Source organism: Peromyscus californicus, unplaced genomic scaffold (genome assembly GCF_007827085.1).
Source record: "Peromyscus californicus insignis strain IS unplaced genomic scaffold, ASM782708v3 Scaffold_17__1_contigs__length_78620276, whole genome shotgun sequence".
Taxonomy (NCBI): Eukaryota; Metazoa; Chordata; class Mammalia; order Rodentia; family Cricetidae; genus Peromyscus; species Peromyscus californicus.
The window spans coordinates 2,507,677-2,651,855 of record NW_026294469.1 but is presented as its reverse complement, the minus strand read 5'-3'; the positions used below and the strand labels follow the sequence as shown (position 1 = coordinate 2,651,855).

The following is a 144,179-nucleotide window of genomic DNA, read 5'->3' as shown; positions in this document are numbered from 1 at the left end:
ATTTTCTCATCACTGTGATAGTTGTTCTTGGTTGTCAGTTTGACTACATCTGAAATCAACCAAAATCCAAAATGGAGGGCATACCAGAGAGGGATGTTTGCTTAATTTGAAGCAGGTAGATCCACTTCTAATCCAGATCTTGAGGAGGGAGGGCACACCTTTGATCTGGGCCACACCTTCTACTGGAAGCCTCTAAGGACATGGAAGAGGGAAGCTTTTGCTCCTTGCCTGCTTGCCTTAGCCTTGTTAACACATCTGTCTCTTCACTGGCATCCCAGCCCACTTCTTTGGGAGTCCAGAATATATTGAAGGCCAGCTAAGACATCCAGCCTTGTGGACTGAGAAACTTCTAGATTCTTGGACTTTATATTCATAGCCAGCTATTGTTGGATTAGCTGGACCACAGCCTGTGGGTCATTCTAATAAATCCCATATATATTCATTCTATAAATTCTGTTACTCTAGAGAACCTTGACTAATAAAGTTACAATCAATGTTGGTGGCTTCAGATTCGAGAGTTTGGCAAGAGTTAGTTAAATCATTCCTTGAAAACCAGTTGGAGATGTAGACTTTAAAGAGTACTGTGCATCTTACAGTCTTTAAGTTATGTGATACACTTTTTACCAGTCATTCATCCTACACTTACATACAGATCTATGCATAGCAGCACTTACTGTTCTTGTTGGAGGGGCGGTTGTTAACCATCCTCACCAGGTAGAGTGATCCCTTACTATTTCCTCACACAGGTAACAACATCCAAAGCCTTCCTTTACAACAAGAGTTGGGGACATTAAAAATCATAAACATGCTTCTTGATCCGAAGCGGAGTAGTTATCGTTGTTTCTCCTGGTGTTGAATCCCGAACAGCGTCGGGACATGGGACTAGAGGACGAACGAAAGATGCTTACTGGATCCGGAGACCCCAAAGGGGAAGAAGAGGAGGAAGAATTAGTGGACCCCCTGACAACAGTGAGAGAGCAATGTGAGCAGATGGAGAAGTGTGTGAAGGCCCGAGAGCGACTAGAGCTCTGTGATAAGCGTGTATCTTCCCGATCACAGACAGAAGAGGATTGCACAGAGGAGCTCTTTGACTTCTTACATGCACGGGATCACTGTGTGGCCCACAAACTCTTCAGCAGCTTGAAGTGAATACGCAGATTCGTCCACCTCAGCCTTGTCACAGGGCATCAGGAAAAGTTCCTTGTGGTTTTGAACCATTTGTTTCTAATGTGTATCATAAGTTCTTGAGAACCTCATTGATTATGGCAAGTAGCTTCTCTTGCATGTAATAGCAGTGATTCTATCTTAATAAACTGATCTGTGGAAAAAAAAAATCATAAACATAAGGCAGGTGCACTCCTTTAATCCCAGCACTCGGGAGGCAGAGCCAGGCGGACCTCTGTGCGATTGAGGCCAGCCTGGCCTACAGAGTGAGTTCCAGGACAGCACCAAAGCTACACAGAGAAACCCTGTCTTGAAAAATAAGAAAAAAAAATAAAAAAATATATATATAAATAAATAATAAATGGGACGAAAGAAAGAAAAGAGAAGGAGAAGAAGAAGAGGAGGAGGAGGAGGAAGAGGAGGAGGAAGAGGAGGAGGAGGAAGAGGAGGAGGAGGAGGAGGAGGAGGAGGAGGAGGAAGAAGAAGAAGAAGAAGAAGAAGAAGAAGAAGAAGAAGAAGAAGAAGAATACTGTAATACTGTAGTACTGTAATACTGTGGTAGGGTCGCCACCTGTGGCCATGTTGGTTTCCAAGGGCCAAGCTGGCACTGGGGTCATGCTGACCTGAGTGGCCTGTGCTGCCATCAGGGCCATGATGACATCCAGGCCTGAGCTGCTGCTAAGGGCCATGTCTGGGTATGTTGTTCTGTTGCATCTGGGGTCTGTGTTGATGTCCACGGCCCGTGTTACCACAGGGAGCCATAGGAACCATGTCTGTTGAAATCCGAGGGCAATAGTGAGCCGAACTCGCCCTTCCCTGGCCCTGGGATAGCTGGCTCTGCCCCTCGCTGCAGCAAGAGAGCTGGTCCCACCCTTCGTGGGAAAGCTGCCTCCCGGACCCCATCCTTGCACTTGGGAAAGATGCTCCTACCTCTCACCATTTGTGTGGGAGAGCTGGCTTTGATGACACGGGCCTAAAAGAACTGGCTCTGCCCCTCACCTGAGGGGGGCGGTCCCAGTGGCCTGATTGGCCAGCTCAGCTACCACTCAGACCCACATCCTGGGCCTTCGGTTGGCCCTCCTTAATATCTACCCCATCTGTGACCTGCTGGAGCAGGTAAAGGGACTGGTCCTGCGGAACCATAACTTGGGGCAACAGCAGGATATCTGAGAGGGGTTTTGGTGAGGATTTGGTGATGATGGTTTGCCAGAGTCCTTGAACCGGACCAATGGCTCATTGCCATGAACATTTGTCGGCGGGGCTGAGTGGACAAAAGGGTGTACTGCATGACACACCGCAGCTCCCGGTGCCGCTAGGAGAGACAAAGGAAGAAATGTTGGAGCAATGGGAAAGGTGGAGGAGTGAGGTGGGCCTTTTCTTTGTTTTGTTCTTAATTAATTTTGGGGGGGTTCTTTTGGGGAGGACACTGCAGGGGTGAGGGGCAGATATGGTGGGACTGGGAGGTGAGTGAGATTGGGATGCATGATGTGAAATTTCCAAAGAATCAATAAAGGATTGCTTGAAAAAAACTACTGTGGTAATGGGTTAAGTTCCAGCAGCCACATGGCAGCTCTCAACCATCTGTAAGTCTAGACCTGGGGGACCTGATATCCTCTTCTGCATCATCAGACACAGCATGCATGTGCAGGCAGAACACCCAGACACATGAAAAAAATGGGAAAAAATAAAAATACCGTGGTAAAATATACTTAGCGTAAAGTTTATAATTGACGCATTTAAGATGTACTTTCAGTGGCATTAGGAGCGTTCACATTTCTGAGCAGCAGCAGCAGCACCATCCATCTCCAGAACTCTTCTTATCATCCCTTACCGAAGCTGTGTATAAACCAACAGTAAGCTCTCATCCCACTTCCCTCAATAAACCTCTGCTTTATTCTGTTTTCTATTTCTCTCAGTTTTCATATTCTGGGCATCTCATGTAAATAGAATCACATCACATTTATCTTTCTGTGATCCTTTTCCCACTTATCATAAGCCTTCAAGGCTTATTTACATTAGAACCTGTCAAAAAAACCTTCTGTTTTTTGTTGTGGGATAATCTTTTTGTATACTGTGAAGATGTATCGATTACATCTGAATCTGTCTTATTGTGAATCTATTGCTTTAAACTACAGCAGCTGTGGCTGCTGGCTCCGCCCACCTCAGCTTCCCAACATGGCGGTGGTTTACCACCAGCTCTGGGAGCTATCGTGGGTCTATGCTTTTATCCAAGCAGCGTGTAGCCCAGAAACCTCTTTTTTTGTTTTGTACTAGCAAAGTCTAAATCCACCACGCAGCTTAATGTGCCACTTGCAGAGGCCTCATTCCTGCCATATGGCAGGTCGAGTGAGCAGCTGGGAACCCACCAGTAGCTCAAACGGGCAGCTGCCGCTCATTTGAGAGAGACAATTAGGAACTGTTTTTAGCTCTGTTTTAGAATCTTTTTTCTCAGTTTTTAGGTGGAAACTCTTGCCACCATGTTGGGTGCCATTTGTAGCTAGAATTTTCCTGCCTGGCCCACAGTCAGGACAAATCTCTCTCACCTGCCAGTCCCACAGCCGCTCAGACCTGACCAAGTAAACAGAGAGACTTATATTGGTTACAAACTGTATGGCCGTGGCAGACTTCTTGCTAACTGTTCTTATATCTTAAATTAATCCACTTCTATAAATCTATACCTTGCCACGTGCCTCGTGGCTTACCGGCATCTTCACATGCTGCTTGTCATCTTGGCGGCTGGCAGTGTCTCTCTCAGCCTTCCACTTCCCAGCTTTATTCTCCTCCTTGTCCCGCCTATCCTTCCTGCCTGACTACTGGCCAATCAGTGTTTTATTTACCAGCCAATCAGAGCATCACATTTGCCATACAGAACATCCCACAGCATCTCTGTGTCATTATTTGGGAGTTGGCAGTACAAATGGTCCATCCACATTTGGTTTATTCATTCACGCATTGTGGAATTTGGGCTGCTTCTACCTTTTGGGTTTTGTGCATAATATTTCCTCACTAAGAGTTCTTTCCTTCCTCTTTGGAATATTTTAATTCTTTATCTTCTGTAGGGCAAACGAGAGCAAGATGGCTCAGAATGGGATTCTCTCATAGGGGCTCACAGAAACTGAACCAACAACCAGAGAGCCTGCATGGGACTGACCTAGGCCCTCTGCATAGATGTTACAGTTGTGTAGCTTGGTCCTCTTGTGGGACTCCTAACAGTGGGAGCAGGGACCAACCATCTCTGACTCTTTTACTGGCTTTTGGAACCCTACTCCTCATACCTTGCCCAGCCTTAATACATGAAGAAGTGCTCAATCTTACTGTAACTTGATATGCCATGTTTTCTTGATACTCACAGGAGACCTGTCCTTTCCTGAACAGAAACAGAGAAGGAAGGGATTGGGGGGTGGAAATAGAGGGAGTGGGATGGAGGGATGGACTGGGAGGGAAGGAGGGAGGGGAAACTTCAGCCGGAATGTAAAGTAAATAAATTAATTATTTAAAAATAAAATTGGGGTCCGCCCCACTCAGTGTCGCCACGCTGCCTACCTGAGTAGGAGCGCTCCGGGGTGGGGTGCAGTCGTGCAATAGGAAGCGGAGTGCTTTGCAAGCTTCCTGTGGGACACCTGCTAACCCGGCCGGACACCAAGTCTGGTGCATCCCCAGCCGGTCTCTCTGGTTTCCATTTGTGGTGCTCGAAGTGCCTCTCAACCGCAGTCTCTCTGTGTCCTCGCTTCCAGGACTGGAAGACTGGGAAGATGAGTTCGACCCGGAGAACACAGTGCTTTCCGAGGTGGCCTGGGAGGTGGCCAACAAGGGTGAGAACGCTAGCCTCGGTCCCTTGACCGAGAAGGGCAGTCGAGGATGGGAGCCCAAAACTGTGATTCACAGAGCTGCCGTGGGGGGACGCTTGCGTCCTGTGAAAAGCGCCTGTGACTTCTGTGTCCTTCTGTGAGTAGGCGTCCTAGGCCCTGGGGGGAAGGGGCAAGAGACTACTCTTAAGATGGAAGGAGGCTTCAGGTCCTGCGATCTAGGGGAGAAGGCACTCAGAGAAAGATTCCTGGGATCTGAAAGGGGAAGAGCTGATGCATGTAACCCTGGCGGGCATTGGAGCTTTTGGGTCTATGGTCCAGAGGATGTGACTGTGGACTAGAAAGAGCTGCTCCTAAAAGTTGGGATTCATGAATTCTTCAGGGAGCATGGCGGACCTGACCACTGTAGCGTAAAGATGGAGAAGGGTCGGGGGAGAGGCTAGAATTCTTAGATCCAAGGTAGGAAAGAGTTGGGAACTTGAATGCCGAGCTGTGAAGGAGTCCAGGGCCTGAGCCATGCCTTCCTAAGAGGAGAGGTGTCTGTCTCCCTATGGCCCAGGTCACTTGCATGCTGGAATGGGAGGAACCCACAGCCCCCAGTTGTGTGTGGGGGGCGTCTAGGACCACTGCCTTCTTGCTCGTGAGGAGGCTGGGTTGGAATCCCCAGGAGCTGGGCTGTGTGGGTCTGAGTTTTTGTTTTCTGAATCTTGGGGGAGAAAAAGACTGAATTTCCGAGCATGGTGGGAGTTGGCAGACTCAGGACTGTGTACTGCCAGGGTGCTGGTTCCAGATGAAGAAGCTGAAGACCCAGATTCCTAAATCTGGGGTGGGGTCACAGGAGGGGCAGGGCCCAGCCCTGAGTGAGCATAGTCAAGGGCCCTGGAGGTGAGGAATGTTAATTCCAGGTTCCTTTAGGTAACTGTGGGAAGCTAAATGGGGCCATTCTTCCCAGTGCATCTGAAAGTTGGGAGTTTAGAACCTGGGTCTTAGCGGGGCGGAGGTGCGCCTTTAATCCCAGCACTCAGGAGGCAGAGCCATGCAGATCTCTGTGAGTTCGAGGCCAGCCTGGTCTGCAGAGCAAGATCCAGGACAGGCACCAAAACGACAAGAGAAACCCCGTCTCGAAAAACCAAACTAAAACAAACAAACAAACAAAAAAACCCCAAACAAACAAAAATAAAATTGGGGTCTGAGTGGGGTATGTGGCTGACAGTGCCAACTCCTCAATTATGCCATTATATCTGGTCTTTCTCTTCCTCTTCTTTTCTTCTTCTGTTTTTGTTGTTTTGTTTTGCTTCATTTCGTATTTTCGAGACAGGGTTTCTCTGTGTAGCCCTGGCTGTCCTGAAACTCACTTTGTAGACCAGGCTGGCCTTGAGCTCACAGAGATCTGCCTGCCTCTGCCTCCCCAAGTAATGGTATTAGAGGTGCACACCATCACTTCCTGGCTTCTCCTCTCCTTAAATAAGAAGTTGTGTGCTATGGGAACAAGACCCTGGAAGGCCAAGCTGGGCTGCTGAGACATGACACTGAACGATGTTTTGCAGGTGAAACATGGTCTGGACTCCTACCATAGTATGGACTACAATTGCCTCCTGCAACGGGGTGACAGATACCCCAGAGGGTGGTTTCTGGTGAGCCAAGTGTCTTTGACTTTGTGAGAGAGTGATCTCAGGAGATGAAGGCAGCAGCCAAAGGTTTGACCTCCTCCAGGAAACGCCAGTCTAACTGAAAAGCTACAGTGATGTGGATCTGAATAAGCTTTTTTTCTTTTAATGCAGGGAATAATTTGTCCTGATATGTGCATAGTTGCTGAAAAAGCGTTAGCCTTTTCCAGATGGAAAGAACTATTTGCTATTAAAAATTCATTTTTAAATAACATGCCTATCATCATGTTTCTTTGTCAGCCTTTTTAATCCCCTAAAACAACTAAAAATAAAATAGGTGATGAGAAAAGGGTTTTTTTGTATATGTGTGTGGGGGGGGTTGTTTTTTGTTTTTTTTAAGGAGAAAAATAGACATTTTTGGCTCTTCTGAGCAAACGGTAGAGCTATGTTCAGCAGGGCAAGGTCACTGTAACAAATGTATTTAGGTGGCATCAAAGCTTGGAATGGAATCAAAGACCCCAAGATGAAGAACACTTCTATAATTACTTTTAAATCTTTTGTCAGGCTTGGAAAAGGTTCCTAAGTTGGAGAGTGCTGGCCTCTGCTGATATGGTAAGAACTTTGATAAGGTAAGGACAGGGAGCAGAGTGTTAAAATGGACACGGTTGCATAAGGCTTAGGTTGCAGCCACCTTGCCACTGCCCTTTGTAATATCTACTTACCAAGACCTCAGTTTATGGACATTCAAAATTCTGCTCCCTCATTCCTGCCTACAACTCCTGGTCGTGGGAACTCTCTGGAAGACCCCAAATCGGAGTATCCTGGACACAGTAGCAAGTCCTGAGCAATGCTCTCAGTTGTGCCCAGTTGGGTCCCAAGTCTGTCACTATGGAACACAAGCAGATGCTCCGGGCAGAAACTGTCCACCTCAGTCCGTATCTTCATCTGGGGCTGCGCCTAACTGGAGCGCACACCTGTGTTCAGTAATGGATCTACCAAAGCCTCAGAATGTTAGCCCCCAAAGAAGCGGTAAAAGAAAACCATTTCTCCACTTACAAATATTCAGGTTTTTAATAACAGATAAGTCTCCAATCTCTATAGATTCCAAGTGGTGTCCATAACTTACTTCAGTTTTAATATAACCTGGAGTTGCAGTAGTTTGCACAGTTTAAGAGCTCAGGGTATGCCCTGCTCCATATCGTATAAAACAGTGGTTTTTCTAGGCTGTGCCTTTCCCTAGGAGACTCCATTTTACAAGCCACTCTTCATTCCATTTTGAGGGAGAAGGATGGCTTCGGCCGCTGGACGGACTGAGAAACTGCACCATCTGTTGTCACCACCCATGCAGCACAGAATGATGGGCGACTTATTTCTGTAAGTAGGAAGGGAGCCACCCTGGAAGTTTATTGGGGTGAATTTAAATTGTGGGGACACATGGGCATATTAAAATCCTATCGGGGAACCAGGCCCAAGAGCTAACTAGACATATCAGACTGAGGAGAGAGTGTGGTTCTCTCTTATGAACCCCACGAAATGATGGGTGCCCAGCGATGTGATGGCATGGCTCCCACCAACCTGTCACCTTCACCAGGGACAGAGCACTCCCAACGTGGCTCCATGCCCTGCTGTCAACGTAGCCTGCTTGGCTGTATGTTCACCTGTTTGGACCGGACTAGACTGGCTGTTTCCTGCACCTGACTGGTTTCCTGCTCTGGACCTAGTTGGGCCTTTTACCTTACAACTGAACTCTGAAGCTCCCCTCTCGCCCCAGACTCCCGCGGCTCTGTCAGCACTGGTCTGGTTCCCTATCTCGTCAACACAGACTCAGCCCAGTCATGCAACCTCTTTAACTTGTATTCATTCTGTAACCACATGTATATGCACATAGCTATATTTACTGTGTGCTGTGTGATATGAGAATTAGTATCAGTAAATAAGATCAGAATAAACTTGCGTTTGACTTGGCCAGGCTACCAAGGCAGGCAGATTTTTTTAAAAATCGATGCCATTAAAGCTGTTGTTAATTGTTGTTCAATAAATTCCCAACATTGTGGAAGGACACAAAGACATGCTCATAGATGTTCCTTGCGTAGTGCACCCACGACTCACACAGCACTGCTCCCTACTCAGGCCAGCTGCAGCGAGAGTGCTCAGGGCATCCAAGTGTCGTGGACTATTGCTTTACACTGTGTGAAGATGTGTCACAGTAACTGGTTCACTAAACAGCTGTACGGCCAATAGATAGGCAGGAAGAGGTTAGGCCGAATTTTGGGGACAGAGAGGTCTCAGGGAAGAAGAAAGAGGTCTCAGGGTCACCAGGCAGATGCAGAGGAAGCAGGACATGTAGGAGGAGAGGTAAAAGCCACAAGCCAAGTGGCAGCATGTAGATTAATATAAATGGGTTAATTTAAGTTATAAGAGCTAGTTAGAAACAAGACTAAACTAAGGCAGAGCTTTCATAATTAATAATAAGTCTCTGTATCATTTTTTTTTTGGGTGCTGGAGGCCCAAAGAAAAATCTGGCTACACATGGCACCCAATGTCTGGCCATGTATATCCACATAAGACCTGAGGAAGATTTAAAAAAATGTATAGAAATGATGGGATAACAGGGTGGATTATTGAGTATGCTTTTTTTTTTTTTTTTGGTTTTTTGAGACAGGGTTTCTCTGTGTAGCTTTGTGCCTTTCCTGGGACTCACTTGGTAGCCCAGGCTGGCCTCGAACTCACGGAGATCCGCCTGGCTCTGCCTCCCAAGTGCTGGGATTAAAGGCGTGCGCCACCACCGCCCGGTGGTTGAGTATGCTTTTGAACAACCACTAGTCTCAAATATTTTACATTGGTATGGATTTTTGTATATTGATACAAATTTAAATTTGTTTTTGCTAGAACATACTGTACATATATTTCTATTCTTGCTTAAGGTAATGTACCTATGCAGCTCATTTAGCAATGTAATGTAAATTTCTAGTTCTTGAAAATTATTATTACAAACTATTTAGGATAATAAAGAAATGCAGATTAGTAGTTAGTTCAATCAAACTTGCAGTCATGTTAGATATGTTTTCAAGGTCAGCAAAATATTTTGGATAGATAGGTGATCTTCAAACACTTCAAAGACCTACAGAATATGGATTTTAAAATATTTTAATAACATAAGGCTTTTCATGACAGTGAGACATGTCTTCTCCTGGCAGCACCAATGTAGTAAAAAAAAAGACGATTAAAGAACTCCATATGGAGTTTGCTTTCTTTGTGGCAAAAACTAGCCATTTGGACAAGAAACTTCCCTTGCCTCAACTGCTGACCATATGCTATCCAAACTGGACAAGCAGGATACAAAAGAAAGGAATTGCCAAACTTTGCCATGACAGGATAGAACTTTGCTTCACAGAAAAGTCTGTCAGATATTCCAGGACTGGAGGCTGAAGATGGATGCCCCACTGTTACAGAGGAACCTTAGGTGACTGTCCTGGCAGCCAGATGTCTCTGCCATTTCTATAGTTTTGGAAGTTGTTTTCTCTGCATTTCCTGTTTACTCAGGTAATATATTCTTCTTGCATCCTTCTTACATGACTGATGGAGTTGAAAATGAGATAGTTATAGTTACAGTTTTCTTTGTTACCAAATTCAAAAAAGAAACTCACAAAAGAAGTAGAAAAAGTATAAGGTTGAGAGACATAAAAGTTTAAATTGTTTATGTAGGAAAATGTTTTGAAGTCTAAAAAGATAGTCTTAAGATGGTAATACAGGTTACGATAGAAAATGAATTTAAAACTTTAAATTCATCAAGATAAGATAGGTAATAGAGTATTTTTTCTCAATATTCCAAATACAAATGGACTGGACATTGTAAATACAGTTCTTACCTGATAATTGTTCTTATTTCTTATAGTTTTATTATATTAGAGTTAAGACCTTTCCTTTTTATTTAGAGAAAAGGGGCAAATGTTGTGGAATATTCCTTTACACTGTGTGAAGATGTGTCACTATGATTGGTTCAATAAAGAGCCAAATGGCCAATAGCTAGTCAGGAAGAGGTTAGGTGGGACTTCAAGGGACAGAGAAGTCTCAGGGAAGAAGAAAAGTGGGGTTGCCAGCCAGACACAGAGGCAACAGGACATGTAGGAGTAAAAGCCATGAGGCATGTGGCAGCACATAGATTAAAATAAATGGGCTAAAGCTGGGTGGTAGTGGTGCACGCCTTTAATCCCAGCACTCAGGAGGCAGATCTAGAAGGATCTCTGTGAGTTGGAGGCCAGCCTGGTCTATAGAGCGAGATCCAGGACAGGCACCAAAACTACACAGAAAAACCCTGTCTCAAAAAACCAAAACCAAAACCAAAGCCAAAAATGGGTTAAGTTATAAGAACTAGTTAGAAACAAACCTAACCTGAGGTTTCATAATTAATAATAAGTCTCTGTGTCACTTTTTTTGCGAGCTAGCGGCCCAAAGAAAAATCTGGCTTCACCCAAACAACTATTTGACTAAAATAATCAGGTATTTTCAAATTTCTCAGATTTGATCATTTTTCTAAAACTTCGTAGAGCACAGGGAAACATTTTACTTATTTTTGCCACTTTATTGCGAGGGACATTAAAGGTCCCAAATAAACGGCCATTGAAGTGGCACCTAAACGAGGTCCAGAAGGGTCCCTGCAGATTTGAGGTGCCTGGATGTGTTCACCAGCTCCAAAACTCTCAGAGCTCTGTTTTTAAGGTTTCTATGGAGGCATTATTAGGTAGGCATGATTGATTAAAGCATTGGTATTGATAATTAGTCCAGTTTCCAGCTCCTGTCATCAGAATTGGGGTCTGTCCACAAGAAAACCCACAGACTCAACAAATCTGGGCTCATAGGGGCTCACAGAGACTGAACCAACAACCAGAGAGCCTGCATGGGACTGACCTAGGCCCTCTGCATAGATGTTACAGTTGTGTAGCTTGGTCCTCTTGTGGGACTCTAACAGTGGGAGCAGGGACCATCTCTGACTCTTTTCCTGGCTTTTGGAACCTACTCCTCACACTGGGTCACCTTGTCCAGCCTTCATACATGGGAGGTGCTCAGTCTTACTGAAACTTGATATGCCATGTTTTCTTGATACTCACAGGAGACCTGTCCTTTCCTGAACAGAAACAGAGAAGGAAGGGATGGGGGGGGGGGTGGAAACAGAGGGAGTGGGATGGGGGGATGGACTGGGAGGAGAGGAGGGAGGGGAAACTTCAGCCGGGGTGTAAAGTAAATAAATTAATTATTTACAAATAAAATTGGGGTCTGGGTGGGGTATGCGGCTGACAGTGCCACCTCCTCAATTATGCCATTATATCTGGTTGCTAGAAGATGTTCTGTTGCCCCAAATTACACAGGCTTAAGGAGCTCTGGGCCAGAACTTTGTAATAGATACACACACACACACACACACACACACACACACACACACACACACACGCACACACGGGGAGCGAGAGAATCTGACAGACTATCTATCAGATATTCTGGAAGTGGAGTTACAAATAGGTGTGAGCTGCCATGTAGGTGCTGGGAGCTGAGCCTAGGTCCTCTTCAAGAGCAGCAAGTACTCTTAACTGGTGATCCAACTCTCCAGCCCTAAACATAGTTATTTAACTAACATCTTGCCTTGATCATCTGGGAAAACCAGGCCTTTAGCATTATAAAACACTATTAACAAAACAGCAAAACTGAAATTGTTCATATTTCACAGTTTTTTTTGCTAATATCCTTTTCCAGGCAATGGATCCAGGATCCCAGGTGGTACAGGATTGCTACATCTCAGCTTCCTCTATTTTATAGTAATTTCAGTAAGTATATTCTTAAGAAAAAAGGCCTTCCCCACCATGGCAGTGTTTAGTAACGGAGAACGCAATGGCCACTAATTGATTTAGGCACCAAAACTACCTTGTGGTGATATTGTGTTCCCCAAAATATTGTGCACCCTAATAAACTTATCTGGGGTCAGAAAACAGAACAGCCACTAGATACAGAGGCCAGAAAAATGGTGGCACACACGCCTTTAATCCTAACATTCCAGAGGCAGAAATCCATCTGGATCTCTGTGAGTTCAAGGCCACACTGGAAACAGCCAGGCATGGTAACAAGAGCGTTTAATCCCAGGAAGTGACGGCAGGAAGCAGAAAGGTATTTAAGGATGAGGAACTAGAGCCTGGTTAAGCTTTTAAGCTTTTGAGCAGCAGTTTACCTGAGATTCATTCTGGATGAGGACTCAGAAGCTTCCAGTTTGAGGAAACAGGGTCAGCTGAGGAACTGGCAAGTTGAGGTGGCTGTTGCTTGTTCTGCTTCTCTGATCTTTCAGCGGTCACCCCAATACCTGGCTCCGGGTTTGTTCTTATTAGCAAGACCATTTAAGATTCATGCTACACTACCTAGGGTTGCTTTTGTGCTGTCGGTGGAAGTGTTAGCATGGTGGTGGAAAGGCAGTACTGTTACTTCCCACAGGGTTGTCTGGAAAGCTGCAAGGGCTTCCGTGGAGCCAGAGGGATACCACGTCAATTCCCAGCGCAGGCATTTCTACTCGGAATTGATTTTACAGCATCAGGACTGTTAGGCATCCAGAGAGACCTGTTCAAAGCTCTCTGTGGATGAACACAATTCCTACTCGGAGGAAATAGCAGAGCCAGGAAGAGCCACGGCGCTCTGTCGGGAAGCTTCTCTTGGGTGCCTCCTTCCCACCAAAGCCGGGGTCCCACTGCTGCCTGAGGCCACACGGGAGAGAGGCCGGTGTGCACAGCTGCTGCAGCTGTCAGAACAACCCTGTCACCATGTGGCTGCGTCATCCGCAGTACAAGTGCAGAAACCTAGAGGAAAAACGAGGTGCCCTAGGGCTGTACTGGGTGCCTGTCCCAACAACGCTTTGACTTTCAGCAGCGTGGGGGAGTAGTTTGTGACTCAGATGTCAGACATTTCCCTCTTTTCTCCAACACTGCACCCTCAAGAAAATCCTTCCTTGAGACTTCTCCACGTTAACCTGAGAAATGGATCACCACCAAGGTAAGGGCGACTGTGAAATGTGAGATGATTCATCAGGTAAAGGGGCTTATTACCAAGCAGGGGCCTACTCCAGTTTGATCCCTAGGACCCACATGGTAAGAGAGAACCAAATCCTTTCAAATTGTCCTCTGACTTACATGCACACACGGACGCGTGCACACACACAAGCACATACATACATACATATGTAAAAAAAATTGTGTTATGTAGGAGTGCTCATGTTTCAATAAGATAATTTTACAGGTAGCATGAATTAAAAAGAAAACAATCTGTAGTGGGGCCGTTTCAGGTGAGGCTTGGAGGCAAATGGGGGTGATTCTGGAGCCCCTGAAATTGTATCAAGTGCCTACTCAGCCGAGGCCACATCTGAATGGTTAAATGATTGGAGGAAAGAGAGAAAATGTATGTGTCAGTAATTTAGCTCTTTGTGAGATGAAAGTTGTGGGCCTAAACATTTTTAAGTTTCTCATGAATGAAAATATACATTGCCAAAGCACAACTAGAATCATGACATCTGTCTCCGTTTATATAGCTGATTTCATAGATAATCACATTTTTTGACATTCCCATGTTATTCCTCCTTGTGGTGTTTGGACATTACTTACATAGGGCAAGTTTTGACGTTCAAGGGACAGGTCCCCATACCTCTCCACTGTGCTGTTTTTCTGATTCAGAAGGTTTTCCCACGTGCTGTGCAGAGATGGAGGGAGGCATGTGACAGGGAACATCTTTAGATAATTCAGCAGCTCTGTCATTTAACCCGGCTTCCCTTCACCCTATCTGGAACAAGTGGGTGCACAGAGAGGTACATTTGGGGGAACAGTTGGTACTGCCCAGTGGATACCTTGTACCTGAAATGCACACCGGTCCACCACCAGAGCTATCGACACTCCACTGCATATGCAGGTCAAACCGCTTTTCTTTCAAGGCCTGAATTATGAAACAGGGCCGCACGCACTCTGGAACATCCCCTCTGTAGGTGTTTTCTGATTGCCTTTTTTGTTTTGTTTATAGACACGTTGAATTTGGCTCATGGTTCTGGAATTGCCGGGTCTAGAGATCTCATCTGAAGGTGGCCCCCGCGTTGGCAGAAGCCTGAGTGCCACAGACTACCAGATACCAAGAGACATGGAACTGGCCTGTTCGTGTGTAGGTATTTTTCCAAAAGTATTAAATGGGTCTTTCAGTTTTCATATAGACCCAAGATTTCAATGCTCGACTCTAATCTCCTCTGTCTTCATCATGAGCAAAGAAGAAGTGATGAGTTAACGTGGAATAAAAGCTACTCTTCAAAAGTGACAGCATTTAAAATTACTATGGCTTAGGACTGCAAATGCTGTTTATCCTCCCTACAGAGTGGACATTCAGAGAGCAGGGAGGATCCAGGGCCTTAGAGGGGGTCTGATCTAACAGAGGCCTTTGTCTAATGGATGGCTTCACTTACCTCTGAGAGTGTGTCCTAAGTGACTACCCTGCTGGATTCTCCTGCCCAGGAGAGCTGTGGTCCTACAGCCTCCGCCACAACGTGTGACACCTGTCCTGGGGCCTTCGGGCCTTTGTTCCTGTGACCCGTGTATCAAATACCTCCCCAGCCTCTCCAAACGTTATCTGGCCTTCAAGGTCCAGCTGCTATCCAACTTCTCGACTTTCTGACTCACCATCCACATCCCTGTAACAGTGACAATAATTTAACAACAACTCAATTACTAGGTTGTTTCTTCCAGGCACTGTAGTGAGAGCCTATACCATTTCATTTCACTCTCATAGTGGCCTTGCTACTTGTAAGCATGAAAAGTTCAGAGACTTTAAGTGCATGGGTCATAGCCTACTCTTTAGTGGTGGAACTGGAACTCTGGTCTTGTTTTCTCTTAAGATTATGCTCTTAACTACTCTCTAGTCTTCTTCTATAGAGGTGCTATTATGTAACTGTGGGAAGCTGGTGAAGCTGGTGAAGCTGGGTGGGATCTCAGAGGTAATATCATCCCATCTCTTTTACCCACAAGACTGCCTAAAGGCACAAATGGCAGTCTTGACCAAAGCAACACGGAGAAGCATTGGTCTAGACAAACACTTCTTCTGATTCTCAGACTCATTATTCAAAATATGTTACATTCTAATGCATTCAAGCACTTTGCTTCTCTAGGAGTTCCTTTCAGTTTAAACTATATTGTAAACATATTCTGTAAAATTTGGTGATTTCGATATCATGGAGTCAAACTGTGCTGCCCAGTTGACTCAAATTTTGTGGTCATTCACGTGAAAGCTTTCCCAGATAAACTAGGATAAATTCTTATTAATGTGTGTGGTGGTTTGAATATCATTGGCCTCCATAAACTCGTAGGGAGTAGCACTATTAGGAGATGTGGCTTTGTTGGAGTAGGTGTGGTCTTGTTGGAGGAAGTGTGTCACTGTGGGGGTGGGCTTTGAGGTTTCATATATGCTCAAGCCATGACCGGTGTCTCAGTGCACTTCCTGTTGCCTTTGGATCAAGATGTAGCTCCTTCTCCAGCACCACGTCTGCCCACATGCACCATGTCCCACCATGATAATAGACTAACCCTCTGAAACTAAGTGAGGCCCAATTAAATGTTCTCCTTTACAAGAGTTGCTGTGGTTATGGTTATGGTGTCTCTTCATAGCACTAGAAACCCTAACTAAGACAATGTGGAATCAGTCAGAAAGATTGTATCTCTGCATAAATTTGTGGGCTTTTTGTCTGTTTGCTTTCTGAAGTAGCATCTCACTATGTATTCCTATCTGGTCTGGAACTTGTTAATGTGGACCAGGCTGGCATCAAACTCAGAGATCTGCAAGTCTCTGCCTTCTGAGTTCTGAGATTAAAGGTGTGTGCCATCACACCCAGCTCTTCTGTGTAGTATTTTATGTCTATTCACAGAACTGTGCAACTAATATACTATATATCCCTAGTATATTTAGCTAATTAGCAAGCAAGCTTCAGTTGTATTTGCTATGATTGAGATGCATGTAAGTCAAGATTGATGAATACGCTTTGAAGTTTGAGACACTTCCATGTATTGCACATTGCAAACTATTCAACTTTGTATTGAAATCACTCTTGCTTTTCTTTAAGATTTTGGGGTAATTTTATAGAAGAAGATTTTGTGATGCAAGATAGGTTGAAACAAACTCCCAGCCCTTCCACTGGCCAGCACTCGGCAGTGTGACTGGAGGTGCCCTTCAGCACACTGAGGGCATACTGAGCAATCACACACTGAAGCAACCGTTGAAGCTGGCATAAGGCTGTGACTGTCATTTATAACTGCAAATTTCTAATTCACCTAAGTAAACGAAAGGGAAATTACTCCTGTACCCCAAAACAGTTTATTTATTTATAACAGTTTATTACAGTTCTAGCATTAAACATTTAATCTTTGATTCTGTGAACCTGTCAGTCAAATGCGTGCTAGCAGGATATTTTTGTAGAGCCTAGTAGCTGGCTTGTGATTTGTGACTTCCTTGATCATAACTCTAACTTTCTATGAAATCCACTCAGCAACATTCCTGACAATCATATTTACTGTTTCCAATGCTTTTCTTTTCCTTTGTAACTCTACATTTTTGGAATACTTTTTCTTTTTTCTTTAATTAGCCTATATTAATTACACAAAGTAATGGGTTTCATTAAGACATTTTCATATCCTTTAAGAAATTATGATAGTATTATAGTACAAGCAAGCTGCTGATGAATTGCTTTTCCTGGAAAATGTCACTCTCCATGTCTTCTCTTTCTTTCTGTCCTCACCCTCCAGTCTCTTCTTCCCCAGGCTACCTTTTGCTTTCATACCACATATTTGGTTTATGTGTCTATAGGAAACCTTAGATCCACAGAGAAACCATGGTATTTTCCTTTTTGAGATTGCCTTGTTTTGCTGAATGATCATCTCAAGTTGCCTCCATTTCAAGCAAACAACATAATTTCATCCTTTGTTGTGGCAGGCTGATTTTGAAACTTGGCTTTGTGACTAGTGCTACAATAAAAATGCCTGCTCGGAGACCAGGCAGTAGTGGTGCACGCCTTTAATCCCAGCACTCGGGAGACAGAGCCATGCAGATCTCTGTGAGTTCAAGGCCAGCCTGGGCTACAGAGCGAGTTCCAGGACAGGCGCCAAAACTACACAGAGAAAACCTGTCTCGAAAAACTAAAAAACAAGCAAACAAAAAAAAAAAATGCCTGCTTGGGTATCTCTGTGGAATGCTGACCGTGTTTATAAACCAGAAGTGGTGTAGCTATTTTATGTGTTAGTTTTGTTTTTAGTTTTTTTAGAAACCCCCATATTGACTTGGTTAAACTAATTTACATTCTAACCAACAGATTATAAGGGTTTCTTTTTCCCTATATCCTTGGAGGATTGATTTGTTTCCTTCATGATAGTCATTCTCACTGGGAGAGATGGAATTTCAAGGTAGAGTGCATGTGGTGCACAGGGATATGGAGCCAGAGTTTGTGCTGATGTTGAGCATCTTTCTTGCTGCCTTCCACCTTGTTTTTTGAGACAGGGTCTTTCACTGAACCTGCAATGCTGGGGATCCTAATTTAAGCCTCATGCTCTCGTGGCGATCACTTTACTGACTGAGCTATCCCCCTGAGCCTTTTGATATAATATTTAAAATTTTTTGGATTTGTTTATTTTATACATATGAATGTTTTGCCTTATGTGTACCATGTGTGGTCAGGAGAAGGTGTTAGATGCTTTGGAATTGGAGTAACAGATGGTTAGGAGACACTTAATGTAGGCGCTGGGAACCTGAGTCCTCTAGAAGAGCAGCAAATACTCTTAACCACTGAGCCATCTTTTTATGTAGTTTTAATTTGCATTTCCCTCATGGATGACTAAGGATGCTGAGTATTTTTTCATGCTTAGTGACCATTTGTACTTCATTTTTTGGAAACTGTCCATTTCATTAGCCCATTTATTGACTTTATTTTTCTCAGTAGGCTCTTTTTTTTGTTAGTTCCTTATTTATTCTATATACAGTTTTCCAGCTACCGGCAGCAATCCCGTGTCTCTCTGTGGTTGTTGGGGGACAAAAGCCCCAGAAGCAGTATTTACCTTTAGCTAGCTACCAAGCCCAGAAGAGCTGGCAGATTTTTTGCAGAGTGGAAATTTGGGGAGGTCAACCTACCTGTCTTGGCAGAGAGGACAATTGATCCCTGTTGCTCTGGTTATTCATAGTCTGGACAGGATCTCATCAGCAGTCTAAGGCAGCTTTTCACTGCATGGCTGGCCTTGCCATATGCCTGCAGATGGAAATTCTGTGGCCGTCTATCTTCTTGGAGAAGATACGGGATGCTGCCAGGAGCTGACATGTCTCTCTACTGTAGAAAGCAAATGCCATATTCTCAGATCTCTAAAGGTATTTGAGGACTGGAGGAACAAAATCTGTTAGATATATCTAAATTAGACAAATGTTGTTTGGGCTTAACTTTGAGAGCATATATAAGTTAAATCTGGATATATAATTTTCCCAATTAGTTATAGCTTAATAAAGTTAGCAAAGACAAGGAGGCTAGACGTATATTCTTGTACTGTTGTTTTTAAGGCCCTATAGTTCTGATCTTTGAGTACAGCCAGATTATAATCCTTAAATGATTTATATAGAAATAACAATTTCTTAAGGCCATATAACACCTCTTTGGTTCTGCATAAAGAAGGTCAAGTGTCTTATTCCAGAACCACTTTAGTTAATAAATCTGTTAATTGACACCTCTCTGCCCAATTTCCTAGTATGTAGCCATCTTTGTCCCCTACGTCAGGGAGTTTTCCTTTGACTTAGCCTGCTTTGGGGACAGAGATGAGATACTCTCTTTTGTAGCTGCTTCAAGCTGAAATGGGGTGCAGGTGGTCAGGGCCCAGGAAGGCTGAAAGGCTAGTAAAAGGTAAGGAAGGAGTTTAGGGAATGGGGCATTTGTCAGCAGCATGTGGTTATCTGACCCAGCTGTAGAGACAGGGAACAATCACTTTGGCTGGACTGGTCCACATCAGCCTTTAGCAAGCCCAGAGCTTGTGGTCATTTGGAGCAGATTGCAGTCAGCAATCAGAGGTGTCTGCCAGCCAAATGGAAACTGGTTGAGACAAGTTCAAACTAGGAACAAGTGTTAAAATTTATGGACTTATTTGAAACTTTTAGGCCCACAATAATTAGTAATTGGACAGATGGGGAAAACTCAAGCTGCATTTTTATTTCATAAAAGGACATAAAAGTTTTAGATATATTAGTATTACCAATCAATATTGAAATCCAAATCATAGGAAAGCAGATAATAGGTATCTAGGCTCATACCTTTGGGTTAAAAGGTATGTTCAAGCATTTTAAATAATTTTTGTTTAGAGAGAACCAGGTAAAGAAAAACTGTTCTTAAAAAGAAGCCCCAGGAGGGGATGACTTGAGCAGCAGAGCCAGGAAGGCAGGTCCTCTAGGGCTGGTGGGAGCCACAGCATCCTGCTGTCTCGCCCACAGGGAACTGAAATCCGGCTCGGTGTGAGCAGGAAAACACCTTTCTGGAGTCTTTTTCAGCCTTATTGCCAGTATGTGCTGCCGCTGTTTATGGCAGCATGGGTGTATGGGTTCATGCGGCTCCATGGTGGAAAGAAGATTCAAAGGCACCTTAAGAATGAATTTAGCCTTTGGTGGCTGCAGGGGGGTCCAGCCTCAAAGGACTTAAGCACTTTCCCTTCGCCTAGGGCATTTTTATTTACTCTCTATTTACAGTTTAGCCAGTTAATTTTCCTACCTTCAAAGCAACCTGAAAGGAGCTCCCAGAGATAAAATGCCAAGTGCAAATCCCTTGATTTCTCAGGTATCACGGTTTTCTGGGTTTCCTGAACCAAGTTTTGCATAGGCCTTCAATCCTTGGGAGACTCTCAGACAAGATTCACTAGGGTGATAAGAGAAACAAAAGGTATCTGTTAAACAAAGAAAGGATTAGGGCTAGGTGCTACTCTCTGGAGCCAGGCCAAGAGTAACCCAGTAGCAATGCAGCCACAGTGTGGTGCTGCTGATGCCTGAGAGCCCAGGAGTGAGAGAGGGAGGGAGAGAATAGGTCTCCAGGGGGCCCATGTGAGCATGCTCTGTCCCCACCCATACTTGAGCCAGGAAGTGACTTCCTGCTGCCCTTAGTAAAGATGGTGCTGGAACATGTGATCACTCTCTGGAACCTGACCACATAGTCATTTTTTCCCATTCCTAGCAAAGATGGTCGGCAGACATGTGTTGTTATGCCCAGATCATGGGGACTTCCAAAAGACCACCATGGAGACCAGAACCCATATGTAAAAGCAAAAAGCCTTTATTCAAGCTCGAGCTTGATCTCTCTGTCTGTCTGATGCAGCGGTGCGAGCAGAGAGACCCCAACTCAGGAAGGGTAGGGTTTTTTTTATAGCAGAGGTTGGGGTGAGAGGATTTCCAGGTTCCGGACCCTGATTGGCTGACATTTGTCTAGGGATATCTTGGTAAAAGGGGGAAATAGGTGTGTGCTAGGTTCAGGGACATCTGGCTATCTTATTTAATCTTATCTAATGGTTGGAATTATTTGGGATGTCAGGTACTTCCCCTTAGATGCTGGCCCATCCCTGGGTGGATCCCCAGGTGGTGTCAGCATATCGCTTTTCCTGGATCTGGGTGTTGCCTCTCAGTAAGCCTGTCATGGCAGCTGTGTGGTCAAGCTGTTTTGGGCCTCCCCGAAGTGGCTGATTAAAAATAGTGGCAGTCCAAAATGGAATAATGTTATATCCACCACCCCTTCCGCTCAGCAGCAGGCAGGGCCTGGGATCCCCAAGCACCAGAGGGTTCCGGACCCCTATCATATCATCTCTCAGCCTGCCTGTTGGCCTAGGGCTGGGCTCGGGGCTTCACACCAGCAGCCGCCAGGAGAGGAGGGAGGAGAAAACTGGGAAACAGTGGTATTGAAGCCAGGCAGGAGAGAGGGACTCTCCGGGCTGTGGCGTGGTAGAGCCTAAACCATGGATCGCCCGAGCCTTGGTAGCAGCGGCAGTGGCCAAGGGAGAAGAGCGGGAAACAGGGAGCAGACAGAGACGGAAGAGAATGAGACACTGAGCAAAAGCATGAGGGAGTGGGTGGCAAGGGAGGGATCCAGCGGGCTACAGCTGGGATAGGAGCGCAAACAGGATGTGCGTGGCTGGCAGAAGTTGGAAAGATAAGGGGTATTAGAGGTTTGGTGGTAGGCTCATTTTCCATGAGTGAGGTAGAAGGTCCAACAGACTGAACTCCAGCACCCCAGAGCGTCAGCGAGGGCTGATGATGGCACAGATTAGTCCGTGGATCGTCATCCAAAGATCTAGGGGCCGTGGGGTGGGCGGAGGCAAGCTGCTCCATACATCGTCACGTGGGAGCAGATGCCCGAGGGCAGAGCCCAAGACACGTGTTCGTCCAGTACCAGGACTTTTGAATAGGCTGAGAGGTGAGAAACCACACTGGCGGTGGAAAATGGCCAGAAGGGAGGGCCTTACGATCCTCCGAGGGGAAGGTACAGGGTCCCAGCGTTCCTCAGGCTACAGGCAGGTAGGAGAAAATGCCAGGAATGCCTGCCAAGTCACGTGGCACCAGTGTTATGGAACGACATTCGGGAGTGTTGTGAGATGGAGTGTTGTGAGACGGCGTGAGAGGCCTTGGCGGGTTTGGGTCGAGGAGACACACCACATGGGCGGCAGCCAGAGGGGCACAGTGGACAGTTACTCACACCATGCAGGCTCTGCATCCATGTGGAAAGTTTTATTAAAGGCGGAGGGGAGAGGGAATAGAGAGAAAGAGGGAGGGAGAGAGAGAAAGAGAGGGAAAGAGAGAGAAAAGGGATAGGAAAGCAGAGGTGCACACAGCCTTGTGAAGACAGAGCGAGAGAGAGGAAGAAGGGGCAGGTTTTTCCCTCTTAAAGGGGGCTTTACGTAAGATGACATCAGGATGCTGGGTGGGTCCTAACAGCAGGGACATCTGGGGGAGTCCAGAATGGACGTGACCAGACTGACTGAGCTGGGCCATGTGGGGAGGGGAAGAGAGAAGGGAGAGAGAGGAATCAGGTGCAGTATTCAGGAGGCCAAAGGCACAAAAGTGGAGGGTAATCAAAATGGTTGGATTATTCAGGAAGAGCCTCTGGAGGAAGGGCAGCCCAGTCCCTGGGCTGGAGAGTTCAGTAAGGGACATGGTATGCCAACCATACCCTGTAGCAGGGAGGGACTGAGAGATGCTGGGACAACCCGGAGCCCAGGTCCACCTTGACATATTTTTTGTTTTCCTGTGACAGGGTTTCTCTGTGTAACAGCTCTGGCTGTCCTGGAACTGGTATGTATATTTACATCCCTGCCTAAATTTCCCCTCCCTCTTCTCCTCCCAGCCCTTCTCCCCACCCCCTCTGTTCCCACTCCCCAATCCACTCCTCTTCTGTTTCGGTTCAGGAAAGGGCAGACCTCCCGTGGATATCAACAAAACATGGCATATCAAGTTGCAGTAAGACAGCACCTCACCTTGTATTAAGGCTGGGCAAGGTGACCCAGTATGAGGAGTATGATCCCAAAAGCCAGTTAAAGAATCGGAGACAGCCCCTGTTCCACTGTTAGGAGTCCCACAAGAGGACCAAGCTACACAACTGTAACACATATGCAGAGGGCCTCAGGCAGTCCACACAGGCCCCCCGGTTGTCGGTTCAGTCTCGATGAGCTCCTATGAGCGAGGCTAGTTATTCTGTTAGTTTTGTTTTCTTGTGGTGCTGGAACTCAATTTGCAGACCAGCTTGGCCTTGAACTCACAGATACCTTGCTGCCTCTGCCTCCAGATAAAGGCATGTGCCACCACTGCCTGCTTGCTTTACTATGTTGAATCGACACCTCAGCTGTTTGTCTTGGGTTGGGAACTTAACAATGGTAAATGGTCTTTTTGATGTAAAATTGAGAATTCAATTTTCAATTGAATTCAATTTTCAAGTATTTTATTGAAAAACACTGGGAGATTTGTTGTGTCCTTATCTGACTTTGATATCAGGGTGACCGGCTCTGAAAAACAGTTTGGTAGCGTTCCTTCACTTTCTGTTTTATGAAATAGTATGGGGAGCATTGCTGTTAGTTCTTCTTTAATGGTCTGGTAAAATTTAGCAGTGAATCCATCCAGACATGAACTTTGGATTACTGTTTCAACTTCTATTCAGATCAACTGTTACAGATCTGTTGATATATTCACTTAGTTTAATTTCTGTAGGTTATATGTGTTAGCACTTAGACATTCACACCAGCCTTCCCTCAGGGACCGGCCTCTTCAACTGCTGAGATGCGGCACTGTCCCTGCTGCCGCTGGAGTGGGGTACCCAAAGCAAGTGCCTCTCTCCTCGCTCTCCTTCCCTCTGCTCTATCATCTCTGACCTCCTAAGAAAAAACCACTTTGCCCCACATTTTCTCCCTTGGAAACCCCTGTACTTGCAGTTAAAAAGCCCAAAATGGCCCCAAAGGGAATGGCACTAATGGGAGGTGTGGCCCTGTGGGAGTAGGCATGGTCTTTTCGGAGGAAGTGTGTCACTGTGGAGGCAGGCTTTGAGGTCTCATATGCTCAAGCCATGCCCAGTGAGACAGACCACTTCCTGTTGCCTTTGGGTCAGATCTCAGCTCCGTCCTTAGCACCATGTCTGTCTACATGACACCATGTCACACCGTGGTGATAATGGAATAAACCTCTGAAACTGTGAGCCACCCCAATTGAATGTTTTCTTTATACGAGTTGCAGTGGTCATGGTGTCTCTTCACAGCAATAGAAACCCTAACTAGAACAGGGACCTACTGCCTGGTCCAAGATCTCCAGTTCATCAGCTCTGCAATGGTCTACTCTCCCCTGTTGTGGATGGATAACCCTTGCACTCTCCTTTCCACTATCCTCTCAGGAGCCTCTCACTTCTCAGTCCTGGCCCTCAAGGATGCCTTCTTCTCTATCTCCCCCAACACCCAGCCACAAAATACCTTTGCTTTCACCTGGACTGACCCTGACACCCATCCCTCTACCCAACTCACCTAGACTGTCCTACTCCGTGGGTTCTGGGACATCCACACTTATTTGGCCAAACTCTGGCCTCTCCGATCTATTCTCTTTATCTCTCCCCAAATCTAAACTTATACAGTATGTAAATGACCTTTTCCTCTGCAGTATGTCTTCAAGTCAGCCAAATGGACACCTCTGCTCTTCTAAATTTTTTGTCTAGTCAGGGCTGTAGAGTCTCTTAAGGTCCAACTGTCCACCTCTCATGTCATCTACTTGGGACTAACCTTTACCCCAACCCACACCTAATCCAGTGTCTTTAAGTCCCCTCTACCAAAGAGGAGATTTTATCTTTCCTAGGAATAGCTGGCTTCTTACATTCCTGGATCCCCTATCTTCCCCTCCTTACCTGCCCCCTGTCGAAGGCGGCCCTTAGCCCTCACATGAACCCCTTCTCACTCCCGTTCCCTTCAGAAGCTAGGCCCTCCTCCAAGTCCCAACACTACACTTGCCTTACCTAACCCATCCTTCTCCCTCCATGTAACAGGAAAAGAGAGATATGCCCTTGGGGTCCCAGGCTGCCAACTAGGACCTTCCTTTATACCTGTGGCATATTTGTCAAAAACCAATTAGACTCACCACCCAGGGATGGGCACCCTGCCTATGCACTTCAGCAGCTGCCAAGTTCCTCACCCGAGAATCCCAAACACCAACTTTTGGGCCACCTACCACCATCTTCTCCCACAACCTGCCCCACCTCTTAGTGTATGAAGGCTTCCAAACTCTACCTTCCTCCGAGGCCCTTTCTCTCCAGGTGGCACCAGTGGAGGATGCCACACTTACTTTCCAATTGTGTCCACCTCTCAATATCTCAGATCTTCTTCCCTGACCAAACACAGACCACTCTTCCTCTCATGCTGGCATTGAAACCCTAGAGGAACTACTGCCCCATCCCTCACACATTCAAGAGGACACATTGTCTCAGGGCATCTATACCTAGTACACAGACCGCAGCTCCTCTTTACATGAGGAGGCCCAAAAATCAGGCTATGCCATAGAGTCAGATGCTGAAGTGGTTGAGGCACAGGACCTCCCTGCCCACACCAACAGGCTGAACTAATAGCTCTCACCTGTGCATTCCAATTGGCACAAGGGCAGCCCCTAACCATCTATACAGGCTCCAAATATGCGTTTCCTATCCTGTCCCACGCTGCCATCTGGAAAGAGTACAGACTACTTACAACAAAAGGAGGGCCCATAGCCAACTCAGACCAAATTATGCTAAAAGCCTCCCATCTCCCCACGGTTATAAGTGTTGCTCACTGCTGGTCCCACCAGACTGACAATTTCATCGTCTCTAAGGGATATACTGAGCTGAAGAGGTGACTAGAGCTGCAGCCCTCAGAAGTCCAGACCCATCTCACCCTCTTCAGGGCATCCTGACACTGTAACCCCCACTGTCACCCCCTGACACCCAACACATTCTGTCCCATCTACACCAGCTCTTTCATCCCAATAGCCAAGCCTTGTCTCCCTTAGTCAAGGCCCACCCGCAGCCCACCTGAGGGTTTGCATTTCTTAAGGGCTATTACTGCCTCTTGTAAAATCTGTCAAATGTCAGACTCCAACTCCAGTTATGGTAGCCCCCCATCCCTACTCACTAAGCCAGAGGCTCTCTCCTCAGAACTGACTGGCAACTTGACTTTACCCACGTGCCCATAGTCAAATGTGTTAGGTGCCTCCTGGTCTTGGTAGACACCTTCTCAGGATGGATAGAGACATTTCCTACTACCAACAAAAGGGCTCAGATAGTCGCTGACCTCCTCATCTGGGAGATCATTTCCCACTTCGGAATCCTTGCCTCCCTCCCGTCAGACAATGGCCCTGAATTCACCTCCTATATTTCCCAAACCCTACCTAAAGCCCTCAACATTCTTTGGCATTTCCATATCCCATACCATCTCCAGACCTCGGGAAAGACAGAATGAACTAATCAATCCTTAAAAAACAGCCGTGTCAAACTGTCATAGAACTCTACCTTGATTGGGTAAAGCTCCTCAGGCTAGGGGCTCTCCCCAAGCGACTTCTTCCCATCTTGCTGTTTGAGCTCATGCACGGACGCCGCTTCTGACCCATCTTTCACACAAACCCTCACCTCTCCCTCATCACCTACCCAGCCCCTTACTCTGTCACTTCTGCTCCCTCCTACGGAACTTTACTGACCACTGCCTACCCCAGCCATATGTTAACTCCTGTCTGTCTCCAGTCAACATCAGGGATCAGATCCTTCTCCTGCCTCCCAACCAATGTCCCTCATCCCTTCCCCTAAATGGCAGGGCCCCTTCAAGGAAATTCTTGTAACCCCCACAGCCACCAAGCTGGAGGGCCTCCCTCACTGGATTCACCTGTCCCACCTCAAGCCCTTTACTCCCTGCCTCAAGATAACTTCCCTTCCTACACATCAACCCAACAGCACTCTGCTCCCTCAAGTTTCAGAGGACACTGAGATCAACTGCCTTGTCCCCAGTTCCAGAAGAATGAGGCTTCACCCTGGCAGTCATGCTGGACTCTACTGGATTGGACAGACTTTTCTCCTTTCCCTCCATCTGCTTCTGTCCAGGGCAACTCTCACATACGGAGATTTGAGGTTCAGAAACCCTCACTTATAATAAACAGTCCCTCCAAATAGAGTCGGGAAATTGTTCCAATGCAGGCTGTCAGGAGCCAACTAGAAATATCATCACCCCTCTACCCACCCCTCCCTGCTTCATTTCTTGACTTTCTTGTCTGCTTCCTCTATAACAAGACAAAAGGTTATTGTAGAGACTGGCCAGACAGATATGAAGGCTGCTCATACTGGTCTTGCCAATACCATCACCCACATTTATATCCTCACCCTGATTCCCCCTTCTATCGACAAAATGGGGCCTTTTTTTTTTCCTATATCCAGGATCTATAGAATCCCAGGTGGGACACAGGCAATGTCGGTTAACTCTACCATCTCTTCAACCCCCAACACATGGTGAGCACAATTAAAATCCAGAGAAAATATGTCCCCATTACTCAACCCCTGGAGACCGCAGAAGTAGAAGAGGCTTCTCTATCAATCAACTGGGTATAGGAAAAAATAAATCCAACAACTTCAAACAGACATCCCAAAATGTAAGGAACAGCTTGATGCCTCCAGACCCTGGGCCCTTGAGAACCCCATATGGAAGTGGATACTTCCCTTCCTGACCCTTCTCGCTCTCCTGTTTCTACTAATCACACCCTGCTTTATCAATTTATTCTCTACATTCCTCTAAGGACAAATTCAAAAAGAATCGCTAATCAAACAATCAGCTATTGTTACAGGACGACCAACTGCTAGTCACAGAGCTGGAGGCTCATGACTACCAAATAATGCCCTGATGGTGACAACCAATAGCACCCTGAGGAAGTCTCAGTAGGAAGCAGTCTAAAAGAACATGATGCCCTACCCCTGCCTCACCATCCCCCTTCCTATTTTTTATCTTTTATAATAAAGCAAAGAGAGGAATGCTAGCATTCAGGCATCACACTGGCCTGCCCTCAGGGACCCAGCTACAGTCATTGTCAGCCATCAAGATGTGACACTGTTCCTACTGTGCCACAAGTCATCACACACACTCCCTATGTGCATGCACTGTATCCCATTATAAAAAGCAAGTGCCTTCTCTACCTGCTCTTTTTCCTTCCGCTCTCACTCAGAGGCTGCCTCTGCACCGCCCCCCCCCCCCCCCCCATAAAACCTTTCACATAAGATCTATTGCACGGTGCGACTTTGTGGAACCCCTTGGCTCCAACCAGCCAAAATACTTTTCTGTATTTAAATCATTACAATATGTCTAGAAATTTATCCAATTAGATTTTTAAAACTTTTTGGAATATAGTCTTTCAAAAGTATACCCTAATTGTGGCTGGAAGTTTTCCTGTGTCCTGGCCTGCTGGCAGTCAGGATAAATCTCTCCCACTCTCGTCCCCCAAGTAAACACACAGAGGCTTCTATTAATTAAAACTGCTCAGCCATTAGCTCAGGTTTTCTACTCACTAGCTCTTACACTTGAACTCAGCCCATTTCTGTTCATCTATATGTTGCCACATGTTCCATGGCTTTACCTATGTGCCATTACATGCTGCTCCCTGGACAGCAGACTGGTGTCTCCTGACTCAGCCCTCCTCTTCCTAGGATTCTCCTTGTCTGCCTATCCTGCCTATACTTCCTGCCTAGCTACTGGCCAATCAGCGTTTTATTAAACCAGTGTACAAAAGCATTATCCCACAGCACCTAATGATCGTCTGAATTTCACTGCTGTCTACTGTAATGTTTTTTCTTTTCTTTTTTTGAGACAGGGTTTCTCTGCGTAGCCCTGGCTGTCCTGGAACTCACTCTGTAGACCAGATTGACCTCAAATTCAGAGATCCACCTGCCTCTGCTTACTGAGTGCTGGGATTGAAGGTGTATGCCACTATCACTCAAGCACTACTGGTGTGTGTGTGTGTGTGTGTGTGTGTGTGTGTGTGTGTGTGTGTGTGTGTATGTGCGTGTGTGTTTTGAGATGGGGTTTCTCTATGTAGCCCTGAGTGTCCCGAAATTTGCTTTGTAGACCAAGCTGGCCTCAAACGCATAGAAATCTGCTTTCTCCTAGGCCACCATGCCCAGCTCTGACTGTGTGTTTTAATTGGGGAACTGAAACCTTTAACATTCAGACTTACTACAAAAGCGATTTTCTGTTGTTTTTGTTGATGCTTGAAACTTTGCTAATTTCATGTATTTACCATTAGGGTGGTTTATTTTTCCTGTGGTCTCATGGATATGTTTCTCTTTAGTGTGTAAGATTCCTTCAGGTATCTTCTGTAGTGCTGGTTTGAATTTCTGTGTTTAGTGTTAGGGTTTTCTTCAGTTATGAAGGACAGCCGTGCAGGTACAGCAGTCTGGGTTAGCAAACACTGTCATAAAGAGGCTGGAATACATTGTTTCACTCTCTCTTTATAATTTCTTAGTACTAAGTGTCTAGAATAGTATCCTTTAAGTGTCTAGAATAGTACCCTTTTCATTTCTGCTGCTTGGGGTTTGAAGAACTTCTTGAATTTTCAGGTTGATACCTTTTGTTTTGAAAACATTTCCAAATAGCATCTACTACTGCTTCTGTCCATTCTCTAAGACCCCAATTATATGTAGTAGACTTTTCCAGGGTGCACTGTATTTCCTATTCTCTCCTCCAAACTCTTTGCTTCCCTCTAGGTGATGTTTCAATCCACTAATGTTATCTTTCACGAATGGAATCGGTTGTTAAAGATGTCATTCAGGACCCCTTGATGGTCTTTCATCTCATTCTAGAAGATATTTATTTTTCTGCCATTCCCTGTTGTCACAGAAATATTTCTAAGCTTGAATCATACTAATCACTTGGGAACTTATCAAAAATTATAAGTGCTCAGAATTCTCATGGGAGGGGCCTGAGAATCTGCACTTACCAAGCACCTTGGTGATTAGGTGATTAGACTTGTGGCCTCCATGCTAGTACCACCAGCTGGCAGTGTAAATAATGTAACGTTAGGGTCAAACCCATACCTATTTAATCAGAAACTCTGAGTGGGGATACAGCAAAGTTTAATTCAACACATCTTTTAGGTGATCCTAGACTAACGCCTGAATACCACTGTGCTGGTGTGTAGTAACATCTTAGGACTGCTTTCATATTTGGCTGCACACTAGAACCATCTACAAACTTAAAACAATACAGTTGTCTGCTGGGGAATACTATTTTACGATATGTTACTTCTGCTTATGTTGCATTTGTTTAACTCTGTGAAGCTGTGTTACTGTGCCTGTCTAAAACACCTAGTGGTCTAATAAAGAACTGGCCAATAGCAAGGCAGGAGAAAGGATAGGTGGGGCTGGCAGGCAGAGAGAATATATAGAGGGAGAAATCTGAGAGGGAAAGATCTAGGAGCGAGAGAAGGAGGAGGACTCCAGGGGCCAGCCACCCAGCTACACAGCCAGCCACAGAGTAAGAGTAAGATTTACAGAAGTAAGAGAACAGGAAAAGCCTAGAGGCAAAAGGTAGATGGGATAATTCAAGTTAAGGAAAGCTGGAAAGAAATAAGCCAAGCTAAGGCCAAGCATTCATAATTAAGAATAAGCCTCCATGTGTGATTTATTTGGGAACTGGGTGGTGGGTCCCCCAAAAGAACCAAAACAAACAAACAATAGTTGTCTGGGTCTTTCTCTTAAAATATTCTGATTTAAATGGTTTGGAGCAGCAAACTTTTGACTGGAATGTCAAGGATGATGAAGGGAGGAGGCACTGGAGAGTTGGCTCAGCAGTTAAGAGCACTGGCTGCTCTTTACAGGACCCGGGTTTGATTTCCAGAGCCAGCATGGTGGTTCCACAGCCATTTATAAGTCTAATTCCAGAGGCTCTGACACTTTCTTCTAGCCTCTAAGGGCAATGTGTGCATATGGTACACTTACATACAGGAGACAAAACACATTAAAAAAAAAAAGGATGAAGCCAGTGTAAGACATGACCTGCCACCTTTTAATATTTATCTAGCCTTACTAATTGGGCTTATTAAGTGACAAGGTTGAGTGAATGAAATAAGTTTCTGCCATTAAAGTGCCATTGTGTAAAATGCGTGTGGTGGTGAACGCCTTTGATCCTAGCACTTTGGCGGCAGAAGAAGGAGGATGAGGAATTCCAGGCCAGTTTCAGCCATACAGTGCTCAAGGTCAAAACTGCACATTGAGGCTCCACAGAAGATTTGGTGTGAATAAAGGAACTCAGAGACTTGAAAGACTCCTGTCTAAACTCCACTTACATTCCAAATCCACGTCAAGGGCTTCTCTTACTCTCCTGCCCTAGGAGTTCTCTCCTAGTGCTCACACCCACACCTAACAGGGGACAGAACAGATGGAGGCCCTGGACATACCACATTCTAATGTTAGCTTTTTAGAACCATGGCGTCACTGTTAAATCATTATGAAGTGAGAGGCTTGAACTAAAGTCCTGATGTTCACCTCCCGTCTTTCCTCTGGCTCTCTAGGCTTCCTTAAGGTACAGCCTTAGTTCTAATTGTTGTTTTTTCAATTTCTTCGGCACTCAGTCTGAATCTCTTTGGGTGTCTTTTCTCTCACTGGGTGCTTGGAGACCTCCTGTATTTCTTTTTATCTCTAAACACCAAGCATACGTTCGGTGACTTGTTCTTCTCTGGACCATAACTTCTTGTTTCTGTCGTTTGCTTTATTATAACAGTAGGTATACTCAAATCTCTTTTGACTCAGTGAGTTTTCATGGCTGTATCAAAGACACCCCAGCATTCTATTTTCTCTAGACATTTTCTTTTGTGGTTATCCATCCAATGCTAATGTAATTCTCTAGAATCAGCTCTCTGCTGACCTCTGCTGGCATGACAGCAGACAACCACGTCATGAATTCTGTTGAACTTTGTGTTAATGTTTACTCAGGAATCATTCTAAGGAGTTAGCATGCCAATGCTGAGATGTCTTATAGATTGGTAGGTATGCTGAAAAGACACAGCCAAATGGTAGAATGATATTTAATTCACATGTTTAGTTTGGAAGTGACATTAAATTCATACTTATAAAGTGTCAGGGACAGTGAAATAGGATGTTTAGACATGTGTTTCTTAAAATTTTGCTCTTTTGGTGGTGGTGGGTGGGAAGTTTTATATTCTTTTGTTTGTTTCTTCGAGACAGAGTTTCTCTGAGTAGTCCTGATTGTCCTAGAGCTCACTCTGTAGAGCACACTGGCCTAGAACTCAGAGATCCACCTGCCCCTGTCTCCTTGGCCCCTTGGCAAATGTTTATTAAAGGAGTGAAGTGGTTGTTAGTATTCTGACCCGCCCCTTGGGCCCGCCCTGCGTCCTGATGTAAACGCCCCCTTTTTTAAGGAAAAATCCTCCCTTCTCTCTCCTCTGCCCTTCCTCCCGCCTCCCATGAGGTGTGCACTCTCGCCCTCTCTCCTCCCCCATCTCTTTCTCTTTCTCTCCTCCTGTCTATCTAAATAAACTCATTTCCACGTGGATGCAGTGCATGGGGTATGAGTGAGTGTCCACGCACCACAGCCCGACACCGCGTCTACCCAACATGTTTCTGTCACCCTCGGGACACCTTGGCCGGGCCAACCAGGGCCTCCCATGTGCTGTATCATTATATTAGTGCGGTGACGTCAGGAGGCTCTCCCACCGCTTTCTCCTGCCCGCCAGCAGTCCGAGAAACTCTGGGCCCCTTTACCGTCCACCACTCTTCCAACTGGAGGACTGCTGAGATTCTTCACCCTGTCAGGAAGATTCCTCCCTTCCCTTCTGGCCATTTCCCACAAGTGAGGATCTGATCGTGGTCTCCAGACATCATCTGGCATCATACGTCTCGGATGGCGACAGCCTGTGCCCACTCACTCCAAGGCCCCCAGCTTTGTTCGATGGTCCACTGGCTGTCTTGAGCTGTTGTTGGTCCTCGCGGATCCTCCGGGATGCTGGAGGTCAGTCCACTGGACCCTGTGCCTCACTGTGGGAGGATGCGCCTGCTCTCTCTTAGCGGTGCTCCCCCAGTCTCCGCTAATGCAGTTACAGCATCACCTGTCACCGGGTTCCTTTCCGCAGCATGTGTACCCTTTAAAACTGCCCCTCACCCCTCGCCTCTGCCGCTGCCTGGTCCCTTCACCATCCCTGCCTCACACGGTTCTGTCTCTGTTTCCTGCCCTTCTGTCTCCAGCGGCTGCAGCCAAGGCTGGGAGCCGAGCCCCTCCCCTCCGGCAGTAGCCTGCCTTCTCTCTCTCTCTCTCTCTCTCTCTCTCTCTCTCTCTCTCTCTCTCTCTCTCTCTCTCTCTCTCTCTCTCTCTCTCTCTCTCTCTCTCTCTCTCTCTCTCTCTCTCTCTCTCTCTCGTTTTTGTTTTGTTTTTGTTTTTCGAGACAGGCTTTCTCTGTGTAGCTTTGCGCCTGTCCTGGATCTCGCTCTGTAGACCAGGCTGGCCTCGAACTCACAGAGATCCCCCTGCCTCTGCCTCCCAAGTGCTGGGACTAAAGGTGTGAGCCGCTGCCGCCGCCGCCGCCGCCGCCGCCGCCGCCGCCGCCACCACTGGCTAAGTTTTTGTTTTTGGTTTTTGGTCTGACTGACTTTTAAAAGCTTCAGTTTATCTGTTCCTTATCTGTTCAGTTTGTCTTGAGGAAAACAAAAACAAAACCCATTTTGAACACCTGGTCAGGAGCCAGAGGGCCATCTTTACTAAGGTCAAAGGCAGGTCATTTGGCTTCGTCAACGTCTTTGATGTGGCCGGGGCCTGCCTCTCCCAAGTCCCTCCCCAACACAGTCTTGCACTGTCAAACCTCTGGTGCTCACTCGTGGAGTGTTTGTGTAGTCCGTTGGGGTTGCCCACTTCGGACCAGGGTCTCACTCACCTGCGGCAGGTCTGCTTTCCCATTCGCTCTCTTACAGATTTGCCTTCCTGCTCACCAACAGCTTTACAGTTTGCTACAACGTGCCAGGCAGAGATGAGGCCAGCTTCATCCTATCAGCACACACTGGTTCTCCCTTTTAAGATTTTAAAATTCCAGATTTTAACACTAAATAGAATTCTGATACTCTTGGGTCACAAGCTCAGGATTTTAAATTTTCCTTGATTGTCTTCTAAACTTAAACTTCTCATCAGGCCAAAGACATCTCTGTCCAATATGTTCCTGGCTCTCTCTAAATAAAAATTGTACATACTTTGTAACTCAAATCTGTAATTTGGCTAGGACTCAAAGGTATGAGCCTAGATTCTCATTACCTGCTTTTCTATGATTTGGATTTCAGTGCTAATTGATAATACTAATTTATCTAACACTTTTATGTCCTTTTATAAAATAAAAATTCATATAAGCTTCAGAGGATCAAAAGAAGCCATTGGATCCACTTCACAGAGGTCAAATGAACTCTAGACAAATGAGTTTCCTCACATGTCTGTTCCTGAGGATGGAATTTCTCTCCCTCCTGGTCTCCCTTTCCCAATCACTAAGACCACTGGCCAAAAGGTTCCAAATAAATTCATAAGTTTTAACTCTTGTCTCTAATCTATATTTCAGCAGGCTGGCAGACACATTGAATCGGCAGTTGTGGACCACAACCTGCAGCGCTTTCCCGGCTACGGATGCCAGCAGAGGCTTTTGACTATGTGATGTGGACCAGTCCAGCCACACACAATTGTTCCATCTCTACAGCTAGGTCAGATGACCACATATATCTCATAAATACCCCACTGCCTGGGTTCCCTCCTTACCTTTGACCAGCCTTTTGACCTTCCTGGGCCCTTTGACCATCTACACCCCATTTCAGCTTGAAGCAGTTGTGGAGAAAAATGTGTCCTCCTGCACTCCCTGTTCTCAGGACAGGCTAGAGGGTTAAGTTAAAGGTGGAACCCTGGCATAGGGGACCAAATGGCTACCTAATGCCCATTGATACACCAGGAAACAGGACCCTGGTTGCAATTGCAAATTGCAAGAAGACGCTTGACCTTCTTTATGCAGAACACAAGATATTATATAACCTTGAGAAATTATTTCTATATAAATCATTCAGGGTTATAATCTGGCTGTAATTAAAGATCAGTACTACAACTATAGGACCTTAAAAATAGTAAAAGATCCAGATATTACTGCCAATGACTTAAAAAATGTCTCTCCTTACTCAAGGTCTGTTCAGGCTTAAGAATATAAGCATCCTTGTCCTTGCTAACTTCATTAAGCTGTAACTAACTGGGAAACCTGTATATCCAGATTCAATTTATATATGCTTGCAAAGTCAGTTTAAATACATCTAACAGATTTTGTTCCCCTAGTCCTCAAACACCTTTAGAGATCTGATATTGATGAATGCAGTTTTGATATAGCATTGACTACAAATAGTTCTTAAGAGTCCTTAAGTTTCTATGAATCTATTCCAGCTGTCTTACAGATACCTGCATGTTCCTGGGAGAAGTTCTGCTACTGTATCAAGAAATCTGGTCTGATAAAAACTTAACAGTCTCCAGAGCCCATTTGACCTTACCCATTTCCAAGGATATTTTGCAGTTTCCCTTCTCCTGCCTGGGCCAAGGGGTCCTTCAGGTATGCCAGCCTCTGCACTAGCACTGAGGATGCCAACTGGGATGGATGCACCCTCACCTCCAGAGGAACGGCAGATGTGATGGCTCCTGCACTCCTGAAGAACACATCATCCCTCAATTCACTGCTGGTACCACCTCTCCAGGCTCAGGCGGGCACCCGCCCAGCAACTTGGTTTTCCAAGCTGTCCCAATGAAGGGCATATTCGCCCTCATGTCTCACTCACTCACCCTTGCCTCTTCTGTACATCCAGGGCACTTCTCCATCCCATCCTACCTAGCAGTTATCATTCTTCCCATGGCTAGCCCTGTTCATGAGCCAATGAGAACAATCTATTTTTTTCTCCTAGCAACTCAAGGAACAGACACCTGAGATCTCCCGATGATGGCCAACCATGCTTCTTCACTTGTACCTCCTGCCATGTGTGGGACCCCAGACTTCCAACTTCCCCCCCAACTTCTCCCCTTGTCAGTGTGAAGCAGTTCCGAGAATTCGGCACCCCCATTCCTCCCTCCACTTGCTATCAATAACTCACCTTTTTATATCAAAACAGGTTTGTTAGTGTTCTGACCTGCCCCTTGGGGCCACCCTGCATCCTGACGTAAAAGCCTCTTTTAAGGAAAAACTCCTCCCTTTCCCGCCATGTGTGCACCCTCATCCCCTCCCCCCTTCTTTCTTTCTATCCTATCTAGATAAACTCATTTCCACACGGATGCAGTGTCTGGGGTCTGAGTGACTGTCCTCGTGCCACAATCTGCTACCGCATCTTCCCGACATGTTTCCATCACCTGCAGGACACCTTGGCCCAGCCAGCCAGGGCCTCCCGTGCCGTATCATTACAGTGGTGTCCTTTGGTTTATGTAATATTATTTTTATAACTGAATGTTCTATATTATTAGGCATTCTTAAGAGAAATCTTTGCAGTCTTTTAGAGTTTAATATCTAAGAATGCCCTGTGTGCTGACCATGCTTTAGACTGAGTTACTAGTAGACCTCTCAAGCAGCAACCTTCCCAGAGGGACTTTGAAAAATTTTCACTGCTTAAGTGGTTTAAAGAAATATTTTTGTTTCACACACTGCCCTCATAACATTTATGTTCTATATATATTGAGGTACTCCTAATTAACTCATTTAAGTAGTTGCTATGGAAAATCTTATGTTTCAAAAGGTTTAATCAGAATATCTGTTTATCAAAGGCAGGAGTTACTCAAATGTTAAGTGATGGTCTATAGTTCTGCTTATTTCCAGCATCTGAGTTAGTTCTTCAACTTTATAAAACTTCTATGCAACTGAAATTACACAGAACTATATATAGCCAGTTGAGTGACATATTTATAAATACCACCTAACATTTATGTTAGACATAAATTATTTACAAATATATGAAGCCCAATTCTATACATTATCTTTAAAAAGAAAGTGTACTGGTGCTTGCATGCATGTATGTCTGTGTACTGTGAATGCTTGGTACCCACGGAGGCCAGGAGGATTCAGATTCCCTGGAACTAGTTACAGATGGCTGTGGACTGTCATCTGGGTGCCGGGAACTGAGCCTAGGTCCTCTGAAGAGCACTGTTAGCTGCTGAGCTCTCGCTCCAGTCCTCCATACAGTACCTTATTATATGTAAATGAGTGTTTTGACTGTGTTTATGTGCACCACGTGCCTGCCTGGTGCCCAAGCAGGCCAGCGGAGGGTGTCAAATCCCCTGGAACTGGAGTTATGGATGCTACGAGTACTGGAACCAAACCCGAGTCTTCTGCAAGAGCAGTAAGTGCTCTTAAACACTCAGCCATCTTTTAAAAGTCAGAGTGTGCTGTGTCATAAACTTGCACTTGCATTACTTCAGGACAGGGCTGGCTAACAGACTTATCAGCTCATCCAACCTTACACAGGGTGATAAGTTTACACAACTTAATTACTAATGGGTTAGACAACTGCCACACTATCATTACACAGGCAACTGCCCTTCAAAAAGCTGAATCTACTGGAGGCGGACACCACACTTCTGTGGCACCCTGTCTAAATCCAGGTCTCTCAGACTCCTAGCCCGTGGACATGAGCTCTGCTGCTGGAAGGAGGCAGCCGTGGGCTCTCACATATATGTGAGTTCTGGCCACTGAAAACCAATAGGGTTTTCTGTACAACATTTCTGATTGATTTATCTGTGGTTCTTTGAGACAGGGTCTCCCTCTGTAGTCCTGGCTGTTCTGGAACTTGCTGTGTAGACCAGGCTGGTCTGCCTCTTCTTGCCTCTAATTCCCTGCTGGGATTAAAGGTATGGATAACCATGCCCAGCTCGGTAAAACTTTTTAAAGGGGACAAAACAAATAGCATGTGCTGTTTTTCTTTTCACACAGAACATAAACATGATTCTAAATACTGCATAGCTTTTTTACAGCCACAAAGATAAGTATAACACAGAGTTTGGAAGAGCAGGTCAGAAAAGATATGGTCACGTGTGTGTGTGTGTGTGTGTGTGTGTGTGTGTGTGTGTGTGTGTGTGTGTGTGTGTGTGTGTGTGTACTGGGTTATAGAACTACAAGCAGCCTCTTATTGATGATTTCTAGATTTTTTTTTTAAGGTAGGAGGGAAAAGCCAGTCATTTGTTTATTTAATCTGCTGTCTGAGGGATCTACTTGTCATAATTTAACATTACTATTAAGTTCACAGGTTATTTAAGAATTAAAAGAGAAAATCCTATGTGACGAGCACAGGTCCTAGAATACAGCAACCAAAAAGATGGTTAGCTCTTGATACAGAAAACCACTAAAACAAAACAAAACGAAACACACACACACACCCCAAAACCACCAAACACAGGATAAAATAATTATTGAAGGAAAGGTGATGAACAGAAACTACCGTAGTGATATAAAAGTCGAGAGTCAAACAATGTATCAGTATATTCCTGTATAAGACCTGGAACCATGATTATCATGAAGGAAGACTTGGCTAAGTAAGAGGATTTTCACAACTCTGAGAAGATTTTCTGTAGGATGTTATGTAGATCTTACCAGTGTATTCTCTTCAGTCTTTTGTATGCTGGTTTACATAAAATACTGGCAAGATACAGGTTAAAGGAACATGTAGAAAAAGACACAGGTAAACCAGCTATTAAAGTAGGAGGCACAGAACGTACCCAGTTCACTCCACACCTTAGACCCAGGGGAATACACAGTTACTAAAAGACTCTAAGGCCAAACCACAAGTTACTTCGTAACGTTAGTCCAGCAAAATCAGACAATGCATTTGAACACACAGGCAAAGATGCAGCCAACAAATTCAGCTTGAAAACTACTAGAAAAAAATCTGGTGAAAAGAACTGGAATATTACGATTAGGTTAGAGGATATGACTGACTTAGTCTATTGGTGTTTGTGGTGACATTGAAAGGAATTTACTACAGAGTGGCACCTCACTTCGACTCGACAGAAGAGAAGACGTTGGACAGCTGAAGGACTACTGAAAAGTTAGCTCCCATTCCTTTCAAAAATAAATACTTGAATGTCAAAAACCGGTAGGATCTACAGAAGGTTAATGGACAAACTGAAAACGCAGAAATTACCAGGAGAACACTTCTACATGTACACATCAGAGGAAACAAACAGTAAGATCGGTAAGAACAAATTATAGGCCACCGCGACCAAACTTCAAAAGCTGTAATTACCAAATAAAGTTATGGTGGTTTGAAAGAAAATGGCCACCGGCAGCTTATTAGGGTGTGGCACCATTAGGACATGTGGCCTTGTTGGAGGGAGTGTGTCACTAGGGGGCAGTCTTTGAGGTCTCAAATGCTCAAGCCAGATCTAGTGTGGCATTCTTTTTCAGCCCCCTGCTGATCCGGATGTAGAACTCTCATCTCCTCCAGCACCATGTCTGCCTGCACACTACCATGCTTCCCACCATGGAGATAATGGACTAAACCACTGAAACTGTAAGCCAGCCCCAATGAAATGTTTTCCTTTGTAAGAGTTGCCACAGTCATGAGTCTCTTCACAGCAATAAAACCCTAACTAAGACAAAAGTAAATAGTCCTTAAGTTAGAGTGCAAAATGAAACCCTTACTGCCTAAAGGGACAAAAGACAACAACATAAACACATTACATTTTAAATAGTTATTTGTATGGTAGGTAAATGTCACTTTAAACATTTTTATTAAAAAATTCATTTATAAATCAATTTATAGAAGATCAAAAAACCAAAGATCAATGTTTATTACAACTTTAACTATAAATAACTAACATAAAAAAAAAAAAAGGTCTTCTGCTCTGCTTTTGTTCCAACATCTAGGTCCTCTGTTCCTTGCCTTTTGGAGAAAACACTGCAGTGTAAGGCTGCCGTCTTTTGGGACGAGGGCAAAGATCGAGATCTTCCTTGATATAACCTGAAAAACAAATTATGAATTTAGGACAGGATAATATCAACATGCATTTCTTTCAGCACAGATGAGCATGTGGCTGTCTCCACTTGGGAAGAGAAGGCCAGAGGATCAGGAGTTCAAAGCCAGCCTGGCCTTCATGAGACCCTATCTTAAAACAAAAACTCTACCCAAACAAAAACAACAGCATTTTTTTTTTCAGTACATATCCATTACATATTTAACTTGTTTAATGCCTAAGTACTTCTGATTTCTAGCTTTGTGATGCTGGTGAACAATTTCACGCTTAGCATCAAAGTGTCCTCATTTATACCAAGAGAAAAAGAGCAGCCAACACTGATAAATGCTCTGTATCCACCACCTTAGACAGCTCTCACGCTCATCCAAGCACTTCTACCACACTCTTCCCTGAGGAGGGTGGAAAGCTGCGGGACACAAATCACTTGCTCAAGTTCACAAAACTGAAGAGTATGAGAGCCATGCCTGAGCTCTGTCTAACTCAGTACCAGAGTTCTCACGAGTTTCTCCATAGGTTTGTACATGGGGCCACATTGTTAAACTCAAACTCTACTATTATTATACATTCCAGTGATTCCCCCCGAAGTCTTTTGTGGTAGCTATTCCACTGGGTGAGATGCCTCTATGTTCTCCATACCATTCAGATTCTCCCAAGGAATCTCTAATCACGTAATTTACAATGGAGAACTGCACTCTGGGTCAGGCTCGTAGGGCAAACACCCAGTACAGGCAGCTCATCTGATTCTAAGCAATGACCAGGAGAAATGATGTCAATGACTTTGTGTATTTCTTACAGTTAAATATATGAAGCTTCTCTGAAAGTGAGGAAGACCTCCGGTGTGAATCACAACTAGACCATTAATGAGCTTGAAAACTATGTAAGAGGAGGAAGCTGAACGAAAACTCTAGTTGGTCATCGTATCATCTGATATTTACTCACTAGTTGGTCATCGTATCATCTGATATTTACTCACTGTTATATCTTTCTCTGGGTAAAAGTTTAGATATTTTAACTTAAACTATAGGCCTAAGACGAAAAGGCTACAAATAAATTAAATGCCATAGACTATTTAGTCAAATTATAATCTGAACATTATTATACTTGCCAGTCACATCTCAGAAAATGCATCTTTTTTCATGAAAACTCAGTGTACCCATGTTTTTTAGCACTGTGCTACTGGTGACGGTGAGGAACACTACTTGAAACGTTAAAAACTAGCTGTGATGATGCATATTAAATGTAAATGCCAAATCTGAAGGAACTGCTGCACATCAACACTAACCTCTGTAAGGTTATTTACTTAAGAGTTGGCTGGACAGGCCGAAACTGCTCCCTGTAATCTGAATGACCAAAGCTAGTAATGCACGAGTCACATTAAGGAGATTATAAGCAGTGTCTAATCCCAAGTAAATTAACACAACAGCTGAAAGTCTTTCCTACGCAGGAGTTCACTTGATGCTGCACAAGATAAGGAGCGTTAGAGAGAAATGGCTAATAGTCAGACTCAGGTCTATACAGTATTCAAAAAAAATCTAAAATACTGAATGAAGTCCTACCCCTTTCCAGACATGTCTGAGTAGAAGGAAAACCGACTTCCCAGAAATTCTCTGGTGTGCTGGGTGGAATGTAGCGAAATCGGTGTCGGGAGCAGGAAGCCAACTTCTTTTCTCTTTCTTCAGCTGGCATATCTGCATAGTACTAACAACAACAGGTAAACACTTTCACTTGGGAATAATAAACAGAGCGTTATGTTTACTGATTATAAACGAGAAGCTAAAAAGCTACTTATTTAAACATTCTAAGGAAATAATACTGGTGATATTGTAGTAATTAATAACAACAATGAAAATAAAACAGTCAGTGCTGATACTCTGAAATGCTTGATTCATAAATGAGAAAAGGAGCTTGTATTACACACAACATGGAGCAACACAGCCTTTCCTAATTAACAGAGGCTTGCACTAACAATCGCTGACTCTGGCACACCAACACTGAGCTATCTTGGGTCTGCTACCTGGTAAGCTGAGAAGACATTGAAAGGTACTGGCATGATTTCATTTCTATTCTAGAAGGTCATTAGGAAAAACTACAGAAGACCATCATCGTGTTTAATAAGAGCTAAGATCAAAAACAAAGGGGGAACATGGAGGTAGGCATGCCTGAGGACTGTCTTTTTGCTCACGCTCTAAAAGGTGAACTGTATCAAGGAAGGTAGAGTACTCCAACGGTCCAGGGTAGGATGGCGTCTGGGTTGTACTGGGTTGGTGGTGGACATAGTAAGTGACTATAAAGGGGAATTTTCTGAAAGTAGAATCCGTGGGATTTGCTGAAAGATCAGTTACTGATACGTGCAAAAAGCATAGTGAGTAACCAGAGTCTTCTCTTTAACAGAGAATTAGAAAAACAAAACAGGACAAAACAAAGACCAACCCCAGACATGTAAGGACCGAGTCCCGAAGTATGGGAATCGAATGCAACAAACACACTTGTTTTTACACATGTGACAATTATGTTATGACCATACTCTTTCACCATACACTTGGGATAGACTTTGGGATAAACTTACCAACAGTAAGCTACAGATTACATTTAAGTATACGGAGTAGTACCTTTATTTATTTACTTTTACCATTTAAAAACCTCTTTTACAGTAAACAACTAGCAGAACTTCATAAAGAAAATGTCCAATGACTGGACAGCAGGGAAGGAACTGACTACTGAGAAGGAAAGCAGACCAACGAGTCTGTGCTATGGAAACTTACCTAAGTGCTTTTACTTGTACTGCTGTGCTGGTTAGTGTTTTATCAAGGACACAAGGTAAACTGGTAAGAGTTCATATGGGAAGAGGAATCTCAACTGTGGCAATGTCGCCATCAGGCTGCCTGTGGGAAGTCTGTGGGGCATTTTCTTCATTGATGACTGATGCGGGAGGGCTCCGCCCACCGCGTCAGACTTTGAGAAGACTGTGGGACTTTTAAAGTTATTTATGTTTTAATGTGAGATCTTGGGGACGAATAATAATGGAAGGGTTGTGTCTTAATAGTAATGTGGTTGTGCGGCAGTTGACAAGGGGTCATTATACTGTCTGGTTTGTGTGTCAGCTTGAAGCAAGCTAGGCCTCAGTTGAGGAAAAGCCTCCATGAGATCCAGCTGTAAGGCATTTTCTCAATTGCTGATCAGTGGGTGAGGGCCTCACACATTGTTGGTGGTGGCATCTCTGAGATGGTGGTCCTGGGTTCTATTAAGAAAGCAGGTTGAGCAAAGCCATGTGAAGTAAGCCAGTAAGCAGCACCCTTCCATCGTCTGTGCTTCAGCTCCTGCCTCTAGGCAACTGCCTTGAGTTCCTGCCCTGACTTCTTACACACTGACATAGAAGTGTGTAAGCTAAACAGACCCTTTCCCCCAAGCTGCTTTTCACCATGTTTTATCACAACCATAGTGCCAAACTGTTTTCAAAGCAGGATCCAGTTTACATTAGTGCTGATTAAGAGTGCATTTTTACCCAGTGCTACTGTAGTCAATTCACGTTACTTTAAAGTGTTCTGGCTATCAAATTTTTGAGATCATAGTTAGTAAGGAAATCTAAAGAGCAAGTCAGATGTTGAGGGGGCGTCTGACAACTACAGCCGGACAAAAAATAAAGCAGCCCGTTTTAAGATGAAGCAACAACGGGCCCAGGACAGCTTATTAATCAGATAATTAGTACTCACTTCTTCAGCAAAAGGCAGCCAGCCAAAAGGAAAAAAAATGTAAGTGTTCTAAGGAGGAAGGAAAACTTATTTTCCACATTTTGTGATGAAAAGTATCTCAGAGAAAAATGGGGCCCATAGTGGTATTGATTCTTTAAAAAGTTATGGATATACCTTATTTCCTGACAGTGAAAAGAATAAATGTTAAAGTTTCCTATTGAAGATCAAGTTTCCCTAATGGTACACGTACATCAGCATTTGCAAGTAACTACAGAAAAGAAAAATGGCCGGGCAGTGGTCTACAAATCGAGTTCTAGGAAAGGCTCCAAAGCTACACAGAAGAAACCCTGTCTCGAAAGCCCACCCTACGCCCGACCCCCGGAAAAAAAAAAAAGGATAAGAAAGAAAGAAAAATGGCACATAATGTCTTACGACAGTCATTAGCAATTAGGGTTAGGGAACCTACAAGATGGCTCAGCAGATTATTGTTGCCCACCAAGCCCAATGACCTGAGTTTAGTCCCTGGGACCCACATGGTGGAAGGAGAGAACCAACTCCCACAAGTGATCCTCTGACCCCACATCCTCACTGTGGCACTCATGTGCCCCACTGTGGGGATAGTTTGCTTGTGCTCTAGCAAATAAAGCTTGCCTGGAGATCAGAATGCGGAGCTAGCCACTAGTTAACCACAGAAGCCAGGCAGTGGTGGCACACACCTTTGATCCTAGCACTTGGGATCTAATGCCTTTGATCCCAGCACTTGGGAGGCACACACACCTTTAATCCCAACACTAGGGAGGTGGAGAGAGGAAGTGATATGGCTGGGCAGAGAAAGGAATATAAGGTGGGAGGAGACAGGAGCTCATGCCTTTCAGGCTGAGGAGTTGGGAGAGGTAAGAGGTGGCTGTGGCTTTTTCCTTTGTCTCTCTGATCTTCCAGTATTTACCCCGACATCTGGCTCTGAGTTTTTATTATTAAGACCAATTAGGATTTGCACTACATCCCACTACACATTAAATAAATGAATGCATTTAAAGAGAATTAGAGTTAGGCCTCAGACTCAATCTAAGACAAGCTGGGGGCATTCACTTTCATTTTATTCATATCTATTACTAATACATGCTGGTCTTAGCTGGTATGTTACTTATCCCTTCTATCATTACTGGATCAAACAAGATTTGGAATATAACTATGATCTGTATCTGTATTTTTAAATCATGCACTTATGATCTATAAAATCATACTTCGAAAGAAGTGTTTACATTAGTACTTACAGTTTCACATTCCTTACATGTGTGTCCAAGCAATTTTCTTCTCTCTTCTTTTTTCCGAACTACCTCAATATGAGGAAAATTCTGTATGCTACTTTCTCTGAAGGAAAAGGAACATAAAGTCAACCTATTTGCTACTAGAAAGATTTTTGGTTTAAAAATCTGAATTAAAACTGTAAGAACTCAGAAGAGAAATAATCCCCAAAACACTCATTTGAGATGTTCTTCTGTCTGTTATGAAAACAAAGGGTTCTTCTTCTGTCCTCTTTCCCTGCGCTCTGGCCCTTCTCTAACAACTGCCCTCTGCTCTCCTGTCAGAGGTGGTCCACTCTTTCTCTTTCCCTACCCTTCCCTTAAGACTCTCCTCCTAATGGTTCCCTTCTTAGTTTAATGATTTGCGTATGTACATTCAAATTTAAATCTAGCTTTTTAGAAGACAACTACATGAAGAATTACAAAATTGCAAATATATGTTGTTTCTAATAGAAACATTCTCAGTGAACTTAAAAACTCTGAAACATAGAAGATGGCTTTAAAATGATTTTTCTTGGGGACATACCTACTCTGAGTATTTGAATCTCATGTTCCTTTAATTGGAAAGCATTTTTCTTCAAAACAAATTGTAACTGCTCCATTTCCAGCTATACTGGGTAACAGGCCCCTTCTGTGTTCTAACTTTAAGAACTCTCAACTCTAGAGTAATGCATGGATTAAAAAGGGATAGCATGAAAGTGTGGATAAAACATACTGCTCTACGATATTTTTTCAAAGAATTTATGAAATCTAGGCTTATGAAGAACCCATTTTACCAGAAGACTGGCATCCACGGCAGACTCAAAGAAAGCATCACGTAAAAGGTTGGTAAGCTTGTGCCCTGACTGGATCTGATACACACTACTGTCGACTTGACAGAATCTAGTCACTTAGTTGACAGTCTCTATGCACTATGAAGGACTATCTAAATTAGGTTGCCTCTGGGCATGCCTTGAGTGTTCATTAGTTGAGGGGAAAGACCCACCTTAACTGTGGGGGATACCGTTCCATGGGCTGGAGGCCCAGGCAGTGTAAAAAAGAGAGAGAGCTGAGCTCTCTCCTTCCTGACTGGGGTACAGTCTGACAAGTGCCTCATGCGCCTGTTGCTGTGACCCCCATCACGATGGAACAGATCTTAGTTCTCTAAGTCCTTGTGGCTTTTGCCAGGTACTTGTCACAGCAGTGAGAGAGATAAGCAGCGAGCACACCAGGTACTTGTCACAGCAGTGGAACAAGCAGCGAGCACACCTGGGTTTTCTAGAACTCTCAGTAGAAGAAGCACAAGATCACAGAGACCTTCACCATCCTTCTAACTTTATCCACTTCCTGTTTCCTTAGCTACCCAGTAGCTTCAGAAATAAAACTACTCATATTTTAAAATTAGTGAATCTCTATTAAGAAACATTTAAAATACAAGCTATTATTCTATAATATCTTATTAATCTAGGACTGTCTCAAAGATACAGAACAAAGCTATTTATTTATTCATTGTATCATTAGGTGTACTAGCATCATGGTTATTAAAACAAGTGTTCAAGCCGGGCGGTGGTGGCGCACGCCTTTAATCCCAGCACTCGGGAGGCAGAGCCAGGCCGATCTCTGTGAGTTCGAGGCCAGTCTGGGCTACCAAGTGAGTTCCAGGAAAGGCGCAAAGCTACACAGAGAAACCCTGTCTTGAAAAACAAAAACAAAAACAAAAACAAACAAACAAAAAAAAAGTGTTCAATGCTGGAGGACAAGCCACAGTAAGACACATAATGGCTAAAAAAGAAGACAATCATTATTTACAATTTGACTAATTTCCAGGATATACAATTAAATGAAAACTACTAAAGCAGAAAAAGGCTATATAACATTATCACTTGCATGCATGCACACATGTGTGTCTCAAAGGCCACTAGAGGGGTTGGATCTCCCGGAGCTGTGGTTCCAGGCAATTGTGAGCCACCTGATGTGGTTGCTGGGAACCACACTCAGATCCTGTGAAGAGTGGCGAGTGCTCTCAACTGCTGAGACATCTCTCTAGCCCTAGCTAAGAACACCTTCCACCAAGGCAGCTGTCCACGTCAGGGAACTGCTTGCACTGTTCTACCAGGTGACGGCGGGACAAGTCTGCAGTGATCCTCATTTGCAGTTCACTTCCCGCTGTGCTGCCCAGGTCAAAACTATTACACGGACACTTTCAGGGATAAATAATGTGAAGGTTTTAAATGTATGACGCTCTCTGCATGTAGTAGTATGGAATCCCGCATCATCACGTTCCATCTTGCCCCAGATGTGAATGACCCTTTATCCAGTGTATCTGATCTGTATATGCCACTCGCTTGCAGTCATTTCGCTATCAGATTGGCCCCTAGCACTACTGGAATGCTTGTGTTCAAGTCACCCTATTTATTTAATAATGCTTCTCAAGCACAAAAACAGTGATGCTGACAACATGGATATGTGAGAAAACTGCTGTAAGATACTTCTTTTCTAATGGGGTGAAAGCTTTCCCAGGTAAAGGGTAAAATGTCATACGTAAGGAGTCAGCACTCTTTGTGGTTTCAGGTAGCACATTGTGGTTTTAGGGGCCTAAGTATATTACGTGGTAAGAGGGGACTGCTACTATAAAGAAGTCAAATGCAACGGACGTTAACACATCAGATGTTTAAATTCATGAGTCCATGGTAAGTAACACTTAATAAAAAACAGCCTACTTACATTTGGGATTCTAGGGTACCATTTCTTTGGGAAAGTGGCAAATAAAAGAAAAGAATTAAACATTTAATGACAAAATGTCAACTTAGTGCTTTTAGAGCATAGGAATCAATAAAAATTCATTTTGGGCTGGGTGTGGTAGTTAGGCCTTTAATCTCAACACACAGAAGACAGAGGCAGACAGATCTCTGTGAGTTTCAGACTAGCCTGATCTACCTAAGTGAGTTTGAGGCCAGTCAGAATTACACAATTACACAGTGAGATCCTGCCCTTAAAAAATAATTAAAAATTTGCCCTTTGGATTACTAAGGTTTTCTCAACAGAAATGAAAGCTGGAGAGTAACTACACTTTGGGTTGATGAGATGGCCCAGCAGGTGAAGGCACCTGCTACCAAACCTGACCTGAGTTTGATCTCTGGAACCTGAACAGCAGGAAGGGAACCTACTCCTCCTCCAAGATGTCCTCTCATTCCCATATAGCAACTGTGGCATGCTCATGCCCTCCCCATAATATAAAGTGAAATTAAAATAGAATAACTTAGGAAGTGACTCATTTTGAGAACTTCATAAAGAAAAAAAGCATAGTTTTTTAGAATAGGTATAGGTCCTTATTTAGTTAGTAATTTATTTATTTTTATTTTACTTAATTTATTTATTCTTATTTTATGTGCATTGGTGCTTTGCCTGCATGTGTGCCTGTGTGAAGGTGTTGGATCCCCTGGAGATGGAGTTACAGACAGTTGTGAGCTGCCATGTAGGTGCTGGGAATTGAACCAGGGTCCTCTTGAAGAGTAGTCAGTGCTCTTAGCTGCTGAGCCATCTCTCCAGCCCCACTAAATTTACTTAAAAAAAAAAACAACATATAGAACATAACTGAAAGTAACAGAATTTATAATCTTTGTGAAAAAGGCAGAAAGTAGTCTTGAAGTTCAAAATTAAGTGGAAATTTATTGTTTCAAAGGTTGAGAACATAGTTCAAATTTCCAAAGTTCAAAATAAAGTAGACTAAAAATATACTATTTGCTACAATAAAGCAAAGAAACCATTACTGCTGTTGAAAAATGAATGGTACTGGTAAAAATTTCCTTCTCTGTAAAACGTGTATTCTTATTTGAGTCTCTTTGTTTACAAGTATAAAGTAAATGGTACTGTGTGTGTAGGTGTGGGTGTATGCATGTGTATTTGAGTATGCCTGCCCATGAGGGCACATGTAGAGGTCAAAGGTGGACATCAGGATGCCTTCAACTGCTCCCCCTACTTTTTATTATTTCTTTGAGAATTTCATAGAATGCATTTTGATCATATCCAAGTAGCCCTCTTCCCTACTCACCCAAGAGCGTCCTCATTTTTTGAGGCAGGGTCTCTAACTGAACTGTTTCTGTTAGACTGGCTGGCCAGCAAGTCCCCAGGACCCACCTGTCTCCACTGGCCAGTGCTGGGGTAAATGATGTGCACTCTGTGACTGACTTGCATGAACCTAGGTCCTCCTGCCTGTTAGGCAAGGATTCTACCCACTGGGGCTATATTCCCAGGCTCCCTGCCCCATAGAGGATTTTTATTTTATTTTATTTTTTGACTTTACAAAGCTTCACTGTGTAGCCCAGGCTGGTCTCAAATGTGCAACTGTTTTGCCTCAGTCTCCCAGTGCTGGTATTAGAGATGTAGCCACCTATTCTAAATGATTCTTTTATCTTCTTCTTTTTAAACTAGGTAGCTTTGGATGGCTTCAGTCTCCTTGTAAATTATTTTATTTTCCATCAAAGCAATAATTAAATACTTTACAGACTGGCAAAGAGAGCTCTGCTGTCCCTCCAGTACATGGTGATACTGAGACCCGCTCACCTCTCTTTATCTTGAGAATACGGCTCCACAAATGCTCTCTGCTTGACTTTATCTTGTTGATCACCGTGCACTGTAAACAAAAGAAGAGTTCACAGGCTGTAGAACTTGGTAAGAAATAATCAGTTTGCTTAAAAAAAACTATAGGATGTACCAAACTTCCCTTCATATGGATTTTCACACTTGCATTCTGGTGAGCAATTCATTACGATTTTATTTTTCATCTACATTAAAGGTGATGATTATCTTACCTCAGAGTCACTAAACTAAAAACTACATTTCAGGAAGTATTTAATTGATTAATTTATTTATTTTGAGACAGTGGCCTTAAACTCAAGAGATGCACCTGCCTCTGCCTCCCAGTGTTGGGACTAAAGGCGTGCGCCACCACAGCTGGCACATGAAGTACTAAGATTAACAGAAGGATCTAGATGTCTGTTATTACTTGGCAGGAGATATCAATAAACATTTTTTAGTATATCTCACTTATTTGCCCTATTAATTTGTGTAATGCATCTTTAAGATAGGTTATGATTAGAAAAAGAGATTAAAGAATTTTATCAGAAAATTGATGACAAAATTGAAAAATTTCTATCACTTCAAACTTTGCGATTATTCCCTTGTTTCTCATGTACAGGGATGTACTCATGTTTTTCTTCTACCCACTCCCCTAACACCGACTTGACGTCTTTCACCAAAGAGCTTGTTTTAGCTTGGAGGTTTCTCTATGTTGTTTTGTAGAGATGTAGGCTGTTTTCAGTTTTAAGTGACCACAGATAGCACTATTAGAAATACTTTTTCAGTGCTAAATCCTAACCTTATGAACAGAAATAAGCACACCTTCTCGGCATCTTCACTTTCTCAGGACATATCTACACACCTGAGATGCCATGACAGGTGTATATTAAATTCTGTACAAAACTGGTGACGAATCAATGAAACTGCTTTTTCCCTCTTTTCTTTGTTAACTCCTGCCAACAATATGTGAGACTCCCACTGCTCCTCACCCTTTCTAATATTTTGGTTGTCAGTGTTTTTTTTTTGGTTTTTCGAGACAGGGTTTCTCTGTGTAGCTTTGCGCCTTTCCTGGAACTCATTTGGTAGTCCAGGCTGGCCTCGAACTCACAGAGATCCGCCTGGCTCTGCCTCCCGAGTGCTGGGATTAAAGGCGTGCGCCACCACCGCCCGGCTGGTTGTCAGTGTTTTTAATCACTCCAGGGAATGTGAATTTAACACCTGACGCCCAATAACATTGGATACTTTTTTCATGTGCTTATTGGTTATTCAATTATCTTTTCTCTCCCTCTCTCTCTCTTTTTTTGTTTTTGCTTTTGTTTTGTTTTGTTTTTTGTTTTTTCAAGACAGAGTTTCTCTGTATAGCAGCTCTGGCTATTCTGGAACTGCTCTGTAGACCAGGCTGGCCTCGAACTCACAGAGATCCATCTGCCTCTGCCTTTGCCTCCCGAGTGCTGGGATTAAAGGCGTGCACCACCACCACCCAGCTTCAGTATCTTTTCATTGAAGAACTTCTAGTCAAAAACATAATACAATCCAACTTGTATTTAAAATAAGGTCATCCTGGTATTCTGTAGGAAATACAGGAGGCATGCACAGCATAGGTGAAATAGCAATGCTTTAGATCAGGGACAGAGAGAAACAGAGTAATGTAAAACATGCTTTGGACAGTACCTCCAAGGCATCAGACGAGGCATGAAAGTGAGGTGAAAAATAAAGTCAAATACAGCCCTCACTTCCCATTCCAGCCTTTGGTTCTTGGGCTAAATCTCATTCTGGAAGTGGCTTTGTGTGTCCTCCTGGGTAAGGGAGACTCTTTACAGACAGCATCCACATGGTGGGCAAGCCACTACGGCCACAGCAAGTAATTCCTGTCTATTTTCATTAAGGCTTTAATCTTTATACTTCTGTGATTTATTCTGACATTGTTAGGAATTTGACTCTCGTGGAGTTTTGTTGTTATGACTTGTGTCTCTCACAAAATAATGATAATGTCTACAAATAATATATGGTATTTAATTTTGATTGATAATAAAAAAAGTGAACTATGTAAAAACTGATTCTCACATTTCTGCTTTTAGCCACTGGGTAGATGGGTACTGGACAGATAATGAAACCTGGAGTGTCAGGAGAACATAAAAAACTGGTGTAGAAAAACAAAAATTTATCAGGCAGTTGGTGGAGCATGACTTTAACCTAGCACTAGAGAGGCAGAGCAGGTGGGTCTCCGAGTTTGAAGCTAGACTGGTCTAGGACAGTCATACTAAATTCCAGGACAGCCAAGGCTACACAGAGAAACCCTGTCTGCAGAGTCAAAAAAAGAAAAGAAGAGAAAAGAAGACCATTTGTAAGTTGGTTGTGTCTGGGTCTAAACACTTACAAAGGTGCCACAGAGGGTTCCAGGGAGAGGAGTACAGTGAGTGTATGAACATTTTCCCTTGGTTTCCAGACAGCAGAAACCATTTCTTTCCTACCTCATGTCCAGAGCACCACATCAGTTTCCTGTGCTGCTTTTGCTAATCTGTGCTTTTTCTCTCTTTCCCTCTCCTCCTTCTGTATTTGTTATTATATTTCCTCATTTAATGTGCATGTGTGTGCAAAAATGTCTGTGGTGCCACAAGGACCGGGGAGGACTTGGGTCTCTCCTCCTACCACGTAGATCCCAAGGACTGAACTCAGGAGTCAGGTTTGGCAATAGATGCCTTTACCCACTGAGCCATCCAACTGGGTCACCTCTGCTCTCTTTAAGACCCTTGGGCTGGAGAGCTAACTCAGCCATTAAAGGCTAGACTCACAACCAAAACCATAAGCTGCTATATCCCAGAGGCTAGAAACCTGAAATGCTTTTCTGCTTTACTTATTTTCAACACCTTGGTGATCTTATTCAGTGTCATGGCTTTATGGAATGCCTACTTCCTGTTAACTTCCTGTCCTCAAATTATCTTCTTGCTTAAAGTCTACGTACACTAACTGCTTACTAACAGATCCACTCGAATGTCTAGCAAAGAAAATCTATCAGAATGAGCTTTTGATATTGTTCCCCAAACTTACTTTTTCCCATGAAGGAAAATCAGAACTTTGGTGAAAATTAAAAGTTAAAATTTATGCCTATAGTTGTTGGTAGGAAATACATGGAACTTGGCTTAGACATTAATAGTTTAAGCTGATGAAACACAAAGGTATCTAACAATTGTTCACAAGTGCAGGACTGGGATTCATTAGAAGTCAAACCTAGAAATATAGATTTGGACTACTTTTCAGTAATGATTATAAAAGCTGTGAGCAAAAAATGCTTTGTGAAGGGGGAAAAAGTCTTAAGAGGACTCTGGGAAATGAAGGTTCTAGAAACTAAATAGTTCAAAAAGTTAATGAGGAGAAATTTTGAGATGGCCAGTGTTTAAATGTGATGCGTAGCAAGAATTTTACCTTGAAACTGCAATTATCTTCTTAAGAGTCCCAAGTAGATGGAGTGCCCTGCACTACCACACTGCCTGTAGAACTAAGTCTATTAAGGATGTCCTCTGAGAAGACAAAGTGCTCACAGCAGAATAGGGGTCTAAATTTTCTGTGAATTATTGATGAAATTAACAACTATAAAATTAAACTTTCTCACATTTTTAATATATATAAACTTTTTACATACATACATATATATATATATAAAAAGAAGTTTATATATACATGTATGTATGTATGTAAAGAAATTTATACTACTGAACCAAAATTAATTTCTTAGTTCTAATAAATAGTTCAGTTGTGTAAGAAGTTTGCATACAGAGGTGCTCAGTGGAAGGTACAGGTGAACACTCGCAACTTCTTTTTTGGAATATTTCCTTAGTTTGAAATTATTTCAAGTGAAAAAGTAACTGGGAGAGATGGCTCGTTGTTCAAGAGCACTGGCGACTCTTCAGAGGACCCGGGTTTGATTCCCAGCACCTGCATGGTGGTTCACAACCTTCTGTAATTCCAGTTCCAGGGAATCCAATGCTATCATCTGGCATCTGTGAGCGCAAGGGACATACGTGGTACACAGATACATACACATAGGTACACAGCCATACACATAAAATTTTTTAAAATATCTGATAAGAAATTTATATAAGAAACATGAAACTTTTGTTAACATTTCTAATCAATTCTCTAATTAGCTTGATGACTTGGTGAACTCAGTATAAGGGAAAAGACACAATTACAGAGAAAACAGACTTACTGTTTGGTTTCTTTGCGGCAGCAGACAATTCTTCCTCATCTGGTACTTGGGGGAAGCTATCTGCCAAACAGGATTCATATTCTTCATGTGTTGTCTGATCAAACATTTCTTCTAAGCTATCATTCATTTTTATGTCTCCATCTATAAAAAAAGGCATTGGCTTAGCAGCAAAGCAAGCTTTGGCCTTCCGTGAAGCCCAATGTGAACGTACACATTAATAGTAACAACCATAAAGTAATGTAATAAATAAGGTCTTTGAGAGCACTTATTTTAGAAAAGATTTTTACATGTGGATTGTAGGTTTTACCTTCCGGAGTGTTCTTTAAAATAAATGGGTATTGTGAAGTGCTTATGGATACACGTGTAAAAGACTTTAGTTTCATGACACTTGACAGAGACATGTTAAGTGGGTAACAAGCCTTAATACACGTAACGGAGTGTTTAAAGATACTTTAAACACACAAGTATAATATAGACTTCAGATCCAGTTGTAAAAAAGAGTGTTTTACTGAGTATGGTGTGAGTTGGAGGCATCTATGGACATGCTAAAAAGATGATTCAAAGAATTTAGTTGTAAACGGTAACATTAAGAGAGCAGAACTCAGTGACTAAAAGTAGGTAACATACTATGATATATGTAATTAAGTATTGAGAGATCTTTAAGCCAAGTTCTTTCCATGTGGCTTAATCCTCACAGAAGGGCACATGAGGTAATAAACTCCGAAGTCCCAGTAGTTACTGTTCAGTTATAAAAGCTTTATGTGGTGACTTCAAGTGTTATCCTATGATGATAAAGCTAGTTTTTGTTGTTTTCATAAAACTGGATCTCTTACACATGTCAAAGACTTTCCCCTTCTATTAGCTCATGTATAACTCACAAAAATCAAAACAATTCTTGGGACTGGAGAGATGGCTCAGAGGTTAAGAGCACTGGCTGCCCTTCCAGAGGTCCTGAGTTTAATTCCCAGCAACCACATGGTGGCTCACAACCATTTGTAATGAGATCTGATGCCCTCTTCTGGCTTACAGGCATACATACAAGCAGAACACTGTACACATAATAAATAAATCTTTAAAAAAAATTCTTATCAAGGAAACTGTGAGGACTAGAAAATACACCATAATATATAATGAAAAATGCTAAATATAAACAGGTATATAAATAGCAGACATTAAACTCTGTACAAAATTTTACTTGCTTTCCTATTTTTCTAATGAAGCAGCAAAGAGTTATTCTGTTTTAAAAATCACTGTTAGTGCTTGGTAACAAAATGGATGAAAACAATGAATTCACACCCTATCTACTACATCAACGTGCTGAATTCATTTTCACAAATTGAACTACATTACCTATTGTATAGTCAATTCAGACACAGACTCAGACCAGAGACAGCTAAAATTGCTCAGGATAAATAACTACCATGGTCTTTTGTTGTTGTTGTTTTTCGAGACATGGTTTCTCTGTGTAGCTTTGGAGCCTGTCCTGGAACTTACTGTGTAGCCCAGGTTGGCCTCAAACTCACAGAGATCCACCTGCCTCTGCCTCCCGAGTACTGGGATTAAAGGCGTGCGCCACCACCGCCCGGCTCCTTTTTTTTTTTTTTTTTGAGACAGGGTTTCTCTGTGTAACAGCTCTAGCTGTCCTGGAACTTGCTTTGTAAACCAGGTTGGCCTTGAACTCACAGAGATCCATCTGCCTCTGTCTCCCGAGCGCTGGGATCAAAGGTGTGTGCCACCACCACCTGGCAGTCCTTAATCTTTAATCTGGAGAACTCTTACCTTGATTAATTTCTACATTTCCATCATTACATTACATTATCATAGTATATATTCACTAGTTTCTTCCTCATTAAAATGTAAATTCCATGGTGTATTTTGTTCTATTTATTCCAGTCCTAGAATATTTCCTACTATGTAATTTTGATATTTACTGAATGATTACATGTTTGTTCTTTTTTCTTTCCCCCAGGAGCAAATTTATAAATGACCTTTAAGTGATGTCACACCCCCAAACACTCTGCATGTCTTTTAGAGAGCTGAGGTGCCAGCGACTCACTGGTCTAACTTCTGGATGAGGAGCACTTGTACAAAGGCGATGCATACCATCTGATATTTCTACCATAGCACCTGGTAGGTCTGATGCACAACAGGGGACAAAGATATTAGCAGTAGTTGAGATTTTTATTGGTGTACTCCACTTCTGCATTAAAGAGGTTTACTTTCCTAAGGCAGATTCCTTTTTTTTTCCCCCACTCAAATATAGCTTCAACAGAACTACTACTACAAATACTGTTCTTGCAATGTGATGTTGACAGCCATCTGCTTGGTGATACGATTTGCTATTCACTACTACTGAATAAGGAGAAGACTACTGAAATTTTCTATCTTAATGCATTCAGGACACTAAGAAAGAATGTGATTCAAAAGAAGTTATGTAAGACTAGATGTTTCAGGGGTTGGAGAGATGGCTCAGTGGTTAAGAGCACTCTCTTGCAGAAGACCCAGGTTCATTTCCCAAAGCACCCACATGGTGGTTCACAACCAATTGTAACTCCACTTTCAGGGAATCTTCTGATCTCCATGAGCACCAAGCACACATGTGGTACACATACATACATACGCAGGCAAAACACACATAAAATAAAATAAAGCTGGGCAGCGGTGGCGCACCCCTTTAATCCCAGCACTCGGGGGACAGAGCCAGGCGGATCTCTGTGAGTTTGAGGCCAGCCTGGTCTATAGAGCAAGATCCAGAACAGGCACCAAAACTACACGGAGAAACCTTGTCTCGAAAACCAAAAAAAAAGAGACATAAAATAAAATAAACTTAATAAAATGGTTGGATGTTTCATTTTTTTAGCCTAAGTAGGTAGACTGTAGAAAATTATGCAGAATGCACACACAGATGGAGTCCTCACGGCTTCTGGCATATGACCACTGAGCAATCCCTTTGCATTTAGTACTGTATCTTCCTGTGCGGGTCTTGACTCTTCTGTACAAAGTGGTGGTGAGTGACAACTGCTTGGTTCCTAACTCTTTATGCTAGGTGCCTCTACAGGTGGGAATGCTGCTAAGATTAGTGCCCATCAGTCCTAGACGTCACCTTGTCTTTTGGAAAATCAAAGTTTTGGCAAAGAATAACAAAGTCTTCTTACTACAAAGGGGTAGAGGCTCCTATTTGACTAAGACCTCTTTTTGGTAGAGGCAGAATATGATAGATAAACTCATTATATGCACTTTCTTTTCTTAGCAATAATGTGTAAATCTATACCAAAACTTCTCTATAGATTCCCTCTTCTTATCAAATTGCTTCAGAAATAATTGTAATTCTAAAAGTATATATATACTATATACTAAAAATTGTCTACACCAGAAAGATAAGCAAACATTTTTCCAAAAAAGACTAGATAGCCAATTATTTTAGGTCTACGGGGCCACAAAGTCTCTACCGACTAACCAACTGTGCCCTTGCACAAAGCAAACAATCACAGGTAATGCATACAACAAAGGAAGCCATGTTCCAATAAAACTTTATTTACAAACTGGCTACTGGGTAGACCTTGCTGACTCCTGAAAGCAAACTGAATTCCTGAAATAAGGTTATTATGGCTAAAGCATTTCTTCTGAAATAACCAAACTGAACTTTCCTAAGGAAGAATATAACATTAACAGAGCTGGAGTTGGGATGGTGATCCAAGCCTATAATGTCAGAACTCAGGAGACTGAGACAGAAAGACTGCAAGTTCAAGACCAGTCACCAAACCACCTACCATTACCAGAGAGAAAAACAAATAAACTAATTTAAAATAAATGGATAATGAAAATTAGTACACTCAGACAATGGAATATTATTCAGTTCTTAAAAAAATGAAATTATGAAAAGTGTAGGTAAATGGATGGAGCTACAAAGCCATCATCTAGAGCAGTGCTTCTCAACTCTCGTAGTGCTGTGACCCTTTAATACAGCTCCTCATGTTGTGGTGACCCCCAACCATAAAATTATTTCACTGCTACTCCGTAACTGTAATTTTGCTACTGTTATGAACTGTATGTAAATATCTGATATGCGACTCCTATAAAATGGTTGTTTGACCCCAAAGGGGTTGGAACCACAAGTTGAGAACCGCTTCTCTAGAGTAAGGCAACCCAGACCCGCACACACAAATACTCTGTGTTCTCTTCTATGTAGATGTTAGCTTTGAAGCCTTTGGTGTGCATGCTACCATCCTATAACCACAGAGGTTAGGTACAAGGCCTAGCAGGGAGGAGAGGCTCTCCCAAGGAAAAGGAAATAGAACATACTGTCATGGAGGGGCAGGGGTCAGGACTGGAGTGAGAGGGCTCCACGGGAGGGGCTGAAGAGAGGAGGGAGGGAGGGAGGATGAGAACAACACTAGGGGCCGTGTGAGGGGTCATATGGAACCTTGTTACTGTAGAAGCTTCTTAAATATACAATAATACGAAAGGAATCTAAATGGAATCACCAAATAATGGGGGAGTCACTGCCCCAAATAGATATCTTATGCCATGAAGGGAAACCTCCAGTGCCTGCCAAGAATTAATTACATCCAGTTGAGTTGTTGGCCAAAAGGGCTCCTTGAAAACTCTCAAACATCTCAGGCTATTGCCAAAGCTCTCCACAAAACTGATGGCAAAGCCCTATTCCTGTAAACAAGACTTACGTATTTCACTGGATATGGAGAAGTCAAGCTGGTGCCTAACTAGAGGCTTCACCCCTACCAGCTAGTATTCATGGTAATGGAAGGTAGTCTGCATACTACCAGAGGAGAAAGGTAATCATCGACCCAGCTACAAACCTGCCTTCAAGATATGCTGGCATACACATTGTTAGAGGAACTATCACTATCTGATTGGATGTAAGGCCCACTCCACGAGATGGAACCCATGCCTGACACTGCTAGGGTGGACAAGAAACTGAACAGACCATGGGCCTAGGTGAAAACCAAACACTAGTTCTAATAACGGAACAGGAATAAAACGACTCTTAATTACGTTCTGCACTACCTATGTCAGTACCTTGTTCACCCATCATCACAGAGCTTCTCGAAGTAAATGGGAACTAACACAGAGACCCACAATGGACAATATGCACAGTGAGAGACTTTGGAGTACTCAGTGCTAAATGAGATGTCTTCATCAAACACCTCCCCTCAGGGATCTGTGTGGAAGAGGAGGTGGAAAAAATACAAGAGCTAGAGCTGATGGAGGACTCCAAGGAAACGGTGTCTTTTAGACATAACAGGACCAATGCACATAGGAACCCACAGAGACTGTGGCAGTATGCACAGGACCTGTCTGCACAGGTTTGAGCCAGATGGGGTCCCAGTACTGAAAGGAGGAAATGGACCGAGGCCCCCACACCTAACCAAGGAGCTACGTGCAGCTGATAACCACTTGGAGCTGAGGAAAAGTTAGTTTTCTCTATGGAATCTCACTGGGGATATTGACCACACTTCAGGGCAGGCCCCGTGCCTGGCTATACTCGGCCAACATAAAACGAACTCAATGGCATTTTTGTAAAAGTTTATGTCTTGTATAACTTTGTTTGGGGAATTTTTGTCTTTTGCTTGTATATTTTGGTTTCTGTTTTTGTGGTTTTTTTTTTTCCCCTACAGAGAAAGAAAGAAGGCATGGAGTTGGGTGGGTGGGAGGATCTGGGAGGAGTTGGGGGAAGGGAAAGTGTGACTAGAATATACCGTGTGAACGGATCATAAAGTCACGGCACTTATCACTATGATCCGACCACACAGTTCATTCCACATCTAGCTGAAGTAACCAAAATCAAAACAAATCTTACTTGGAGTTTCTTCTTCCTGCTCTTGTTTCTTCATCTTTAAAAGCACGCTTTCACTGACCAATGTACAGTCCATGTCCACTGTTTCTCCTAATCGCGAATGGCTGCTACCCTAAATAAATATTTTAAAAACCCAGGAGTTTAGCAGTTATTCCTTCATAGTCTTATATCTGCTTTGGACCACAAAAAGCGTTAAAAACGCTCATCAAATTTTACTATTTTAAAGCATTAAGTTATTTACTTTCATATCTCAGGAACAGAGCTATAGATTTTCTTGTCTCTAGAACACTTTAGCCCCAATCTATAAGCTCTTCATGCCAATCCGAGGAAAAGGACTATCCCAGGAAAGGCATGCTGATTTGTTTACCACTACAGTCCTCTGTGCCTGACTCACCTGCTCCAATCTGCCGTGCAGTAATAAACTTTAATGCATGCAAAAAGCAACTTTAACAATAACATTTGATTTCTTCATAGCCACATGGTGCTTTAATAAACTACATAATTTCTTAATGTGCCACCAAGTAGGAGAATCTAACAAGCTATATGGAACCTGAACACAAAGCAAAATTGTATTTCCAGCACAATTAAACAAAACAAAACACCATAGCTGGGTATGGTGACACACACTTAACCCCAGCACTCGGGAGGCAGAGGCAGGCAGATCTGTGAGTTCAAGGCTAGCCTGGGCTACAGAGGATTCCAGGACAGCCAGAGCTACATAGTGAGATGCTATCTCAACACACACAAACACAAATGTCTTGACAGAACGTTTTTCTTTTCTTTTTTTTTTTTTTTAAAGCTAATTCAGGTGGCTAGAGAGATGGTCTGGTGGTTAAAAGTACTTGCTGCTTTTGCAGAGGCCCCAGGTTCGAGTCCCAGCACTCAAATGGTGACTCACAACCATTTATAACTCCAATTCCAGGGGATCTGACACTATCTTCTGACTTCTGCAGGCAATTTCAGGCAGACATGGTACACAAAAATACAAGTAGGAAAAACTCATATACATAATAAATAAATACAAAAAATAAAAAAATTAAACCTCATCAAGACACATGATGGAACTTATAAGCATGGTGATACACACCTACAATCCCAGCACTTGTGAGGCTGAAGCCTGAGTATAGTTTGAGACCAGCCTGTATTGTATGTTGAGATTCTATCTAAAAAACTAAGAACATATGATAGGTGATTTTTTTTTTTTTTTTTTTTTTTTTGTTTTTCGAGACAGGGTTTCTCTGTGTAGCTTTGCGCCTTTCCTGGAACTCACTTGGTAGTCCAGGCTGGCCTCGAACTCACAGAGATCCGCCTGGCTCTGCCTCCCGAGTGCTGGGATTAAAGGCGTGCGCCACCACCGCCCGGCGATAGGTGATTTTTGATAAAAGTAAACTCACTTGGAATATGTAACTATAATTCTGTTATTTAAAAACATTACTGTCTGGGGCACACAAGATGACTCAGTGGGTAAATACACAAGCCTGACAACCTGGTTTGATCCCTAGGACTCACATGGTAGATGGAGAGGACCAAATCCTGAAGGCTGTGCTCTGGCCTCTGCATGTATGGTGTAACATGCACATGGTGTGCACTAATGTGTATATGCACACATACACAATAAATGAAATGTGTAAAAAAGTATTTCAAGGAGAGGAGACTGATAAGTCACCAGAGTAAGAAACAAATAGGCTTTAGTTCAGTTTTTTAACTTACCTTTGTATCTATTACAGTAACATCCATTTTATACTGAGAAAGGTCTGCTCCTGGATCTACACTCCACTGGATATTTTCAAAGGACACATCTTGGAAAAAGAGGAGGAGAAGCACAAATTAAAAACCCAATTTGAAAATGTGTTTCACTTTAAAATGTTAGGGACCCACAGAATAGAAACATAAAGAATTCCCATAGCAAATCCTCAAAAATAAATATCCCAGGGAGCTGAAGAAATAGTTCAGCATTTGAAAGCATTAACTGCTATAGCAGAGGACTTGGGTTTGGTTCTTGGCATCCACATGGTGGCCCATAACTGTCTGTAACTCCAGTTCAAGGGGACCCGATACCCCTTCTGACCTCTGCAGGCATGAAGCACACACATAGTGCAAATATACATACAGGCAAAACATTCATATACATAAAGATTTAAGAATCTTAAAAAAAAATTCAAAGTGGGTAAAGAATCTTACCACAGTTCAAATGGCCAATAAACATTATGAAAAAAATGACCAATACAACCAGCAATCAGAAAAATGAAAGACAAAAAATGAGATCATTCACATAGATTAAGATGGCTAGATGCAAAGAGTGTGTGTGTGTGTGTGTGTGTGTGTGTGTGTGTGTGTGTGTGTGTGACCTGAAACCCGCACAATCACAGTGTTAATGTGAAATGGCATAGCTGCTTTGGGAAACAGACTGCCTAAGAGCTGGTATGAGGTCTAGCAATGTTAGTCTCAGGGAAACTGGGAAAAAGAAAACACTCATTTCCAAAAAAGTCTGTACACAAATGTTCATAGCAGGACTATTCATAAAGGTAACAATGGCAGCAAATTTGTATTCACTGATGAAAACATGACTGTATTATAATGAAATTTATCCAGCAATAACTAGGGATGGAGTACTGACACATCATACAACATGGCTGGGAACTGAACACACTACGGCACTGCTAGGGAGACGGCTCGGCAGGGAGGTGCTTGCCATGCAAGTGTGATGACCTGAGTTTGAACACTGGAACCTATGTGAAAGTTCAAAGAAGAACTGACTGCACAAGTGTGCTGTGGCACATACATATCCACATTCAGAAACATGTCACACATACGATAGTAATAGCAAAATAAAGTTAAAAGAAAATGTTACGCTAAGGGAAAGAAGTTACAAGTTACGTAAAACATCTACAATATTTCAATCTACAGAGATAAACATTAGACCATTGATAACTAGAGTTGGGAAGGATGAAAAGGCTTGGAAGATGATAAACTCAGATTGTACAGATAGCTGTACAACTCCTTAAGTATACTACAACCAATGGACAGTTTCATGATAAGTGATTTGCATTTCACTAAAGTAATTGCTTAAAAGTTAAAACTGTAAAATTGTTTGGATTTTCAATGTATTATATGTAAACATAACACATGACAACTGCAAACTATAGTTTCAGAACATGAAAGCAACAGCTGGGTGGTAGTGGTATATGTCTTTAATCCTAGCACTCAGAGGCAGGCGGATCTCTGTGAGTTCGAGACCAGCATGGTCTACAAAGTGAGTTCCAGGACAGCCGGGGCTACACAGAGAAATCCTGTCTCAACCCCTCCATCCTCCCCTGAAAAGAGCATGAAGCAAAATGATACTAACTGCAAGTAGACTGTGGAAAGTTAGTAGTTATAGTATGATTCTTAGAAGAAAAAGGCAGGAATGACAGAGGAAAAACATACAAACAAAAAACTAAAACCAAACATTTTCACTTAGGGACTGAAACCTGTGTAAGGAAAACAACGAAATAATGTGCTTCGGGGGAAATGGAAATAAGCCAATTATGAAAGAGTAACAATTTGCTAATGATAAAAAAAATACTGCATATGAAGCATGGAAGTGGTGAGTAGCTGAAAAACAAAAGGACATTTATACACAGATTAGGGCAAATTTAAGGCCTTGGGAGGCATCTCAGAAGTTAAAGTGCTCGCTGAGCAAGCGTGAGCCCTTAAATGTATGTACAAAGACCAGGCATGGATCCCTGGGCTGGCTGGCAGGCAGCCTGCGGAGAGTTCCAGGCCAATGAGAGGCTACCTAAAAATAAGGTGAACAGTATCTAAGTAACAACATACTAGGCATACACACACCTACACGTGCACCTGTATAGATGTGCACAGGCATGTGTACACACACGTACACACACACACACACACACACACAATATCATGTACAAGATCTAAACAAGAAGTTAACATCAGCCGGGCGGTGGTGGCGCACGCCTTTAATCCCAGCACTCGGGAGGCAGAGCCAGGTGGATCTCTATGAGTTCGAGGCCAGCCTGGTCTCCAAAGCGAGTACCAGGAAAGGCGCAAAGCTACACAGAGAAACCCTGTCTCGAAAAACCAAAAAAAAAAAAAAAAAAAAGAAGTTAACATCTTATTAAATTTGTATCTGTATAAGCTCATAGACAAACGTTTCAATGCAAAGAAAGAAGACAGTATCTAGGTATCTAAGAGGTAAAGAACAAGTTTTGAATGATGAATAACTACTACTACTACTGTTCCTTCAAGACAGGGTTTCTCTGTGTAGCCCTGGCTGTCTTTGAACTCAGAGATCTGCCTGCTTCCGGCTCCTGTGTGCTAAGATTAAAGGTGTGCACCACCACAGCCCAGCGATGAATTATTTTTAAATATTCTGTACAGTTTAGGACTGTGGGTGGAGCTTAGCGATAGGTTGCTTATCTAGCATGTTTAAGGCCCTGGGTTCAATCCCTAGTATTGCCTCCCTCTAAATTACTAAAACCCAAAATCAAACCAAACCCCAGTGGGATAGTTAAAATTCTTTTTAAAAGCTTTTGCAAAGTAAGTAAGAAATAACTATATAAGTAAATCCACAAAACCATCTAAAAATACATATAAAGTATTTAAAATAAAAATTTAAAAAGCATAAGAGCAGAAAAATCCAAGGTAAAATGAAAGGAGTGAGAATAATGCTATTAAACACAGATATATGCAGGAAAAAAAGATGTACCCCCTCCCCAATTTTTGTATAAGGAATGTAAAGGTCACCCAAGTAAGAAGAGGAGCGAGCCTGTTGATAATGCACACACCTTGGTTGTTTGGCAGAGGCTTTGTTTTAGCAACTCTACAGGGATTTAACTGAAGAACTGATGCAGGCTCACATCCTCCATGGACTGATCTGCTTTTTACTTTGGTTGGCACTAGAGAACCAGTACCCTAAACAGAAATGATTATTAGCACCTAAATGAAATCACAAACAATTTTAATCAAACTCTCTGAACACTGAACACAAACCTTCATGTCACTAAGAAGACTCTCTGTCTCCAAACTCTCCTGTGAGCACAGAGGGGTTTTGAAGACAGGCCTTTCCTCTTTTATCTGCACTGATGTTTTAGGGTCTGGAGAGACTTTACCAGAGGATGGCAGGACACATTGCTGTAAACAGGACGCCTCTGAAGGATCTCTGGCTAATATGCAGGCCCCACTCAAGACTTTACGACCTGAGGAAGAGCCCTTTGGAATGGGCTTCAAAGCCTCATAAATAGGCACTTGTTTAAATTTGCTTTTACAAGTTTCATTTCCTCCGTGGCTCTTCTCTTGACGTTGGGCAGTTGCAAACCGATCTGACAGGTCCAGGGGTTTATCCATCACATGGTCTCCATTCATGCAGAACTGGTTCTCCATGGCGAAAGGCAGAGTGTTTTCCTTATCAACACAGGTTTGGGGACAGTTTACTGCATGGTCACTCTCTTCCTCAGTCTTCTTCCTTTTGGATGCTTTGCCTCCCAGTGACTTCAAAGGCACCAAATATTTATCAGTAACAATGTCTTTAACGTGACCAGTACTGCCCTGCTCATCTACGGATTCACTTACATTTTTATTCATAAGTATCTGCTTATTAGAAAATGATTGGCTAATGACCTTGTTCACTTCAGACCTAAGGCTATGATGTGTGAAAAGAGCACTGTCCTCAGACTTTGACCTAGCTTTCTCTGATTTAGAAACAGAAATGTTGCTAAAGGGAGCTGTCTTCAAAAGGTTTCTTTTCCCAATGTCTAAGAGAGAAGGGGAAAAACTTGTATTCAAACCCAAATGAGTTGTCACAGTAGAGGTAGCTCCAAATACAGGTGATGAGACCCGAATAGTAAATTCTTGGGGAGGTGTCTTTGCTGCAGAGTCTGAAAATCTAAATAAATAAAGAATGATACAAGATTTTTTTTAATGGAAAAACAAGATAAAAATTAAAAGACCAGTAAACTAAAAAAACATTTCTTGATACAGAATAGTAAGGCATTACCTACCTATTAGATGATTAAACAAATTTAAGATACAGTCTTGGTTTCTCTTCATTTGATAGAACAGGAGAGGAAAGTGGAAACGAAGTCCACTGAGGACTCAAAAGTCTCTTGTTATTATTAAATCTTAGGAGTAATTCCAAGAAAAAAAATCTTAACTACAGAACTGAATATAGGGCTCGGTAAGTACTCTTAATAGCTATATGATCTTAAACAAGACATTCAACCTTACGGAGCCACATTTTTGTTATCTGTTTAAAGAAGAGCAGGGTAATAAAACTCACTTGACAAGTTATTATCATGATAAACTAAGAGTAATCAAGGTATCTTTAAAAAAAAAATCAAGCAAGGGCCAGGTGGTGGCAGTGCATACATTTAATCCCAGCACTCAGGAGGCAGAGGTGAGTAGATCTTTGTGAGTTCGAGGCCAACCTAATCTACACAGGGAGTTCCAGAAAAGCCAGAGCTACACAGAGAAACTCTGTCTTGAAAAAACAAAACAAAACAAAAAACTCAAAAAACCAACAACCAAAAACAGAAACAACCCCAAAAAACAGCAAGCAAAATGCTTTATCAACTTAAGTATTGTTAAATATTATGAAATTAGAGAAAAACAAAACAACAACAACAAAAAACAAAAACTGGGCTAGAGAGATGGCTCAGTGGGTTAAAAGCACCAACAACTCTTGCAGAGGATCCAGGTTGCGTTTCCAGAACCTACATGGTGGTTCCCAACCATCTCTAACTCCAGGTCCAGGGGATCTCACACCTTCTGACCACTGTTACCTCCTGGAATACATGGTGCACATACATACACACAGGTTCACACACAAAACATAAAATGTACCTTTCACACCAGTTAGTGTTTGGAGATATAGTAATGACTATGTCTTTACTGGGATAAAGCAAGACTGGGAGCTTTTCATGCTGCTTGATGATGCAGGAAAAGGATCTAGATATAGTATCTGCAGCCACTTTGGGGGAGTGCAGTATGGCTGAAATTAAGCCTTATAGGGTTGATGGAGCTACACACAAAAAAACAAACCCAAACAAACACACACTATATGTTCCATATTACCTTAAACTATCCTCACTACTTCCTGCAGACTCCCCTGAAGGCTGCTTTTTGTGATCTCCTTCAAGACACTGGTAGAGCTCATCCCCAAGAGGGCTCGCAGGACCTTGGTGTTCCTTCAATAGTAAAATATGCTTAAAGTTGATACAATGCAAATAAATCTCAAAAGTACAAGAAGTAAAAGAAACCAGAATGAAGAAGTATATAACTAGGGAGTTGTATAATATTGTGAATGTATAAATATCTATCCCTGTATTGTAGACTTTAAAGTGACTAATTTTGTTACCTAAATTTTACCACAATAAAAAAATATGAAGAGAAGACACTACCAATATTTTAATACTTTATATAATTTACTACTGCATAGAAATATTTCAATAACAAAATACATTAAGACGAAGGGTAGAAAACCAGGGTGAATTGAAAAGGATCCTTTAGAGGGCATTCTCAAGATTTAATGTGCATATAAGTCAATCAGGAATCATTAAAACACAAGGTTAGTAGCTCTGAGATTCTGAGCCTATAACACATTCAAGAATGATAAAGATGTTGTTGACCTGTGAATCAGACTATAAGAAAAGTCCTCTGGTATCTTCTCCTTTAATATATTTAATATTTGAACTTGCTAGATTTATGGAGGACAGTAAGGAACTAGAAACTATAAAACATATTTAAATATTCAGAAGCTAAAATTACCCACTATCACTTTTGAGAGTGAATTTTAAAAGGTTAAATTCCAAATGGAATGAAAATTAACTCAAGTTTTAGAAATTCAATAGTGAGACAATTTTCTAAGAGCACATACATATTTACTGGCAAGAGCAAAGGAGGATTATGTTAAAGCTGTCATTTGTTTGTTTTTGTAGTGCTGGTGGTCACACTCCGGGCTTTGACACAGTACACAAGTGCTCTGCCACTGAGCTAAATTCAATCCCCAGTCCTTAAAGATGTATCAAAATGGAACTTAACCTAGCATTTGGGAAGCCCCAGGTTCTAATACCCAGTACCATAAACGAGAGTAAAACTCTGCAGTTTGGGGCTAGAGAAATGGCTTAGGGTTCAGAGCACTGGCTCCTCCTGCAGAGGACTAGAATTTGATTCCCAGCACCCATGTCTGGCAGCTCACAAGTGCCTGTACCTCGTACCAACATGTAGATGTACATATAAATAGAAATAAATGAATAGATCCTTTAAGATTCAACTCAATTCACATCCCAAGAGTCTGTTGCTGTGACTGCATGGAAAGGACAATGCAACGGGCCTTTCTACAGTTCTGTTCTAAGCCTTTATCCAATGCTGACTGGATAAAATTATTTTTCCCTCCTCCCTTTCTTCAGGAGGACTCTCAGGAGCTCAGCCCAGTGGCTGGCTGTGGATCTCTGCATCTGCTTCCATCAGTTACTGGATAGAGTATCTCTGATGACAATTACGGTAGTCACCAATCTGATTACAGTAGATGGCCAGTTCAGGCACGTTCTCCACTATTGCTAGGAGTCTTAGCTGGGGTTATCCTTGTGGATTCCTGGGGGTTTCCCTGGCACCAGGTTTCTCCCTAAACCCTGAAATGGTCCAGGGGGAGGAGTTTGGTCCTACCTCAACTTGATGTGCCATGTTTTGTTCAAGCCCATGGGAGGCCTGCCCCTTTCTGAATGGAGATAGAGGAGGAGGAGTGGATGGGGGGGGAGGGGGAGGCGGAGTTGGGAGGGAGGGAACCAGAGGAGAGGATGGAGGGGAAACTGGTCAGTATGCAAAATTGCTGGGGATGCTGTGAATGTGTTGCTCTGATTGATTGATAAATAAAACGCTGATTGGCCAGTAGCCAGGTAGGAAGTATAGTGTAGGCGGGATAAGGAGAGAGGAGAATTCTGGGAAGTGGAAGACTGAGTCAGGAGATGCTGTCAGCCGCCGCCATGAGGAGCAGGATGTAAAGTACCGGTAAGCCATGAGCCATGTGGCAACTTATAGATTAATAGAAATGGGTTAATTTAAGGTGTAAGATCCAGCTAGCAAGAAGCCTTCCATGGCCATACAGTTTATAAGTAATATAAGTCTCTGTGTGTTTACTTGGGTCTGAGTGGGACTGGAGAAAACTCCAGCTACATAAAATAAATGAAGAAAATGTTAATTAAATAAAATAAAATAAATTTTTTTCTCCTGCTCATTTTCATAGTCCCTCTGTCTCTGTCTCTTCAGCATATCCTACTAGCCTATGCCACTATAACTGGCTCCTGTTTAATGCTTTAAGAATGGATCCAAGTAGACATATCAATAATTAATAATTCATATAATTATCAAACTGATTACTTACAGATTCTTCTTGAACATTAATTCCAAGTGTTTCAGCAACAGCAGTGTCTAAATTAAAAGGTGACTTATCATTGGGATAACTGCTTGTTCCACATATTTCTAGAGTAAGAAGAAAAAAATACTCATTACACAATTTTAGAGAGTAGATATATTTTAAAAAAACACAAAAATTAGGAGAATAAAGGTATAAAAAAAATCAAAAGACTAGGGAAAAAAAAACAAACCAAGGTGGTGGTGGTGCACACCTTTAATCCTAGCACCCAGGAGGCAGAGGCAGATGGATCTCTGAGTTCAAGGCCAGCCTGGTCTACAGAGCTAGTTCAAGACAGCCAGGGCTACACAGAGAAACCCTGTCTCAAACAAACAAACAAAACTAAAACTCAAATCCAAACACCAAACCAAATCAAACCAAAAACAACAGTAACACCAAAAATACCATACCTTTAAAATACTGCCTAATTCTGACTGTTGGTCATTTTTGCCCACCAACAACCACAATCTTAAACTTACAACCTCAGCATCTACTTACTAGAAAGTGGAGAGTGACTTTGATTGCAAGTGTCAGCCACTAGAATTTCATGTTCCTCAGAGTTCTGTGGTGCAGGAGCTAAAGCCTTGGAAATTTTTCTTAATTCTAAGAAAAAGAAAGTTACATAATAAACAATGATAAAAGATACTATCAAGCTTCATTCTGCTAAGTCAAATAAATTTATCTTTAATGCATCACAACCATTATTTTATTGACACAATTCTCCTCTGAGTCTTTAGTTTCACTGAGAAACAAAGTTGCAGGTTAGGATAGTGGGAGAGGGGAACTCAGAACAGGTTACTTTCTTGTGACCTAAGTTACCGAGGAAGTGACAGTTCAGTCACTTTTCTTATATGGGATAAAGCACTAAGTTTACGAAAATGTTGCTGGACCATGTTTCTTTACAATCTGTCCTGAAAGGAAACTGAAACATGCTTTATTGGGAATATTTCTACTGCTTAAATATTTAGTTCAAAGATAACCAAAAGGCAAGGCAAAGGAATAAAGCTGTACTTTAATTATAACTTGAAAATTAAGAAGTGTTAGAAACTTTTAACATAAGTAAATACGATAAAAAGAATAGCACTAATTAAGTCATTCAATCATTTAAAATTATTTTTACTTTCTAAGTAAAAAAATGAATAGAGTAAGATTTAAAGAAATTGTTTTAAAGTATTTATATTATATGCTTGTTTTCTACAATTAGGAAATAAGTCAGAAGACTTTATGGATAAATGACTACTTATAAGATCGCCTGCAGGGGTTGGGGATTTAGCTCAGTGGTAGAGTGCTTGCCTAGCAAGCCAAGGCCCTGGGTTCGGTCCTCAGCTCTGAAAAAAAAAAAAAAAGATCGCTTGCAGTTGTTTTTCACAGATTCATATAGATAGATTTAATCATGATCTAAATTATACAGATAGCTGTCTATCATGATTCAGATCTTGCCAAAACTTAAAGACCAATAAATATTCATTTAAGACATAGGGTCTTATATTTTAACTCCAATTAGATAAAGGATTTAAAAATATTTCTTCTGTTTTCCACTAGATGGTGATAAAAACTCACAAAATGAAGAAAACTGCCAAGTTTTACATTTTTCAAACAATAAAGATGTTAACTATTTTTTATAATTTTAATTTTTATTAAAAATTTTCATATATTTCAATCATGTATTTTCTCCGCCCAAATCCTCCAAACCAATTCAACTTCATGTTTTCACTCAAAAACAAAACAACCAGGAAAATATTTGTTTATAAGACCCCAATCAAAACAGGCTAACTTAAAAAGGCACACACACATACAGAACACCACGGAGCCCGTTTGTGTCTGCTCGCTAACTACTCCTGAGCGAGGCCTGCCTGCAGTGTGGCTGGTCACCCTAGTGACACTCCCCTGAAGAAGACTGGCTTCCCTCCCCCAGCAAGTCAACAGCTGTAAACAGCTTCTCAGTTGGGGCGGGACTTTGTGTTCACTTCCCGTCCTCCGTGCTGGAGTTCCATCTGTTTAAACCTCTGTAGGTCCTGTGTGCACTGCCAGTGTCTGAGCTCCTGTGTGTCAGTCCTGCCTCTGTGTCTGCAAGAAGCTGTTTCCTGGAGTCACCTACCACCTCTGAGTCTACCCATCTTCCGTCTCCTCTTCTGCACACATCCCTGAGCTGCCATGAGTTGGATTTGATAAAGACATCCCATTTAGGGCTGAGTGCCTCAGAGTCTTTCACGCTCTATGTTTTCAGTCGTACATCTCTTTGTTAATTACTATGTACTGTAAGAAGCTTCTCTGATGGGGACTGAACAGTGCTCTATGGGTATAGCAATACGTCAGTAGGAGTAATTTTACTGCTATATTCCTTTAGCAGAGTAACAGTAGCAGACTTTCCTCCCTTAGGTTCATGACTTATCTAGTCTCAGGTTCTTGGCCACATTAGCAGCATCAGGTAGAGGTCCATCCCATGAAGTGGGCCTTGTATCCAATCAAAAAGTGGTTGGTCACTCCCATAACATTTAGCCACTACTGTGCCAGTATACTTTGTAGGCAGGTGTCTGTTGTAGGTTATAGGCTTTATAGCTGGGTGAAAGTGGTTACTTTTCTCCTCTTTTAGTGCATAAAACCTTCCAGAACCATGAATGATAGTCAAGAGGGGTGAAGCTTCTAGTTAGGCGCCATCTCAATTTCATGCTCAATGACGTAAGTGGTGTCTTCAACAATGGGGCCTTACCATCAGGTTGTGGAGAGCAACCAGTAGCCTTGGAAATACCCTGTGATATTTGTGAGGTGGTGGTCTATGAGACACCTTTGGCCAACAATTCAACTAGATGTAACCCATTCCTGGCACTGGAAGTTTTACTTGGTGGCTTAAGATGTCTAGTTGGGACGTTGTCTCTCGCATTATATGGCGACTCCATTTAAATTCCTTTCACATACGTGTGTAGTTTAGGGACCTCTGCAATAGTAGGCTTCCATGTGGCTTTTCCAAGGCTGTTAGTGTTGTCCTTTCCACACTCCTCCCTTACCTGGCCCTCTCATTACCCTCCCCACTTCATTCTAGTCTAGTTTCCTTTGTCTCTTCATAAGACTCACACACTTCTACTTTCAGTTTAAGTGTAATAAGACTTACACTTTCAGAGAATAAAGACCTAATTAATTTTTAAAATTTATTTTACAAATTTGTATGTATGCATGTCTTGCTTGCATATACCTATTTACACCACACGCCCATAGATGTCAGAATCAGATCCCTGAAACTAGAGTTATGGATGGGTATAAGTCACCATATAGGTGCTGGAAACTAACCCAGGTCTTATGCAAGAACAAGTACTATTAACTACCAAGCCATCTTTCCAGGATCCTAGATTTATTTATTTTTACTTCATGTACATGGTGTTTTGTCTGTAGGTATATCTGTGTATCACATATGTGCCTGATGTCTACAGAGACCAGGTCTCTGAGACATTGGGTCTCATGAGACACTGGGTCTCATGGAACTGGAGTTAAGAGAGTTGTGCTATGCTATGTGCTTGCTGGGAATTGAATCCGGGTCCTCTGAAAGAGCAGCCATTGTTCTTAACTGCTAAGGCACCTCTCTAGCCACACAGATCGACTTACTTGTTAAAACCTTGACTATCAACAATGTATTCACTTTATACAAATATCTTTACAACTTAGTAAACCTCCTTCTTCCAAATGTTTCCAATATTTTGGGTTAAGAATTAGACTTTGTCCTTAACTTAAAATGGGCAATAAAAAAACAATCAGTGTCATATCACATAAGCTACAAGTATAAGGCCATTTGAAAAAGTAGTTTTTGAAGCATTTAACCAAAATAGTAAACTGTGATGGAATTAGAAATAGTTTCCACAATCCAGGCATGGTGGAGCATGCCTTGAATCCCAGCACTTGGGAGGCAGAGGTAAGCAGATCTGAGTTCGAGGCCAACCTGGTCTATAGAACAAGTCCCAAGATAGCCAGCGCTACACAGAGAAACCCTGTCTCAAAAACAAAAATAAAAACAAACAAACAAACAAACAAACAAAAAAGGTATATTAAGCCAGTCACAGCGGCACAAGCCTTCAATCCCAGTACTCTGGGGTAGAGGGAAGTACATCTCTTTGAGTTTGAAGCCAGCTTGGTCTACAAAGTGAGTTCCAGGACAGTCAAGGGAACAGAGACTGTCTCAAAAAGAAAAGAAATAGGTTTAATAAAATATATACATTAAAAATTCCATGCAGAGGGCTGGAGAGATGGATCAACAGTTAAGAGCATTTGCTGCTTTTGCAGTTTCTGGGTTTGGTTCCCAGCACCCACACGGCAGGCAGCTCACAACCTCCTGTAATTCCAGTTCCAGAGGATCCAACTCTATTCTGACCTCTGTGGGCTCCAGGCACATACATATATACCTAGACACAAACACACATATAAGATTATGCACACATATTCAGATGAACTATTGCTCATGTCTGTATATAATGCCAGCAGAAAAATACCTTATTAGTCATTTTACTAATGGAGGTTAACTTCAGTGATATCCTTGATTATCTGAACAATGTCCAGCTTCCTTCCACCAAACCAGGATACATAAAACAGTAGGTGGGTACTTTACAAAACCAGCTAAGTAAAATACAACTCTGATCCTTACCATTTGTACATACAGAGTGCTCCAATTTAGTATGTGTTTGTTCTATGTATCGGACATGGAGATTCTCCTTTTTTCGTAGCCGGTTAGTGCCAGAAAATGAAAAGGATGTTATTGGTGAATCTGGAATAATGTTTTCCTCACATTCAAGCTCAGCTACTTGATCCTGTTGACCATTTCTGGAGCAAAATGACAAGTTGAAAGAGAATGAATTCTGTAAATATTTATTAAAACATCTACTAAATAATGTGTAACTATAGTAGAATATAAATACAAAGATATAAGAGACGCTATCCCTTGCATCTAATGTTCCAAACCCAGAGACTAGAGAAGTATGCAGATAAGTCAGTACAAGGTGGGGAGTATCAGCAGAATTCTTAACCTAACTGAAACATCTGAAACTGAAGGAGACAGTGCAGACTGCAACATCGGAGGCCAAAGTAAAGGTGTTTCAAATGACCTAGAAAAGCTGGGTTTGGATTGAGTTGTATGACCTAATGACCTATGCCAAACCACTGTTGATCTTATTAACTAATGAACAGTACTATTCTGTCAGCCATTTATTTTTTAAAGACCAAACTAGTTATATTATGAAAATTAACTTGTCACTTGACTTCAAAGAACTACTTAAGAATTTTATAAACTACAATCAGCAGAGACTGACAGAAGGCCAGCAAGACGATTCAGTAGGTAAAGGTGCATGTTGTGTGAACTGGCAACCTGAGTGTGATCCCCACAACACATGTAAAGATGGAAGGACTGTACAAAGTTGTCCTCTGGCCTCCACAGGTGTTATCATGTGTCATGTGCGCGCACACACACACAAATTTAAAATAAAATAAAAATAACTCTAGGACAAAGACAAATGTTTCCTAACAAATATTTATACTTTAATTTCCTGAATAAAGTCAGTATTATTTGTTATCTACAATTCTATAATATATGATAAAGGACAACCTTAGAGCTAATATCTAATTAATTTTTCTAATTGATAAAAATGACTATATATATGTATACACACACAGGCACATACATATGTATATATGTTTTGATATGTTGATACTATGGAATGATTTAATCAAGCTAACTAGTAAACTCACTTTGTAAACCCATTTTATAAAGTAAAACATTTAAAACCTATATTTGTACCAAACTTTAAATCTACAATGTGCTATTATTTTTAGCTACTTTTCTGTGCACTATATTTAACATGTAATTTTTAATAATTTAGTAGTATTCTTACTCTGTCTAAAAAGTCATATGAGAAACCCTTGCAAGTTAATGGAGTGTAAAACTTAGGTGACCTGGCTTGAACTAACCCTAGCACTGTCCGCATTCTCAAGAGTCATAAAAACTCAACCAGCAACATAATGAGTCACAAAAGAAAATCATTCTGGCAGGTCTGTTTACAAGGGGGTGGGAATCGCAAAAGAGACAGACAGACAAACACCACCACCACAACCCCCAAACACTGCAGCCCTATCTAGCAGTGCCTCTGGCTATGTAAACAAGCACGAACTCTTACCCTCTTCCACTGGACAGAGGAAGTGCAACCTTTGTTTTACCTGATTTAATTGAAGTGTTCCTGTCTCATTCATTTAGTTACGCACCTGCCACCTTCCTCTAGCTTTTCCTTCTGATGATGTCAGTGTTCCCTGTTGTTTTACTCGGAGTCTACCTCTTAAAACTCCATCAAAGCTGTTGTAGCTATTCGTTCTCAACGAGCTAGGAGCCAGGGTTTCTCTTCAAAAGGGGTCTAATCTAAAAGTTTTTAAAACTCAGCTTTCTCCTTCACTACTTTGAAGAATTTATATCTCCAGTTAAAACATAATTTGAACTCAATGTTATATAGCCATCATGCTGTTATTTAAATTTTCTCATCAAATTTGAATCAAAGAACAAATAATTTGATACTTTAATTCCTTAGAACCAACGTAAGTTTATCACAGAAATAATTCAAAGGCTGATTTTTAAAAGTAGAGTTATTAGAACAATGTTCTTAAGGAATGCTTCATTGAGTATCTGGCTACTGGAAAATCTGAAAATGACCTTCTTGACACCCTCTCACTGCAAACAATAAACAAAAAAAGAAACACAAACTTGGTGTGAACACAGACTCCAGTCACCAAGTTATTATTAGGAGTAACACGCTTCAGGGTTTCAACCTCAGGCATACTTTGACCTTGATACATGGCATTGACAGAAGTCACTTAAACCTGTGAGAGACAGAAAGCTCAAGAGAATAGAAACGAACCTGCTATATATCAGTGGGAACAGTAGCACATGGGAGCCACCCCAACCTAGAGTTATGAGGCAAACCTAGGAGAGTGCAAGAGCACAAGAATAAATGCTGGGGGGCCACTAACATGGCTCAGCCAGTAAAGGTGCTGTAGCTAAGCCTGGCAGCCAGAGTCTGACCCGGGTCCACACAGCAGAAAGAACTGACACCCCAGTTATCCTATGATTACTACACACATGGACACACACACACACACACAGAGTTTCTTTTCGATTGCTGTGATAAAACAGCATGATCAAGGGAGTTTATTTGGGGCTTACAGTTTCAGAGTTAGAGTCTATGGCCATCATGGTGGAGAGCATGGCAGCAGCAGGCAGGCAGGCATAAAACAGAAGCTGAGAGCTCACATTTTGTGAGTGAGACTCAGCCGCCCCAGTGACACACCTCCTCCAACAAGGCCGATCTTTTCCAAACAGCTCCAACTAGAGATCGGTATTCAAATAGATGAGCCTTTGGGGGCCATTCTCATTAAAACCACCACACATACAAATGTAATTTAAAATTTAAAAACAGGAATAAATGTGTCAGAAGAGAGAGAATTTGTGCTTTGCCATCTACAGGGTGACACTATGTACAGGCAGCCTACAGGGCTTTTGAAGTCAAGAGTGTCTAGTCACACTGAGGAAGTTCTCTAACCTTCCTGCGCTCAGCTTTCCTTATTGGCTGACTAGGCATGCTTCTGCACTTCCCTCTTTTCTTTTTATGGGAGGTTTGTAAAAAGGAAAGATATAGCTTAGTTCCTCAAATGTAAGCCAGTATTAACCACAGTGCTATCTCAAAAAGGGTCCTAAGCAGCGAGGGAGATGCCTCAATGAGTAAACGGCTTGCCACACAAATATGAGGACCTGAGTTTGGAGTCCTAGAACCCACACACACCTAAACACAGGACATGTGTTTGTAATCCCAGGGCTCCTAATATAATATCGGAGGCAAAGACAGATAAATCCCCAGGAATTTGCAAGCAAGCTAGCCTGGTATAAGTGGCAGTGACTAAGAAGAGAAGGACAAATGCTTGAGGTGTGTATCATTTGTTTGTGTGTCCTCTGACAGCTACACACAAATAACTGCAGACCACAGCTGTTCTGACACACAAGGGTATCATATCAAAACACACACACACACACACACACGCACGCACGCACGCACGCACGCACGCACGCACGCACGCACACGGAGGGGGGAATGAAAAAAGATTAAGAAAACATTAACAAAAATTTAAAAAGGAGCCAGACTGTGGTGGTACACGCCTTTAATCCCAGCACGGGGGAGGGGGAGGGGGGCAGAGGGAGGTGGATCTCTGTGAGTTCGAGGTCAGCCTGGGCTACAGAGTGAGATCCAGGAAAGGTGCCAAAGCTACACAGAGAAACCCTGTCTGGAGAAACAAAAGCAAACAAAAATTTAAAAAAGAACAAAAGAAAGGTGTGTGTATAATAAAAGGTTTCTCCAATGAACTATTAAACCATGTCTCTGAAATCTTGCATTTATACTTAAAATAACAAATTTGCAAACAGAAGGCAGAGAAAAGATAAACTAATATGTATGTTTGTTTTTACTTAATATTGTCCAAACATACATAAGTAAATAGAAACAAAGATAAGGAGTTGGCAGCCTTGCTCTGTGTTTAGATCCTACCTGGATCACTGAGCAAAAACTTAAATGGCACTCTGAAGAGTCCTCATGAAGGACAGCCAACAAGTTAAAGAGCAAGGTGGGCCAGGCAGTTGTTTTCTGAGGTACCAAAAGTGAAGTCAAGTAAAACAAGAAGAGTCATGTTTCAGATGGTCCCAGAAGGTGAAGCCGTGATCAGCAGTGTGACTCTAAATAAGCTTAGAAAACACTCTAAACATTTCATCTTGTCAGATATAATTATTCTTGGGAAATAATGAACTTGCACCAAAACTATCCAAACAATGGTTAAAGACATCATACAACAAATTCACTTTTAGAGTCAATAAAATGAATCCTCTGAAATTCTATATAGACTCCTTTGATCCAAGAGAGCTCAAAATCCAGCTTATTTAATTATTTGCTTTCTGTGAATGATAGAAATGGTTCTTCTTCTTTTCTACTGAATAATTTCTTACTGCAGTTTCACTTAATAATTATCTTGCCACACAGGAAATCTGTAACATCAAATTCAGCTCACATGAGTGAGGGGAATTCAGGTAGTCATAGAGTGACACCATGGTGTATCCGAAGTCAGAGGAAATGATGTTGCCTTTGTAAGATGATACTTGCTATTTTTAAAAACTGCTAACCAAAAGGAGAACACGTTGAGGAGAGCAAGTTACTGAAAAAGTTGGCTCAAGACAATCACAACTGTCTTAAATCTCAGAAAAGTACGAGAACTATAACAGATTTTTTAAGATCCATTTTATTTCATGTGTATGAGTGCTTTATCTGCATGTATGACTTTATGCCAGAAGAAGGCATGAGAGCCCACTACAGAGGGTTGGGAGCCACCAGATGGTTGCTGGGTCCTCTGGAAGAGCAGCCAGTGCCCTTAACCACCAAGTCATCGCTATCTCTACAGCCACCCTCCTACACTGTTTGGAGTTTGTCTATGTGACTATTATAGTGCTTTTTAAAAAAACAAGATCAATGACTAACAGAAAAAGTCTGTGTATTTCAGAACACTAAAAATAAATTCTATATTAATTAGAATTAACATTTAAAAAACTTATTTACTGTATATATGTGTGTGTCAGAGTGTAAGCATGTATACTACATGCATGTAGGAAGCTGTGGAGGTCAGAAAAGAGCACTGGATCTCCTGGAACTGGAGTTAGAGGCAAGTGAGCAGTTATGTGTTCTGGGATCTGAACCTGGGTCCTCTGCAAGAGCAGTAAGCAGTCTTAACCACTGAGTGCTCTCTCCAGATTGAGAACTAATGTTTCTATCAAGTAAATGACAATTTAGTTTCAATATACTTAACACACTTTAGGCTTTTAGGCCATCACCCATTTAATTCTGTGTAATCTCTAAACACTTAGTCTATTATCTATTGGTATTTAAAGATGCAAATAACAAGGCTAATACTTTCAAAGCTAATGTATCATAAGCTACATGTGCTAAATCATGTTGTAGCAAATAGGTATATGTCAACAATAACCTATCTGAAATCCTTGGAAGAAATATTCAGATGTATTTTTAATGAAAATACACAACACACGCAGATTACAACACACGCAGTAAGTAGAACGTAGAGGGGGTTGTCGGTGCTTCACCCCGGGGTGGGGGTGGGGATGAGGGTGGGGGTGGGATGGGGATGATGACACCACAAAGACACACACCACCCCTTAAGCCCTGGGATGAGAAGTGTTCACACTCTCTGGCTACCTTGTGGTCTTGGATGCTGGATGCTGATACTTCAGATCAAGGCAGAGTTCTCCAAAGAACCGCACCCCACCCCTCCTGGATCCTTCGACCAACTCCTTTATGCTTGTTGTGAGTTAACCCAGAATAAATCCCTTTGATTATCAGACAGATTCCATGGAATTCCTTATTATTAGAGTCTGAGGTGTCATCAGCAATAAATACCTTGATAAGGTCATTGCAAAACATGTGACTATTCACATGGAGTAAGAAAATAAAGACTACAAATAGCATTCTGGCAGTTGAAATAAACATAGGTTGTCAATCAGCACACGTAATAAACAAAACAACTTTGAGGCTCAGACCACTTTTCATCACAGAAGATCAGTGAACAAGAATGTATGCATTTTTATACACTCTCTATGGACTCAGTCTTTCCTAGACTTGAGTTTTTAATGGTTGCCTATTTATTATTTGTTTATTTATTTCATTATTGGTTTTTTTTAAGATAGGGTTTCTCTGTGCTGTCCTGGAACTCACTTTGTAGACCAGGCTGGCCTTGAACTCACAGAGATCCACCTGCCTCTGCCTCTTGAGAGCTGGGATCAAAGGCCTATTCCACCATTGCTGGCTTAGACTATTTAAATGTAACAGGACATTAAGAATTCTGTAACACTACAGGTACTACCCTAAATTCAACAGTCTTAAAAAAAAATCACAAGGGGCATCTTGGTGTGCCTGCTGTCCCAGCTAACCAGTAGGTAAGATAACTTCTTGAGACCACAATTTCAAAGCCACCTGGATAACAAGACTCCACTTCAAAACTTAAATACAAACCAAAACCAAAAAAGACGCTAAATAAAAACAACCTAACTTTACTTATGGGATACTTTCTCAACTAAGGCTTCTTCTTCCCAGTTAATTCTAGCTGTGTCAAGTTGACATGAAACTAGCCCAGTGGGAACTAAGAAGTAAGCCCTATCTCTAATCTGGACACTGTCAGACCACATTAGAAAAAAAAGTCTTTTTTTACATTTTGAGACAGTGCTGCACAGTGAAAAGAAGCAAGGTTTTTAAGTCAGAAGATAGAGGTTTGGTTAGTGCTCACACTACTCACTAGTCAGAAGATAGAGGTTTGGTTAGTGCTCACACTACTCACTGGTCAGAAGATAGAGGTTTGGTTAGTGCTCACACTACTCACTAGTCAGAAGACAGAGGTTTGGTTAGTGCTCACACTACTCACTAGTCAGAAGACAGAGGTTTGGTTAGTGCTCACACTACTCACTAGTCAGAAGATAGAGGTTTGGTTAGTGCTCACACTACTCACTAGTCAGAAGACAGAGGTTTGGTTAGAGATCACACTACTCACTAGTCAGAAGATAGAGGTTTGGTTAGTGCTCACACTACTCACTAGTCAGAAGATAGAGGTTTGGTTAGTGCTCACACTACTCACTAGTCAGAAGATAGAGGTTTGGTTAGTGCTCACACTACTCACTAGTCAGAAGACAGAGGTTTGGTTAGAGATCACACTACTCACTAGTCAGAAGATAGAGGTTTGGTTAGTGCTCACACTACTCACTAGTCAGAAGATAGAGGTTTGGTTAGTGCTCACACTACTCACTAGTCAGAAGACAGAGGTTTGGTTAGTGCTCACACTACTCACTAGTCAGAAGACAGAGGTTTGGTTAGAGATCACACTACTCACTAGTCAGAAGATAGAGGTTTGGTTAGTGCTCACACTACTCACTAGTCAGAAGACAGAGGTTTGGTTAGTGCTCACACTACTCACTGGTCAGAAGATAGAGGTTTGGTTAGTGCTCACACTACTCACTGGTCAGAAGATAGAGGTTTGGTTAGTGCTCACACTACTCACTGGTCAGAAGATAGAGGTTTGGTTAGTGCTCACACTACTCACTAGTCAGAAGATAGAGGTTTGGTTAGTGCTCACACTACTCACTAGTCAGAAGACAGAGGTTTGGTTAGTGCTCACACTACTCACTGGTCAGAAGATAGAGGTTTGGTTAGTGCTCACACTACTCACTGGTCAGAAGATAGAGGTTTGGTTAGTGCTCACACTACTCACTAGTCAGAAGATAGAGGTTTGGTTAGTGCTCACACTACTCACTGGTCAGAAGATAGAGGTTTGGTTAGTGCTCACACTACTCACTAGTCAGAAGATAGAGGTTTGGTTAGTGCTCACACTACTCACTGGTCAGAAGATAGAGGTTTGGTTAGTGCTCACACTACTCACTAGTCAGAAGATAGAGGTTTGGTTAGTGTTCACACTACTCACTAGTGAAGAAGCTACAGGTGAGTCATTTGACTTTGGAGCTTTGCATCTCTCATCTGTAAAATATGGATAATAAACTACTCTGCGGAATCACAGTTTGGATTAGGAATAATTCAAAGCAGAAGAGCAGGAAGAATGGAGAATAAAAAGTAATTTTCATTCCTACAGAGAAGGGAAGAGTGACAAAAACAGAAGAGGGAAGTGTTTATATCTGAGAATTCTGCAAGAGGAAGTACTTACTCTAAAGCCTCCAGAACACTGGAAAAAGAAGGAAATAACCTGAAATATTTCTTTGAAATACAAAGTAATTAAATAATTTTTCTACTACTTATGTTATTTGAAGCTTTAAATGTTTTAAGATGCTGATAGATAGTCCCCTAAAACATAAACAAAATGCAGTGATTTTCTTTGTATTTCTTATTGTAGAGCACTTTGTAATTTTAAAAAAAGGAAACTGTGACTATACTTTCAGTTTGTACAACTAAGTATAATAAAAGAAAGAAAAGCTGCTATTGAGAGAAAATACTTACTTAATTTTCTGCTGCAGCTGCTCAGAAAGCTTTTTGTTTTCTTCCTGAAGAGTATTTTTTTCATTCACTTAAAAACAACATGGAAGAGAAAGCACATTGATATTCACGTCAGGTTCTTAAAATGTCAACATTTATGAAGAAATTACGATTTTATTCCTTTTCTTTTTTTGAGACAAGGTTTCACTCTGTAGCCCAGGCTGTTTTGGAAATTATAGGCCAGGATAGCCTCAAAACAAACAAACAAACAAACAAAACCAACAGAAATCCTCCTGTCTCAACCCCTTAAAAGGGATTGCTGGGATGTGAGGCATGATACCCAGCCAGAAATGAGGATTTCTAATCATAAATCATAATGTTATGCAAGGTCAGTGCTACTGTGCAAAACTGGCTTGCTCCTGGGTAGTGATTACTGCATTTCATATTGTGCCAATTCTATGTAACTCATTAACTGGTAATTTTATATAATGCTTGCGGGCAAATATTAAGGAGTACAGTCTAATTATTCACACTTATGACAAGAAAGAATTCCATCTGGGTTATTCATTCCTATTTTCAAATATTATGTTAGACACTTACCTTGAAATAAATTTAATAACAAAAATATTTCCTAGTGTTCCCAAGGTCTGGGTTTGATAGCCAGCATTACAAATAATAATGCTGAATATTAATAAAATACTTATAAGCACAATTGTAAAATCAATCTTTCTTCTTTATCATACCTTTTCATGAATAATTTAAATATATCCCACTCTAAGTTGTACCTGTTGGAATCTATCTCTACTAAATCTTCCCGTCCTCATTTAATTTATAAAGCTGAAAGGTAACTACAGAATGTAACTCCCACTGGGGCAGGCCCAGCATTCTATCAGTGGTTTGTATGCTACTACGGGTTAAGGAGCATTACTAACCTAGGAGGACAAGATCTAAGACATGTCACAGCAAAAAAGCCTCCACCATAAAAGTTAATCATATTCTAGAAATTGATCAAGAAGTAGCCACTTATAAATCCAAATGGGTTTTTTTTGGTATTTTTCGAGACAGGGTTTCTCTGTGTAGTTTTGGTGCCTGTCCTGGATCTCGCTTTGCAGACCAGGCTGGCCTCAAACTCTCAGAGATCTGCCTGGCTCTGCCTCCGAGTGCTGGGATTAAAGGCGTGCGCCACCACCCCCCAGCCCAAATGTATTTTCTTAGAGTGAGTAAATGACCTTCTGAGTAGAATCTGGAACTTACAGGGACTATGGGGGACAGACAGATCTCCTTGGGAAATAGAATAGAATGTTATGGATGGATTTGGGGCAGGGCTGGAACAAGAGGATCAAGTGGAGAGTCAAGGGAATCCAGGGAGAGACAGCTAACCTAAGGGTCCTTTGAAGGTAGTATGGAAACAGTAGAAGCTTCATAAAATATATACATATATGAAGGTAATCTAAATGGACTCACCAAATGGGGGAGACACAACCCCAAATGGACATCTTCTGTCACCAAATGAAGCTTCCAGTACCAGAATTGGGTTACATTTAATTGAGATGTTGGCCAACAGGAACCCCAAAACAACCCAGGCTTTTGCCAAGATTGTATAGATTGTTCTCCACAAACTGAGAGCAAGGCCCAGTGCTGAAGATAACACCTACACAACTCACTGAACATGGAAAATAGGGCTGCTGCCTACATTGAGCCTTCATCTTTGGTACAGGAGGGTATTCTGCATGCTACCAAAGGAGAAACCTAAAAACCAACCCAGCCACAAATCCTTTGATCTACAATGGTGTCCTGCCTGCAAGACACACTAGTTTGTAATGGTGGCACAAAGCTCGTGGGTATAACTAACCAATAACTGATCTGACTTAAGGCCTACTCCATGAGATGAAACTCATACCCAACACTGCTTGGGTGACCGAGAACCTGAGACTAGACAGCCCAGAGACCTAGGGTACAACCAGATACTACTGTTCTAAAAAAAAACAAAAACAAACAAACCATAGAAATAAAATGACTCCTAATGACATTCAGCTATACTCACAGATCAGTGCCTTGCTCAGCCATTATCAGAGAAGTTTCCTCCTGTAACAGATGTGAACAAATACAGAGACCCACAGCCAGAGAGTGAGAGACCTTGGAATACTCAGCCCTAAATGGGATGTCTCCATCAAATCCCTCCCCTAAGGGATCAGGGGACCCTATGGAAGAGGACCCAGAAAAGAGTGTATGAACCAGAGGGAATGGAGGACACCAAGTAAACAAGGCCCTCTAAGTCAAAATGATTGATGCACATATGAACTCAGAGACTGAGACAGCATGCACAGGACCTGTATGGGTCTGTATGAGATAGAGTATTCGAGCTGAAGGTAGACACAAGCCCCCATCCCTCACCCAGAAGCAATTCCAATTGATAACCACTTGCAAACGAAAATTTAGTTTCCTCCAAGGGAGTCTCAAGCTTTAAGGGAAGGCTGCATGCCCAGCAGTAGATGGCCAACAGAAAATGAACTCAAAGGCATCTTTGGAGGTTCCTTGTCTCATAATGTCATGTTAGGGCTCTTCCTTTCTTTTTTAATTAAATTTTTTTAAAAAATTACTCTATTTTTTTTAGCCGGGCGGTGGTGGCGCACGCCTTTAATCCCAGCACTCGGGAGGCAGAGCCAGGCGGATCTCTGTGAGTTCGAGGCCAGCCTGGTATCCAAAGCGAGTTCCAGGAAAGGCGCAAAGCTACACAGAGAAACCCTGTCTCGAAAAACCAAAAAAAAAAAAAAAAAAAAAAAAACTCTATTTTTATATATTTTTTCTTCTCTCATTTTACCCTACAGATAGAGCCTCTGCATATATAGTATAGCTTCCAGTTTAGTGTTTTCATGGGATTCCAGCATGTGCGGATGAGTGGGAATGTTTCTTGTGCCTTCTCTTGGGCTCTTTTCCTTCTGTTTGTTTTGTCCTATTCTGCTATGTTAGTTTTGTTTCATGTGGTAATATTTTGAACAAATAAAATTTTCCTGAAGATCAGAGGACAGAACAAGCCACTAGATTAGACATAGAGGCCAGACAGTGGTGGCACACATCTTTAATCCTCACACTCGGGAGGCAGAGGCAGAGATCAGTCTGGATTTCTGTGAATTCAAGGCCACACTGGGCTACATGAGATTAATCCATTCTAAAAGGGCCAGGCAGTGGTGGCACACACCTTTCATTCCAGCACTTGGGATCACACACCTTTAGTCCCAGCACTAGGAAGGTTGAGACAGGAAGTGATGCGGCTGGGCAGAGAAAGGCATATAAGGCGGGACACAGGAGCGCTTGCTCTTTCAGGCTGAGGAGTTGGTGAGGTAAGAGGTGGTGGCTGTGGCTGCTCTGCTTCTCTGACCTTTCAGCTTTCACCCTGATATCTGGCTCTGGGTTTTTATTAAGACCAGTTAGGATTTGTGCAACAGTCTCATGTTATTATATTATTATCTCACAGAAGTCTGTTTTCTAATGAGAGACGGAAAGGGGGAGGGTCAGGACTAAAGTGGGGTGGGGAGGATCTGGGAGAAATGGAGGGAACTGTAATCAGGGTATATTATGTGAGGGGGAAACAATCTTTTTTTTCAATGAAAGAAAAAAAAAATCACATTTACCTAAACAAAACTTATCCCAATCCATGTGAAGTCATTCTGTAACATGACATTTTTTCATATACACTAGCAATATACAGAGGGGAGTCATGGGACAAAATGTATAAAATTCAGCCTTTTAGTTCTTACCTTTGCAGTAGGTCTTAAATACTATGCCAGATGTCAATTTTAACATCCCCCATTATCAATCCTATTTCGTTTATTTAGAAATAGACTGGATTGATTGGCTCTTTCATACAATGGGCCAATACTTAATTTCTTCAAGATATACATTTGTGGAGAATGTATCCAGTAAATTTCGCTTTTTAATTTTGAAAAATGAATACAGAAATGGGAGCTGGAGAGATGGCTCAGTGTTAAAATGCTTGCTGTACAAACACGAAAACCTGGGATCACGTCGCCAGCATCCACATAAAAAGCTGCTATGGGGGCCCATGTCTGTAATCTTAGTACTAGGGTGTTGGGGAGGGAGGCAAAGACGGGGTGACTTCCCAGGGCTTGCTAGCCAGCCAGCCTAGCTAAGATCGTGAACCCCAGGTTCAGTGAGAGACCCTATCTCAAAAAATAATATGAAAAGCAACACTGACTTCTGTCCTCCACGTGTGTATTTAGGGCACATGAACCTGCAATCACATATGCATGCATATATCACATATATTCAGAGAGAGATAAATGAACTGAACAAATCATTATGTCAGATAGAGAATTAGTACAAAAAGGAAGACTGAGTATAATTAGTGATGAAAATCTTTTGATACTAAACTAAGAAATCGGGATTTCTGATGGCTGGTGATAAATTCTAATATTACCTGTGGGATGGGCCTCTGTGCATGTCTATGAGGGACTATACTGATTATGTTGAAGCAGAGTGGAGAAAGAGCTGAGCACCAGCACGCATGCATTCAGTGCTCTCTTTTCCTGACTGTGGGCACAACTGATGAGTTACTTGAGCTCTTGCCACTGTGACTTCCCTGTTGTGATGGATGGGAACTGTGAGCCAAGATACGCCCTTTCCTCTTGTTTCTTTTGTTAGAGCACTTTATCATAGTAATAAGAACAGAAACTAAGACAGGATTATGTTTTAGGACTACCAGGAAACTGGGAACGGTGACTCTAATCTGTAACTCCAGAATTGAGAGACTGAGGCAGGAGGATTGCCATGACTTCAAGATCAGCCTGGGCAGAATGAGACCTTATCTCAGAAAACCAAACCAAATAAAACCAAGATTACCAACTAGCATTTTTCAGGAACAAATAATAGAAAGACTAAAATGTTGGTATGTAGTACAGCATAAGCAAAATGAAAACAAAGTACAGACAAAATGACTTCTGATGATAATTAAAAGAAATCAGTAACCTGAGCCAGGCATGTCAGAATATTATCTATAATTCCAATACTGAAGAAGTTGAGGTAGAAGGATTATAAACTCAAGGACAGGAGGCCAGTGTGGGCTACAATGGAAGACCTATCTTGAAAAGAAGAGGGGGGGGGAGAGCGGGGAAGCAGGGGAAAAGAGGATCTGAACTGATAGAGGCGGTATAGAGACAAATAGACTGTTTATGCACAACCAGTAGGATATGGCAACTCAGTTTTTTCAGGGTGACCAAAGGCAAAAATGACTTTAATAGAGCAAGAGATAAAAATTTAACAAAAAACTTAATGAATGGGTAGGAAGGGGAAAATGAAAATAATATACTCACTATTATACATGAAAATCAAAATAGTACACACCTTTGTGAACATATTACATTGTTGTATTTAACTTTACTATGCATCCAACTGCATGCAATTAAGATAAAAGAAACAAATATGGATATGCCCAGAAACATGCTTCTGGTCTCAAAACTTAAGAGATTTTTAAAGGACAATGTAAACAATACACAGATAACTTTTGTGCCTATTTCCTACTAAAACAATAAGATTAAATCTATAAAAGAAGACACTTCAAGTTTTAAAAGTGTAAAAAATGACTGTAATTACAGCCAATTCCCTAGTAAGTTTTAACAACAGGACAGTCTACTTTGGTACTTGGTAAAAAGAAAGGGAACTCACTAAGCTCTGTGATAAGCTTGAGATTCTGCTGCCGGATGTTCTCAAACTCCTGCTGCTTTTTGTGCATATGCTCTTCTGTTACTGCACAGCGGTCACACAGTCCTGCTCTCAACCTGTGAACAGAAACAAAGCAGTTTTCATCTACTAACTGGAACTTCCTTATACAGATGAGTATCCTTTTTCACATACTTCGGACTTGGTGTTTCAGATTTTAGTTTCTTTGCTTTTGAAGTATTTGCAGATAGTCAATCCAAAGTCTAAAAACAAAAATTTTTTCAAAGTCTAAAAATATCCCTAAATGTAAAGTTTTTGGACTGCTGGCATGACATTGGAAAGTTCTGAGATCTCATAGCATTCTGAATTCTGAAATTTTTAAAAATTGATTTGTATTTTCTAATTATGTGTACAGATGTGTCTGTGTATGTGAGCACAGGTGTTCCAGGAGGATGAGGTGTCAGCTCCCCTGGGAGCCGGAGCTGCAGGGGTTGAGAGTTGTCTGACGTGGACGTGGGAATCAAATTCAGGTCCTGTGCAAGAGCAGTGTATGCTCTGAACTGCCAACCCGTCTCTCCAGCTGCAAACGTGGAGTTAGGGATGACCAAACTAAGCAGTATCTGACAGGGTTTCAACATGTAGTCCTAGCTGGTCTGGAACACTCTATGTAGACCAGGCTGATCTCAAACTCACAGAGATCCTGCCTCAGCCTCCCCAGTGCTGGAATTAAAGGCTGTGCCACCACATCTGGCTAAAAAGGTGGTGGTACATGCCTTTAATCCCAGCACTCGAGAGGCAGAACCAGGCAGATCTCTGTGAGTTCAAGGCCAGCCTGATCTACAGAGTGAGATCCAAGAAAGGCTCAAAGCTACACAGAGAAACCCTGTCTCAACAAAACAAAACAAAAGCTTCTTACTTTGCTTACTTTGGTTTTGAGATAGGCCCACTCTGTAATGCTGTCTAGGCTGACCTAAAGCTGACTATGTAGCCCACACTGGTCTTGAACTTCTAATCTCCTTCCTGTAGTCTCTCAAACTGAGGGAACCTTTTTCTTTTTCCTGGGTAGGTGGGTGGGTATATATCTGTGTGGTACGTGTGCATGTGTATGGGGTGCACATGTGCATGCGGGCAGGTGAATATGGAAGCCCAAGACTGATCCTGGGCGCACTCCTTGACTGCTCTCCATCTTACATGTTGAGATAGTCTCTCACTGAACCTGGAGCTCAGTTTTGACTAGTCTGGCTAGCCAGGTTGCTCTGGTATTACAGGAAGACCACTATGAATGTGAGTTCTGGGGACCCAAATCGCAGTCCAAATGCTTTACCCACTGGGTCATCTCACCAACCCCAAGAAACTTTTTTCTGAAGAAAGCTAACTCTGATTTTTATCTACTGTAGTAAAAAGTAAGCCCTACTGTTGTGGTAATTCTGCCATTTGGTCCAATGACCAACTGAATGGCACGGATCAGCCCATGGGGTGGTCTTCTCTGAAGATAACCCTTTCAGAACCCAAGGAGGGGGGTCACTTGCTCTCTTGGACTGCGGAGGGACCTGCTGAAGCCAAGTAGGAAGTGGGGCTTGGTGACCTCCTCCATAACCACTGGAAGTGAGCGGCGGGAGTAGCCAATAGCTGGGTCCCCAGCTAGAACAGTGGGACAGCTGCTACGTGGCCCTGACTCGGACTGTCCTTTCTGACCTGTCTATTCAGTAAAGGTAACTGATTTCCCCAGGTCTCCCAATACTCTACTCAGTAGTCAGTGGCATTTTAGCAACTCTGTATCTGCTTTGCTCAGTATGATACAAGACACATGTAGTGAATGTCTGACATTATTTTTTGTTCAGTCACCTTATTTTCTTTCAACATTTAAAGAAAACAATGGCAATAAATTATTATATAAAAAGATCATAAAATGTCTTCTAGTAAACTTGTAAATACCAAAGAGAAAAGTACATATATAAAAAAAGTGTGTGCAGAGAATATAAAATATATTCTAAAATGTTAAAATGTTATCTTATAGGCAATGATATGAGAATTCTTAGTGTATACACACACACACACACACACACAAATTAAAGTTTCTCTAATCTTACCACTTATATAATCAGAAAAAAATGTAGTTAAAAATGAAATATCCACCGGGTGGTGGTGGTGCACGCCTTTAAATCCCAGCACTTGGGAGGCAGAGCCAGGTGGATCTCTGTGAGTTCGAGGCCAGCCTGGTCTACAGAGAGAGCGAGCCAGGACAGGCAACAAAACTACACAGAGAAACTCTGTCTTGAAAACAAACAAACAAACAAACAAAAAAAACCAAAAAAGCAAAGCAAACAAAAACCAGGGAATGAACACACTATACCACGCTCTAGAAAAAGCAAGGGAACTGATTCAAAGAAATGATCCACTCATCAGCAAAACTCAAGAATGAAATCTGGTAACAGAAAAGAATGATGTATTATCAGTCTTAACAACATTTCTGTTTTAAAGGTTAGGTTAAGGTTGGCAGAAGGTAGAAGAAAACCAGTGATTCCAACAAGGGTAAAAGCAGGGTTAAAACAGTGTCTGCCTGTAATATACCAGAGAGCCGTTTCCCTGTCTTTTGAAGTGAAGGATTATAAAACAAAGCTTTGGAAAATATGCATTGTGGTTCAAAGGTAAAATAGAACTAAAGTAACTCTTTAAAACATGAAAGAGAAAGCTGGGTGGTGGTGGCACATACATTTAATCCCAGCATTCTGGAGGCAGAGGCAGGTGGACCTGAGTTCCAGGACAGCCAGGGCTAGACAGAGAAACCCTGTCTTGAAAAACAAACAAAACCATGAAAGGGTTAAATAATGTCACTGTTTAGTCATAAAATGAAGCAATATCCTCCAGCTTGTCTGTTAAATCTAGTTTTTCTCTGCAACTGCCCCTGCCTCTCTTAAGTGGTCAACTCTTGATTGTTTACAGATTTTAGTTCTTATATTTAAATTGATATATTGAAATTTACCACATTAACAAACATGCTCAATTATTATACCCCCCCAATGATTTAAAATTTATTCATTTTAATTCAATAAGGCTTCAATGAACACTACTGTAATCTATTCAGAGACCAATATAATGTCATTTCTTTTGCATAACTCAATTTACTACAATGGCAGACAATAAAAGAGTATACAGCAAAGTAATTTGATTCGCATTTTGACAGTGGCAATACAGAAGACCACCAAGACGACCTAGTTTCCAGAAGTTAGAGAAAGTCTCCTCAAGAACACAATGCTTAAACTCTATCCTACGACTATAAGAACCAGCAAGACAAACAAGGATTTGTCTGTCTCAAACACTTGGTCCAGTATTTGAGAAACAGTTGCAAAATCTTCCATCTTCTAGTTACATGTGTCAGTTTCCCTTTTAACTACACTGACATGTTTGTTTCCTGCCACTGCCATGATGATTTAAAACACCAGACACAGACTAGTGGAGAAGACAGTGAGTTGAGTCCAACCTGGACATCAAACCAAGATTCTGTCTCAAACCAACCAACCAAATATAAACTGCAGGCTCTCTATCTGGCTAAGCTGGCTGGCCACTGAGCTCCCAGGATCCACTGATACCACCTCTGGAAGTGAGGGGGAGGACTGGGGCTACAGCAATATGTGCTATACCTGACTTTTTAGTGAGTACTAGAGATCAAACTTAGATCCTCATGCTTAGAGAGGACCTAATCCGCAGTCTCATCTGTATTTTTAAAAATGCATTCTAGGACTGGCAAGCTAGCCCAGTGGGTTAGAAAGTGCTTGCCCTGCAAACCTGAGCTGGATCCCCAGGACTCACAGTAAGACAGCACTGACTCTTGAAATTGTCCTTCGACCTCTACTTGTGAACCACCAAACACACAAATCATGTATATACACATATACAACAATAAAAAATGCTTAATGCCTTCTATTTGCTTTTCTACCACAATGGCTATTAGATTTCATGAAATACTATGGATCCTTAAAGTTCTATATGTGTAACAGCACAACAGAACTATATGTAATTATGGACTTTTTTTTTCCCTGAGACAGGGTTTCTCTGTATAGCTTTGGTGCCTTTCCTGGATCTCACTCTGGACACCAGGCTGGCCTCAAACTCACAGAGATCCGCCTGGTTCTGCCTCCTAAGTGCTGGGATTAAAGGCTTGAGCCACCACTGCCCAGCAGGCTCTTTTTTGAGACAGCATCTCCGTGTAGTGAACTCAGGGATTTGCCTGCCTCTGCCTCCTTAGTGCTTGGATTAAAGGTGTAAACCACCAAGCCTAGCCTTAGAATTAGAACATTTTATTAGCACCATGCAAATGACTCCATTTATGACACTATCTGTATGTATATACTGTACCATGGTAATATTCATACTACTGATTTAGACTCCTATTGGTCCTTCTCCCCTTTCCAAAGTGTCTCTTCTCCCACTTTCATCTCATTAAAAAAAAAAAAAAAATCAAGACTCCACAAGAAAAGACATGTATCTGTTATCTGAGTATGGCTATTTCACTTTACACGATGTTCTCTAGTTCCATGTAGTCTCTGTTTTTTGTTTTGAGACATGATTTCTCTGTGTGTAGTCCTGGCTGTCCTGATCTCGCTCTGTAGACCAGGCTGGTCTCGAACTCAGAGATCCTCCTGGCTCTGTCTCCCGAGTGCTGGGATTAAAGGCGTGCACCATTATGCCCGGCTCCTCCATGTATTCTCTTGCAAAAATATCATTTCATTCTTTTGGCTGGGTAAAGCTCCACTGTGAAAATTTTTTTTAACCATGCATTTGTTAAAGGGTATGTATGTTAATCCCATAACTTGGCTTTTGAAAATTGCCTTTTCCATGTTTCTTGTGGGAGATGTGCATGTTTGTGTATGTATGTGGGCATGTGGGGGTGCAAGTGCACGTGAGCCTAAGTCTGATGTTGGGAATCATTCTCAATAGCTCTTTCATCTTTGAGGCAGGGTCTCTCAATCAAACCCAGAGCTCAACAATATGGCTTGTCTCCTCAGTCGTCTTGTTCTGAGGATCCTGAATTCTGGTCCTGACTCTAGCTAGCATGCCAAGGGCTTTAACCACTGAGCCTCTTCCCAAGCCCTATCTTGGCCACTGTAAATAGTGTCACAAGAAATGTAGAGATGTAGGTATATCTACTCCATATTGACTTGATTATTTTGCATACATACCCAGGAAAGGTATTACTGGATTTATATATAGTAGTTTTCTATTCTGACTTTTTCAGGTAGTTTCCACACTGGCTTTCATTTAGACTACATTAATTCCCCTTCCATCCCACAGTGTTGTTTTCCTGATGATAACCAATCTGGCTGGGGTTTACATACAATCTCAATGTAGTTTTGATCTGTATTTCCCTGACAGCTAAAAATGTTGAATACTTTTTTTCTTCCAATTCTGTATTGGATATTCACTTCTTTTGAAAACTATCCACTCACTTCACTTGCCTGTTTATTGATTTTGTTCTCTTGGTATTTGAGTACTCCATATATTATGGATATTAATCCTATGTCTCTTCACTCTACTAATTATTTCTTTTGCTGTGTAGAAACTTTGTAATTTCATGCAATCCCTTTTGTCAATTCTTATTATATCCTGAGTTATTCTAAAGAAAGCTTATAATCCACCATTTTCTGGGCTCATTTATTTTCTTCAAAATTTCTTCAGTGATGCAGCTTCTGCAAATCACCCCTAATACTGGCTAAAGGGACTGAGTCCAAGCCAGTGTCAAGCCCACCTTTAGGAATAGAGGTGGGGAAGGAGAGGAAACAGGGATGAGGCTGGAGCCTCAGGTGCATAGAAGTAGGAGCAGCAGGACTTGTCTGTAGCCCCGATGGCCAGTGCTTTAAAAATTACAACTCCTCATCATCTTATCTGCTTTTATGTATTGGACAATTTTTAAAATGCAAACATTATCTATTTTGATATAAATTTAAGAAATGAGCAGGGTAGTGATGGTGCATGCCTAGCCAGGACTGTTACACAGAGAAACCCTGTCTCAGAAAACCAACCAACCAACCAACAAAACCAAACAAAACAACCGCAACAACAACAACAAACATTAAGAAGTGAGAACCAGGTGCTCCTTTCCCAGCAGCCCTTGTGCTGGCTTGCCTCTGTGGACACCAGGACTCAAGATGGCATCACTTGTGCCTCTGACGAAAAACTCAGGGAAATTAAACTTGGATGTTGGTGCTGGATTTCACTCCCACAGGCTCTACTGAAGTCTTTCAGAGATTATGAATGGTGTTACAAATATATTACACGTGAAAAGACAGCATTGTAGGTCTTAAGATGGTGCTGGCAGCCTATGTACTTTTTAGTTACTGCATTTCACACTCCTAATGGACTGGTGACTAAGGACTGGCTCCTGTAATTTTTTTTTTTGGAGACAGGGCTCTGGAACTCGCTTTGGAGACCAGGCTGGCCTCGAACTCACAAAGATACAACCTACCTCTGCCTCCCAAGTGCTGGGATTTAAGGCGTGCAACATCATCGCCTGGCTCGTGTAATTTTTTAAACCATTCTATCTTAAGACTATATAGCAAGCATCAAAGCTGATGCTTTGAAATGTTCACAAAGCTGAGTTGGTGGAACACCACCACAAAGCCTGGATCAGTCCCCAATACCACACAAACTGGGTGCAGTGGTACACACTTGTCATTTCAGCACTTGGGAGGTAGAGATAGGAGGATTAGAAGTTCAAAGCCATCTTCAGTTATATAGCAAGTTCCAGGACAGTCTGTAATACATGAAACTTTGTCTTGAAGAGGAAAAAAAAAAGAAAGAAAACAGATTTTCATAAAACAGATGTTACTTTTTAATACTCTCAACAAAATATCAATTGCTACACTTTAAAGCTTGTTCTAGGAAGCTGAAAAGATAGCTGTGGTTAAAAATATCTGCTGCTCTTGCAGAGGACTGGAGTTTAGTTCCCTGCAGCCACATTAGGCAGCTCACAACTGCCTGTTTCCACCTCCAGTGAATCTGACCTTCTCTCTGGCCTTCACAGGCACCCTCATTCATGTGCACACACAGACATGCACACACACACACACACACACACACACACACACACACACACACACACACACGAAACAAAGAAAGAAAAGAACCTGCTCATATATCATTCTTACATGTGACAGAAATAAAGTGAAATTTAAAGGCAAAACTTCACTAAAATTATATTTAAAGATAGTATTCAGTAACAATTAAAAAAAAGAACCTTCTAAAAAGAACAGGCTATGTAATAGGCAATGTTGAAGATTTAACATTTCCGAATGTCAATTTTGGTAATGTAGGTCAAGCATAAACACTCTGAGATGTAATTAATTTACATTTACATTCATAAACTCAAGACCTACAAAGTATCACAAACCACAGAAATTATGGAGAATAAGGACTGTTTCAGAGTTGATCTAATTACGTATTAACTATGAGAGCCTGGAAAAGTCTCTCCCTTCTTTGCCAGCTGTTTCCTTCCATGGAAATAGACCCATCATGTGTCTCATGGTTTTAATCTGAAAACTAACTGCTAGGTGCCTGAGAATAAAGTTAATCCTCAATGCAAATGGAGTCCCACTTAAAGTGAACCATGACACTGGGCACAAATAACACAGAAGACTGTAATCCAAGCATTGAGAAGGTTGAGGCAGAAGGACTGAGTTTGAAGACAGCCTCAAATACACCTGTCTCAAAGATAAAAAAGGCAGGCAGGCAACATTTTAACTGAAGAACAGCAATGAAGCACAACCCACATGAAATTAATGACCAGAATGGTCAGAGGCTGGACAGCTTACAAGAAAGTAGTCTAGTTCTAAAGAAATTACAGTATTAACAACTAGATATCTTAACTGAATAAGGGAAGTAATTTAGAAAACACTTCCATGGGAAGTAGATATACTGACATGTCTTAAAAAGGGTGTAGAATAGGAAAACTCACTTAAGAAAGAAGTACAAGCTAGGTACAGTGGCGCACACCTTTAATACCAAAACTTAGGAGGCAGAGGCAGGCAGATCTCTTTAAGTTCGAGGCTGGTATGGTCTACATAGTGAGCTCTAAGACAGCCAGAGTTTACATACTGGGACCCTGTTTCAAAAACACCAGTGAGTAAATAACAAATAAACAGAACAAGTACAGGATACAAAAGCTGACTACACTGGAAGACCAATTAAACTGCAAAGTGAAACATGCTTGAAGACACTGGGAACGGAGAGAAGGAACGTGAGGAAGAAATGGAGAGTCAACCGTACCAAGCCAGTTCCAGCAAAACAAACAAAGCAAGCTCACATTCTGAAATTGTCTCCTCACACCCATTTCATTCAGGTTTTCTCTCAATAGTGCTGCCTCAGAAAGGCCACCCTTTGAAAATCCTAAGTATCCTTCTTAGAGTCACTCAAATATATCATTTAACTACATTTTCTTCATAGCACTTTGTAAATGAAATTCTCTTATTGTTAGTTGTATGAATTACTTCCAGAATTTGACAATTAAATATAAGGTCCATGATACACTAAGGAGAGTATTACTCCAAGTCCTAGAGCAAACCTAGGGTATAATAAGAACAGAAATACTCATTACTGAATCTTCAAGATACACTGTGAAATTGGAATTAAGATACATGTATGTGATCCCAAAGCATGTAGATTCTTTTCCACAAAATACTGCCTATTCAAGTAAATGGATATCCTCAAAGCCAGCAGCTGTAGATGACACTCAGCTCTGGTTTTTTTGGAATGATAAGATGGTACAGCAGGTAAAGGCTCTTGCTGTCAAGCATGATAACATGAATTCCTGGGACCCTACAGTTGTTCTCTGACCTCCACATGCATATCAAGGCACACACATGCACACAAATAAATAAGAAATTTATTCCACCACTGAAAAAAAAAAAGATGCTAGTTCAAATCAGTTAGCCTTTTTGTAAATGAAAAGCACCCAATTCTGGAAGCATTTTTATTCCTGGGTAGTGATCTTATCTGAGTGGAAAGGAAAAGGTCTATGTATGAAGGCTGATTATGTTATCTCAAGAATATTCAGAAAGAAGAATCCCTATACTGGTGGGAAGTGAAAAACTATAAAAGAAAAGAAATCAGAGTTGAAAAAATGGCAGAAATAGGATTTATTAGTTTCTATATACTTGGAAATAAAAGGTAATGTGAGCATTGAATGATGAGAACATTGATACCCTTAAGTTCCCCTTAGATCTAACGTTAAAGACACCATTTATAGGTTAAGCTACGATTGCTAAATATAATGGGAAAAGATATACAAAACCTGGGAGTGTGTCCGCAGTGTTGAGAAGGACTTTTCAACAATGACATAAGGCTAAGAGGGGAAAAAAGTCACTTCCTACCCAGTAAACCTAACGGACTCCCAACAAGAGGAAAACAATTTCTTTTTTTTTTTTTTTTCCTGAGACAGGGTTTCTCTGTGTAGCTTGGAGCCTGTCCTGGAACTCACTCTGTAGCCCAGGCTGGCCTCGAACTCACAGAGATCTGCCTGCCTCTGCCTCCCGAGTGCTGGGATTAAAGGCGTGCGCCACCACCGCCCAGCCGAAAATAATTTCTTATTCAAGTATCAAACTTACCTATCTTCTAAAATTTTAATGGTTTCCTGAAGGACTTTCTGTTGGTCTCTCAGCTGCTGATTTTTGGTGAAGAATTCTTCTAGTCTTTGTGCGTCTCTAAAGTTAAGAAATAAACAAAAATTCCACAGAAAATTAAAAGGATATTCTGACATAACTCCGAAGTTTGGTCTCAAAAACAAACATAGTTCGGACGGTAAAGTGCTTGCTCACATCCCTAGCAATCAAGGCAGCTTGCACCTGCAAACACAGCACCCAGGAGGCAGAGAGAGAATTTCTGGGGCTTGCGGGCCAGCCAGCCTAGCAAAATCAGTGAGACCCTGTCTGAAAACTGCAGTGAAAAGCAAATGAAAACATCCAACATCAGCATCTGGCCTCCATACACATGTGCATACACATATGTTCACACACTCCACCTTGTCTCAAAGAAAAAAGTAACGGCTGATTAGGGTAGACATTATGCTTATTCTTTACTTAGTAAAATACTGCATTTTTTTTTTCTGTTAAATAATGGCAGACTTCTAAGTTTATCAGACTGACTAATTGGCCACTATAACAATTATTCCTTTTGTTATGGAATAGACATAAAGTAGATAAACACAAATTCCTTGTCCCACTATGCAAGGACCTAGCTTACTTTGGAGAAGGCAAAATAACTACCCTTTAGTTTTCCGGTTACTAGGGAATTTAGCTGCTGCTCATTTGTGCTTCTAAACCATCATACCACTATCTACCTGGAATCCAGACCTTAAAGAAGGCGCTAAGAAGACCAAATGACTCGGAGCTATAAATCAAAGTGAAACATTGTTATCACCTACTGAGTAACCAGCTGTTTCAATTCTTTAATATTCACAAGTGTTACAGGTAATTTTGAAAAATTCATAGTCACTAATTTACACATTCAAGAAGCATCTTTATGTGGCTTAGTTATGGGTGAGGAGTAATACTTTTATAAAAAGTATGTTTACAATAAGCAAATCTAGACCAATTCTAAGAATGCATAATTTAATTTGCAGGGAAATTACTTTGATTCAAGAGAAGATAAAAAGCTACTTTATAACTTTAAAACTATCATTAAAATAGTATTTTAGAAAATAAAATTAATATGTTTACAGGAAGGATACATTTTAATAAAACTAAGTTCTTTCAAAAACGTAGTGAAAGTAATTTAAAATGTATAATCAAATAGTAAGCACAGTGATTTCTGGGTTTTAGTACTGCTTCTTAAAAGTGATCAACATCTGACTCTTAAAAAAGGCATTTGAGGGGCTGGAGAGATGGCTCAGTGGTTAAGAGCACTGACTGCTCTTCCAGAGGTCCTGAGTTCAATTCCCAGCAACCACATGGTGGCTCACAACCACTTGTAATGAGATCTGGTGCCCTCTTCTGGCCTGCACGGACACATGCAGGCAGAATACTGTATACATAATAAATAAATAAAATCTTTAAAAAAAAAAAGGCATTTGAATCAGTGGTTGTTAATTCAGAATTTACAATATTAGTAACGGTAACACTGATCCAAGAAGTAACATAAAACATTTCACCCTATAATTACTAATCAACTCTGAAATATTAAACCTATTAGAAAAAGCCAAACACTAAAGCTGAAGAGATGGCTCAGTGGTTAGAGCACTGGCTGCTCTTCTAGAGGACCCAGGTTCGATTCCTAGCACCAAAATGACTGCTCACAACCATCTGTAACCTTCTTCTGGCTTTCATGTGCACTAGGAACACACATGGTACATAAGCATACATGCAGGCAAAACACCCCAAAACAGACAAATAATGATAATAATAATAATAATAATTCTTTTTTAAAAGCTGAAAATGAACAAGAACTCTGAGATTGTTGAGTGTATATACAAGGGAGAACTGCAGAATGACTCCAATACACAGTTTTCTAGATATTTCATTTGGTTTTCACTAAGTCACCATGATATACTGACAGTATTCATATTCTGGTTGACAATGTTTATAAAGGACATCAACACAAATTTTAAAACTCAAGTAACTCAAAAAAAATGTGGCATCGAAGAAAAGTTTATTTACTCTTAAATAAAATAGGTATTTCCATTATATTTCTTTTTTTTTTTTTTTTTTGGTTTTTCGAGACAGGGTTTCTCTGTGTAGCTTTGGAGCCTGTCCTGGATCTCACTCTGTAGCCAGGCTAGCCTCGAATTCAGAGATCCACCTGCCTCTTCCATTATATTTCAAACAGATATAAAAATGAATTTTACTTATTAAGGAAATAATTGTATTTTTTGTCTCATACAATAAAATGCAATTTCATCATTTAACTTTTGAGTAATCTATATCACAGGGAGAACTTACACATAAAATTTTTGAGGTAACATATGTAATTCATATACACATATAATGAATAAATATAAGGCTATGCTAACAGTATTAAAGTATATTAAAAAGCTGGGCAGTTTATGAAAGTCTATTACCCACAAAAATAAAATTTGTGCCACACAAAGAATATCATGCTCCAGGAGCTGCATTAGTAATGACTCTTACTGGCTACTGTAAGAATTGGCAACAGTCAAACTGTAGCAACATTTTCAGTTGCCTACTCAATAGCCATTTTTCTAGTTTATTTCTTGCTAAGATCAGTCTTCATTTCTTCAATATTTAGTAGTTTTGGGGAGAGAAATTGATCTTTTCTAATGATTCACTTTGAAAACTATTTCAGACTTACAAGTACATTGTTATTACAGAACAGTAACAACCAATCGTCAAAATAAAAAAATTAACACTAATAACAGTGGTAAGTGGTAACTAATTAACAAACCCCATTTAAATTTTACCAACTATTCTTTTAACATAATTTCTCTGGTCCAGGGCCCTACAGTGTATTTGTCATGTCTCCTCCAATCTGGAAGTCTCTGTCGTGTCTTTCACATGTTGACATCATTGCAAAAGACTGTACAGTTATTCTTTTGACTATGTTGACCATGCTTCCCCAGTATAAAAGTGTTTTGCTAATATGAGAGAAGCAATATTGTACCCTTTTTATCTCACCACATTGAGATACTTAAGGCAAATACATTTCATTATTATTAGTGATATTAACTTTGATCCCTGAAGTTGTAATGATCCCCCAGCCTTTGAATTTAGTTTTATGAAATTTGCAGATCCAGTTTCTATTTTAAATTCACATATTTTATAGGTAATGAGTGTTCTGTCTGCATGTAAGTTATGTGCACCATGTGTGTGCCTGATCCCCACAGAAGTCAGAAGAAGGTGTCAGATCCCTTGGAATTGGAGTTACAGGCCATTGTGACAGCCACGCTGGGAACCAAACCTGGGTCCTACGGAAGAGCAGTCAGTTCTCTTAGCCATTAAGCCATCATTCTACCCGAAAATACTGTTTCTTATCATACTGTATCATACTTTTTTTAAAGGCTCAATTGGTGGGTGAGAGAGATTTGTCCTGACCGTAGGCCAGGCAGGAAAACTCTAGCTACATAGCTCTTTAGGAAATGATGGTAACATTTGGTCAGTAAGTTAGAGCAAGTCGGCTGAATGTTCTGGCAAATGTGGATAATTAATAAAAAGGGATACAAGTTCTCCAAGAGATGATTACAATGGCATGGCCATTGTGCCATTTTGCCAGATCTAAGGGGGAAAGGGAAACATGAACAATGGTAGAGAAGAAAGAAAAGATATCTGAGTCTTCAGTGATTTCTAAGTCACTGATTAAGTAGTGTTAAAATGTCTCTTTTAGGCGCCTTGTACAAGAAAGAACATAATTTCCTTAATATGAAAGTAATTTCTGGATGGCTGGTTGTTTGCTAGTAAGAAAATATATTGCAGTAAGCAATACATTCTAACTATGTACTCTGAAAAAGCCCACTAACTTCTATTAATAAGCATCTCTCAATTGTGAGAGCTGAACACTATTTTATTACAGAAACAGAGAAATGGCTTATTCTATGGTTAAGGTAATTTAAAACAACATCCTTAAAAAGGAGCACATGGACCAGGCATCACAGTGTACACATAATCCTAGCCCTCAGGAGGCAGATGCAGAAGCAGGTGGATCTCTGGGTTCGAGGTCAGCATGGTCTACACAGATTTCAAAGCCAGTTACAAATATGTATATACACACATACATATATATATTACACATATATGTATAGTGTACACACACACACACACACACACACACACACACACACACACACACACGAGTCATTTGCCAATATGTTTGTATGTGCACCAATGTAGGTATCTGGTGTCTGTGGAAATCAGAAGAGGACATAGATCTCCTGCAAATGGAGTTAAGGTTGTATACCACCACAAAGGTGTTGGGAATTGAATCCTGGGCCATTTTTCCAGTCCCATGTTTAAAGTTTTTTGTAGTCTTCCTATTTCTGAATCTACCTCTGCTATCAAATATTACTTTCTAAGTGTGAAGGAAAAGTTCTGTTTTTTGAAATAAATATAAATGGTAAGCAATCTTAGATTTCAGCTATAGTCTGGAAATATTAGAAATATGAGGCTCATAAGTACATGGGTATATACTGTAAAGCAAATATAAAATCACTTGTCATAATGACATTATTTTTGGTATGTGTATTGACATTCTATTATGCCATCTATTTCATATTCTCAAATGTGCAAACTCTAAATAACCATGAGTAAAACCTATTCCAAACTTCAAAATCACATATGATTTATAGTTTAACAATCAAAGCAATTCAGAGGGCCTTCTGGTCATTCTAAACTTCTTAGAAGTAGTATCAGAATACCCATTTAGCATTCATTCATTCATACATGTGTGCGTTCACACACATACACACATTGTGTGGTCTTTAGAGACAAAATCTCATGAGCTCCCACGTGCCTCTAACTCCTGTTCTTCCTGTCTCTACCTCCAAGTGCTAGGATTAGAGGTGCAGCAGCAGACTTAGCTTTGCTCTTGTTTTTAGGACACATCCTCATGTAGCTCAGACTATGTAAATGAGATTAGTCTAGAACTCCTGATCCTCCTACATCATCTCCCAAGTGCTGAGACGACAGGAATAACCCTCTCTGGGTAAGAGAGCTTTTATGTAGCTTAGGCTGGCCTCGAACTTACTATGTAGCAGAAACTATTCTTGAACTCATGATCCTCTTGCCCCTATTCTCAAGTGCTGAGATCAAAGGTGCCACCATGTCTGGCTCCCACTTCTTGCAAGTGTAGAAATCTCACCATTATTCTTCCCCTTCTTGTAATAATCTGAATTCTAAGAATTAACATACCAGAGAAAAGAATGACACAAACAGTTCTCATTTTACTAAATATTTTATGAAAAGATGATTTTATGGGCTAGAGAGATGGCTCAGAGGTTAAGAGCACTGACTGTTCTTCCGGAGGTCCTGAGTTCAATTCCCAGCACCCACATGGTGGCTCACAACCATCCATACGAGATCTGGCGCCCTCTTCTGACCTGCAGTCATACATGCAGACAGAACACTGTATACATAATAAATAAATAAATCTTAAAAAAAAAATTTTATATTAAAAATATACACATGCATGTTAACTAAGCTTGTACTTAGAAACCAGTTATTTTTTTACTTTAAAACAAAAAAATAAAATAAAATAAAATCACAATTAATTAGCCCAAAGCTAATTCCTTTTTAAGTAAGACATGAAGTTTTTCCAAAAAAAAAAAAAGAGACTGGCTATTAATATCAATTACTTATTAATAAATAAGACATTGACATTACATACTGATACTTACAAAATTCGTTCCTTTTTCAGTTTGGTTACTTTTATTTGTAAACCTGCAAAGTAACAAAGAAAAAAAAAGCACAGTATTTTTGTTACACATTGTACCAATTCTAAAGCAGTTATCTAAGTTCCTTTATGAGGCAAATGCTACACTATTAAGCCAATTTAAACTGGCTTCTGAATAATGATCCAGAACTTATTTGATGTACAGTGTATTCCCCTTACTAGTACCCTCAGGCTACAAAAATAAATCTGCAACATTATTGCTTTTAGTCTATTATATGACAGCCAAGTAGATTAAAAGTGAGTTATTTCCTTTCTAATAGTGAGGGCAAACATATAATTAGCATTTCACTATAAACGCAGGTCTGTGTTCTGACACAGCTTATGTATTTGCTAACAAAAATAGTGCTTATGTAGGCTCAAGTCTCTGGGGATTAAGCTAGATTGTGGCAGGAAGTCCTGGATTAGAAACAAAATTGCTTACAGAAAAGTACTTAACAAAGGGCACTAAGATTTTTAACTCTAGACATGCTCTTTTCAATTTTAATTAAGTCTGATATAAAACAAAACGGCAAGGGAAAATATTATCAAGTAATATAGAATATTTCCAATTCATGGCAGTAACCAATGAAAGAAAACCACCAAATAAGTACAAAACATAGTCTACAACATTACTAGCAACTTAATATAAATGCAAACCAAAAGAATTCATTACAATAATTATGTGCTGATTAATTATATGCTAATTAATTACTGATAGTGCTGAGTATTGGTTAAAAACAAAAACCCTATATAACCATACTTTTCTAGTATAGTCTTTGGCAAACAACTTAGCAATATATCCAAAGCTGTTCTCAATAGTATCTGATTTCTTGGGTTCTAATCTATGTAGAAATTCCTAATCAAAAATATTCAAACCAGGCAGTGGTGGCGCATGCCTTTAATCCCAGCACTCAGGAGGCAGAGGCAGGCAGATCTCTGTGAGTTCAAGGCCAGCCTGGTCTACAGAGCGACATCCAGGTCAGGCACCAAAACTACACAGAGAAGCCCTGTCTCGAAAAAAACCAAAAAAGTCAAACTAGCTGAGTTTTTCTAGATGAATATGGCTTTTCTCTCTCTCCTCTGCGAATCTGATTAACATAGACGAGCAAAGGGACTTTCTGTTTACTTTGATTCCAAATTAACTATTCTGTAATTTCTTCAACTACAAAGATTATACTTTAAAAATAAAATGCCTAGAAATTGTTAATATTCTCTAAGAACTTCCTTTCCTTTCTTTTTTGAAAAGTTTGGTTTCCCAGACTAGAGAAATGGCTCAGGCTGCTCTTCAGAGGACCAGGGTTTGATTCCCAGCCCCACATGGCGGCTACAACCACTGTAACTCCAGCTCCAGGGGATCTGACGCTGTCTTCTGACCACATGGGCAACAGGCATGCAAACAACACATCTGCATACATGCAGGCAAAACACTCATACATGCAAAGTAAATCTTAGAAAAAATTGAAGTTTTGGGGGGTTAGAGAGATGGCTCAGTGTTTAAGAGCCACTGGCTGCTCTACCAGAGAATCCACGTTCCATTCCAAGCAACCACATGGCTGTTCCTAACTGCCCATAATGCCAGTCTTAGGGGATTTGATATACTCTTCTAGTTTCTAAGGGCAGCACACACAATATACATTAAGGCAAAACAATCATATCCATAAAGATAAAATGCACATAATAAAACTTAAAACAAATCAGCGTCTCTCTATATTGTTCAGGCTGGCTTCAAACTCACTAGGTAGCCCAGCCTGGTCTCAAACTCACAATCCTCCTATCTCAGCCCACTAAATGCTGAGAATTTAAGTGTGTGCCACCATGTCCAGCTAAGATTATCGTGTATCAGACAAAATTAGTCCTGAAGAAATAGTTATTAGTGGAATGATTTCTGATTAATAAAAGACTATTTACTACCTGCTTTTGATAGTTTATAGACACTAGTAAGCTACATACTTCTAGCAACATGAGGTGTCTAGAAACACTAACGCATTTACTTCCAAGAACAGGCTTCTTCATAGTATCTGTAATTACTACAATCTTAGACAACATACTCTAGATAAGGGAGAATTTTTTAAAAAAATATCCTCATATGTCTTAATCATTGTCAAGACAGACACTGATGGGGAAGTCTGTCTACTCTCCTTATTGTCCCCAGTGATGCCAGGAAATCCAAATAAGCAAAATGAAGGTTCTGAAGAATTTGGGGGGTAGTGTTACAGTTTCACTCTCTCAAGTTTGGCCTCTAGGAAATGGTTAACTAATATGACACATTTTACCCTTGGCTCTACAACCTATTATTCAGTTAAATAAAGTATTATTAATAAGGGAGTGTAAAAAGTCATAGACATTACAGTAGCTTTGACTATAGTAGCTACACATAAGAAACAATCAAATGCTCTTCAACTTAAGTAACATCTAACAACAATTAAAAGTCTACTTCAGAGACAGAGAGAATAGCAAGTTTGAGGCCACCTTATGCCGTACAGCAAGTCTCTCTCTTAAGCAATTAACTATTGATACATGCACAATTTGGATAGATCTCAAAGGGCATTGTGTTGAATAAAATTCACCAATTTCAAAAAGTTATTTTTTTATGACTCTACTTATGTAACATTCTTGAAATGAAAGAAGTTAGAGATGAAGAATAGAGCATCAATAGCAAGAAACTGGAGAGGAAGGATGGGATGAAGAGGGTAAGCGGCATAGAATCTATACATTACTAAACTGTACAGAACTAAACACACAAGTCTAGGTTTCACACATACACAAGTGTACATACAGAATTTGTGTGAGCTGAATAAGGCTAGTAAATTATATCAATAAAAATTTCTTAGTTGTGATAATATATAATATATAAAAAGTATAACCAGGTATGGTGGCTCACACCCATAATCCCAGCATTAGGAGGTTGAGGCTAGAGGACTGCCATGAGTCTAAAGCCAACCTAGGCTTTCCTATCTCAAAAACAAGCCAACAAAACTATACAATATACTACCAGTGGGAAAACCTGGAAAAGGTATACAGGATCTCTGCACTCTTTCTTATAGTTACATGTGATTTAAAATAATGAGAAAAATGTGATTTGCTTTTAAAAGATTTGCAAAACAATAAAAAGGAAACCTTGTATTATAACTGGTAAAAGTAAACTGCTGTGCTTTTAATTAACATAGTAATAATAACAATCCTTCACAGCTGCCAAGTTCCTAACCCGAGTAGTTTCTTTCTCTCGGGTAATGATGACAAACTCAAGAGACCTTGAAAGTACTCCGCAAAGCATCATTCTTGCAGAAATAAGAACTTATGCCCCACTAGAATAAAGACTAGAGTCAGCATTTTTTGTCTCTTCTTCCCAAAATGTGGGGATTTTTACTTGCTGACAGATTTTCTTGTTTTTAATTTGGCTGACTTCTAAAACTCAGGTCTACTTTTGCAAATGAAAAGTAGCCAAAGATGAAATGGATTCCTGCCATGAAACAAAGATTCTTTATTTTTTAGAAAAGAAACAATGAAATGGAAAATCCACATAAACTTCAAAAGAAAATTCTTGGGAAATATGGAAAGACTACTCTTTTATCCTGTAAGCATTCAACACCTGTGAGCATCTGTTCTGTCATGTAGATCAGCTCAGAACAGGTTTATGTGTGTGTGTGTGTGTGTGTGTGTGTGTGTGTGTGTGTGTGTGCATTCAAATTTTAGCATTCGCTATTCATCAAGTCATTAGCTGTCTACAATTAGAACCCCTATAAAGTGTGCTTTAATCCTGCTCCACACCCATCGGAAGGAATGAGGCCATACAACAATGCAGCTCCTGTATGAACAGGTACACAGTATTTGGGATCTTAACACTAGCAACCCGAGAACCTACTGAGGAAACAGTGTTCAAAAGACTAAGCACTAGGTTGTCAATTAATCATACACCTATTCATTCTATGAATTTCGGAGGAAATCAAACAATCAAGGGCAAGCGTGTGTTGTTACATTACACCAAACAAGTTTAAGAGTTCATAAATGAGGCAAGAGTTCAATTTGTGATGTATAAACAAAAATCAATGCTATTAATTCTTGTTTTAACTTTTTTTTTTTTTTTTTTTTGGTTTTTCAAGACAGGGTTTCTCTGTGTAGCTTTGCGCCTTTTCCTGGAACTCACTTGGTAGCCCAGGCTGGCCTCGAACTCACAGAGATCCGCCTGGCTCTGCCTCCCGAGTGCTGGGATTAAAGGCGTGCGCCACCACCGCCCGGCTTTGTTTTAACTTTTTTTTTTTTTTTTTTTCCGAGACAGGGTTTCTCTGTGTAGCTTTGCGCCTTTCCTGGGACTCACTTGGTAGCCCAGGCTGGCCTCGAACTCACAGAGATCCGCCTGGCTCTGCCTCCCGAGTGCTGGGATTAAGGCGTGCGCCACCACCGCCCGGCTGTTTTAACTTTTTATCCAGATAAAAACCACATACAATGCCTACTGTCACTTTAGTTGCTTATGTTTTTTAAACAGAAATGATTAAACTAGTACCACTTTTCTTGACAAATAACAGCGTCACCTATAGATCAAATAATTTGATTTACCAAAAAATCCTATTTCTCTAACTATACAATAAATTATTTCTATTCTAAACTAAAAACTTCTATTTATGAAATCAGCTATACTTAATGTATGTGTACTTTGCTTAATATTTAATTATCTCAAAACAGATAAACTAATCATTGTGAATTTCACTGAATTTATAGTAGTTATGAATGCAAACAATAAACTAATATGTGACAGCTAGTTAGAGAGCTCTTAATGAATAGGCCTTGGTACTATGAACCAACACTGTGGATTCTGTAGTCTTAATGTAAATGTTTTGTGTAATGCTGATGAAACATTTGAGAGTAAGCAGAACAAGAAACTGGGAACAATCAAAACCACTCAATGTGCAGTTGTACTGCCATGTTAGAGCCTACAACCTGTTCCATTTCTTTAAATCAGCTGCAATTTTGTCCCCCAAACTGCCTAGTTTTTTATGAAAATGGTCCAGACTTATGAAATACAGAAATTATATCAACTGAGATGTGATAGCAGAAGCTAGTGTGGACAGTGAACACTATAAAATGGTATGAAAAACAAATATTCTAAATTCTACTTTATTACCTATGCTTTTAATAATAAACCCGATGCTAAGTTTAAAAAAAAATCCTACCAAATATACTCTTAGGACTTTTGAAATTTAAAGAATTCTGAAACTCCTATTAAAACACGAAAATTCTATTAAAACCTGTTATTCTGAATTCAAAGCATAAAGTTGTCTATTCTCAATGACAATTAGACACTAGAATGAACAATGAAGGATACAGTCATGGTAAAAAGATTAAAAACTTAGTGACAAATGTCACCAGAATCACCTCAGCAAACAGTGTACCTTGCAAACTGCTGGTTTTCAACATAAATGGGAGACCATTTATACTTAGTTTTAAAAGAAATGCATGTAGCTTACTCTATTATGATCAGTGCACCCAGTTTTGTATACGGCATATCATCAATATTGCTTTATTATGTTCTGGTCAAATGGAGCAAACAAGAAACCCCAAATGCATACACAGCAGGGTAAACAGATGCACCTTATTTCTTATGGACAGATTTCCTTGGCTGTCTATGTAAAAATTATACATCTCAAGTACATCTACTCTTCCTAGTGTTTCTCCTTTGTCTTTTACTGACATGAAGCTTTAAAAAGTAATGAGTCAATTTTGATTCCTATATATACTTCAGAACCTGCGATGTCCAGACACGTCTATGTTTGATGTCCTGCAAACAGCTTCTTGTATTGGTTTTTCTAAGTAGATCCCCCACCTTCTTTTTAAAAAGTAAGCACCCCCTAGGCAGGTCTTTGATGTTATTACATAGTCATAGGATCCAATTTTATATGGAACTATGTGAAGCACACTGACAAAGGACAAATAATTAAAAAAGCCCTCTTTCATTTGGGAAATTTCCAGTAACCCAAACTGAATTTTTAAGTAACATCAGTGTTTACCATGCTAAGCATGGTGATCCCATCATGCCTGTGATCCCAAGACTAGGAAGCTGAGGCAGGAAGACCTTGAGTCTGAGGCCTGCCTGGGTTACACAGCAATTTCTAGACCAGTTGGGCTCCATAGTGAAACTCTGTCTTAAATGAACAAACAAAACCACACCTTCAAGAATCCATAAGCAGGAAACAAGCCTGCTTCTTCTTATCCCCTACCCTCTTAATGCTTTTTATAGTACACTAATGTTTCTGGGACCATGAAGCCTATTAAAGAACAGCAATAAGGACCACACAACATAATTATCTACTATAAACAAAGGTGAATGATCTACTATGTAGTATTTGTCAAATTTAAGAACAAATATGTCGCTTTGCTCAAGGAATATATTATTTTCTTAATGCTACTTCATCATAAAATAGAGATCTCCTGAAGACCCTGTTTACAGAAGAACAAAAAGAAGAAACCTGCCAAAATGTATTCCCTGTTAAATAAGACAAAAAGTAAAACTTTCAATGGTATGTTAGTCAACTTTCTATCACTATAATAAAACACTTGGCCAGGTGGTGGTGGTGCACACCTTTAATCCCAGCACTCAGGAGGCAGAGGCAGGTGGATCTCTGAGTTTGAGGCCAGCCTGGTCTACAGAGCAAGTATCATCAGGACAAGTAGGGTGACATAGAAACCTTGTCTTGAAAAAACAAAACAAAACACTTGAAATTAGAAAGAGCAAAGATTAGACTGGCAAGATGGATCAACAAGTATAGGTTCTTGTTGCCAAGTCTCATGATCAGGGTTCGATCCCTTGAATTCACATGGGGGAAGGAGAGAATCATCTCCCAAACATGTCCTCTGACCTCAACTAATCTGTCTGCCTTATACGTAAATATCTCCAAGACAGGATAGGAAAAAGGCAGACCACTGCAGTGGCATGGCTGTGTACCTGTAAAACCGGCACTTCAGGAAGCAGAGGCAGGAGGAGCAGGAATTCAGTCACCCTCAAATATACAGCAAGGTCAATATCAGCTGCTCTAACTGCCCACCCCCACATAAACCAACAACCTCAGAAAATAATTAACGAAGTATATAAATAAATCACAAAGAGATACAAACTAACTTTAAACAGCCCTTGGGACATAGAGGCAGGAGGATCAGTTCAAGTACATCATCATACACTATTTCATCTATTTGATACAATATGAAAATAAAATGTGGCCCAGTGTGACACACAGTTCACTTCCTGTTGCCTGCGGTTCAAGATGTAGAACTCAGCTCCTTCTCCAAAGGAACTGCCATGATGATAGTGGGCTAAACCTCTGAACTATAAGCCACCACAATTAAATGTTTTCCTTTATCAGAAAAAAAATAAAATAAAATGCTTAGGAGACAAAGGACTAATACATTAAAAATCATAAAATCTTTCTGAAAAAAGCATTATAGAAGGCACTAATACATGCCAAAATGTTTCATGTTCATGGTCGGCCTGGGCAATATAAGGGAATTTGGGCCAGATCCTGTCTTTAAGAAAAGAACAGGGGAACCTGGCAGTGGTGGCGAACACCTTTGATCACAGCACTTGGGAGGCAGAGGTAGGAGGATCTCCGAGTTCAAGGCTCAGAAAGTTCAACTCACAGAGTGAGTTCCAGGACAGGCAGGGCTACAAGAGAAACCCTGTCTTGAACTCCCCATACCCCCAAAAGAGCTAATCCTAAAAATAAAGCTGGTGAGACTCTCCTCAGCATGTACATACCGCTAACCTGAACACATCTGCTTTCCTAGCATTATATCTTACCTACAAGCCTAACAGACGCCCATCACATTACCACTTAGAAATATTTCCAGCTGTCTATAATTCTCTGGGGGGAAAAAAAATCAAGCTCTTATATGCAATTTTTCTAGAGTCTTCCTCACCCTCCTACCACTTGTATTGCCTGGATGTACCCAACTGTAAAGCCTGATCTTCCCATCACTTCTGTACATGAGTTTCAGTCACAGACAACTCCTGAAAGGCTTGTCAGATTACTTAAATGGCACTTTTACATCTAGAGATAACCCTGCAAATAATGATAGAAAAAAGATAAAAGGATATGCAACAGTGGAGATCACAAAGCCATCAGGAAGATGAAATTAGAATTCAAATCTAAGCCTTCAGTCAATACATTCTGCTTTTAGTACCTTAAAGCATATTTCCATGAGAAGTTATATACAAACTGTTCTGGGGGCTGGAGAGATGACTGAGCAATTAAGAGCATTTATGGCTCTTACAGAGAACCAAGGTTCAGTTCCCAGCACCCACATTGTGGCTCACTGCCTATAACTCTAGTTCCATGGGAATCTGATATCCTCTTTTGACCTCCATGGGTTCCTGAGCACATATTGTACATATATACTCATGCAGGCTCACACACATACATATAAATTTCAAAAATAGTAAAACAAAACAAAACTATAGTCTGCAATGGCTGTAGTTACACAAAGTAACTACAACATCAATAACACAAATCATAAAGCATTACAACAGTAAATGCCCTTTAAAGGTGGATCATTTGCCCCTAAGATTAATTCTATCTAAAAATACATAAAATAATCAAAGCTAGTTCCTACTACTATAGTCTCAAGCACTCAAGAAAAGACTGTACCTTGTACTTCCTTATCATGATATTCTTTTAGTTTTGTCCAGAGTTCCTTGAAGTCACTGGACACATCTGCAGAGTTGGGGCTTCCACAGCTGCTTCCTGAAATGCTCATCTTCTTACCAGGCTTTACACTTCCGTTTGCTGATGTTTCCTGGCCTTTCTTGTTGCCTTACATAGGTGTGAAGTTGTCTTTAGATTACTGAAATGCCTGAAATGACAAATTGCAACGGGTCATATTTTGCATTTCCATTTATGTAATTTGAAATCAGGATGAAATCGGAAGCCCAGCTGTTTTCAAGTTTTCGTTATCTATTTACAAGCAATCTTTCAGAGAACTTGACAGAAGTTGGGTAAGAGTGAGGAAAGAAGGTAATGGTAGGAGCAGGGTGTGGTTGGGAGACAGAGGCAGGTGGAGCTCTGAGTTCAAAGCCAGCCATCTACTTAGTGAGTTCCAGGAAGAGCCAGGGCTACATAGTGAGAGAAAACCATGGTTTCAGTTACCTGGCCTTCATATAGGCCAATCTCCAGGCAGATTTTCAGTTTCTCCATCTAAGAAGGAGTAATTACCTAAATTATGCTGAAGTTAAAAGGACTCTAACAATATCGAAAGGTTTATAATCATTCACAGTCAGTATTCATTTACCCTTATAAAACTTACTGGCCAGCTGTGCTGGCTTATGTCTATAATCCCAGTACTCCAGAGGTGCAGGCTTCCCAAAGTCAAGGTCAGCCTGGGCTATATAACAAGATCCTATCTTTAAAAGAGAGAGTGGAGAGAGAGAAAGGGAGGGAGGGAGGGAGGGAGGGAGGGAGGGAAGAGAGTGGGGGCCTGCAAGACGGATCAGCAGGTAAAAACACCAACAAGCCTGACAGTTTGATTCCCTGGAAGGGGACAGAGGGGAAGAACTGACTCCAACAAGATGGCTTCTGACCTCCACATGTGCACTGTGGTATGGGCATATATGTTCACTCACAAGGTAAATAAATAAATGTAGTAGTGATAAATATGCAAGGAATGAAAATGTAGATTAGAAAAGGAGTGCTTGGTGAGCACATGCAAGGCCCTGGGTTCAATCCCTAGCACTGAAAAAAAAAAAAATCATTGCTTTAATTTTTGGAGAGCTGTGCAGTGCAACCCTATACTGAACCAGATACTAGAAAACATTCTGTAATATTCCCGATTTTACAACCATTTACATACACACACGTTATAAAACCAGGCAGATGGTTGAATATTAAAGCACGGAAGGATCTATGTATATTTCTGAGAACAAGTCAGTAAGATACACATACAACAAAGCTCTAAGAATACTCTTTCTATTTAGAGGTACAAAGCTATAGGGTAAAGGTACTTTGTGATTCTTTCCTAGTAACGATTAATGATTACGACTCATGTAGCCCCTAAAAAGAAGTAACAGACTATTAAGAAACTGAAGTGGTTTAATACATTATTTTAAACTGGGTTCTTACTTGAAACCATTAATTAGCTACCATTACAAAAGGAACCTGTTGGGCAGTGACTCATGCCTGAATCTCAGCACTGGGGAGGCCGAGGGAGAAGAGCTACAAGTTCCAGGCCGACCTAGGCTAGCACAGCAAGACCTTCTCAAGAAAAATGATGGAAGGAGGCAGAGGAGGAAGGAGGGGGAAGGAGGGAGCAGGACACATAAGGTGTCTGGAGATGTGGCTCAGTTGATAAAGTGTGTATCTAGCATTCACAAGGCTCTGGGTTCTATTCCCAGCACCCATAAATTGAACCTAGTAGTCAATGCACTTAGATGAAGGCAGGAGGATCAGGAGTTCGAGGCCATCCTCTCCTCTTCAGCGACACAGAGTTTGAAGCTAGCCTGGGATGCATAGACTCTGTACAAAAACAACTTCTGGGCTAGAGAAATGGCTCAGTGTTTAAAAAGCACTGGCTCCTTTTTCAGAGACCCTCAAGTTCAAGCCCTAGCACCCACATAACAGCTTACAACCTTCTGCAACTTCAGGTCTAGCAGATCTGACACCCTCTTCTAGCCTCCATGGACGCCAGGCATAGATGTGGTACATACAGTTAGGCAAAACAAAAACTAAAACTTTCAAAGGAGCAATAATGCATTCAACCTGACAACACTGCATAATGACATGTGTGTATGAAGAAACCCATTACTCTGGCCAGATGTGGCTCATATCTTTAATCCCAGCACTCAGGAGGCAGAGGTGGGCAGATCTCTTGAGTTCCAAGACAGCCTGGTCTACAAATTAAGTTCCAGGCCAGCCAGGGCTACATAGAGAAACTTTGTCTTAAAAAACAAAAACTAAAACTAAACAAAACAAAAAAGAAACCCATTACTTTGTATTCTAACCTAAAATTAAAAAAGAATAGACTCTGAGTTTGAGGCCAGCCTGGTCTACAGATCGAGTTCCAGGATAGCCAAAGCTACACTGAGAAACCCTGTCTTGAAAAAAACAAAAACAGGGGCTGGAGAGATGGCTCAGAGGTTGAGAGCACTGACTGCTCTTCCAGAGGACCTGAGTTCAATTCCCAGCAACCACATGGTGGCTCACAACCATCTGTAATGAGATCTGGTGCCCTCTTCTGACCTGCAGGGACACATGCAGGCAGAACACTGTATACATAATAAATAAATAAATATTTAAAAAAAAAGAAAAACACAAAAACAAAACAAAAAGAATGTATGCAACCACTTGGTTACCTATATAGCACTACAGAAATAATATACATATTTACTAAGTGTTACAAAAATTGCAATCAGGCTTTCTAAAAAAATCAGAAAAAGATGAACATACATAGATTTCAAATAATCTTATTAATTTTCTTGGGTGCACTAAGTTATTGTTAAATCTCTTGCATGCAACAGTGATGTGACCACTTAAAACTTTTTAAAATTTTGTATTTCTTATGGTGCTGGGAAAGAATCCAGGGCTTTAGGCATGCTGGGGAGAATTCTAGCACTGAGATACATTTCCAGCCCCATTTTCCTTTTTCCATTAAAAGGCTGTGTCTGTTACAGGAATATTATGAGATAAACTAACATTCTCTAGAATTGGCTTGAAAATGGGTGTGGTGGAGAGATGAAACAAGAACAGCTTACTTTGGCAATCACTGAAGCTGAGTGGTGGCTGTGTATGTGAGGGGTTAATAATGCTAATGTCTCTCGTGAATATTCATTTCATATTAATTTTTTTTTTTGTTTTTTTGTTTTTTTGTTTTTTGGTTTTTCGAGACAGGGTTTCTCTGTGTAGCTTTGCGCCTCTCCTGGAACTCACTTGGTAGCCCAGGCTGGCCTCGAACTCACAGAGATCCGCCTGGCTCTGCCTCCCGAGTGCTGGGATTAAAGGCGTGCGCCACCACCGCCCGGCTCATTTCATATTAATTTTTAAAAGTGAGATGAAGAGCATTAATATAGTTCTGCTTGACAAGCCTGTGTGTAACTACTTAGCCATAAAAGATACATTATGGCCAATAAGAGACTGCACTTAGCTATGTACAGTAGTACATGAGTTATAATTTTACTAGTAATTTTAGGGAATTATCAGAACTCTACAAAGAGGTATAATTATCAACTCCAATAGAGATAGGACTTGGCTATTTCAGGGCTAGGATTTGAGCCCAAAACTATATTTCTCTGTAGCAAGAAATAAAAGTATGGCGGGCGGTCTTGGCGCATATCTTTAATCCCGGCACTCAGGAAGCAGAGGCAGGCAGGCCACCCTGGTCTACAGAGCAAATTCTGAGAGCCAGGCCAGGGCTACTCAGAGAAACCCTGTTGAAAGAAAGAGAGGAAGGGAGGGAAGACAGGGCCGGGAGACGGGAAGGAAAGGAGGAATGAGGGAGGGGAGGGAGGGAGGGAGGACAGAAAGAAAAGAAGGAAAGAGAAAGAAAGGTTTAAAGATTTAATAACTTTAATGAAAAGCTTAAAAGTAAAATTAGCGTAAACTAAGTAAGTATCCTTTAGGCAAGGCCTCAATGAAGAGGTAGTTAAGCTAATCCAGGGCTTTTGTTGTTTTGAAACAGGGTCTACTTAGCCCTGGCTGACCGGCAACTCCCTACGTAGACCAGGCTGGCCTCGAACTCAGCGCTCGCGTCTGCGTGCGCTGCCACCAGGGCCGCTCAAGCTGTTTAAAACAGCTACCTAAAACACCGTCAGTACCAAGTTCGCAAATCTCGGCCCACAACATCCTTTCCGTCTACCGTGCTCGCCCAGCACTGGGGCGCCCATCTTCTTGCTCTGCACCGTTATCCGCCGCGCACCGCGCCCTTCTCTCTCTAACACTCCCGTCTCCCGGGCCCGGGACACAAAGGCGCGAGTGCCGGGCGGCGCCCGCCTCCCTCCGCACCGAAGACGCTCGGGACGACCGGGCTGTCACACCACACGAGGGGAACGCCCGGGGCACGCGACGTGCCTCTGCCGAGCAAGGCGCACACGCGCCGCGGCTCTCCCCCCGACCCGGTCTCCACCCGCCCCTCCCCAGACGCCCCTCGGCGTGCCCGCTCGCCCCGGGTCACACGCGAAAAGCGCGCGCGGCGCAGAGGGCGCATGCGCGGGGCGGGCTCAGCGCGGAGGGGCGCGCCTTCGGGGCGCGCGGGAGCCCGAAAGACAGCGGGGAGCGCAGCCCGGCGCGCGTCCTGCGAGCCGGCCCGGGCCAGCCTCCCCCGGCGGGCGCCTCACGCCTGCCGGCCGCCACAGCCCGCTTAGAGCGGCGGCTCCCGCCGGAAGTGGCCGCCCCGCGTGCGCACGCCGGGCGCGGGGAAGGAGCGCCCCGTACTCACAGCTCCGAGCCGTCCCTCCGAGCCCAAGGCAGGCAGCGGGGTCCTGCGGGGAGGCCCTGCCGCTCGCTGCTCCGCCTTTGTCGCCGGGCGGCCGAGCCCACGCCGGGACGGCCAGAGCCTCCCGGAGGCAGGCCGGAGGGCGCCCGGCCCCGCCCGGCCCCGAGCCCTGCGGCGTCACGTGACGTCACGCGGGAGTTCCCGCGGCGCCACGCCCCCTCGCCCCGGCGGCCGGGCGGCGGCGGAGCCGGCTGCAGGGCTGGCCGGGGCCGAGGGTGCTGCGGCGCTGGGCTGCCCGAGGGGCCCGCTCCGGCAGCGTCCGTGGAACTCTCCGGAAAACTGTCCAGGCGAAGTGTTGAGCACTTGACCGCGAGCCCGTGTGTCGGACGGAAGTTAGCCTTGACTGTCTGACTCCGGCACGGTCCGTGGCAGGCGTGCACGGATGGGGGGTGCACAGGCTCACTCTTGGTTTTCAGCCTTCATTGCCTAAGGTTTAGTGATGGCATCCGAGGGGACTGGGTGGGAACGCCACATTGCCAAACGATTCTGCCAAAGTTAAATGATGAGTTTCTGGCAAGTGCGAAGTGAGAAATTAGAAGTGTCTAGAATTAATTGTGAACAGGCTGTTAAAACATTTTTTGTGTGTTTTTGTTGTTGAAACGAATGTTGAGTGCCCCAGGCGGGCTTCAAACTCACTATGCATGATATTGAACTCCTGATTCTCCCGTTTCCATCTTCTGAGTACTGTCGTTATAATAATATAGTCTGGCAGCCTCCACATCAGGTCAGGTTTTTTGTTTTGTTTTTTTACTTTTAGGCAGTGCTGGGCATCCAACCCAGGGCTTTGTGCATGCTAGGTAAGCACCCTACCAACAGATCCACATTCCTAGCTTTTCACTAATTATTTTAAAATTAGGATTTCCTGTGGCTTGTTTTAAGATTCAAAGTCAGTAGGGGGAAGGACCAATTTGAATACAAACAGCAGATTCGACAGTGAAGCAAATAGATAGAATTACAGTCTCTTTTAAACCAGCCCAATAGTTTTCTGTGATACTTAGGTGTTCTAGAAAGTTGGGTAGTGCTGGACACGGTGACCAAGCCTGTAATCCCAGCCCAGAGAAGCAAAAGCAGCAGCAGTAAGCCTGGCCAGTTTGAGGCCAGCCTAGAAGGCAGTTTTCCACTCATCTCAGATCTGAATGGATAATACTTTATTCACTCATTGGGATTGCACATTCCAGGGTAATTTTGTCCTATCTTACCACGGCTATACAAACGTTGGAATCTTTTAAGGGGCTATTAGTATTCATTACTGTTACAGTTTTATTTTTTTTTAAAGATCTTATTTTATGTGTATGAGTGTTTGCCTGCATATATGTATGTATACCATGTGCGTGCCTGGTACCTGCAGAGGCCAGAAGAGGGCTTTGGATCCCCTGGACCTGGAGTTATAGATGGTTGTGAGCCACCATGTAGAAACTGGGAACAGAACCTGGTCCTCTGCAAAAGCAGCCAATGCTATTAACTGCTGAGTCGTCTCTCCAGCCCCCTATTTCCCCATTTGACAAGACTTAATCAAAGAATGAAAAATGGATTATATTTTCCCTCCAGCAAACACTACCACAAAGTTATATACCCAGTCCTATTATGCTATTTTTAGCACAACATATAGTTCCTAATTGTCAGAATGAAACATATAGTTTCTAATAGAAATAGGAGTATAGATGGTACACACCTAAAATCCCAGCCCTTCTGAGGTCAGGAGGCTGAAATAGGACAGTTGCTGTGAGCCTAACACCAGTCTAGACCACATAGCCAGACCTTTCCTAACCAAAACCAAAACGAAACACCTCTCTATGTATGTAATCCATTGATATAAATGAAAACATCTTTTCTCCCTTAAACATTTTATCAAATCTATCACCAAATGCTGTGTTGTACCTACAGAATCATCTAAATCCATCACTTTACTTTCATCATTGACTCCATAATCTACCATAATCTCTTATTTTGGTTTGTTGCTGAGACAGGTCACATGCAACCTAGGCTGGCCTTGGACTTGCTGTGTAGATAATGTTGGCCTTATGACGGTCCTACTTGTAATATCCAAATGAAACTCCAATTTACCAAACTCCAAAAGGCAGTTCAAATATCCATAGATGAGCTCAACCTGGAATATAGGAGGATTTCTGACAGGTAAAAGCCAACATTCCTCAGGAACTTGTGCAGCTGATTCCCCTCTACCAAAAGGAGTCATTTCCCTTACCGCTGGCAGAAGGGACTTATGACTACCTGTGGCACCTATTAGCCTATCAAAGCTCATGCTGGCCTCCAGGCTCCCTCAGTAAGTAAGCTGGTGTACATTTCAAAGTCCATGCTAGCATATTAACCCTTCTCACCTCCTCTTCCCTCACCTCCCTCCAGCTACTCATTCTCCTTATAACCCTGCTATTCTCACTATGTCCTCTCGATCTCTCACTTTCTCTTGCTCTGCCCCTGCTTCTCACTGTTTTCTATTCTCTCCTGTCTTGCAGATAGCCATGGCCTTGTCCAGTCTGCTGGCTGTGTTCAGTCTACTTCTGCTACTCTCTGCTCTGGACTCTTAGACATGCCTGTGGCTTTTCTCTCTCTCATATCTACAATAAAAACCTTCCCTTGGCCGTACCATGGAGCAGTTGTGTCATCAGTTTACACACTACCCACCTACAAAGTCATGGGATCACAGGCATGCACTAACTACCACAATCTCTTACCTAAACTACCAATTTATCTTCCATCCCACCTACCCTGTCAACTTATCTAGGCCTTTCTCTTCTCTGATATTTGGGGGAAATTGGGCATCTTTTTCCCATGGTGCATATATTTTCTGTTTATGTTACTAAACAATTTTTAAGATAGTCTAATTAGTAAGATGCAGAATTTGGAGACAGAACTGAGTTTGAATCCTGCTCTCACTATGACCTCTGTCACATTTTCCCTGCCTATAAAATGAGTATAGTTGTGCAAGCTTCTCAGGGTATAAGGATTAAATGAATCTATGAAAGCCAGTTAAGATAGTATTCACATTATATAATATATGCTCAATAAAAGCTAGCTATTATTAGCATTTCAGAGTTAAGAGACAAATATTGTGATATATTTAAAAGTAATTTTAAATAACTGAAGAATGGAATTAAAGGCCTAATCTCCAAAAACAAAAGTAAATATTTTAAATTTAAAGTTTAAACTGAGCATTGTGGTACATGCCTTTAATCCCAGCACTCAGGAGGCAGAGACAGGCAGATTTCTGAGTTCCAGGCCAGTGGGGTCTACATAGTAAGTTAAATTTAAATTAAAATACCTACTTAAAAAAAAAAGATGATTTAAATTACCCCTGTCCTTTAAAATGGTTACTTCCAGATCACTTTTGCACAGCAGCTGTGAATTTAAATCTGATAATGTCACCTTGCTGCTTAAATCCCTTCAGGGCTTCCTGTTGCTCTCTCAAGAAAGCCCAAGTAAGGCCTCCAGCTTTGCATTTTCTGTTCTGGCCTCTCTAGCCGGTGCTTCTAGACCTTGCCTTGTCTCCCTCCCACCAGACTCCTTTCCTCTCCTCTTCACCAGTCATCTTTTGGTTTTATCGCAGTAGACGACAGCTAGTTCCTTTTCCAGCACGTGTTCCTGTCTTACACTCTGTAGTATACAGCTTTAATTACTTAGTTTTTCTCTCCTTTAGGCTTGGAAGTTCCTTCCCCTCGATAACCATGATGTATTCACTTTTTCTGTTGTTTTGTTTTTCTGGGGTGGTTTCTTTTTGTCTTGTTTTTTTTTCAGACCGTCCTGGAACTCACACTGTAGAACTCACAGAGATCTGACTGCCTCTGCCTCCCACGTGCTAGGATTAAAGGAGTGCGCCAGTGTGCCACCACACTGGCTTCCTTGTTCACTTTTAATATCCCCAATATAACCTAAGTAGGACTCTGGCTGATAATGAATTGGTCATCCCTTGATGGATTCCCATTTTTCTTATATTGTGTTTACACTGAAAAATCTTAGGCCAGGTATGGTCGAACAGGCTTGAAATCCTAGCATTCAGGGAATGGAGACGAAGGCGTTCAAGACTAGCTTCAACTGCACCTGAAGTCCCAGGCCTGCCTGGGCTATATGAGACCTTGTCTCGAAACAAACAAAAACAAAGAACAAAACAAAACTTAGGTTTTCTTTCCTTTGGCTTTTCATTTTTTCCCTATTTGTTTTTGGGGCGGGGTTTACTATGCATCCCAGGCCTATAATTCACTGAGTCCTGGAAGATGCCATGAGCTCTTGTCATTGGCTTCTACCTCCCAAGTACTGAGATTACAAGAGTGTGCCACTACATCCTTCTTTTTATGAGATTTTATAATGTTCACTTTAGTCATGGAAATGGTGATCATAACTGTAGATATTTGCCCCCCAAAAAGAATTCTAAGAACTACCATGGGAATAAATTATGAAGTTCCAAACATTTCCTGAGAAAGCATACTTAGAGAAGCAGTTACTTTGGAGTCTTCATAATACTGCTTTTTTCATAACTTATAATTTAGAAATTTTATATATTTATATATTTTTCCCTCACACTAGTGTGAAAGTGATATGTGTTGAGTAGAAACCAAACTTCAAAGTTTTGACTTCTGATCTTTTCCTGGGCTAGTGATAACTCAACATGATTCTGTTGTAATTCTGGGCATCCCCAGTGACCTGAAACTCCCAGACAGTTACTGGTCATGGAGGACACAAAGCTGTACAAAGTACCGTGTGGCTAAGCTCAGATGTCCTTCTAGGTTTTTCTTGTTGTTTATTTTCTATTTTGGTGGGTGTATATGTGTAGCCTTCTGCATGCGCAGCAAGTGTTCTACTACTGAGCTACATTCCCAGCCCTATTAAATGTTGTTTTGACTTGAAATATTTCTAATTCTTCTTGGGTTTATGGGAACACTGCCCTGTTGTAAGACGAGGAACGTCTGTTCTTGTATATATGTGTGTGTGTGTGTGTTATACACACACACACACACATATATACTGTGGTGGCAGAAGAAGGCTGCTTCTATCACGTTCGGGGCCCTGCAACCCACCCCAGAGCTGCCCAGTCAGGCCCGTGAACGCACTGCCTCCGCCTACCTTCCACCCATAGATGCCCCTGTTAGATGCTCAGTTAAGAGTTGTGTGAGGAAATGGTTAAAATGGTAAATTCTGTGCTGTGTGTATTTAGTCAATTACATTTCTTGTGTTTTATAGGATTTTTTAGAATTTAGGGCCTCATGTAGCTTTCTAAACCACTTAACTCTTAACCATTTTAAAAATAAAATTCTTGATTCTACAGTAAATGCTCAACTCCCACAGTTGGATAACTGGGTAATGTGAAGGAAAGTCACATGTCAGGGTAGGCTAACGACACTAACATGACGTGGTTTAAAACCTCCTGGAAGGTATTGGTTAATCTTAAAATAGCCCTTGTTCAGCTCCTCCTGTTTCCTTTGCTCTCTTCCAAATCCTCAGTGTATTCTTCAAGCCTTTCTGTACAGTATTTTCATCTTCAACTGAAAAGCTAGTCCAGATTAAATAAAACAACTGAGCTAAGAGGGTGTGATATTCCTACATTTCTTTCTCAATTCTCTGATTTGGACAATGCCATAAGGCAGGTTTGGAAAAAAAAAAATAAATACAGTTGCTTCTCACCACCTGCCTTTTCCTCCCCTTAGGGTGCAGAGCCTTCCACTGCAGCTCAGGCTGTTGTGGGACGCACTACAGTCCCAGCTGGCCTGAAAACATGCAGTCTCTAGCCCCTCTGCAGTGCTGGATGACAGGTCTGGGTTCCCCTGGGGCTCGCTTCTCGCTCCTTGCATCCACCCTAGGTCACCAGTAACTCCTGCAGCAATAACCTCCACTAGTTTTTAGTATCTGATATCCATTGTCCCTCCTGACAGGAAGAGACAGTCCTTTAAAATCACCAGATTGCATGTGCCTCCTCAAAACAGGTCAGGGTCTTGCTCCCACCCCATGTGGTCAGACAAGTCACCTACATGTCTACAGATGTCACCTCCTAAATAGTGATTTGCTTAGTGCTTTCTTCCCATTCATACTTTTTTCCCCCCAGTTTAGGTCATTTCTTACCTCTGCGGTCTTGTCCACTATAATGAAATCTCTGTGCACTTGCCTAAGATCTGAGCCATTGTTTTTTATTTTACCACTGCTTACAACCCTGCACTGACTACTCCATTGCCTAAGGATTAAAATGCAACCCTTCTTACAGTGTCACAGAAACTTGAGTCCTCTCCATTCTGCCTTACACCTTGACCTTCTCCTTTATGAACAGGAAAGAACTTTTATTCTTTTCTCCTGTTTTGACTTGGTTTATCCAATCCCCCCAACCCCTGCCGTTTCTACTTGTTAAACTCAGCGTAGGCAGTGCTGCTTCCAGATGACTGACCTAACATTTCTTTCCACTCCCCTTCCTGTCTTCTTCCACAAAGGCCCCTCATTCGCCCATACCTCAATACTCATCCTTATCAGCACGCTAATGCTATTTAATGCTTTTCATAATTTTTTAACACTGATCGGAGCTTCTAAATACCAGAGGATGCTTTCTCCAGTCGTCTGGTACCCTAGTTCTTGCCAGAGAGTCTTAGCATTATGCTATCTGATAGTACCACAGATATGAATTTAAATTTTCTAATAGCCACATTAAAAACCAAAAACAGAACGTGCAGTTGGGCGTGGTGAGTTATGCTTGTAACTCTAGCACTCAGTAGGTGGAGGCAGGTGGATCTCCATGAGTTCAGGGTTAGCCTGGACATAGTAAGTTCCAGACTGACGAGAGCTATGTAGACGGACCTGTCTAGAAACAGAAGAAAACATAAAAACAAAAAGGTGGGATTAACCATGTGTTTTACTTAACCCAATTTGTCTAAAATAATTGCCTTAACCTGTAGTCAGTTAAAAAGTGATGAGAAGCCAAGGATATGGTTTGTGTGTAAAACTAATTGTCCTGCATGCTTGATAGCCTAATGCTGATCCCCAGAACCTACATAAAAATCTAAATGTGGTAGCCCACATCTGTAACCCCAGAACTACGGGGAATGAGGGGCAGAGACAAGCTTTAGAACCAGATAGCCTGGTGAACACAGCAGCAAAACCAAGAGAAACCCTGTCTAAAAACAGGATAGAAAGGCAAGGACCAACTCCTGAAAGTTAACTTTTCACTCTGTGCAGGTGCCTGTACACACACACACACAGACAGACAGACAGACAGACACGCCATATACACACAAAGCCCTGAGATTTTTATATTTTTCTTTATGCTAAGGTGTCTTCTTGTTTCCTAAGGCAGCATCTCACACTAACTCATCCTAGCCTCAGAATCGAAGACTCTCCTGCCGGTGTCATGGTCCCTGCTTTCACACCTGTGTTTTTGACGACTAATGGATCTCTGACCTAAATGGACTAGCCACGTTTCATGTGCTCGAGGCCATGAAACTACTGTTTTAGATACTACTATATAGAATGAAAAATTACTGTTAAAGGAACAAATGGTAGTTTGTGGTTCATATAAAGAACCAGGATGGAACTAGGAGCAGGGTACAGTATTTGAATCTCATTGTCCCCTCTTTGTGTCTGGAACTCCCCATGTTTCTTTAGCCCCTCCTCCTCTTCCATCCCATTAAGTGAGAACCTGTATCTCCTGGCTCAAAACTTAAGCCAGGGATTAAATCCATTATGGCAATTTACAAAACAAAAACAAAAACAAAACAGTATGTCTGCATAAACATATAACACTGGAAAACTGGAGTGAGCTGCCATGCTTGTAGTCAGCATTATTTTAAGCACAAACCAAAAGTTGTTTGAGAGACAAAAGGGAATAGGATTTTAAGACACAAGTATGTTAATTAAAAATACTGGTCCAAGTTAAATGAACACTTGATATAATTTTTTAAGGATTGTTTATAGTTGTTGGTAAGTGGTGTTCATGGATGCACATATACACCATCCATGTAGATGGGCATACACACCATCACTAGATCCTACTCCAAGTGCCAAAATACTTGGTTTATGATTTGAGTTAAAAGTGCCAAAGTTAATTTTGCTGAGTAAAAATATCTCTCTTTGCTGAGCCTGGTGGTGCACATCTTTTTTTTTTTTTTTTTTTTGGTTTTTCGAGACAGGGTTTCTCTGTGTAGCTTTGCGCCTTTCCTGGAACTCACTTGGTAGTCCAGGCTGGCCTCGAACTCACAGAGATCCGCCTGGCTCTGCCTCCCGAGTGCTGGGATTAAAGGCATAGTGAGTTCTAGGACAGCCAGAGTTACATAGTGAGACCCTGTCTCGAAAAAAAAAAAAAAACAAACCCCACAAAAGAATGTTCTACTCAGGTTTAGCAATTTTATAATTATTTTAAAAGATATGTTTAGCATTCATGGGTCATGTCAGCATCAATGTTTTTATGTTGATAGTGCCTTAGATATTCATGGAAGTACTTACAGCAGGCATTAAAGATTGTCAGGGCATGGTAGTTTCCACTTGTAAATCTGTAATCTCAGTATTTAGGAGGTTGCGACATGATTGCTGCAAAATGGGGGCCAACTTGGCTATATAGGAAGCTCCAGCTAGCCTCAGCTACATAACAGAACATTTCTCAAAAGTATTTACCCCATAGCTAAGGAATGTAGGTCATTAATAGAGTGCTAAGTTAGCATGCACAAGCTCCTGGGTTTGATCCCTTATACCAGCACTGCAAACACATAAACACAAAAGATTACACATTACCTTTATGAGAAAGAATAGCCTCATTTAGTCTGGCCAGTTTCCAACCTAGATCAGCAAGTTTTATTATTTATTTATAGACTTGGACTCTATGTGAACCAGGCTAGCCTTTAATCCCCCTCTTTCAGCAAGTGTTACACATGTGTGCCATCATACCTGGCTAAAAGCTTTATTTAGTTTGGTTAAATAAGTAGCTGTAGCTATACTGGAGTAAATGTCCTTCTTTTCCTCTAGAAATGATTTGTGTGTTTTAAGACAGGATCTTACTCTATAGCCTGTGCTGACTTCATGGCAATCTTCCTGCTTCAACCTTCTAAGCATTGGCATCACACGCATGAGCTACCATACCTGCTGCATATTTGTTTATATTTTAATTTAACCTAACTTGTTTTAATTTGGTGTGTGTATTGTTGTGGCATGTGTGATAAATGTACATGTTGGTGTGGATATGTGCATGTGTGCATATGCCTGTGGAGGCCAGGTCAGCATCAGGTGTTTTCCTTAGCTCTGCTTCCTCTTAGTGAGTGAGTCAGTGAGTCAGTCAGTCAGTGAGTCAGTCAGTCAGTTTATTGAGATGGGGTCTCACTATGTAGCCTTGGCTGGCCTGGCATTTGCTATGTAGATCACATTGGCTTTGAACTCAGAGATCTGCCGACCTCTACCTCCCAACTTCTGGAATTAAAGGGTGTCATCACTCCTGGCCTCCATCTTATTTTTTGAGACATCGTCTCTCACTGGGCCTGGAGCTTACTGACTGAGTTAGGCTGGCTGGGTAGTAAACCCCGGATGTCCACTTGTCTCCACCCACTGGGGTTTTTAAGGTGCTGGGATCTGAACTTAGTACCTATGCTTGGACAGCAAGTACGTTTTGGACCAAGCCATCCCTTAGTCACGTTGTTACTGTTTGTTGTTGTTGTTTGCATTTATTTGTTTATTTTACTGGGTTTGGGGACACAGCACACGTGGGTAATCAAGACAACTTGCAGGAGTTAGTTCTTCCTTTCTACCATGTGGGTCCTGGGATCGAACTCGGGTCATCAGTGTTGGCAGCAGACACCTTTCCCAACTGACTCATCTCACCAGCCCCCTCATTTGTTTTTAAAGATTCATTGAGCTTCATTTCATGTTAGTAATGGGCAATGTTTTACTGGATATGTGATTTTTCTCAATAAAGAAACTATATGCTTGATAAAGAAGATTCTTATACAGTTTATTCCTAGTTGTAGATGTGGTAATTGTTTAAAAATGTTAGTCTCTTATTTTCGAAATGATATGTCATGGACAGGGACATCTATTTATAATGTAGTCATATTTAGGCAATATTTCATCTCCATGGCCACTTTATAGGTCTTACATGGCCTTTCTAACAGTGGCACTTAGGAGAACCTCAGGACTTAAATGCCAGAGAGATGCCAGGAAAATGTAAAAGCAGTCGCCAAGACTATAAAATTGAAAAGGTTCGTTTATTTTAAGAATCTTGAAAATTGGCCGGGCAGTGGTGGTGCACGCCTTTAATCCCAGCACTCGGGAGGCAGAGGCAGGCGGATCTCTGTGAGTTCAAGGCCAGCCTGGTCTACAGAACGAGTTCCAGGACAGGCACCAAAGCTACACAAGATAAACCCTGTCTCGAAAAAACAAAAACAAAAAAAGAATCTTGAAAAATGAGTCTTTCTACTTTTATCCAGTCAATATACTGTATTGTCGTGTGTATGTGTGTGTGTATGTGTGTGTGTGTGTGTGTGTGTGTGTGTGTGTGTGTTACAACCATGTCAGAAAGTGAGAATAGTACTTATTTACAGTTATATAAATACAAAATATTCTGAAGGGCAACTGTAAGAACGAGTCACTGACACTTAGAGTCTATTTGTTAAAACATTCCTCAGTAGATTTATAAAAATAAACACAGGTAATCATCTCTGTTGTAGTTTGCTTTCTGTTGCTGAGATAAAACACTAACAGAAAGCAGCTTGGGAGGAAAGGGTTTGTCTGGCTTCTGCATCTCAATCACAGTCCATCATTGAGGGAAGCCGAGGTAGGAACTCAAGCAGGAACTGTGGAAGACGCTGCTATGGCTTGCCTCCCCTGGCTTGCTCAGCCGCATTCCTTATAGAACTTAGGACCCAGGGGTGGAACTGCACATACTGGGCTGGGTCCATCAATTAACAATCAAGAAAATGCCGACTGACATGCCCACAGGCCAGTGAGCAAAGACTTTGAGTTTTAGCTAGTACTTTCCCAGTTTTTCTTGAGTTAGGATCAAGAGTATAAAAACTCATACCCTGGCGACTTCCTTGTGAGCTGTCTGGGACACCGATGTTGTAATGGACAGGCTGGGTGTAAGGTCACCATGTGGCTGGCTTGCCAGTCACAGTCCTGGTTAGTATCTGCTGTCCTAGTATAATTGTTAATGGGACTCCCTTTTACCCAAAAAAACCCTTGGATTGGGTCTTAATCACAGGTCATAAGTTTTGAAGATTTTAAATGTAAACTAATAAAAAAGAGAAGACAGATGATTTTGTGATCAGGAATATTTCCTTCTCATCCATACACAGTCAATCCTACAGTCATATCTAAACTCTCTGTAGATTATTGCATATGTAATATAAGCAATGGAGCGTTGTATTTTTGATTTATTAATAGTACACTGAGCCTGGTATTGTGGTTTGTGCCTATGATCTCAGCACATGGGAGGTGGAAGTAAGGACTCAGAAGTTCAGGCTGATCTTCTGCATAGAGTTTGAGACTAATCTGAGCTACATGAGACCCTGAATCAGATAAAATCCCCAGATAAAAAATAATAATAATACTCAGAATTGCTATGAGTTGAGAAGTGATTTAATATTGGTAGGAAATTAATTCAAGAACAGTGTTAAAATACAAATGTACTTGTGTGTGTGCACGTGTGTGTGTGCACGTGTGTGTGTGTGTGTGTGTGTGTGTGTGTGTGTGTGTGTGTGTGTAGAATTGTTTGCCTCAGTTTTCTGAGATTGGGACTTGCTTTGTAGCCCCAGCTGGCCTAATCCTTGTTATATGCGTAGTCTTTCCTCATACTTGTTCACTCCTTCTGCATCAGCCTATAGAATGCAGTATATATCTTCTTTTTTGAACCTAAAAGTAAGACTTAAAGGTAGAGCAGGTACAGCTTTCATTGTTTTCACAGAGGTTGAAAACTGACTGCTAACTACTATTAGTGTAAATAATAGGTAAGTAGACCCAAGACTCCAATCTCAGCTCTGTCTGTAAATGTCATGTTTGTGTATAGATGCTGTCTTCTCATACACCATGCAGTTTTTGATGATAAAATCAATATGAAAGCTTTAAATTTTCCTTTTTCTTTTTTCCTTTTTTTTTTTTATTTTTTGTTTTTTGAGACAGGGTTTCTCTGTGTAGTTTTGGTGTCTGTCCTGGATCTCGCTCTGTAGACCAGGCTGGCCTCGAACTCACAGAGATCCACCTGGCTCTGCCTCCCGAGTGCTGGGATTAAAGGCGTGTGCCACCACTGCCCAGTCTAAATTTTTCTTTTTTAAAAACTATTTAATTGTCTTTATTTTTCTGTTTTGTATTTATTTTTGTTCCAGGCTGACCTCAAACTTCCAATTCTGTCTCAACCTCTTAAGTGATGGAATACAGGCATTCACCCACCCAGCTCAGGTTTTTAATTTTGTTTTTTGCTTTTTTGAGACCAGGTTTCTCTGTACAGCTCTGACTGTCCTCGAACTCACATAGATCTGCCTACCTCTGCCTCCTGAGTGCTGGGGTTAAAGGCATGCACCGTCACTGCCTGCCTAGAAAATATTTTTGAAAAAATAATAAAGTTTCTGAATTTTAGCCAAAAAATTATTACATAAAAGTTAGCTTATATCCCCAATATATCTTTCTATTTACTCCAGAAAGCTTTAAATTGCAAGAGATCATGAGAGATTTTAGTTAGTTAGTTTCAAGACGGTCTTTCTACATGGTCCAGGCTGACCTTGAACTTGCCATTTTCCTGCCTCTGCCTCCTGGGGTTACAGATATGTGCTGCCATGCCTGATGAAAAAAGACTTAAACTTGATGTAACTTGCCAGGTGTAGTGGTGCACACCTTTAATCCCAGATCTATATGAGTTCGAGACCAGCCTGGTCTACAGAGTGAGATCCAGGACAGCCAGGGCTGCACAGAGAAACCCTGTCTCGAAAAACAAACAAGCAAACAAAGTTTGATGTAACTTAGTCTCCAACTAAGAAAAAAATAGATGTTTCAGCCAGTGTTGGAGTTAAGTACCTACCATAATCCACCTTCATTCATTATTATTGAAATTTTGGATGTAAAACTACCCAGCCTTTAACAGCTGAGCCATTTCTCCAGCCCTAGTATTGAAATTTATTTCACGATTTCATAGAAATGTGAAATATACTTTGATAAAGTTTTCCCAGTTTATTATATTTAAACTTTTAAAATATATATTTTTATTAATTCTATGAGAATTTCATAATTCATGCAATATATTTTGGTGATATTCATCCCCAACTTCTTCCCCTAACTCCTAAATATAGGGTCTCATGTAGGTCAGGCTGGCCTGGAACCATGTGGCTGAAAATGACCATAAACTCCTGATCCTCAAGCCTCCATTTCCCAAGAGTTGGATTACAGGTGTACATTACAGTACTGGGTTCTATTTTTTAGACTTTTTTGCATTAATAATTTATTTCTTAGGAATTTTGTTCTACATAGACTTTTATTTGCCTCACATATATATGTATATATGTATACATTTGAAAGATGAATATAAGTCAACTTCTGATGGAATTAGAAAACATATTTCCCGTAGCTTTTCCATGCCTGTGTTGTGGGTTTTTTTCAAGTCCTAAATTTTTTTAATTCTAATTTTTTTTATTTCTTATGTGCATTGTTGTTTTGCCTGCATGCATGTGTATGTGATGATGTTGGGTCCCCTGGAACTGGAGCCACACACAGTTGTGAACCACCATGTGGATGCTGGGAATTGAACCTGGGTCCTCTGGAAGAGCAGTTGGTGTTCTTAACCACTGAGCCATCTCTCCAGCCCCCCTCAAGTCCTAAATTTAAAGATTTATTTATTTTGATTTTTTATGTGCAGGAGGGCTTTGCCTCAAAGTCTATCTGTGCATCAAGTGCTTGTCTGGTGCCTGCAGAGACCAGAGGAGGGCGTCAGATCCAAGACCTGGAGTTAGAAAGCTGGTGAGCCTCCCTGTGGGTGCTGGGAACTGAGCCCAACCCCTCTGCAAGAACAGTAAGTGATCTTAGCTACTGAGCCATCTCTCTCCAGCTCTCATGCACTAAATTTAAATTTAATAGATCAAGGCAGACATGGTGGCTTATACCTGTACTCAGCACTTAGGAGGTTAAGGTAGGAGGATTGCCACAAGTTCAAGGCCAGTCTGGGCTGCTGAGTAAGACCCTATCTCAAAAACCAAAACAAGGACATTTAATTCATTGAGTTAGGCATGGAGGCACACATCTAATCCCAGGATGAGTGATGTTGAAGCAGGAGGAGTACGAATTCAGAGCCAGCCTTGGCTATGTATGAAGACTGTCTACAACAAACAAACAAACACCAAAACTAAAGTCAAAACAGAAGTCACAACAAGCCGTAGATCCAAGGGCCTTATCTCATTATTTCAGAAAAGATCAGAAAAGGAAATGCTCAAAAAAAAAGATCATATCTCATAATCAAAGATGGCATATGCCTATTATCCTCAGAAAGAGTTATGAGCTGGGAGATGGGACCAGAGCTTAAAGCTATCTCTAATTATCTACATGTTTCCTAGACTGGTCTTATTTTCCCAACAGAAGGTATTTATTATACCTGAAGAGGTTGTTCTAAGAATGAAAAACATAGTCTGAGACTGTAGAGTGCACAGCCCTAAATGGAATATCTACATCACACCCTCTTCCCAAGCTCAAGGATCATAGGATAGGGAGTAGAAAGATTGTGAGAGCTGGAGGCGTTGGCTGAATGAAACAGTTCTCTGGACACAGCAGGGCATTTGCACACGTGAACTCACACAGTTGTAACAGCATGGACAAGTCACAAGTCTAAGCACAGGGAAGGGAGGTGAGCGAGTCCCTCCTGCTTCCATCTGTAGAGCCATTGGCAATCGAGAGCTCCCAGAAGGGGAGAGCCAGTTTTCCTTGAAGGTGTGACCTAATAGGTTGACCCAGTCTCGGGGATAGCCTCACTTCTGAGTATTTGGGCAGCACAAACTGGACAAGGTTTAATAATAATAATAAAGGACGTGAAGTTGGGTGGGTAGGGAGGTGGGAATGGATCTGGTAAGAATTGGGAGAGGAGCTGGGCGTTGGTGGCGCATGCCTTTAATCCCAGCACTTGGGAGGCAGAGGCAGGCAGATTTTTGTGAGTTTGAGGCCAGCCTGGTCTACAGAGCGAGATCCAGGAAAGGTGCAAAGCTGCACAGAGAAACCCTGTCTCGAAAAACAAAACAAAAAACAAAAAACAAAACAAAACAAAAAAAGAATTGGGAGAGGGGAGTGAAAATAACCAAAATACACTGTATAGGATTTTCAAAGAATTAATACAAGTATTTTTTAAAAATCACCTATTCCAATTACAAAATTCTATAGAAGTGAGAAACCAATTTATTCATAATTTCAGAAGTTAGTGTTTGTTTGAAATTATTTAATAATGGTGATTCATGTCCAAGGAAGGTAATGTTGATGTATTTTTACCTTTGGTAATATGTAATAGTAAATACCAGAGTGTGTTTTTTCCCTCCATTTGAAAGTGCATCTGGGTTTTTTGTTGTTGTTTTGATTTGGTTTTTTTGGTTTCTCCGAGACCACCCTTGCTGTCCTGGAACTCATAGAGATCTTCCTCCTCTGCCTCCTAAGTGCTGGGATTAAAGGCGTGCACTACCACTTCCCGATATTATTATGGGTTTGTTCAGCAGTGTGTGTCCTCACCTCTTACCTGCTGTATATTAGGGTTAACTTTCCTGTTTTATCCTAATTCAGTTCATTGGCTACTTTAGCACTCAAGAGTTCCTTTTTTAATCCCAGCCATAATTATTCTAATAGAATTCAAGCTAATGAAAGATACACTCTTTGTTAGATTTCTGGGTCTCTTATCTGCACCTGTGTCTCCTTGACTTTTGTTCTGGTTTTTACTGGATCACGTCTCATGCTGTAGCTCAGGTTGGCCTCCAGCCTGCAGCAGTCCATCTGCATCCCCTCCCAAGTCCTAGGATCATGGACATGAACATGCCAGGCGTCGCCCTCACGTTCTGGAAACTATGCTTATGCATTGCATAGTGCATGTGGCGTCATTGCCACTGAAGCACCAACGAGCTGTTGAGTTTTTCGGTTTCTCTTCTGCTTGACTAGAACTTGCATACATATTCTTCAGAGTCAAGCTCTTATGTCATGTTAGAGGTTATATTTAATTACTTCTGGTAACCAGACCTTCTTGGAAACACTCCCAAATAAACTTGTACTATTCAAAATCCTGTGTTTCGCTAGAATGGAAAGTGTTACTTAAGGTCCAATGTAGTCAATTTATTTTTACTATAATTTTACCAATGTAAACTTAGTAAAATCTTTGGATCAATATTGGGAATAGAGTGCATCCTAACTGGTCATTTCTCTGCTCTTTGACCCTTTAAGATCAGCAGCCAAATTCAGGAAACGAGTTGTAGTTTATTAGAAAATGCCTTTCTCACAGAAGGTCAAGTTTCAGTGCATCTCAGGTTTTGTGGGAATGGATTGAATACATGAAATAAAAATAAGCTAAAGTTCCTCACTTCCCATTTGAAATCCTCTGCTACTAGCTCAGAAAATCCATATTAGGTATAAAGTATATCAGAATTTATCAATAAACTAAAGAAAAAGCAGTTTGATAATGTTTTTCCTGTAATATAATAGATTGGACACTTCTCGGGCCTTGCTTGTTCCAGCCACTTCAGTGGCAACCAGATTTAGACAGGTGAACTTGAAAGCTCCTCCCCTAGCCTTTTGGCCTGTGGTTTCTTTGAAACTAGTGAAAAACTCTACACAATCTGAAATTGTAGGGAATTTAGAGCCTGCAAGGGCCCTTAGCTGGAAGTCAGAGCTGGTACATATGTGCTCTTTGCTTCTGTCCTCTGACAGGGAAATCTGGGTGGTTTCATGGCTCCTAAAAATATATTGGCTTTGGGCACTATTTGATTGAAGTTGAGGATGGATTTAAAAGTGCAGTCTTAGGGCTGGAAAGATGGTTTGATCAGTTCCCAGCACTCACATCAGGTGTCTTACAACCACCTATGACTCCAGTTCTTAGCCTCTATGGTCACGCAAACACATGTAGCATACATTCACACAGGCACACACATTTAAAAAAATCTTTTAAAAAATAAAATGCAGAAGTATAGTTTGCATTGGCTGTTCCCTGGTTCCTTTTCTTGTCCTCTCGTTCTTGATTGGGATGACCTCCAAATACAGAATTACACATTGGCCAGAGGACCAGGCTCTACTCGCCATGAAGGACATTAACTAAGGGTAAGAGGGACACACAGATTTCTATTTCACTATTTTTTTTTTTTAGTAATGAATGGACATTAAAAATTTGAGAAGTTTATGTTGGACATGGTGGCAAAAACCTTTAATCCCAGCACTTGGGAAGCAGGGACAGGAGGATCTTGGTGAGTTCAAGACCAGCCTGGTCTATATAGCAGGTCCAGGATAGCCTGGGCTACAGAGAGAGACACTGTCTCAAACTCCACACACACACACACACACACACACACACACACACACACACACACACACACACACACACACACACATACACACACTGCCTCAAGAACTGTAGAAGTGTACACACATAGATGGGTTCAGACTAATTGTACAGAGTTGTTCTTAAGGTGTGGTATGACCTAAGATTTGTTGAGCATGTGTGTTTGGGGGTTTTTCTGGTAGTGTTCATGGCTTTGCATGGAGGTATTCATTATAGTAATACATAAGGTCGAAAATGCATTTTTTTCCTGCTTATTTTTAAGGCTGCCTTTAATACAATAAACTGTAAGATTCTTAATATTCTAGTTCATTTTTTATTCACAGAAAGTTTGTTAGTCTTGAATTATCCAAATTAGCTAGTTGTGGGGCGGGGGGGGGGGGGGTAGTTCAATTAAGTGAAAATTAAAGAATCCCATTCTAAAATGTAGAGTTGGGTTTGAAATTTTAGCCATACATTTTTATGCAAAACACGCATTTGGTTCTCCAACAGCTTTTTCTTCAAAACCATAAACATAAGAAAGTGTTCAGTCTCAGGTTTATCTCTGAGCAGTAAGCCCTGCATTTAAACAGCATCATTTACAGTTTTACAATATGCAACAGAGTAGCAGGAACATCATGATGTACTCTGAATATATATTATACCCAAAAACTAACTGAAAAGAGAAAATTCAACTAAATAAAAGTTTCGACTCATATTACCTCAAACTTGGAAAACATAATTTATGTGGAATAAAAGGAAAGCTGCTTCGCTGACTCAGCACATTCCACTGCAGCCACACTGCAGAGCTCCTGGGGTAGTTTATGCAGAACTGCCTAGAAGCAGGATTGAGAAGCATCTAAGGTGTTCTCTATAAACGTGGGACTCTCCTGAACACCCCCTGCCTGCTTTACTAACACACTGAAAGTGTTGTGGTCTCTGTTTGACCATAACCATGACCTGGGGACAATGAAAAAGTCCACTCTATCTCAGGCAAGGTCCTGCCAAAGTAACTGACAGGAAAGTACTCAGTCCAACTCTTTATTTACGTTTTTAAAAGTTCCTTGATAAATTCAAACGTCGGCTGTTAGGTTAAATTCCCCAGAGGTGGGTGGGCTCAGTTCTCGTGATGACTAGCAGAATACATGGTGTGCTATGGAAACCCAAAGGCTGCTTGCCTTCTAAGTGACAAACTCCTCACACACGTTAATTGGCTCCATGAAGAGACGGGAAAGAGCTGTTTTAGAATGTAAGTGAAAGGAAGCTCCAAGTCTTCTGTAACATACACAGCTTTCAGACCTAAGAGACATGACACGGCCTGTCCTCATTCCTTTCTGCTCAGCTCAGCAATGCCTTTGAGCCCAATAGTTAATCAGTTACCAGATCCCACAATCTTTGTTTTTCACACTCTTCAATCTTGCTGTGAATTGTCCCTCTCAGGTGCTTAGGATCACCAAGCAGGACAATACCTTTTTTCTTTTGCCTTAAAGAAACAATTACTATTTTATTCTCAATTAGATTTACTATATGAAATTGTTAGCATGTAGCAACAGCCTGTAAAACATAATAGTATATATTATCAAAGAAATAGATGGCTGAAGATGATTCATTAATATGTGAGATATACTTAGCAGAATTATTCAACTCAACTTTTTAAATGACAATAGTTATAACTAACTTACAAAAAAGTATAGCAAAGGGTATAGTGTACCAAATAGCTTTATCTCAACAAATAGATGAACATAGATGCAAGTTCATAAGACAATACTCAACCAGCTTTACAGAAAAGTATAATAGTGCAGGTATTTTAATGCTGCCATATTAAAATATATATCTTAAACATTCAATTTAATCTTTCAAAGATGCATTTAAAATTGGAAAATATAAAAAATATGAACTTACCCTTCAATTTATTTAGATACTGTTTGCCCCTGGTCAAAAGCAGATGGTCTTTCCCTGCTCACTTTACCTGAAGCTATGAACTTAGATGTCAGATCAGTGAACGCCACCTCTCTGGACCTCATCAGAGTTAGCTAGACACTACTGCGATGTGGCAGAGTTCTGCTGCATCTAAGCTCTATACCGTGTGCAATGGATAACCTAATATGCCTTTCATTGAACTCGCCGGGCAGGTTTTCTACCGACTGTGGAACATGGAATCAAACCAGAATATGTTGGCATAACAGGCCAGTCAAACTGGTTCTTCTGTAGATCCAGAACCTGTTGGACCAGTCTGCATCAAAGGCTAGCCCAACATGCTGCAGCGGCTCAGCTCTGCTAAGCTTGTATTGGGTGAGTTATCCCCACCTCCAGTCAACTCCCAACAAACTACTCAGAATGTTGTAGCCTCCAGCAAAATAATTCAGAGTTCTAGTGGGAGGAGTAGCTATGTGCCAGGTACACCAGGAGTCCATTGTTAGGAGCTTCTCCTGGTGGATACGTGTAGCAGGCAGCCTGCTATGCTCAGGGGTGGGTCATCTGTTTCAAAATGTACCCCGGGGCCGTGTGCCAACCAACGCCTCTAGATACAGATTATCCACAGTGGAGAAGAATCCCATCATGACTGCCCTTTCCCGCTTGTCCAGCTAGGTTCATTTTCTAGTTTAGCCTTGAGGAGTACTATTCTCCACAAGGGTAGTTGCCCTGGGAGCTAGAAGGAAGCATTACCAGAGGGGAGCAACAGGTGTAGGTTGACCAAACATTTGCCTGGGTGTGTTGTCTTCCTTGTTTTCAGTGAGCTTCACAGCATTCCAAAGTCTAGAACTGGAAGGCCTGCTTCCACACAAGAGAGAACTTAGAGAAGGTTTTACTTTAGATATCCAACAGTTTAACACAGATCACTGAAGTCTATGTCCTAGGAAGTGTGCCAATTTTAGGTTAATGCGGAGAAAGGCACTTTTGAGGAGAGTTGGGAATGATGTCAAAGTCTCCTGTTAAACATGACCAGTAAGCTTTTGGAAGAAGGAAGCGAGCCACACAGAATTGCATTTTGATAGAAATCGTATTTCATTTTATTTTTAGGGAGATGAAGTGGAGCTCTTACCCTCACAACACTTCTGTGTTTAGAAACAGTTTTCCTACTGAGGCAGCGATTCTTGAACTTCTGTGCTTAAGAATCGTCCATCTGAAGTACTGCCTAAAAACATTGGCTGGACCTTACCTAGACACTCTACTTAAGTAGGTCGGGGTGTTGCCCGAGCACTGCCGCACAGGTACAGCTGTAGTGCTCCCCTCCCCCTCTCCTCTCTCCTCCTTCCCTCTGGTGTCCCCACACTTCTTCTCTCTTTGAGACAGGGTCTCACGTAGCCCAGGCTGGCTTCATTCTTGTTATGTAGTGGAGGATGGCTAAGTTTCTGTCTTCCTGCTTCTGCTTCCCAAATGTGGGGAGTACAGCTGTGCTCTGCTCTCCCGGACAAAAATTTAAAAAGAATTTTTTTTTTTTAAGTTTCTGGGATGAAAATTCCACTGAAATAACCCAGGTTGTCCTGATACCCACTATCCAGCATGCACTGTCCTTGAACCCCAAGCGCTGAGATTTCAGGCATGAGCCACCATTAGTAAAGTAACAGAGTTACTATATTCATTTTCGAATCTCCAGTGTCTGGAACACTAACTGACATTTAAAAATGCTTAATAAATGCTTTCTAAGTGACTGTCTATTCAGAGACAGCATTACTAGATTCCAAGGAAACCACAGTGAGTAACTATTATGTGAATCAAACTGCATTAAGTACTGTAATTATAACAAGAAGGTGGAATCCCAGAAAAGAGAGCAGGCATGACTGAGAGCACAGGGAAAATGTCACAAAAGACTGTTTAGAACAGGCTCTTTAAAAATTTATTTGTGTGTGTGTGTGTGTGTGTGTGTGTGTGTGTGTGTGTGTGTGAGAGAGAGAGAGAGAGAGAGAGAGAGAAGCAGAGAGAGAGAGAGAGCAGGATGCCATGTGTCTTGCCCGGCTTGTCCTTCTGTCTTGTTCCTTTGAGATATGGCCTCTCACTGAAACTTGGAGCTAGGCTGGTGGCCAGCAAGCCCAGGTGATGATCTTCATGTCTCTGCCCTGGACAGTGCTTGGATTATAGAGGCATGCACGGTGTGCCTGGCCTCTTGTGTGGGTACAGGGATCTGCACCATGGTCTCATGCACAGCGAGTGCTCATACCTACTGAGCTGTCTCCAGCTTCAAGTTGGGTTTCGTAAACGTTGTCCACTCACAGCCCCTTTTTAACTGAGAAATATTTACATGAGCTTGGGTACCTTGAAATATATAGTAGGTATACCAACCAAATTTTACCGATAATAGATCATAAACAAATTCACTTTAAAACAATTTTTGGTATATGTATAATTTTGTCACTTATTAAAGAGGAGAGAAAAATTTGTATTCTAAGGAAGTAGATGTCCTTGTTTGTTTTTACATGAAGAGTTAATCTTGGCTGAATATTTAATTCTGCAGGATGTAGAACATTAGAAACATTTTTCATAGTTGATTCATATTTTGATTTTATAATGGTTGCTGAGAACACTGCTTCGCATAAATCCATTGTAAAGAAAACATCAGGGGCTGGAGAGATGGCTCAGTGATTAAGAGCACTGACTGTTCTTCCAGAGGTCCTGAGTTCAACTCCCAGCAACCACATGGTGGCTCTCAACCATCTCTGGCGCTTATAATAAATAGCTAAAAAAAAAAAAGAAAACATCAGACATACATAGTATAGAATGGCTGAAACTAGTTTAGGCCATTGTAGAAATTGGTGGAAATTCTGTCCTAATCACAAACCTAATTCATTTAACATTTCTTTCTCTCTCTCTTTTTAAAATGAAATTTAGGTCAGCAACTCAAACAGTAATTTTTGACATTTTGATTGTGAACCTAACCTTTCATGGCTAAGCTATCTCTTTAGCCCCAAACAGTAATTCTTTTTATTAAAGTTTTTTTTATACAATATATTTTGATCATATTACCCCTTCTCCAACTCCTCCCAGGTCCTCCTCACCCAACTTTGTTCTCTTTCAAAAGAGAAAAAAAATCAAAAAACAATAAAACAAAAAATGCCCAAACAAAATACAACAAAAACCCCACAGAAAACCATGGAGTTCATTTTGTGTTGGCCAACTACTCCTGGGTGTAGGGCCTGCCCTGGAGTGTGGCTGATATACCCAGTGAACTTCACTGGAGAAAACTGATTTTCCCTTTGTTGGGTGGGGGATCAGTTGCAGGCAGCTTCTTGGTTAGGAGTGGGACCCAATGTCCACTTCCCCCTCTCACTGCTGGGGCCTCATCTGGCTAGAACCTGTGCAAGTCCTGGGTGTGACTGCCACAGTCTCTGAGTTCCTGTGTGCATCGGTCCTGTTGTCTGGAAGACACTGGCTTTTGGGAGTCAACCCTCCCCTCTGGCTCTTACAGTCTTTCCACCTCCTCTTCTGCACAGATTCCTGATGGGAAGACTTTGGTGGAGATGTCTCATTTAGAACTGAGTGATCCAGAGTCTCTCACTTTCTCAGTTTCGGGTCTCTGTCGGTTCCCATTTACTACAGGAAGTTTCCCTGATGAGGGTTGAATAGTGCACTGTGTATGTATGATGTAGTAATATGCCATTAGGAGTATTTTTATTGGTATTCAAACAGTAATTTTAAAAACCACACATTCTCATGCACCAGGGATGGATCCTGATCCTACTGCCAGGGGGCCCCTTAAGCAGATCAAGCTACACAATTGTCTCAATTATGCAGAGGGCCTACTCCAGTCCCATAGAGGCTCCACAGCTGTTGGTCTGAAGTTCATGAGTTCCCACTAGTTTGGTTTGGTTGTCTCTGTAGGTTTCCTCATCATGATCTTGATGCCCTTTGCTCATAGAATCCCTCTTCTCTCTCTTCGACTGGACTCCTGGAGCTTGGCCTGGTGCTTGGCTGTGAATTTCTGCATCTGCTTCCATCAGTTACTGGATGAAGGCTCTATGATGACAGTTAGGGTATTCACCAATCTAATTACTGGAGTAAGCCAGTTCAGGCACCCTCTCCACTATTGCTAGTAGTCTGAGCTGATGCATGAGCTGCCTTTTTGGAGCCAGTTACCTATGGTGGGATGCCTTGCACAGCCTTGATGCAGGGGGAGGGGCTTGGACCTGCCTCAGCTGAATTACCAGGCTCTGCTGACTCTCCATGGGAGGCCTTACTTTGTCAGAAGAGGGAATGGGGGGTAGACTGGGGGAGGGGGAAGGCTGGGGAGCTGGAGAAGGGAAAAGAGGGGATCTGTGGTTGGTATGTAAAGTGAATAAAAGCTTTCTTAATAATAATAAAAATTAGCAGCAGGCATGGTGGCACACGCCTTTAATCCCAGCACTCGGGAGGCAGAGGCAGGCGGATCTCTGTGAGTTCGAGGCCAGCCTGGACTACAGAGTGAATTCCAGGAAAGGCGCAAAAGCTACACAGAGAAATCCTGTCTCAAGAAACAAAACAAAATAATAAAAAAATTTAAAAAACCAAACATTCTAATATAGTACAATCCAAAGCTATAATAATTTGATAGTTACATACTAAGAAATGTGGTGATATTTTGTATATGCTCTAACAAATAAATCTTGCCTGAAGTTCAGAGGGCAGAGTCATTCACTACTTAGCCATAGAGGTCAGGCAGTGGTGACACACACCATAAGTCCCAGAACTTGGGAGGCAGAGGCAGATGGATCTCTGTGAGTTCAAGGCCACCCTGGTCTACACAAGTTTGGTCCAGTCTAAAAGAGAAACAGAGCCAGGCAGTGATGGCATACACCTTTGATCCCAGCACTTGGGATCTCATGCCTTTAATCCCAGCACTAGGGAGGTGGAGGCAGGAAGTGATATGGCTGGGCAGAGAGAGGAATATAAGGCAGGAGGAGACAGGAGCTCAGCCCCTTTAGGCTGAGGGCTTCATAAGAACTAGTGGCTGACTGCTCTGCTTCTCTGATCTTTCAGCTTTCATCCTGATATCTGATTCCAGGTTGTAGCCAGAAGGTTTCTCTGGTCCTGCCTGGCCCTGTGGTCCCGAAGCCACTTATAAAATAATCATTCAGAGGCTTAATATTATTTACAAACTGTATGGCCTATGGGTTAGGCTTTTTGTTAGCTAGCTCAAGAAACTTCTGGCTACACCGGGTTTTTATTAATAAGACCAATTGGAATTTGTGCTATAAGGAAATGATCAGGAAAATATGAAAAGTCATTGTTTCTCTTAATTGAAATAAATCTTCATAAAGAAGAAAACTTCATATGTACATTAAAAAAATACATTTCATAACATCCGGTGGTCTGTAATCTGAGCCCAGGATGTAGCAGGAAGCATTCATTAGTGTGGAATGACAGAGAGTATGCAGGGAAGGTGCGCATGCTGTGTGTTTAGAGACAGAGCTGCAGTGAGGTTGCATGGCAGAACACCCGCCAGAAACACCTCAGACTCACTACACGTTTGATTCTGAATTCATTTTCAGTCATTGCAATTTCATAAACTTGTTACCGTTATCAAAATTTTTGTGTCTGGACATATTTAATTATCAACCCCATCTGAAACTAGGACTCAACTTAAAAAGCTGGAGTTAGGAAATTCTCTCTCTCTCCCTCTCTCCCTCTCCCTCTCTCTCTCTCCCTCTCCCTCTCTCCCTCTCCCTCTCTCTCTCTTCCTCTCCCTCTCTCCCTCTCCCTCTCTGTCTCTCCCTCTCTCCCTCTCCCTCTCTGTCTCTCCGTCTCTCCCTCTCTCCCTCTCCCTCTCCCCTCCCCTCTCCATCCATCCATCTATCTGTCTATGACTAAACATGGCTGTCTGTGGGACAACATAGAGGTGGAGGTACACTGAGAAGTATTCTTTTGACTTGGTACCATGAAAAAGTGTTAAGTATCTGAAGGAACCCTTACTCAGAACTTGGTAATAAGGTTATTTTCTAGAGGAAGAGTTAGAGGCTCTTTAGAGTTTGGAGGCTAAATTGTTTTTGTTGCAACTATCAAATGCAGATTTAGCCAGGCCTGTCTTCTAATCCCAGCAATCAGGAGGCCCTGGCATGAGGATGGCAAATTCAAGGTTGGCCGAGTATGATCCTTCCTCAAAAACAAACAACAGAAATGAAACAAACCAACAAAAACCCAAACCAAACAAAGAAGAGACTTAGTAGGTGGTGGTGGTGGGGTGTCTTCCCACCTTAATTAACCTAATCCTTTATAGGTGTGACCAGAGGCTTGTCTCCCAGTTCACTCTAGAGCTTGTCAAATTGACAGTATTAACCTTTATCTCAGAGCCCACCTTAAGAAAAGGGGGTGGGTGCTCTCAACATTTGCAAGAGATTGCTGTGGTTTGGATATGTTGAGTGTCTCCTAAGGGTTTGTGCTGTAAACTGAGTCCTCACAGTTGAGAGGTGGGGATTAGTGGGAAGTGGTTAGCTCACTGAGGTTCTACCATTAGAAGGGATAAACTAGTTACTGTGGGACTCCAGAGTTTCTCTGGCTTATGTCTTGCCACATGATGACACTCTCTCCCATGTGCTCTGGCGTTACAGTGACATGCACAGTTTTGCCAGAGCCCTCGTTAACACTGGAGCTATGGTCCCGGGCCTCCAGAGCTATAAGCCAAATACACAGCACTGCTTTATACTGTACCCAGCTTCAGGTATTTTATTATAGTGACAGAAAATTAAAACAGAGACCAAGATCTATTTTTTTTTTTTTAACCAAGGAAATTCTTAAGGAGGTTATGTCATTTTCATAAACGCAACAATGTGATTGATGAGTAGATTTATTAACCTATGGTGGCATTGGAATTCCAATGAGTAGTTTGTTATCCAGTTAATTTTAATAGGTGGAATTTGAGACACAGAAGTATTTTTTTTTGCTTCATTTCCTTTCCTGTTTCTCACCTAGAAAAATGTCTTTCATATTGAAATGTGGCCATTCAATATCTATTTCTTTTTTCTGTATACACCCGAATACCCATCAAAGCTCAGTTTTCAGAAGCATTGTTAAAGGACAGAGCATGGTTTGGCATAGCCAGTAAGTTTTTAAATTACTGAAATATCTCTTATACCAAAATTTGATTTATTAAATTCAGAGTAATTATAATAAGTAATATTGAATTTCATTTTGAAAGCTTCTTTTTAATTCAGCTGTCTGCTTTTTATTCCAACCTGGCTGTCCCTAGGGAAAGTTCTCTCTCTGGCAATTTCATGCTACATATTGTTTGCCATAATAACAAAATAAAATCAAATTACATTTCTAATTTATAAGTCAAACCAAAACAACTAGCTTAATTGTTTTGTACAATGTAGTAAAGCTAAGCTACTGCATATATCTGAGAATCTTTTTAAACTGATTCAAAGTTAATAGAAAATGGGGTTAATGTTCATGGATCATAAACGAGGAAGGCAATCAAACGATACAAGTCCTGACTTGCATGTCCAGGGAAAGTATGCACAAACATTCGTGCCTGCCAATTTTCCCAAGGAGACATTTGCAACACGCTACTCAATGGTTAAACTTGATCACCATGAAATTAAGAGAGTGCTTTACCCAAACAAGCTCCAATGAAGAGCTTGCCCTGACTATCTTAGGTTATAAACGGGTTAGTTGGTTATTCATCATCATATGGTGAGTTTGACAGATATATCCCAATATCTATTCATCACAAGACACTGTTGTAAATCTTCGGGGTAAGTGAACAATTGAAACGTGTGAGGGCAAAGGCAGATGAGGCTCTAAGGAAGCATTTTACAGAAGGATGTTTTTTAAAGGGTGAGCTGCTTTAGTGCCGTTCTCCACAAACTACTGCTGAGACGTGGGTACAGGTACCAGATTGCGACAAATGTGTTTCTTCTGAAACACTAGGGCACCTGGGGAGGCTAGCCCAGGGGGACAAAGGCAGGTGGGGGTTTCAGCATCAGCCCTGGAACTCCAGGGGCTCCAGGGCAGAGGGAACAAGGCAGGTGGAGGTCTCAGCATCAGCCCTGGAACTCCAGGGGCTCCAGAGCATAGGGACAAGGCAGGTGGAGGTCTCAGCATCAGCTCTGAAACTCCAGGGGCTCCAGAGCAGAGGGAACAAGGCAGCATCAGCTCTGGAACTCCAGGGGCTCCAGAGCATACATTACAGTGAATT

General features: G+C 41.6%; 2 protein-coding genes across 5 annotated transcripts; one reads left to right on the top strand and one right to left on the bottom strand.

Annotated features, from left to right (window-relative positions):
- The first annotated feature begins 814 nt into the window (after window positions 1-814).
- Window positions 815-1,328, top strand: LOC128112397 (cytochrome b-c1 complex subunit 6, mitochondrial). Its single transcript, XM_052741412.1, has one exon. It carries the CDS (start codon window positions 877-879, stop codon window positions 1,147-1,149), a length of 273 nt encoding a protein of 90 aa, XP_052597372.1. The 5' UTR covers window positions 815-876; the 3' UTR covers window positions 1,150-1,328.
- A 38,525-nt stretch (window positions 1,329-39,853) lies between these two features.
- Window positions 39,854-116,732, bottom strand: Rbbp8 (RB binding protein 8, endonuclease). 4 transcript variants are annotated; one of them, XM_052741526.1, is made up of 19 exons: window positions 116,581-116,732; window positions 111,807-112,011; window positions 103,139-103,181; window positions 97,407-97,502; window positions 87,814-87,926; window positions 82,156-82,222; window positions 73,725-73,900; window positions 69,596-69,700; window positions 69,068-69,165; window positions 66,763-66,875; window positions 64,684-65,575; window positions 64,479-64,605; window positions 61,396-61,484; window positions 59,689-59,797; window positions 53,871-54,011; window positions 49,649-49,718; window positions 45,077-45,173; window positions 41,670-41,811; window positions 39,854-40,100 (listed from the first exon to the last, which is right to left on the bottom strand). In XM_052741526.1, the coding sequence occupies exons 2-19, from the start codon at window positions 111,913-111,915 to the stop codon at window positions 40,003-40,005; spliced, it is 2,685 nt and encodes an 894-aa protein (XP_052597486.1). In that variant the 5' UTR covers window positions 111,916-112,011; window positions 116,581-116,732; the 3' UTR covers window positions 39,854-40,002. The 4 variants fall into 4 exon arrangements, with proteins under 4 accessions (XP_052597486.1, XP_052597489.1, XP_052597487.1 ...); XM_052741529.1 differs by lacking the exon at window positions 116,581-116,732 and adding an exon at window positions 115,943-116,252; XM_052741527.1 differs by lacking the exon at window positions 116,581-116,732 and adding an exon at window positions 115,961-116,252.
- Between the last annotated feature and the right edge of the window lie 27,447 nt (window positions 116,733-144,179).

Coding starts and splice junctions, on each gene's coding strand:
- LOC128112397 (XM_052741412.1), top strand. CDS start 877: ATGGGACTAGAGGACGAACGAAAGATGCTTACTGGATCCGGAGACCCC.
- Rbbp8 (XM_052741526.1), bottom strand. CDS start 111,915: ATGAGCATTTCAGGAAGCAGCTGTGGAAGCCCCAACTCTGCAGATGTG. Junction 66,876..69,067: donor TTAATGTTCAAGAAGAATCT/GTAAGTAATCAG, acceptor TTACTATTGAAG/GAACACCAAGGTCCTGCGAG. Junction 65,576..66,762: donor AGTAGTGAGGATAGTTTAAG/GTAATATGGAAC, acceptor TTATTTATTTAG/ATTTTCAGACTCTGCAGCAA.